Source organism: Salvelinus sp. IW2-2015, linkage group LG1, assembly GCF_002910315.2.
Source record: "Salvelinus sp. IW2-2015 linkage group LG1, ASM291031v2, whole genome shotgun sequence".
Lineage (NCBI taxonomy): Eukaryota > Metazoa > Chordata > Actinopteri > Salmoniformes > Salmonidae > Salvelinus > Salvelinus sp. IW2-2015.
Genome location: NC_036838.1, coordinates 37,578,904 through 37,713,958, shown reverse-complemented (window position 1 = coordinate 37,713,958; position 135,055 = coordinate 37,578,904). Strand labels below are relative to the sequence as shown.

Genomic DNA, 135,055 nt, shown 5'->3' with positions numbered 1-135,055 from the left:
AAGCGCTGGGTGGCTTGCCATGGAACCGCAAGCGGTCTAACATCCCGACTCAACGATGAGAATTAGGTGAAACTTGCCAGCTGAACAGAACCGAAGGAGAGGACATCCACGCAAACAGGCAAACCGTTACATTTTTTAGCATTGTGAAAACCTCAATGGTCACTCCTATTGGTTTCTATGCTCGTATGGATTTTTGTAACGAGATTAGAAAATGGCCTAAATGTTTATACACTTACATGTCCTAGATTTACACTTGCATAAGAAATCTTTCTTAACCGCAAGTTCTTTAGAAGTCCTCCTTCAGCAGTGGGAGGAGTCTGTGGTGCACGCTGAAGCACTGCAGCAGCCTCAATCCTGCCTCCTGAGGGATGCCAACACACACAGGTCAGAATTCCCAGTCTTAGAAACTAGTACAATTCATATATCAAGCCAATATATTAGTCACATTAACACTAGATCATCAAATATCTAATCAATAATTCTATCACTAAAAAAAGTGCTCATCAGCAGTGATAGTCTGGTTGAAAAAATGTTAACCTCTGCCTTCAGCTGCTGGACGTTGGTTTTTCCTCTTAAATCCTCTCCAGCAGAAAGGAACCCACGTAGCACGCCCACATGGCCTCTGGAACACAGCAGAGAGAGCCAACCCATCACTAGGGGTTGTTGCCGTGACTGGCAGTCATGAGTCACGACCAACAAAGTCAAATTTCCACGGCCGAACGCTGAGTCACGTACTCTCCTCCTATGCTCTCTACATGAAAGGCGCCGATTGCGTTGGTAGTAACCCAACTCGCTAATGAATGTCAGAATCGCTAATGCCTGGTACTACGGCAACTCCATTGTGGCTCTAATCACCTGAACATGAATCAAAATGGTAGGCTACATTGTTGGAGCCTCCCGCTATGAATCGAATACTTTGAAGATGTTCAACAACAGATTGAAACGGAGTGGAAAACATGGTCGTTGTGTATCTTGTTGCTAAGGCAAACAACGAAAGGGGACAGCACATTCTAAAGGTGATGATGAATTCAAAGCACATTAAGACGTCGTATGCATAGTACCCATATGAGCCCAAGCCCGGAAAAACCTGACACTGGACACGCTGATCTGTCAACAAAGAAAGATACAAAAACTGATCTACCATCAAGCCACACATCTCACTTAAATCAACATAATTTCCTTGCTAATTCCTAAATAAAAATCTTGAACAAAAAGTAAATTTAATGGCAATCAAAATCCTGTTATAGGTAACAATCCTTTGCACAAACTAGCAGACATTATGCATATTAATTGTTTAATTGATGAGGGAATGGAAGATACGGCAAGATATTTTGATAAATGTATAATATTTTTAATAGCTATATATAATCAAATTGAGGTGAGCGCTTTGGAAATACTTTTAGCTGTTGATCTGCCTTCTGTTCTGTGGGTGGCACTGGGTGAGCTCTTTTCGAGGGAGGGGTCCTAGAGCCTCTCGGAGGGCCTAGGGATCTGGGGGGTGGGGGTGGTCTGGCCGGTCACTGGGATGACAACGCAAATTGGACTTTAGCGGTGGAATAGGGCGGAGAACAATTGGAGGGTTACTTAGTAAGCAATGGCAATAATCGAATAGGTACAGGGTTATATGACGGACACTAAAAACTCGCAATGGTAACCTTTAATCGGGTAATTTTTTTCCAAAAATATATTATGATAATAGATTGAAACCTTGTATCTCATTATGGTAATGGGAAATAAGTAAGCCAGTTATATATCTGTAATGGCTTAGCAGATAATAAGAACAGAAGACACAATGTTTACTGGCTCAAAGAGAGAGGATATCATATCATTGTTTACAGGAAACTCATTCAACTATTTACGATGAAGCTGTGTGTAAAATGGACTGGGGAGGTGAAATATTCTCCCATGGGAAAAGAAACTCAAAAGGGGTGATGTATTAATTAACAAAATTTGATCCAAATGTGCAAATTGTCAAAACAGACAATCCCGCAATAGATGGATGATTTTAAATATGTTATTGGACCATAAACAGATATGGCTCATTAACCTTTATGGACCAAATAATGATGATCCACGCTTCTTTGAAAATATATATAATAAATTATCAACCCTGCAAGCAATACAAGACTATTATTATGGTGGGAGATTATAATACTGTTTTAAATACCTCAATGGACCGTAAAGGAAATCACACTACAAACTATCACCCTCATGCTCTTAAGGAAATCATGAATGTCATGGATATGGTCCAAACACACCAAGACAGTTGTGAAGAGGGCACGACAAAACCTATTCCCCCTCAGCAGACTGAAAAGATTTGGCAATAGTCCTCAGATCCTCAAAAAATTATAAAGCAGCACCATTGAGAGCATCCTGACGGGTTGCATCACTGCCTGGTATGGCAACTGCTCGGCCTCCGACCGCAAGGCACTACAGAGGGTAGTGTGTACGGCCCAGTACATCACTGGGGCCAAGCTTCCTGCCATCCAGGACCTCTATACCAGGCGGTGTCAGAGGAAGGCCCTAAAAATTGTCAAAGACTCCAGCCACCCTAGTCATAGTCTGTTCTCTCTGCTACCACACAGCAAGCGGTATCGCTTATAACAGCTTCTACCCCCAAGCCATAAGACTCCTGAACAGCTAATCAAATGGCTACCCAGAATATTTGCATTGCCCCTCCCCCTTTTACACTGCTCCTACCCTCTGTTWATTATCTATGCATAGTCACTTTAACTCTACCTACACGTACATATTACCTCAATTACCTCGACTAACCTGTGTCCCTGCACATTGACTCTGTACCCCCTGTATATATATCCTCGTTACTGTTATTTTACTGCTGCTCTTTAATTATTATTATTTTTATTTGTTTTATTTTTAATTATCWATTTTTTACTTAACACTTATTGTTCTTAAAACTGCGTTGTTGGTTAAGGGCTTGTAAGTAAGTATTACCCTTACTGAGGTTATTGGAAATGTAGTCAAAGCCTATTGGATGAAAGCTTGTTTTTAACTAGGCCAGAGGAATTTATAACATAATTTTTCCAACATAACATAGGTACAGCAAATCCGCTTATTGTATGGGACACTTTTAGATGTGCCTTTGGAGGCCATGCAATTCCGTGCTCATCTCTAAAACAAAGCAATTTAGGTCAAAGGAGTCCATACTAACAAAGGAAATAGAAGGTCTAACAGAACAGATAGATAGCAATACAAATTGTACCATAGAGGCTCAGAATAGGTTAGAGGAAGAACTCAAAGAAATGGAGGAACTTATTCAACAAAGATCAAGTCTAATATATTATAATAATAATGCAAACTGGATGGAATATGGGGAAAAATACACAAAATTATTTTTTAGTCTTCAACATAGAAATGCTACCAAATTTTTTGGTAGCATTTTCTCTTCGCTGCTTTTCTCTTCGCTACAGTTCCGTCCTCTCTGACTCTGGTCCCTGTCTCCAGTCCCTTGTCTCGTCAGTCCTGCTTCCCAGCCCCGGACCCGAACTCTACTGCTTCCTTGGATTCCGCTCCCGACCTGCTTACCCTGCTCCTACTCCCCTTGCCCCAGCATCAGCCTCAGTTCCTGGCTCCCGCTCCTTGCTATCCCCCCGATCTTCCCCTGGCCTGCACCCCATCTGACCCTGCTTTTCAATAAATACCTTAGTTACCTTATCCCTGTCTCCTCGTTTGAGTCTGCACTTGGGTTCACCTGCTCCGCGCCACGTAGCAACTCTCTCGTGGGAATTCCACTAATGGTCCGTATGTAGCCAAACGTAGCTGCTGCTCATGTTGGTATCTGTACTGTTGGCGCAAAAGTCATGACAGGGAGACATAGTGGTGTGGTAACGCGCGTGCAAGCAGTTGCTCCCGACGCCACTTGTGTACACTGCAGCATCCACCAAGAGGCTCTTGCTGCCAAGGGAATGCCTGACAGCTTGAAAGACATTTTGGACACTACAGTGAAAATTGTTAACTTTGTTAAAGAAAGGCCCCTGAACTCTCGTGTATTTTCTGCATTAGGCAATGATATGGGCAGCGACCATGCAACGCTTTTACAACATACAGAAGTGCACTGGTTATCAAGGGGCAAAGTATTGACACATTTTTTGAATTGAGAGACGAGCTTAAAGTTTTCTTTACTGACCATCATTTTCACTTGTCTGACCGCTTTCATGATGATGAGTTTCTCACACGACTGGCCTATCTGGGTGATGTTTCTCCGCAACTGTATTGAATGTGCGGAACAGAATTGAGGCTATGATTAAGAAGTTGGACCTCTTCTCTGTCTGCATTAACTTCTTGAGAATACAGGGGGTGCTATTTTCCCATTAGCATAATTTGCTCTACAGATTAAACTGCCTCTTATTCAATTATTGCTCTTACTATATGCATATAAATAATACCATTGGAAAGAAAACAATCTCTAGTTTCTAAAACCGTTTCAATTTTGTCTCTGAGTGATACACAAGTCATTTGACAGCACTTTCCCTGACCAAGAAGTAGAATGCAAGAAGTCTATGCTCGCTTCAACGCTCTGCCTATATATGGTCATGACCCCTATGACCAGAAACACACTTCATCTCGCCTTCCTCTGGGTGTCAAGAGGACGTCAGAGGAGAAATTCTTTGTTTACTGGTACTGACGTGAAATAAGACCTATTTCTTTGGCGTGACCGACAACTTTCCCGGTTTTCTGATTCGCACGAGTTGGAGCTGCGATTGTGTACTGTTTTGCTGGCGTTATGGATGAAAACTATCTCCGTGTCGAATTTTGTTTGATACATGTGACCATATCATCGTATGTATGTTTTTTTCAATATAGTTTAACAGATTATTTGAATTTTTTGTGGGAGTTTGTGGTGTTCCGTTGTCTGATTTTATTTACGTTTGAGAGATCCGTGCCACTCGACCAGTACTTGTGCTAAATGGAGTGGGAAAGGAACAATTCTGAACGGAACCAACGACTCATCTTGACAAAGGACACTTTGATCAACATTCTGATGAAAGATCAGCCATAGTAAGACCCAATTTACGATGTTATATCATATCTGTTGGGCATCCGAACTGGCCGTGGGCGCCTAGCCGAATCTGCCTGGTATAGCTATGCTAATTTAGCGCTACATTTTGTTTTTCGTTATAAACATTTAATAAATCTGAAAATTTGTTTGGATTCACCAGATGTTGGGCTTTCAATATCTGTACGCTGTGTATTTTTCTGAAATTTTTAAGAGAGTAATTCGTTATATGACGTTGGTCTCTGTAATTGTTCTGGCTGGGTCAGCACTATTTCAGATTGCAGCTGCAATGTAGAACTGTGATTTATACCTGAAATGCACATTTTTCCAAAAAAACTATGCTATACCTATAATATGTTATCAGACTGTTCATCTTATGAAGTTGTTTCTTGGTTAGTGGCTATATATTTTTTTATTTAGTCGAATTAGTGATAGCTACTGATGCAGGAAAAACTGTTGGGAGTAAAAAAATCGTGTCTTTGCTACGTGGTTGCTAATAGATTTACATATTGTGTCTTCCCTGTAAAACATTTTAAAAATCTGAAATGGTGCGTTTATTCACAAGACCTGTATCTTTCATCTGGTGTCTTGGACTTGTGATTTAATGATATTTAGATGCTACAAGTTACTTTGTGACGCTAGCTAGCTATGCTACTCAGGGGGGGGGGGGGGGGGGGGTGGGGGGTGCTACCCGGATCAGGGTGGTGACCTCGTGAGAAGTTAACAAGGACAACACACAGGTCTTTCCATCATTGTATGATTTTTTGTGTGCAAATGAACTCAAGCTTACGGACAATGTCAAATGTGATGTAGCGACGCAACTAAGTGAGTTGGGAGCGCAATTACGCTGGTACTTCCTGAAACGGATGACACAAGCAACTGGATTCGTTATCCCTTTCATGCCTTGCCCCCAGTCCACTTACCGATATCTGAACAAGAGAGCCTCATCGAAATTGCAACAAGCGATTCTGGGAAAATGTCATTTAATCAGAAGCCACGGCCAGATATCTGGATTGGGCTGCACTCAGATTATCCTGCCTTGGCCAATCTCGCTGTTAAGACACTGATGTCATTTGCAACCACGTACCAATGTGAGAGTGGATTCTCGGCCCTCACTAGCATAAACTATATACAGGCACAGACTGTGTGTGGAAAATGATTTAAGACTGAGCCTCTCTCCAATACAACCCAACATTGCAGAGTTATGCGCATCCTTTCAAGCACACTCTTCTCATTAACCTGTGGTGAGTTATTCACAATTTTTGATGAACAAATAAGGTTTTATATGTAAGATGGTTAAATAAATAGCAAAATTATTGATTATTATTATATTATTATTTGTGCCCTGGTCCTATAAGAGCTCTTTGTCACTTCCCATGAGCCGGGTTGTGACAAACTCATACTCATTCTTATGTTTAATAAATGTATCGTATAGTGTATGTGTGGCAGGCTTACAATGATGGCAAAAAAACAACATTTGAGAGTGCGCTGGCCCTATGGACTATAAAAAGTTTGGGAACCACTGGCGTATAGAATTAAAGAGGTATTGTCCGACGTTATTCATTTTAATCAGACATGTTTTTTTACATGGATGATACATTACATATAATATAAGGCAAGTACTGGAAACAATAGAACACTTTGAAAAATCTGGGAAACCAGGCCTGCTATTCATAGCTGACTATGAAAAGGCTTTTGATAAAGTACGACTGGAGTTAATATATAAATGCCTGTAACATTTCAATTTTGGAGAATCTCTTATAAAATGGGTTAAAATCATTTATAGTAACCCCAGGTGTAAAATAGTAAATAATGGCTACTTCTCAGAAAGTTTAAACTGTCAAGAGGAGTAAAACAAGGTTGTTCACTATCGGCATATCTATTTATTATGGCCATCGAAATGTTAGCTATTATCAATCAAATTTATTTATAAAGCCCTTCTTACATCAGTCAGTGTCACAAAGGGCTGTACAGAAACCCAGCTTAAAACCCAAGACAGCAAGCAATGCAGATGTAGAAGCACGGTGGCTAGGAAATACTCCCTAGAAAGGCAGGAACAGTTGAAACTGGAGCAGCAGCACGACCAGGTGGACTGGTGACAGCAAGGAGTCATCAGGCCAGGTAGTCCTGAGGCATGGTCCTAGGGCTCAGGTCCTCCGAGAGAAGAGAAAGAGAACGAGAAAGAAAGAGAGAGAGAAAAAGAGAAAGAGAAAGCGGGAGAGAGAGAATTAGAGGAAGCATACTTAAATTCACACAGGACACCGGATAAGACAGGGGAAATACTCCAGATATAACAGACTGACCCTAGCCCCCCGACACAAACTATTGCAGCATAATTACTGGAGGCTGAGACAGGAAGGGTCGGGAGACACTGTGGCCCCGTCCGACTATACCCCCGGACAGGGCAAACCAGGCAGGATATAACACCACCCACTTTTCCAAAGCACAGCCCACACCACTAGAGGGATATCTTCAACCAACTTACTACCCAGAGACAAAGCCGAGTATAGCCCATGAAGATCTCCCCCACGCCACGAACCCGAGGGGGGCGCCAACCAGGACAGGAAGATCACGTCAGTGACTCAACCCACTCAAGTGACGCACCCCTCCTATGGAAGGCATGGAAGAGCACCAGTAAGCCAGTGACTCAGCCCCCGTAATAGGGTTAGAGGCAGATAATCTCAGTGGAGAGAGGGGAACCGGCCAGGCAGAGACAGCAAGGGTGGTTCGTCGCTCCAGTGCCTTTCCATTCACCTTCACACCCCTGGGCCAGACTACACTCAATCATAGGACCTACTGAAGAAATAAGTATTGTAGAGAGGCTAGCAGTGTGTCATGTGTGCTCCCTCTCCAGCCTCTAGGTCACCAGGCTGCTTGTTATGGCGCACACCTGTCACCATCGTTATGCGCACCTGCGCGTCGTCAGATTCACTTGGACTCCATCACTTCCTTGATTACCTGCCCTATATATGTCACTCCCTTTGGTTCCTTCCCCAGGCATCATTGTTTCTGTTCCTGTTTCATGTCGGTGCGCTGTTTGTGTTTCTTGTTTTGTTCATTTATTTATTAAATGCCAGGCTCCCCTTCCTCCGCCGGCTCGTCAGGCTCTCATGCCTCAGCCGTATCGACAGGCTCCCCTGCCTCAGCCGGCTCGTCAGGCTCTCATGCCTCAGCCAGATCGCCTGGCTCCCCTGCTTCCACTGACTCGTTAGGCTCCACTGCCTCAGCCGGTCGGTCAGGTTCCCGTGTCCCAGCCGGCGACAGGTTCCTGCGCATCAGCGGGGGTGACCGGTCTGCTCCTGATCCCCGGGATTGTCCCTTGGMTTGGCGTCCTGTGGCTGGAACAGAACACGCCGGGGAGGGGGTACCGTCAGTTATGCTCTCTCTTGCTCCGGTGCTCTAGGTTGCCATGCTCCTGTGACTCAGCCAGATTGAGGGGTTTCCTGCGCCTCTGCAGAGGTGATCGGTCCGCTCCTGTTCCCCGGGATCGTCATTTTAGTCTGAGTCACCTGTCACCATCGTTACGCGCACTTGCGTGTCTTCAGAATCACCTGGACTCCATCACTTCCTTGATTACCTGCCCTATATATGGCACTCCCTTTGGTTCCTTCCCCAGGCATCATTGTTTCTGTTCCTGTGTCGGTGCGCTGTTTGTGTTTCTTGTTTTGTTCATTTCTTTATTAAATGTATTCACTCCCTGAACTTGCTTCCCAACTCTCAGCGTACTTCGTTATACACTGGAGTAATATGAATAACATGTTGGGTTCTAGTCAATACTCTAGCAGCCGTGTTTAGCACTAACTGAAGATTATTTTGAGCTTTATCCGGGTAGCCAGAAAGTAGAGCATTGCAGTAGTCTAATCTATTAAAATCAGATCCAACAATAATATCAAGTAATTAGAAATACAGGGCTTAAAAACGAAGGTGTCATTGTACGCTGATGATTCATGTTTTCTTTTAAATCCACAATTTGGATCCCTCCACAGACTCATAGAGGATCTAGATAATTATTCTAACCTTTCTGGATTACAACCAAACTATAATAAGTGTACTATATTATGTATCGTATTGGATCATAAAAAAGACAACTTTTACCAATAAAATGGTCTGAAGGTGATGTGGATATACTCGGTATACATATCCCGAAATAAATAAATGATCTCACTCCGATAAATTTTTATAGAAAGTTWGCAAAAATAGATAAGATCTTGCTACCATGGAAAGGCAAATACCTTTCTATTGGTGGAAAAATCACCCTGATTAACTTTAGTCATATCCCAGTTTACCTATTTGCTTCCGGTCTTGCCTACACCTAGCAAACTTTTTCAAATTATATGAGAAAATATATTCAATTTTATTTGGAATGGCAAGCCAGACAAAACTAAACAGGCCTATTTCTATAATTAATATATTTTTTATATTTAAAAAAGGTATAATCTTAGTAAATTATATCATAAATAGGACTGGTGGAGTTATGTCATACATGCAGCTAGCAAAAACATATGGAAATGCCTTCTCTACCCAAAATTACAACCAACTAATTGAAGCATTACCACAAAAATGGAAGAGGAAAGTGTAAGGGGGAAAAAGTAAGGAACTTGTCTGTTGGCCCTGCCTTAAAGACCATAATTGGTTAAAGAAAATTGTGATAAATAAAAATGTATACCAGTTTCATTTAAAGACCAAAAAATTGACAGCCGTGCCATATAGATTGCAAAATAGTTGAGAAGAGATTTTMGACATACTGATTCCATTGGACATGTTTTATGAACTGATACGCAAAACAACGCCGGATTCAAAACGTAGAATTTTTCAATTGAAATTCTTATACAAAATTCTAGCAACCAATATAATGTTATTTATGTGGGGGATACAACCTTCCCAGCTCTGCAGATTTTGCTGCGGAGAAGCAGAATCATTAGATCATTTGTTTTGGTACTGTCCATATGTAGCTTGTTTTTGGTCACAGGTCCAAGAATGGCTGAAAAATTGTAATATTTACCTGTAGCTAACCCTGCTGATAACACTACTGGGCTGAAAAGTCATAGTCAATCGATCAATAATATAATAATACTTTTTGCAAAAAATATATATTTTCAATTTACAATCTGTCGAAACAATGAGAAAAGAAAGGTTCAGAACTTTAGTGAAACATCACAGCACAGTTGAAAAATATATGGCAAATAGAAATCCAATATGGATGGTGTTAGGAGATAGCTGGGAGGGGTTGAATGGAGCTGAAAGTTGGGACTAATAACAACAAGATAACTAATGTAAAACATACTGTGCCCGTAAACGTACATCGGTTGAGAACTTTTTTGAAAGAGCACAGTTTGAAAGATATGGCAAATAGAAATCAAACCGGATGGACATCAGAAATAGATGGGAGAGGTTGAGGGTAGAGGAAAGACAGGAGTAAAAACAAACAAAATAGAACTGTGTCCATAAAATGTATATAGTATGTATAAGCTGGAAATACAGGCCTAAGAGTTGTTCACTAGTTTGCTCCAATTGTGGGAGGGGTGGTAGGGTTGGAGGGTAATAATGGAAATATATACAAACATATATGTATGTATTTATATGTATGTATGTATGTATGTGTATACAGTATGTATGTATTTATGTATGCATGTGTATGTATGTGTGTATATGTATATATATATATATATTTGCAAAAAAATATATGGGGGATTGGAAGTGATGCAGACAATTACATTGATGGAAGCTACAATATTAAATATTATAGATGATCTACCCCCTAAATGATATATATTTTTGAATACAAAATAAAAAAGACTATCTAATTAATTAAGCCATGAGGACATTCGAGACACACACACATATACTGATACTGCAGCAATATACTACACAGATGTACTGATCACACACACAACAAACATACACAAATATGTCAGCTCTGTAGATAAATGCTCCTATTTAGAGGCCGACAGAAAACAGTCTATTACTCTCCTCTCCACATTGTACTTGCTGGCTAGTTAACACACTAGGGACACAGACAGACAGCTGACACAAGCACGTGGAGGCTCACCCACACAGAACCCCCATCTCTTTTTCTCTCCATCTCTCTCTCCCACCCTCTTTCCTTCTCTCTCTCTCTGTTACCTTGGAGTCTGGCCGTCATGCTCCTGTGGCTCCAGTCGAAAGGTTACGCTGTGTACCCACCTGTCTCTTATACACATCTAGATGTGTATAAGAGACAGTCCTTTGCGTCCTCTTCTTCCTTTTTCTCCACTGAGCTTTGAAGGTTAGAAGAGAGACTGGAAAGGATGTTGGGAGAGAAAAGAGAGAAATAGAGTGAGAGAGAAGAATGGGTTTGAAGTGATAGCTGTGTGTTCTAGGTGGAAATGGATCGTGGTTAAAGGTCTGTGTTACAGAAAGTGGAGTGTCAGAGGAATACAGGTCAAGTCAGGGCCTAGGTCTGTGTTACAGAAGGTGGAGTGTCAGAGGAATACAGGTCAAGTCAGGGTCTAGGTCTGTGGATCAGGTTGTCATGCTAGAATGTGGGTGTGGGTGCGTACGTATGTGTGTGAGTGTGTCCATCACTGCAGAGGATTGGTGTCTTGCTCTTATTGGCATGGACACATGTAATAAAAAGCACTCCCCCTCTCTCTCCTCTTCCTTTCCACTTCTCTCACCTCTTCCATATTTCTCTCCATCTTCCCCTCCCCACACTATTTGCATCAATAGTTCCTAAATTAAAAAAAAATTCATATCCATTTATTTCCACTGTATCTTCAGCCAAACAAAATGATTATTGTAAGCCTATTTCTCCAATTCCTATTGCCTGTTCTCTCTACCCCCCCCCCCCCCTTTCTCTGGCTCAGTCCAATTAGGCCATATAAAGTGTGTATAAATTGAGTGGGGGCAGAGCACTTAAAGAGCAAAAATCAATGAGAGCATGGGCTCACTGTGATAATATTAACTGGGTAATGAATGAGACAAACACARGAGAGGCCCATGCCCATTTTACAGACTCTCACAACAATGTACACACACACGCCTGCATATACAATAGTGTAAATACAAACATACACGCACAGGCATGCACATACTGTATATTCACTCGTACACACACACAAACACTGGCTGCACATATTATCATTCTACCAATCACAGTCAAAACACATGCTGTAAACACACACACTGACTCCCACCCTGGGATCTCTGTACCGATCTGACCCGATGCACTCCCAAACCCAGACAGACACCAGATCAATATTGACAGATCAACACCACACATCACTCCAAACACATCTTCGCTAGGGATATCTTTCCTATTGTTTTTCATTCATTTATTTTTTATTTTTTTCAGTTATCCTTCTCTCTCATCTCTCCCTCCTTCTGTCTCTCCCTAGTTCCTCCTCTCTCCGGGCCATCTGTGGAGCGTTCAAGCGCTCTGATTCCACGCATAGTGAGCTCTCAACATCTTGTCTCGTCACGGCAATTACACACACACACACTTTTCAAATAGATGCAATTGTACTGTATAGTCACATACATGTGGTGAGAATTCTGAAGAGATTAGAGAACTAGAATGAAAATGTAAAAACTGAGTTTTTAGGTGATGTAGTATTCAGAGCAGTGTTGCATGTGTGTGTATACACTGAGTGCGCAAAATATTAGGAACACCTTCCTAATATTGAGTTCCACCCCCTTTTGCCCTCAGAAGAGCCTCAATTCGTCGGGGCGTGGACTCTACAAGGTGTCGAAAGCATTCCACAGGGATGCCGGCCAATGTTGACTACCATGCTTCCACAGTTGTCATGTTGGCTGGATGTCCTTTGAATGGTGGACCATTCTTGATTCACACAGGAAACTGTTGAGAGTGAAAAACCCAGCAGCGTTGCAATTCTTGACATACTCAAACCGATGCATKTGGCACATTGTCACGTTCCTGACCTGTTTTCTTTTGTCTTGTATTTATTTAGTTGGTCAGGGCGTGAGTTGGGTGGGTTTGTCTATGTGTGATTTTCTATGTTGGGATTTTGTGTTCGGCCTGGTATGATTCTCAATCAGAGGCAGCTGTCAATCATTGTCCCTGATTGAGAATCATACWAAGGCAGCCGGGGTTTCACGTGTGTTTTGTGGGTGTTTGTATCTCGTGTCAGTGTTCGTGCCACACGGGACTGTTTTCGGTTTTGTCACGTTCGTTGTTTTTTTGTATTTGTAAGTGTTCAGTTGTAATTTTGGATTCGGGAGTAGATGAACGTATTTCGTTCATCGATTGTATTTTGGACTGGGTTTTTGTCCTCCGTGTATGGGACATTTGTTTGTTACACCCAGTATTTCCGRGTGGACATTGTTTGCCGYTTGTGCATTAAAAGCACTGTATTGAACTCTCTGTTGTTCCTGCGCCTGACTTCACACCCCCCCCGACACCCAGAGCGTTACACACATACTACCATGCCCCCTTCAAAGGGACATAAATATTTTCTCTTGCCCATTCACCCTCTGAATGGCACACATACACAATCCATGTCTCAATTGTTTCAAGGCTTAAAAATCATTCTTTGACCTGTGTCCTCCCCTTCATCTACACTCATTGAACTGGATTTAACAGATGACATCAATACGGGATGACCTGGATTCACCTGGTCAGTCTATGTCATGGAAAGAGCAGGTGTTCCTAATGTTTTGTACACTCAGTGTACATGTTACACATAACCTGCTGTTTTCCATAGATGTTTGTCACCCAGTTTGACCACACACACACACACACACACACACACACACACACACACACACACAACCACACACACAACACACACACACACACACACACACACACACACACACACACACACACACACACACACACACACACACACACACACACACACACACACACACGGTGTATCAATGAGTTATCAAAATATAATTACAGGGACAAGAATAGAGACATGAGGGTGTGATGAGATGGGGGGCAGTCAGTGACCCTCATTACTGTGAGAGGGTGAGGGTTAATTAACGGCAAACTTTAATCAGCGTCAATTAATGATTCATAGCCTCTGAGTCTAAAGCCAGTCATAAAGCCAGCCATGAATATGGACAGCTACGCTAGGCATGCATTATTCATTCACTCTTTTTACACTATACAGTAAATGGGATATTCACAGTTGGATTTGTTCCACCAACTTTTTGATTTCACCTAATTTTAACATTCTGTCATTAAAGGAACATGTTCAACTTAATAAAAAACAAGTTTTCCTGAGGTAAAAAAAATATAGTACGTGCCTATTAAGTGCAAAATATAGTAACAGGTTTGTTCGTAACAGGGTTGATGATTTCATCTTAAATCAGCCTTAAATCTCCTTGTGACAGGGTGAATGGAAGCTTGTTGTGTTTAACAGGGAGGGGCCATTTAATGCATTCTTCACAAAAATAAATGTAATTGTTAAAACTTTCTAGCCTATCTATCTATGGGTAAAAATGTTGATGGGTTATACTTTACCGCTCAGTTTTACACCACAAAACACTAGAAAATTGCAAAAAATAGTAGAACCAGGTCACCTGCTTTTACACCATGATTTCACTATTAGATGCCCAATGTTTCTTTAGAAAAAAATATTTGAAAAGGAATAGGTTCACAATATTAAAAAGAGAGTTCAGTTCACATAACAGGGTTGACCTTAAAATGAGTGGGAAACGTAAATGAGTCACTAATCACATGAAATAAATAATACTCTTCAGAAATTACTGTCAAAGCAACAAAAAAGCCAGGGCTTTACAATGATGGAGAAATTTTGGGGTTAAGTCCGTTAAAATTTTCCTTGCGGGATGTGTCAAAATGCTGAATCTTTATTCATATTGAAAATCAGAGTTATTGAATTCTCCATATGGCCTATATTAAAGGGCACTTAATTTAAAATKTAACAGGCTTTTAAAATATTTGTGCACAATTTCTACTTAAAACCTCTTGAAGCTAGGGGGCAGAATCTTTATGTTTGGAAAAAATAACGTTCCCAATGTATGCTGCCTATTTCTCAGGCCCAGATGCTAGAATATGCATATAATTGACATATTAGGATAGAAAACACTCTAACGTTTCCAACACTGTCAAAATATTGTCTGTGAGTATAACAGAACTGATTTTGCAGGTGAAAACCTGAGGAAATCCAACCCGGAGGTGTCTCTTATTTTGGAAAATCCCTGTTCCATTGCCTGCCTTTCCTCCATTTAAAGGGATATCAACCAGATTCCTTTTTCAATGGCTTCCACAGGGTGTGAACAGTCTTTAGACATAGTTTCAAGCTTTTATTCTGAAAAATGAGCGAGATTTATCAAAACGTGTCAGTGGATAGACGGATGTCCTTCCATTAGTTCATGCGCGCGAAAGTTGTAGCTCGACATTTGTTATTGAATAGTTTACCGTCCGGTTGAAATATTATCGATAATTTATGTTAAAAACAACCTGAGGATTGATTATAAAAAATGTTTGATATGTTACTACGAACTTTACGGATACTATTTGGAATTTTCGTTTGCCCTTCATGACTGCTCGAGCCTGTTGATTTCTGAACATAACGCACCAACCAAATGGAGGTTTTTGGATATAAAAATAATATTTATCGAACAAAAGGAACATTTATTGTGTAACTGGGAGTCTCGTGAGTGCAAACATCCGAAGATCATCAAAGGTAAGCGATTAATTTGATTGCTTTTCTGGCTTTCGTGACCAATCTACATTGCTGCTAGCTGTTCGTAATGTTTTGTCTAGTGATCGATAAACTCACAAACGCTTGGATTGCTTTCGCTGTAAAGCATATTTTCAAAATCTGACACGATAGGTGGATTAWCAACAAGCTAAGCTGTGTTTTGGTATATTTCACACATTTCTTTTGAATTTGGCGCTCTGCAATTCAGCGGTTGTTTACGAAAATGATTCCGTTAAAGTGATCTGTGCGCCAAGAGGTTAAAATATCAAAGGGACTCAGAAGGAACGCATTTCGTGGAATTACCCAGTTATTGGCTGTCAAGTGTCAGTGTGCAGCGGTAAGGACGGAGTCAGGCGCAGGACACAGAACTGAGTAAAATAACGTACTTTACTCGAAAAGAAACAACCATAAATTCCACGCAGGGAAAAACTCACCATAACACAGCATTCTAACACTCAACAAGGATCACACACGCACAAAACATATTGGGAACCAGAGGGTTAAACCAGAGGGTTAAATAGGGAAAATAATATTAACGTAATGGGAACCAGGTGTGTACAATCAAAACAAAACAACATAGAAAAAGAAATGTAGATCGTGGCAGCTAGAAAGCCGGTGACGACAACCGCCGAACGCCGCCCGAACAAGGAGAGGCACCAACTTCGACGGAAGTCGTGACATTGGCACATGTAGAAAAAGTACAGTGCATTCAGAAAGTATTCAGACCCCTTGAATTTTTCCAAATTTTGTTACATTACAGCCTTATTCGAAAATTGATTCAATTATTATTTTTCCCTCATCAATCTACACACAATACCTCATAATAAGAAATCGAAAGAAGGTTTTTAGAAATTTTAGAAAATGTATTAAAAATACAACACAGAAATACCTTCTTTACATAACTATTCTCACCCTTTGCTATCAGACTCGGAATTGAGCTCAGGTGCATCCTGTTTCCATTGATCATCCTTGAGATGTTTCTACAACTTGATTGGAGTCCACCTGTAGTAAATTTAATTGACTGGACATAATTTGGAAAGGCACACACCTGCCTATATAAGGTCCCACAGTTGACAGTACATGTAAGAGCCAAAACCAAGCCATGAGGTCGAACTAATTGTCCGTAGAGCTCCGAGACAGGATGGTGTCGAGGCACAGACCTGGGGAAGGGTACCAAAACATTTCTGCAACATTGAATGTCCCCAAGAACACAGTGGCCTCCATCAATCTTAAATGGAACCACCAAGAATCTTCCTAAAGCTGGCCGCCCAGCCAAACTGAGCAATTGGGGGAGAAGGGCATTGGTCAGGGAGGTGACCAAGAACCCGATGGTCACTCTGACAGAGCTCCAGAGTTCCTCTGTGGAGATGGGAGAAACTTACAGAAAGACAACCAGCTCTGCATCACTCCACCAATTAGGCCTTTATGGTAGAGTGGCCAGACGGAAGCCAGTAAAAGGCACATGACAGCCTGCTTGGAATTTACCGAAAGGCACCTATAGGACTCTCAGACCAGGAGAAACAAGATTTTCTGGTCTGATGACACCAAAATTGAACTCTTTGGCCTGAATGCCAAGCGTCACATCTGGAGGAAACCTGGCACCATCCCTACAGTGAAGCATGGTGGTGGCAGCATCATGCTGTGGCGATGTTTTTCAGTGGCAGGGACTAGGAGACTAGTCAGGGAAAGATGAAATGAGCAAAGTACAGAGATAATCATGATGAAAACCTGCTCCAGAGCGCTCAAGACCTCAGGCTGGGGCGAAGGTTCACCTTCCAACAGGACAATGACCCCAAGCACACAGCCAAGACAACGCAGCAGTGGCTTCGGGACAAGTCTCTGAATGTCCTTGAGTGGCCCAGTCAGAGCCTGGACTTGAACCCGATTGAACATCTCTGGAGAGACCTGAAAATAGCTGTGCAGCGATGCTGCCCATCCAACCCGACAGAGCTGAAATGGATCTGCAGAGAAGAATGGGAGAAACTCCCCAAATACAAGTGTGCCAAGCTTGTAGCTTCATACCCAGGAACACACTGTAATCGCTGCCAAAGGTGCTTCAACAAAGTACTGAGTAAAGGTTCTGAATACTTATGTCAATGTGATATTTCAGTTTTTTATTTGTATTACATTTGCAAAAAATAGAAAAAACAGTTTTTGCTTTGTCATTATGGGGTATTGTGTGTAGATTTAATCAATTTTAGAATAAGGCTGTAATGTAACAAAATGTGGAAAAAGTCAAGGGGTCTGAATACTTACCCGAAAGCACTGTATCTTCAGGAAGTCCTTTAATTCAAATGGATGTCCTCTCCCTGAGACCCCGCTCACCACCACCCTGTGATTCCCATTCGGAAAGCCCTATACAACCAGTTGTTGTTTTATTAATCCATTTTAGAGTGAGGTTGTAAGGTAAAAGGTCAAGGGGTCTGAATACTGTCCGAATGCACTTTATGCTTGTGACAAATCATGGCTCAAAACTGCGACCAAAACGTTTGCGACTCTTTGACTTGGCAATGTGACACCGATTTCTTATTGGTCACTAGGGTGCCAATAAAATGTTTTGCTGTTTACGTTAGTTTTTTGTTCACAATTTGCTTTTATTTTTTATTATCAAGATTTATTCAAACAGCAATGGGTATGCAGGTCCGAAGTCTTGGTTGAGTCTTTACGATGTGCAATTCAGTCATAATGCACTGTTTGAATGAACATTTCTAAAGGCTTTCCAAAAAATAGTTCACAATGCAATGTTGACATCATGATTATTTGTAAGCTGTGATTTGAAAACTCTGCTATTACATGTAGTCTACACTTTACATAAAAACACTGCTAGTAAAACACAAAGGTAACTTGCTAGGCACACAATTGAATTAAAGGGCAACTACACTAACCAACTTTTTGTTGTTGATTGTTCCCAGACCTCAAAAGTGGTTTTCTGATGTGGTTTAAGGATTGTTGTAGACTTAGAACATTACATTTTTGTAGTTTGTCTATTTAAATAAAGTATGATTTTGAGAGTGAATGTCACGCCCTGACCATAGTTTGCTTTGTATGTTTATATGTTTTGTTTGGTCAGGGTGTGATCTGAGTGGGCATTCTATGTTGTATGTCTGGTTTGTKTATTTCTATGTGTTTGGCCTGATATGGTTCTCAATCAGAGACAGGTGTTTTGCGTTGTCTCTGATTGGGAACCATATTTAGGTAGCCTGTTTTGTATTGTGGGTTGTGGGTTATTGTCTATATGTTAGTTGCTTGTGTCTGCACTGTTTATATATAGCGTCACGTTCGTTTGTTGTTTTGTAAGTTTGTCAAGTGTTCTTCATTTCTTCTTTAATAAATAGAAGAATGTATTCATTTCACGCTGCGCCTTGGTCCTCCCCTCTTTCTCCCGAAGACGATCGTGACAGTGAAACCTTAAAAAAACTAGGAAAACTCAGAAACCAGGGGGAAATGCTGCTATATGTTGTATGTGTGTTGTTTGACATGTTGAAAGGGGAATGCAACATCAGAAAGATCTGATATGAAGACTAGATCACATGCATATGCAAATAGATAAATAAGTCAACAGTTGATGACATCGGCTGTATCCTAAAATGAAGTTACAGACACCAAACTCATTATTCTGCTAAAAGAGTTACACTGCAGACTAGGAGGAATGGAGAAATGGTGTCACTGGAAAGATAGATGAAGAGAAAGAAAGAGAGAGGGAGGAACTTGGGTCGTTTGCGATTTACTGTTATGCCTGTGAATGCAGGGAAGATAAGTCACCCGCTAAGCGCTTTCGATATATTTATTAAATCATGTGTCTCTTCTTTGCAGTTTATAGCCATCATTCAAACCCTCCTTAGATACACTAAGCTTCAACTCAATGAAGGAAATTGTGCATTTAAATATTAAAACTTGGCTTTACAGGAATGACATACCAGGGAGAGGAGAAATAGTGAGAATCTGATGAAAAGGGGGGAAATTAGAAGAGGGGGAGAAGATGAGATCTTCATGTCACAAGTTACCATTTCAAATACACACACCATGCTGAAAATACACTTAGACGCCACATGAACGCATGCACACACACAAACTAATAAGTGACAAATAGGCCTAAATGTGTCACGGTTCAGTCAATGACACTCGCAAAATGGCACAAAATGGTAATTTGCTCTCGTTAAGTAATAATTACAAATCAGTAGCAGTTGGGGACATTTAAACCATTAATGGAGTCTTTGATCCTTGCTTAATGCGACAACAAAAAAGTATCTCAAAGTGATCAACCCTCTAGATCAGGGGTCTTCAACCTTTTCTTTTCCATGGATCCCCCTGGAAAACGGGCGACCCAGGGACCCCCATCCTACATTTGCAAAAAAAATTACATTTCACGTATTGTCTTACCATCAGGTGAATMAAAAAATAATCAACATTTTAAAAGGAATAGATTTGGTAGATAGTTTTTCATTATTTTGACCTCCCCACATTATAATTGGAAGAGGAAGTGTAAACTCTGACATAGCCAATTAGCTAGAAAGGTAACTCCAAACACATTTTCGCTAAGAGCAGCTGTGTAATTGGCTCCAAGGAGTGTAATTTGCTTAACTTTATTCAAGAAATAAAGTTGACATAATTAGAAATAAGATATTCTCATATTTTCTACTGTAGGTATGGAATGCAACTGTCACAATTCGTGTGTATAGGTGGCAGGGAAGTCAGGCGCAGGAGAATTAAACTTGGTAAAATAGAGTAATTCAATTAAAAAAACATAACTCCAAAACCATAAATACAAATGAAACAAATTGGGTACGAGGACCCGTCGCGCACCAAATACAAACAACACGACACTGAACATAAAACAATATTTGACAAAGACATGATGGGAAACAGAGGGTTAAATACACAACAGGTAATGAATGGGATTGAAACCAGGTGTGTAGGAAGACCGGTGACGTGGACCGCCGAGCACCACCCGAACAAGGAGAGGCATCGACATCGGCAGAAGTCGTGACAGCAACATTTGTTTATTCTGTTGTTGCTAGCGATATTAATAAAAACATTATTTTGAACACCTTTTTTTTCTCAATATTTTCACTGTTGAATACCCCTGCACTAGATCAATAACTAGTTACGAAAGCCAACATGTAAAAACACAAAATAAAAATGTTGGACTAGTGCTAGACTGTGAAAGGAGTATCAGTGGTATGCCACGCCATTTAAAGGGGTGTATCTGAAAGTCAAAAGCAGTTACGTGACTGAAAGGAATATTAACTTGGGAAATACTGTACAATGCCTTCAGAAAGTATTCAGACCCTTTGACTTTTTCCACATTTTGTTACATTACAGCCTTGTATTAATGTATTAAATAGTTTTTTTCCCCTCATCAATCTAAAAGTCAAGCAAAAACAGGTTTTTAGAAATGTTTGCAAATGTATTAAAAACAAAACACTGAAATATCATATTTACATTAAGTATTCAGACCCTTACTCAGTACTTTGTTGAAGCACCTCTGGCATTGATTACAACCTCAAGTCTTATTGGGTATGACACAACAAGCTTGGCACACCTGTATTTGGGGAGTTTCTCCCATTCTTCTCTGCAGATCCTCTCAAGCTCTGTCAGGTTGGATGGGGAGCYTTGCTGCACAGCTATTTTCAGATCACTCCAGAGATGTTCAATCCTGTTCAAATCCGGGCTCTGACTGGGCCACTCAAGGACATTCAGAGACTTGTCCCAAAAACACTCCTGTGTTGTCTTGGCTGTGTGTTTAGGGTRYTTGTCCTGTTGGAAGGTGAATCTTCSCCCCCAGTCTGAGGTCTTGAGCGCTCTGGAGCAGGTTTTCATCAAGGATCGCTCTGTACTTTGCTCATTTCATCTTTCCCTCGATTCTGACTAGTCTCCCAGTCCCTGCCACTGAAAAACATCCCCACAGCATGATGCTGCCACCACCATGCTTCACCGTAGGGATGGTGTCAGTTTTCCTCCAGACGTGACGCTTGGCATTCAGGCCAAAGAGTTCAATCTTAGTTTCATTAGAACAAAGAATATTGTTTCTCATGGTCTGAMAGTCATTTAGGTAGCGGCAGGTAGCCTAGTGGGTAGAGCGTTGGGCCAGTAACTGAAAGGTTGCTGGATTGAATCCCAGAGCTGACAAGGTAAAAATCTGTTGTTCTTCCCCTGAACAAGGCAGTTAACCCATTGTTCCCCAGTAGGCCGTCATTGTAAATAAGAATGTGTTCTTAACTGACTTTCCTAGTTAAATAAAAAATAGGTGCCTTTTGGCAAACTCCAAGCGGACTGTTATGTGCCTTTTACTGAGGAGTGGCTTCCATGTAGCCACTCTACCATAAAGGCCTGATTGGTGGAGTGCTGCAGACATGGTTGTCCTTCTGGAAGGTTCTCCCATCTCCACAAAGGAACTCAGGAGCTCTGTCAGAGTGACCATCGGGTTCCAAGGCCCTTCTCCCCCGATGCTAATTTTGGCCAGTCGTCTGGCTCTAGGAAGAGTCTTGGTGGTTCTAAACTTCTTCCATTTAAGAATGATGCAGGCCACTGTGTTCTTGGGGACCTACAATGCTGCAGACATTTTTAGTACCCTTCTCCAGATCTGTGCCTCAACACAATCCAACACAATCTTTTCTATATAGACAGGTGTGTGCCTTTCCAAATAATTTCTAATCAATTGAATTTATCACAGGTGGACTCCAATCAAGTTGTAGAAATATCTAAAGGATGATCAATGGAAACAGGATGCGCCTGAGCTCAATTTCGAGTCGCATAGCAAATGGTCTGAATACWTATGGAAATGTGATATTTCCCCAAAAACATTATACATTGCTTTGTCATTATGGGGTATTGTGTGTAGATTGTGTGTAGATTGATGAGGGAAAAAACAATTTAATCAATTTCAGAATAAGGCTGTAACGTAAGAACAAAATGTGGAAAAAGTCAAGATGTCTGAATGCTTTCCAAAAGCACTGTACATTCTACAATTAACCATTAACGGGGACTGTGCTTCTCTCCCATTACCAGAAGCTTTAGGATGTGGGTGGAAGAATTTAAACACGGCCATGTAGTAGGGAGTGAAGGACTAGTGCAATTTTGCATTAAAATTAAACTTAAATCACTATTTCTTTTCTCTCTGCCTCTCCATCTGTCAGTCTGCCAATCTCTCTCTCTCTCTCATTGTTTTCTATAGGGCAAAGGCAATCTCGTTAGGCTTCCACAATGTATGGTGTTGTAATGATGCTATTTATTCTATTGACCCTGATCTTTCTCTGCTGGTGTACAATTGGTGATGTCTCAGTACAGCATAATACACACACACAAACACTGCTCTGAAAATTGATAGGTCTACCAAGCCATTCCTGCCCAGCAGAGGCTAAATGAGAGCTTGTTAGCCGCAAGATAAAAACAAACGAGGCCACCTCACTACTCGCTATGTGGAGAGAGAGAGAGAGAGAGAGAGAGAGAGAGAGAGAGAGAGAGAAGAGAAAAGCAAGAGAGAAAGAGAGAGAGAAACGACAAGCCAGAGGAAAGTGAAAGACAGGGTGGCGGGGGAATAGTGTGGGAGAGGAATAAAATTGTAGGAGAGAGAAAGATGTTACTGTAATTGTGCTGAGCGCTTCTTGTTTACCAAAGCTAGTAGTCTGGGACAAACCGACCGACCGACCGACCGACGACCGACCACCGACCGCCCAGACAGACCACAGACACGACAACCAACAGAACGACAGACAAACCTGACAGACAGACAGACAGACAGACAGACAGACAGCAGGGTAGAGCCAGAATGGAAGGATCACTGTGAGAAACTGACAGATACTGAGATGGATGGCTTTTCACACACTGATATTGCACATTTAAGCCTAATAAAGGAAGATGGATGGCCAGTTAGCCTCAGTACATGGAGAAGATAATATGGATATTTATCTAGAGTGGCCCACAGAGTGTGTTTGGGCACAGTGTGTGTGTGTTACAGCCTTGCTTGTGTTGACAAGACAATATAGGGCTTTCCGAATGGGAATCACAGGGTGGTGGTGAGGGGGGTCTCAGGGAGAGGACATCCATTTAAATTAAAGGACTTCCTAAAGATACAGTGCATTCGGGAAAGTATTCAGACCCCTTGACTTTTTCCACATTTTGTTACATTACAGCCTTATTCTAAAATGGATTAAATCTACACACAATACCCCAAAATGACAAAGCAAAAACAGTTTTTTAGATTTTTTTGAAAATGTATTACAAATWAAAAACTGAAATATCACATTTGCATAAGTATTAATAGACACTTTACGCAGTACTTTGTTGAAGCACCTTTGGCAGCGATTACAGCCTCAAGTCTTCTTGGGTATAACGCAACAAGCTTGGCACACCTGTATTTGGGGAGTTTCTTAAATTTTTCTCTGCAGATCCTCTCAAGCTCTGTCAGGTTGGATGGGGAGCGTCGCTGCACAGCTATTTTCAGGTCTCTCCAGAGATGTTCAATCGGGTTCAAGTCCGGGCTCTGACTGGGCRACTGAAGGACATTCAGAGACTTGTCCCAAAGCCATTCCTGTGTTGTCTTGGCTGTGTGCTTAGGGCCTTTGTCCTGTTGGAAGGTGAACCTTCGCCCCATTCTGAGATCCTGAACGCTCTGGAGCAGATTTTCATCAAGGATCTCTCTGTACTTTGCTCCGTTCATCTTTCCCTCGATCCTGACTCCCAGTCCCTGCCACTGAAAAACATCCCCACAGCATGACGCTGCCACCACCATGCTTCACCGTAGGGATGGTGCCAGGTTTCCTCCAGATGTGACGCTTGGCATTCAGGCCAAAGAGTTCAATCTTAGTTTCATCAGACCAGAGAATCTTGTTTCTCCTGGTCTGAGAGTCCTTTAATCCCTTTTGGCAAACTCCAAGCAGGCTGTCATGTGCTTTTAACTGAGCAGTGGCTTCCGTCTGGCCACTCTACCATAAAGGCCTGATTGGTGGAGTGCTGCAGAGAAGTTAGGAAGTTAGGCTAACAAGCATTTAGGCTAGGTAGTCTATGAAAACAAAAACTAAGAGCATACAGAGCCATAGACTGTTTTGCCAACATGAAAGATTCACAATTGTTTTTTAACTTGCGCACGCACGCACACACACACAGAAATCGGTACCATGGACAGCCACATAATAATTAGTAACATTGTTTGGACTAAATTGTTTTTGGTGTCTTTAAGTTTGTTTTCAGTGTATTACTGGTCATTTATGAACATTTGAACATCTTGGCCATGGTCTGTTATAATCTCCACCCGGCACAGCCAGAAGAGGACTGGCCACCCCTCATAGCCTGGTTCCTCTCTAGGTTTCTTCCTAGGTTTTGGCCTTTCTAGGGAGTTTTTCCTAGCCACCGTGCTTCTACACATGTATTGCTTGCTGTTTGGGGTTTTAGGCTGGGTTTCTGTACAGCACTTTGAGATATCAGCTGATGTACGAAGGGCTATATAAATAAATTTGATTTGATTTGATTMATTAAAATAAGCATATATAGCCTTGTTGATTTGATGATGTTTAAATGTTTATGTTGAAATGGTGCTGGAATAGCGGAGGCAGTGCTCCTGTTGTCTTTGTGCTGACTTGCGGTAACTCTGTGGTTCTAAATCAGTAGTCATTTAGTAAACTGTCCAAAACATGAACTTGTGTGACCATGATGCATGTCATATAAATGTTTGTTACGTGCAATATTTGCTTTGTTGCTCTCCGGTTTTGTGATGAAACAAACGTATGTGTGGTTGAATTTATTCRGAAACTGTGTGACTGTTGTCTTTTTGTTGTCACAGACTTATTGTAGGCCTACYGTATATCACGGTGGTGTATGAATGAATGGGTTTTAGAGCAAAAGCCGCAATTATCACAACGTAGGTTGTAATAGGGCTTTTTTACTGGCTTGGCTTCCCCAGTGGCTTCCCCAGTGATTTCACTCACGCACCACTACTGTGTCACATGCCCCTTTAGTTTATGGGAACGATCCCTCTGTGTCTGTATGTGTGGCCTGCATGTGTATGTGTGTGTGTCTGCATCTGCATGTGTGTGTGCGTGTCTGCGTGTATGTGTGTGTCTGCGTGTGTGTGCGTGTCTGCGTGTGTGTGTCTGGTGTGTGTGCGTGTCTGCGTGTGGTGTGGTGTGTGTTGGTGAGTACTGTCCAGTATTGAGACAGGCTGTCATGTCTTGTCGTCTGTAGTGGGGATAGGAGGAGGTGTTGTCTGGCAGTGATGCATTGGCATGGACAGCATGGTTTTAAGAGCTAAAAAAAAGGGACGGCATGTCTCGGCTCTACTCTCCTCTCTCCTCTCTTCTCTCTGCTGCCCTTGTCATCTGGTGGATGATCCAACACTCTTCCCCTGCTGTCTTTCTGTCCTTCGTCCACGGGTTGGTGCCTTCTCTGCTTTCTTCTCTCTGTTTGTTATGTCCAACCTTAAGATTCTTATCTTTGAACTCTTTCAAAATTGTATTTTATTCACATTCTCTCTCTTTGGCAACAACACCAATATCAACCTGTAAAGTGTATGTAAAGCTCATGCATGTGCATAAGGCTGGTATTTAGGGCGCATACATAATGTCAATTAAAAGAGGGGTTCCAGTTCAGGCTACTCCCTGAGTGGGTGGTATTAGTTCCAGTGAATAAGACGTACTTGAGAGAACTGGAGGGGGTCAGGGGATACATCTCCTGTCATCGGTTTTAGAAAGGTTGTGACCTGTGAACAGCGAGAGGAGTGGGTCTTTTCAATTATTCAGCACACAATTCTCCCTTCGGGCTGTACATTGTGTGTGTGTGTGGTGTGTGTGTGTGTGTGTGTGTGTGTGTGTGTGTGTGTGTGTGTGTGTGTGTGTGTGTGTGTGTGGGTGTGTGTGTGTGTGTATGTGTATGTGTGTGTGTGTGTGTGTGTGTGTGTGTGTGTGTGTGTGTGTGTGTGTGTGTGTGTGGTGTGTGTGTGTGTGTGTGTGTGTGTGTGTGTGTGTGTGTGTGTCCGTGCGTGCGTGTGGCGTGTGTGTGCGTGTGTGGTGCGTGTTGTGGTGCGTGTGTGTGCGTGTGTTGTGCGTGTGTGTGTGTGTGTCCGCCTCCTCCAGAATGGTAGATCTCTGATTGCTCATGACTGACATTTGCACATGAAAATCAGTACATTTTTTTTTGTTTAAACCCCCAAACACCAGTGCTGTTTCACACACATCCCTAAACCTCTGTGTGGGCTGAAGTGGTGTGTTGCTTTAGGAGTGTGAGTGGGCTGAGACCCAAGTTAAGTAGTACAGCTTGGCAATATGGACTAAAATCCATATTTGAGGCGATAACAATGAATAGAATGATACGTTTATAACAATAATGTGCGCCACAGTTTTTTGTATTATCCTTTAAACTACTACTACAGCCATCAATTGTCCCATTAACACCCATATTAGAAAACTTATTTCATTTCAAAATTTCACATTTCTCTAGTATAGGCTACTTATTGTAATGAACGATATCAGCAAAATGCCTATGATAAGTGATCGGTATGGTCGGTGTCGATAATTTTCGGTTTATCGTCCCAGTGACTCAATATACATGTCACTGACATCAGCCTTTAAAGACGACATTGTCTCTCTCTCTCTCCCATGTTCACACACACTAAAAAAGTAAATTTGATCAGCCATTAGTGCAGCCTCGTGGCTGTCACTAAAGGTCAAGAAAGGGTTACAGTCGGAGGCCAGCTCAGTACTGTATATGAGGAAATCGTACACACCTATAACAGCACTGTAAAACTGTGTCATAGACCGCATTCACAGGGAGGATCTGAATGGTGTTATACATCTTGTGCAGCTATATTCATGCTAAATCAATGTATTGATCATTAAATCAGCCGTTGGCTAGGGTTTGCATATAGATGACATGTTACTTCCCTTGGTTGGTTTATTAGTTATCTGTTACTGTAGTTTAAAGGTTGAACTTGAGGAAAGGTTGAGCTGTTCTACATACTTCAACGGAGCACTTCCGCTTCCTGACTCCTGGCCTGGAGTTAGAACAATCATGGCCGCAGCATGAATAGTCTATTGAAAATACAAACTGGCCCTTTTCCCTCTCTTCTCAATCACCCTACCGCTTTGACATTCAAATAGGCTTTATTGGCATGAAAGGCATGATCCAATGTTGCCAAAGCAGTACAATACACAAAATAATGACAGAATTTAATAAGGGGAAGAAATAGGTTKAAATCAATACCTGACCATTTCAGGTAACAAATAAATATTGTGATTAGAATAAAGGAATTGCATTAAGAGTTTCAGCTTTCTCTCCATTTCTTTATCCATTCCATTTCTTCTCACTCTTGCATTGTCTTTTTCTCTTCATATCCCTCTCTATGTGTCCCCTCTGCCTCGCCTCTCGTGTCTATCCATATAGCAGACATATATTTTGGGGGTATGAGTAGGGAGGGAGGGGGAGGGTTGGCGAGACAAGAGAGTTTTAATTAATACTTCACTACGGGGGGGTGGAAGTTGAACATGTCTGATACAAATTGTTTTGGAGGGATTCAGTAGATACCTTTGATCAATTGGTAATGAACTGTACAGGGCACTCTCTCCCACTGTTTTCCACTCTCTTTCATACACACACAGTCACACACACACTGACAAATCTTATATAGTATTTTATAAGCCCCCATGCATGTATTGAAAGCTGCATACTGTATCTTGCAAGCTTGAGGTACTGATGTAAATACTGCGGTGTATACCAGTAAAATACAAGGCTCCACCTGTCCACACTACTACCCCCCCCCCCCCACACACACACACACAACACAACACACACACCACACACACACACACACACACCACACACAACCACACACACACACCACACACACCACACACACACACACACACACACCACATACACACACACACACCACACACACACACACACACACCACACACACACAACACCACACACACACACACACACACACACACACACACCACACACACACACACACACCACACACACACATGTTTGTTTTACTATCCTTGGTGGACCAAACAATTGATTCTCATTCAAAATCCTATTTTCCCTACCTCTAACTCTAAACCTAACCCTTAACCTAACCTTAACCCTAACCTTAACTCCTAACACTAATTCTTACCCTAACCATAATTCTAACCCTAACTGTAACCCTAAACCTAACCCCTGAGCCTAAAAAAGTATTTTCCTTGTGGGGACCGGCGAAATGTCCCAGTTTTTCCTTGTTTTACTACCCGAATTTTCCCTGTTTTAATCTCCTTGTAAAACCAAACACATGCACTCTGGTTACCCAGAGCTCTGTAAATTCAAATACTCTACCTTACCCTTGCATTACACACTTTTTATTGTGATATGTCCATTCAACAATAATGACTGTATGACACAGGACACTCATCAGCAACAACATAAAAGAACGGCGCAATACACCCAATACCAGTCGCCCCTTCCATACTGTTCAATATTTTCATTTTGCCAAACAACAACTACAAATGACAAAATATGTAATTACAGAGTATCAATACAGGCATGAATTGGGCCGATAAATCATTTTGCTGGTGTGAAACAGTTTGCTTAACCTTGAGAGTGTCAGCAGAATTAACATGTGAAATTTCAGTGAGAAACCTCTTCAGTATGCTTGACCATATTCCCCAGCTGAGAAGAAGTAAGAGCAAGGGATGGGCAGACAGAAGGGAAAAAGAGATGTGTGAAAGAGGAGAGAAAAATGGAGGGAGAGAAGGAAAGAATGGACAAACTGGAAGAAGAGGAGAGATGAGATGGTATAGGATAGAATGGGATGAATGAACACAGAGGCAAAGATTGAGGCTGAGATGAATGAACACAGAGACTAAGATTGAGACTGAGATGAATGAACACAGAGACCAAGACTGAGACTGAGATGAATGAACACAGAGACAAAGACTGAGACTGAAGATGAATGAAACACAGAGACTAAGATTGAGACTGAGATGAATGAACACAGAGACTAAGACTGAGACTGAGATGAATGAACACAGAGACAAAGACTGAGACTGAGATGAATGAACACAGAGACAAAGACTGAGACTGAGATGAATGAACACAAGAAAAGAGACTGAGACTGAGGGACAGAGAATAGATGTTGAGAAGAAAAGCAGACATATTTGGTTGGAGAGAGGAGGCAAGGTGGGGACAAGATGTGGAGAGCAAGGGATGGAGAGAGTGAGAGAGAAGGCAGGACGGGAGTGGAGGAGGGAGGAGGGAGGGAGGGAGGGAGGGAGGGAGGGAGCATGAGGCAGATGACAAATTGTGATTAATAGATGGGCCGGCGCGCAGTGTGGAGCGTTGCTCATTAATAGAGAGAATTAGAGAGGCTGTGCAACTCAATCTGCACACTGTCACTCCGAATCAGGGACCATAATCAGATATACACAAAGGCAGAGGTACATATGCCTTCACGTGTGTGTGTGTGTGTGTGTGTGTGTGTGTGTGTGTGTGTGTGTGTGTGTGTGTGTGTGTGTGTGTGTGTGTGTGTGTGTTGGTGTGTGTGTGTGTGGTGTGTGTGTGTGTGTGTGTGTGGTGTGTGGTGTGTGGTGTGTGTGTGTGTGTGTGTATGTGCATGCTTGCACGCTCTCAGGCACGCACAGATGCACACACACTAACGGTAAGATTTACAAAGAATGCTTGGTAAATCTAAAAATGTGTCTAAGCCTTGTCATAGACAACATGGCACCATGCCTGCACTGTATTTCAGTATTGCCCTCCCTCTCAATCTCTTTCTGTCTTTCGGTCCTGTGAGCTTTTGGGTCAGGTCAGGCCCTTTTACAAAGCAGATCATTTGGCCTGGGTGCTGTAACACACACACACACACACACACACACACACACACACACACACACACACACACACACACACACACACACACACACACACACACACACACACAACACACACCACACACACACACACACACACACACACACACACACACACACACACACACACACACACACACTCTCTCTCTTCTTTTCCATTGCCTGGTTAATAAGGTGGTAACCTCCCGGATCACATGTTAGCTTCCTGCTCAAGACCTGATTGGTTTGTTGATTGTTTTTAAGAAGAGCTCCAAAGAACACACCTTAGTGGTCTATCACCCGCTCCCCCTCTCTATCTAAGTAGCTGAACTACCTATTCCCCTTAATGACAATTATTGAGAGTTACTCAACATACATTTTGTAGCAATAACTTGCTAAAAACTTGTTAAACTCAAGAAGCACCCGTGGTAAGGACTGTTAACCGTTGGAATCTATATTTTAAGATTGTTTTGATCACACGGACTGGGATATGTTCCGGGTTGCCTCRGGGAATAATATTGAAGTGTTCAGTGACTGGATTCATCAGGAAGAGGATAAGTGACGATTAGAACTTATCCAAACCAGAAACTGTTGATAAAGGGCAACATTCGTGCAAAACTGAAAGCCCGAACCAATGCATTCAACCACAGCAGCTCAGCCTACAGCTCAGCCTTCAACATCATAGTGCCCTCCAAGCTCATCACTAAGCTTAGTGCCCTGGGTCTGAATCCCTTACCTGTGCAACTTCATCCTGGACTTCCTGACGGGCCGACCCAAAGTTGGCAACAACACCTCCGCCACATTGATCCTCAACACGGGGGCCCCACAGGGGTGCATGCTCAGCCTCCTCCTATACCCCTTATTCACCCATGACTGCGTGGCCACTTGTGTTGCACCGTATACCGAAACGGTATACTAGAATCTTTGTTACGTTCGGTACCTCTGTCAAATGTGTCTCACGTGATAGAGAGGATCAAGTCTGTCTATCAGCGCAAGCCCTTTATGGAGCATAGAGCAAAGTGCCTGCTCTACTTACTGATTCATTGCTAGAGCTGTCTGGGCTGCATTGTTAGCTCCCCACTCATGCTGCACAGAAATTAACACACTTGAATATTGCAACACGGCATGTAGAAAGGTTGAGACTGTTCATTAATGTTCACAAAACAATGTCCATACAGGCTAGAACACTTATACAATGCAAGACAATAACGGTAGCTTCCAACTTTAATTGTAGGTTTCCTAGCTAGTTTACAGCTGAAGCACCCTCAGTTCACTACCCTAGTGCTTTGTTTGTGATAATATGCAAACCATAACACAAAATATGCTGATTTCAAAGCTGATTGTCACCAAAACCTTAATTAATTCACTCCGTCTCCCTCACCACCAAAAACTCATTCACTTCTTCGTCTCCCTTGCCTCAGGTCTGGTTTCCACTAGATTCCATAGCCACAAAATCAGATTCCACAGACACATTCACAGCCTCTGCAAATGATGTCCTTACTTTCTTAAAGAGACCGCACGCATTTTTATAAAATAAGAGATTATATTCAAATGTTGTTGATCAGTGCAATAAAACTATATGTTCTCCTAGCAGTAGCCAATGAAATAAGTCCTAAATGGAAGGGATTGTTTGTCATCTGTAGCCCCATGAAACCATCTAAAACAAYCTCAATAACTCAACGCATGCACACACTCCTATTGAATAATATGCATTCACCTGTATTATGAATAGACCTAGGCTACATATTGACTTACACAATTTATTAATAGAGATTTACCTTTCAAATAAATTATTACCATTGTTCTTTTGTAGTTAGATTGGTAAAAACAAAGTCAAATTGATTGTATCATTGTATAATTGATTCATTAATGCATACTGTACATGGCTGTCTCGAAATAATTGTCATAAAATGTTTAAAATGCCATGACACTGAATTCAAAAGATGCCCAACGATTGAACAGATCAGTAGCTGAGATTATCTGTCTGGATCAATTGCCGTTCTGTGATCGCCCCGTACCCTGCCCTGAACCTCAGATACTGTCACAAGCCGGCTACTCCCTGGTACTCTACCCTGTACCTTAGAGACCGCTGCCTTATGAACATGAGAGTCACTTTATATGTATATACTGTATTCTATTCATGGCTCATCCTATATAACTACTGCTAAACACACCGTTCACGTACATATACAGTACATTATTTATATTCCGGACTCAGGTCCGGAAGCTAATTTCCTGCAATTCTATCCATTTTGCTATGGGTTTTTGTACTCTGCATATATATACTGTATTCTCAAAATAGCTCATTCTAATATTTCTACTCCTGTACGTTGCATTCCTGTACACTGTTTACACACACCACATATTTATTTATATACTGGATTCTTGACATAGCTCACTGTAATATATCTACTGCTGTACATATAATTCATAGTAGCCTATATCTTGTGTAAATTCATCTGTTGTAGGTACATATATATTTGGATTACTGTTACAGTGCTACTTGGTTTGTTAATCGGATTCGTAACGACATTTCCTAATTTATATATTTTTACGTTTGGGATTTTGTGTGTATTGTTTTGTAATGCTAGGTACACTGAATGACCAGAAGTATGTGGACACCTGCTCATTGCACATCTCATTCCAAAATCCTGAGCATTAACATGGAGTTAGTTCCCCCTTTGCTGCTATAACAGCCTCCACTCTTCTGGGAAAGCTTTCCACTAGATGTTGGAACATTGCTTGCTTGCGGCCAAATGAGAGCATTAGTGAGGTCGGGCACTGATGTTGGGGCATTAGACCTGGCTCGCATTTGGCGTTCCATATCATCTCAAAGATGTTGGATGGGGTTGAGGTCAGGGCTCTGTGCAGGTCAGTCAAGTTCTTCCACACCGATATCAACAAACCCTTTCTGTATGGACCTCAATTTGTGCACGGGGGCATTGTCATGCTGAAACAGGAAAGGGCCTTCCTCAAACTGTTGCCACAAAGTTGGAAGCACAGTATCGTCTAGAATGTCATTGTATGCTGTAACGTTAAGATTTCCTTTCACTTGAACTAAAGGGCCTAGCCCGAACCATAAAAAACAGTCCCAGACCATTATTCCTCCTCCACCAAACTTTACAGTTGTCACTATGCATTTGGGCAGGTAGCGTTAATTTCACCAATAACCGATATTTAATAAATAGAATGAAAAAAGGGAATCTCATGCTTATCTGAACACATTTTCATAATGTAAGAAATCAACATTTAAAGCATATATCACTTGTACAATTACTCTTTTGGATAGCAATTTATGAGAATTCAACTTTTTCCTTTCCCTGCTGTAAAACAGTATATCGGCAGATATGTCGGTGACAGTAAGTTTTGTCGCCCAAAAAGCATAATCGGTATCGGACCCAAAAAAACGAAACAGTCTGGCTCTAGTTTTTTCTTCCTGCATATGCTAATGTAACCAGAGGCTTTTCTGGTGCCTAGCGGCTTAGGCAGCTGACAGTATGCATCCCGGGGAGTGATCTATTGATCCATATTCAATATGTGCTACACTTTCCCCCTCACTAAAGTTGGCCAATGAATAAATAAAGTGTAGAACTGACAGTACATCCCACACTTAGGCCACAAAAGGCTGACTTAGGCGAATCAGGGGCAGACTTAGTGATTTGGAGGCCCCAGGCAGAAGCCAGTTAGATTTTTCTGTTAAAATTAAAACTTCCTTTCTTTTTATTTTCTCTGCCCCGCTCTGAAAGTGCCTCATTATTGCAGCTGAATTTCAATGAAAGTCACGTTTGCAATCATATTGCGTGAAACAATGCATGGTAACTCTGTCAAGGTGAAATAGTCCATTACTATGAACTGGTCCGTGGGTGATTAATGACACTTGTTTCTACTATTTTGAGAAAAACTTGGATTATATTAATATTGATATGAAATATATGTATATGTATGGAAATATATTATTGAACTATTATGAATTATTAATCAGCTGTATGGATTAATTGACTTTTTGAAGGCCTTTTTTGTCAACAATGTGGCCTCATTAAGATAAAACATTTTTTTAAAGGATAACTAGTATTTAAAAAATATATATATTATGCCTGGCTCACGAGGCCCCTTGATGATATGAGGCCTAAGGCCTCTTCTGCCTAATGGTAAGTCCACCACTGAGGCCAATCTTGTTAGATCTCCCCCACAAACAAATTTACTCAGACTAAATTATTTTCAATCAATTTTATTGGCAAAAATGTTTTAATAGATTTTAGTTTAGAGAACATATACCGTTTTAAATGAATAGGCTTTTTGGTAGAGAATTTAGAAATCTCAACAAAAGGTCACATATAGTGTGAAGCAGGGTGATATGGCATAAATGACACGGAACAAAGAGGATGAGCCTGTTGACATTAACAGTGAAGGGGCTAAAGGTATAGAATGTTTAGAAACCCAGGAAGAGTGGAGGAACGAATGAAAGACAGAAAAAAAGTTGTCAGTATCAATGTCTTTCACCACTAATGAGGTCTGAAAGCTAGAGAAACAGAGGCACTGACACCAGCCATGAGAATACCACTCTCCTCTCTCTCTCTGTCTCTCTCACACACACACACATTTTGTCATTCTTCACACCGTGTCAGTCTCACATAATCAGTACATCTCCTATCCACGCTAGTCTGTTTTTTTAAAACTTCCCCCCCAAAAAACATACTTAAAAAATTACACCTATGCCTATATTATACAAATATCCTGCTAATTGTCTGCTCATATCGGTTACAAGCTTTGAAAATGTACAGGGCAGAAAAAACACTTTAACACAGACATAGATGTTGGCTGAAAATAGACCTTGCTAAATGTAGGCCTCAGTCATTACATCCTGTTGCTATCATAATCAGAATATAATACTTTTGTATTCACAGTAGGCTACACACACTATTAGTCCAACACACACATGATTTTTTTTCTGCATGTAAACTAGGTCTAGCCCAGGGTAAGACACAAACGAAACGTCTCTATTGTGTTGATGACAATAGGCTCTACATTAGTGTGACGTATGGTAGCCTAAACAGTCATGTCACTAGAATGTGAGAGTTCTGTTCAAGCCCCCCCCCCCCCCCCCCCAGACACACACATATAGAGGTAAGAAAATACGTTATCAAGGCGCTAATAAGAGCATAGTGGCACCTACATAGCCTAAAGGTCAACAAATAATGGGACCGTGTGAGAATGGGACCGTGTGCCAATGGGACCGTGCAGAATCATTGTTCGAGGGGGCGGGGGAGAGGAGCGCGAGACTGTCAGAGAAGAGAAAATCTAACAAGTGAGAGAACTGTTGCATTTCGGTAAAGATGTTTACCAGTAGATTTCAAGATTAAAATCTACAAAATGTATCGTTAGAATATTTTAGACCATAAAAAGGACGTGAAAAGTTAATTAGTTAAGTCACTGTCTATTTGCCTAGGGTGTTGATGACCGGGTGATCTGTTACGCACTGACTGAAAAAAATAACGCTCGGCGCACGACAGCTCATTGTAGTAGGCTAGCCTTTAATCAGAGTGAATAGTTTGTGGTTTACGACAACAATTTTGGTCAAATTAGAAAAAAACGGAAAGTGGACTTGCTGTTAGTTTTCGAGTTCGTCGGACTACTCTATAGCTTGGCATCTCACCAAGGCGAAGGTGAGGATGAGCTGTCCTCGCAGATTTCTCGACCACGTTGAAAGTCTGACTGCATTTGGCTGAGAAAATCACCATACCACGTCGTATCGCAGATTATCGACACTTCTATTGAGCAGCGAGGAGGAAAAGGTGAGCAACGATTTATGTATATATTTTTACAAACGTTTTACAGATTTGTTTTAAATTAGTCTCTCTATCGCTCATATATCTTTTCATTTTTAGGAACATAATAAATGTAAATGGTCACATGAAATATCGAAATGTGTTTGAATGCTTGAATAAAGTTATGTTACTACTGATAATTCATTGACTATCATATGTCCAAAGAATTTACTAATCCAGTTTATTATGCAAAGCACCTTTTTGGTTTAAAATTATTATTAGGCCTGGCTATTATTATTTATTTGATTATTACTATTATTATTATTATTCCAAAGAACAAATAGTCTCACATTTATCCACAAAGTAAATGTTCAATCTTGCACAAATGTAACCATTTAGGAATATAGTTTTAAATCATGTTACTTTACACTTCTTGCATTTTTTTACATCAAATGTAGCTCAGTCCCAATAGGATAATTTAAACACTTTACTGCTTTGCAGTAATTGTGTTAGTGAGTTGATTTGTGATAATGGTTAGATATTATCTACCCTTCATTGTATCTGATCATAGATAACTATGGCATAACCCAAGCCCATAGTGAAAAAATACTGTATTCATTTAGTCAGGTCAATCTCAAAATATATTTCCTTCCCCCAATAGAATGCTCCTGGCACAAGATGTCTGATTCGGAAGCAAACAGTGGAACCTGAGATATTCTCTGCTACGACTCAGCGCGCCACAAAAAAACAGAGGAACACGTTTTCATGAGGAACAGAACATTTTCTCAACACTGTGTTTTGATAAATACTGACTTAAAAAAATATATATCTGAGAGGGGAATGTGTTAGTCTACCCATGAGGAAAACACACCCAGGATTAAGCAAATTAAAAATACATAGAGAAAGAGAAGCACAAGGAAAGAGGAAGGAAAAAAAGACCAGAGATTTAAGCATTTTTTCCATTCCCTTCCACTGATCCTTGGACCAGACAAGTGAATTCCTTGGGTGAGATGGACTCCAGTGGGAATACTGGAGCAGCAGACCCCACCTGACAGCTCTCCAACTGAGAAATATAAGAACATTTCACCAGGAGATTCTGCTGCCATTCTGTCTGAAAAATATTTATATTTTTAAAGAACCCTCTAGAACCATCTACAATCTACTATATTCTATCCCAGGGAAAACCCTTGTATTTATCCTTCCAAAGAACTGGATGTGTGACTTAGTCAGTTTCAACCCATGTATGTAACGCGGAGAAGGTGTCCACACTCAACTGGCTGGTTTCACCTCTAGTCCTCCAAAGATAATAACATACTACTTTTGATATCAGTGAGATCTTTACTGAAAATAGGGATGAAAAAAGTGAATAAATATTGCTTTGCTGACGAAAAGTCCAATCTTCAAAAATAGATGTGAAGAAAAAGGTGTTGAGAAATCCAAAGATAAACATAGTCATTTTTGACATTTTTATTTATGGAATGGAAAAACATGTTTCTCCTCCTGACATTTGACTTCAACAACTCCTGAGCTTTGTTGTTCCTTCAGTGTCCTATAACATCTCATTCCTTTCTTTACATTGAAATCTCCTGTATTTCCAGTCTCTCCTCATAACCCTCTTACCCTTTCACTCTCCCTCATTTACCCCTTCTTTCCCTTTATTTTACCTAACTACCTCACCTCCTACTCGCGGTGTAGAACCTCTCTGCCTCCTCCCCTATCCCCCTCAGCGCCTCTCTCTCACCATCTTTCCCCTTAGTTCCGGTTATCCCAGAGTTCATTCTGGCCGGCACCACCATTCCGGCCAAGGGGGAGGAGGACTTCCTTACGCTGGCCGCCACCCGGCTCAGCCGCAGGAAACGTGTCATCGGGGCAGGAGTGGGCGTGGCCATGGTGCTGGTTCTGCTGGTTGCCATCCCCTTATTGGTTCACACCACCAAAGGGGGCGCGTCTGGGGGCGGGAGCACCCACTATGAGATGCTCGGCAGCTGCAAGATGGTGTGTGACTCTTTCACCCCCCCACAGGGAAGCCACGAGCTGACTGCTGTCTCCCCCCAACCCCCAGACTTCACAGGGAGAAGGGGAAAATCTGGGTTTCGTGGGAGCCCTGGACCCCCTGGCCCCCCAGGCCRCAGAGGTCCCCCTGGAGAACCAGGCAAGCCAGGCCCCCCCGGGCCCGCCGGCCCTGGCCCAGGGGGCTACGTCCCCTCCTTCTACAGCCCCAAGATTGCCTTTTATGCAGGCCTCCGTAAACAGCATGAAGGGAGTGAAGTGTTGAGGTTTGACGACGTGGTGACAAATGTGGGGAACTACTATGAACCCAGCACTGGCAAGTTCACCTGCCCCCTACCTGGCATCTACTTCTTCACKTACCATGTCCTGATGAGGGGCGGAGACGGGACCAGCATGTGGGCCGACCTGAAGAAGAATGGACAGGTGAGTCAGAGAGGAGTGTATTGTTGTGTGTGCGTGTGTATTTGGGGGAATTGGCTGCTCAGTTTCTCAATAAATGTCACTACAGTTTCCATTAAAAAATAAAGAATTCTAGACAGATGAGCACTCAATTGTTCTTACACTAAAACAGTTCAACAGTTCTATAATAGTATGAGAAACTCCGATCTGCCTATGCCTTCTTGTATCACTTCTTCTTCCATTATTCTCTAATGTGTGTTTCTCCTTGTCATAGGCCTCTCTGAAAAATAGAAAGGGTTATAATGGGTATATTGTTAGAGTTGTATGCATATGTGTCTTCAGTCTCTGTCGGTAAGGCATGGTGCTTGTAACGAATGCCAAGAGTCGTGGGTTCGATTCCCGCTGGGGCTACCCATATGTCAAATGTATTCGCGCATGACTGTCAGTCACTTTGGATAAAAGTGTCATTATTATTATATTATTAAAGGAAAGGTCTGATTATAGGCAAGATTTAGAAATTTATCAACTTGTTTTCCTAATTAAATATCCAAATACCTTGTAAAAAAACTATTCTGGTAGGAAGTTTAACCAGAGGACCTGAATTTGACACAGGTACACTCAGAGAGTATTATTGTTCAAACATGAAGGCACAGGTAAGAGCAGTGGAACTCTTACATATCCCAATCAACTTCAAAGTATGCTAGGCCTAAACGTTCTAAACCCTCAACACGTACTATTTAGCTATTGCTAGTCCAAATGAGGTGGGCCGAGTATTCTATTATTGGTAAGATGTTTGAAGGATGACTTAGCAAAGCAATCAAGATTAAACATAAAAATGGGAAAGAAGGAATGTTGAAGTAGAGATTATTATGAGAATAAAATAACTCATTCAGCATTTGAATAAGAACAAGTAAGCCCTCACTTAATAGAAGATAAACAAGTTTTACGCTTTGTCAGGTTCCACCTCCTGATTTGGGCAGCAGGAGAGAAAGAGAGAGAATGCAGTGACAGCTAAGCGATCAAGAGGATAACGATCCTCCACATCTCTGTGGAGTGCCGCCAAAACGCAACAGCTGGCTACTGTCCTCTGAGGATCTCCAGCTTTAACATCAATAAATAAACAAGCACAAAAAAAAGCCCCAAAAAAGGCTTGAAAGTTGCCCATCTGGAGATGCATGACAAGCTTGAGGGATTAAACCCTGACTCGATGAGGTTCGATTTTGACATGTGTGGTGTGGAACAGAAGAACGACACAGAGGGATTTACCAGAGAGGAATAGAATAAGACTCATTGTTACCAGCCAAATCAGCCTGAGTGTTTGGATGAAACACTGGTGTTTGGTTTCTTTACACATAATTTACAGGCTGTATAGTCAGGCAGCGGTGTGTTACTGAGTCGACCGCGACCCTGATAGCTACTGCTTTTTCATGAAAGATTGGTAGGCATGGACAACTTGAACTATCCGTCATAAAATCTCTGTAAAACTGTCTTCAGTGGAAACGCTAGAGTTGAAGATTTCTTACCTTTAGTCTCAAGATTTCTTACACCTTGTCAACTAGTACAAACAACCAGATCTAAGTGTAAGGGATCTAACCTGTCTTCATCAGACAGTTTTCACTGGGTTGAATATATACAAGTTCTAGAGAATTTGGCAGTACCTCCAACCTGACTCACAACCGCAGACCACATGTGACCACGCCAGCCCAGGACCTCCACATCCGGCTTCTTCACCTGCGGGATTGTCTGAGGGGGTGCTGAGGAGTATTTCTGTCTGTAATAAAGCCCTTTTGTGGAGAAATACTCATTCTTATTGGCTGGGCCTGACTCCCCAGTGGGTTGACCTGGCTACCAAGTGGGTGGGCCTATGCCCTCCCAGGTCCACCCATGGCTGCGCCCTTGCCCAGTTATGTAAAATCCATAGATTAGGGCCTAATTTATTTATTTTAATTGACTGACTTCCTCATATGAACTGTATCTCAGTAAAATCTTTGAAATTGTGCATGTTGCATTTATATTTGTGTTCAGTATAAATGTTACCTACCCAATTGGTGGTGGAATGGATGAGTTCAGGTCAGGCACATACAGTATTTAAACATTTTATTAGTTACCATTCATTTCACAAGTTTAGTAAATAAAAATGTCTATAATTTTTTCTCCTCGGATCCTGTACCACCTTGGCACTTCTCCCAGCTTCCCCAATACACCCGTAACACGAGGTATTTATTTGACCAGGTCTATTAAGAGGTAGATTCCGCACTGCCTCCCCAGTCATCAATTTGACAGTGGGTGTATAAAGTACACAGTAAAGAAGACAGGAAAATGCCAGGCATAATTGGCAGACCTGGTTTGTCGTGTGCCGTCACTGAAATTGTCATTCCTGTCCTGTCCCGCTGTTAAATCATTCATGGCCTTTAGATTAGAACCTCTCCCATCCACCTGTGCGTCCCTTCTCACACACACACACCTCACACACACACCACACACACACACACAAGTGCCCCCCCCCCTCCCTCTGGTCTCTTCTGGCTTGTCTATTGGCGTGCCCATTAATTATTTTTTCCATCAACTGAATTATTTAACCTAATTCAGTGCCCATCCCCCCTTCAGAGGCCCACTCCACTTCGTGGTCCCACTTTGCAGTGAATAGACAAGTGCTCTCGTAGGGGAGCTAACCGATTGGGTCAATTAGAAAACACAACCCTGGGAGAACATCGTATAGCCACAGCTAGAGACCAACGGATGAACATCAAAGTTACAGCAAGGAGTACCAATATCAATGTCAATGTTTGGTAGTTGCAATGTGTAGGCATACTGTTTGGATTGTGTCAGAAATGGAAAATTGTGATGTGTCCATTGTGATGTTCAATTTAAGTTGTTGTACCTGTCCTTCTGAGTTTCCTAGTCAAACTGTAGTTTTATGTAAAAATTATGTAATAATAATAATGACTTTATTTGTATAGCGCTTTTCAATACAAATAAAAGTGCTTCATATCATAAAATAATAAAATAAAAGTAGTAACAAAGCAACAGACCAGAGGAAAGAGAGTGAAAAAAGATAGCTAATTAAAATCATACATTAAAAGCATCTCTGGCAGACCATTCCAAAGTCTAGGGGCCCTAATCGGAAAAATGCCTGGTCTTTCGTTTTCAAACTAGACTTTGGAATGGTCAAAAGTGCCCTGCCAGAGGATCTCAGGCTGCGTCCTGGCTCATAGGGAGATAAAATATCTGAGATATACGATGGGGCTAAACCAAGCCAAACCTTAAACGTTCTGAATCTATTCCAACAGTGACTGGTAGCCAGTGTAGAGAAGCTAAAATAGGTGATATGGTTACATTTCCTGGTGCCTGTTAAAAGCTCAGCTGCAGAGTTTTAAACTACCTGTAGACGATGGAGTGATTTCTGACTGAGACGTATACAAAGAGTTACAGTAATTTAGGCGTGAGGAAATAAAAGCATATATCACTTTCTCCAGATCAGTGACTAAAATAAAATACTTGACTTTAGCTTTATTTCTTGGATGATAAAAGCAGGACTGGACAACATTCTTTACATGCAGGTTGAGGTTTAGTCAGGGTCAAAGAAGGTTTCTGGCCGTAGACTTTACTTTGGTGGACAAATGACCAAGGTTATTTACAATCTAGGTTCTAGCAAGGTGGGGGCCAAATAAAACAACCTCTGATTTCGTATCATTGAGCTGGAGAAAATTGTCAGACATCCAACATTTGATGCCAGCAAGACACTTGTGGAGGATAGCCACGCTAGCTTGGTCACTGGGTCTGATTGGTAAATAAAGCTGTGTGTCATCTGCAGAGCAGTGAAACTGAATGTTATGATGTCACTAAGGGGAAGCATGTACAGGGCAAAAAAGGATGTACGTGTGATTTACATTGACTATAACTCAAAGGGCAGATCTAGGTGTCAACGCCACCCCCAGCTGTGGCGTTGACACAGAGATACGGTTTATCCACGGTAAATCAAAGGGAGGTGGGATTAAGACACAACTGGGGGTAGGTAACGGGAGGCAGGCTGCAGACAAGTGGGGAGACAGAGAGATCAAGGGAGGAGAGAAAGATGGATGGATAAACAAAGGAGAGTGGACATACGGGATGAGAGACACACTGCTACAGCGAGGCCAACATGAGAGCACTGGATCAGATCAACATAAAGAAGACAGATGAGGAGGGATAGAATGAACAGAGGAGGAGAGATGGCGTGAAAGAGAAGGCCAGTGTAAAGACAGAAAGGTGGAAGAAATTCAAATGATTAAAGACCTTGACAGTTGTAAATCTCTGAATATCTGATATTGCTAGATGGATGATGAATTCTTCACGTTTGCTCCTTGACATATTTTCCAGTGTGTCCAGTGTGTCRAGTGTACCTATTAGACATCTATGGAAGGAAGTTATATTATGTCTGATCACAGCTCACAACTGACAAGCCTGCATACCCTAGTGAGCTGTCAGATCTCCTCTCTCCATGTTTCTTGAGCCACCAACAGATTTTTGTTAAAGTAAGTGACCTTTCCCATGGATCTATAATTTACAACCAATATAGATTTTGCCCTTTGCGATGATGAGCTGGGAGTGGGATTATCATTCATATTTATAGCCGGTATGGAATGCATGGATTGGTCATTTTGGGAGTGTCTAGGCCTGGCCTGTCCCATGTTGGCCCCATATTTCTTCTATATAATAGTTTATGATGAGTACAGTACAGTGTTTAAAGAGCTGCTGCTAAACCATTTAGACCCAACATGTCTGCTCAGTAGCATTGTGCCTCCTGTGACACCGTGTCCCCATTACAGGACTGTGGCATTTGGTTTGATTTGACCTATTGGAGAAAGAGACCTGGAGACAGACTGAGCACTAATTAAGCCCAACATAACATTGGAACCGCAGCCCCGCTTCCCGCTTCGCACGGCTTAGCCCTTTGCACACCTCACAGAGGACATAGGCTACTGGAGAGCTAGAGAGAGTATTTTTCCATTCAGTTGAACTTTAGGCTATACATATCAATGTAGTTATACCATTTTGATCCAAAACATAGTCATGTTCACTTCAGAAGGGATCCGGTCCAACATCAAGTTAATTAGCTCATTAATTAATGATGCTAGTAGCTAATTTGTGGACAACTGTGTGAAGCGCTAGATCTCATTTAGTGGGCCTGATGTATCCGCTGTCAGGATTAGCAGCTACTAATTACCATCGGTTTCAGTGGAGGTGTTAGTTTAGTACAGCCTTCCAGATACTATCTGCTACACAGGACTTAATGACTACATTTGTTTTGACGTTCCCTTTCTTGTCATCCGGAGTTTGTAGAACATGCACGTGGTTTGAAACTGCAACAGCAAAGCTTTGGTATAAGTGTATATTCATAACACTTCCTTGGAAGTGACATTGCTGCGTTTTATGTTAGGGCACATTTTCCAAGCAATGGTTCTTGTCATTCATTTGACTTATGAAAAAAAAGATCTGTTTTTGCACTTTTCCCCCTTGGGATTTGAACCCACGACCCTGACGTTGCAAGCACCATGCTCTACCAGCTGAGCCACACAGGAGGACATTCATGAATCAGTACACCACAAATGCAGTTTTGCTGTGTGTTTCTTTCTCCCTCACGCACTCACTCACACACACACTTGTATGCACGCACGCACGCACGCACGCACGCACGCACGCACGCACGCACGCACGCACGCACCCACACACACACACACACACACACACACACACACACACACTATATGTCCATACATTTCTCTAATCATCACTGGCCTTTATACAGTGCAGACTAATAGGCATCCCTTCTCTTCCTTTTCCGGTCTTTTGTCTTGTCTTTGTTTTCCTTCTCATTTTGCCTCACACTTCAATAGTTCATCCCAAAGGTTGGGTTTTCTCATTGAGGAGTGTTCAAATGTCAGGATGGTTTTGATAAAGACCATTTTCTGTGTACGGGAGGATATAGAGCATTTAGCCCTTAGAGATCATGAACGTGTATATGACGTTGGAAGTATAACATTTGCCAGAATAGACAGTGAAGGCTAAAAGTATGGCATTAACCCATGACTCATGGTATTATATAATGAGGGAACTAAAGATAGCCAATGAAGAATTTCTCCCCACCATGACAGCTTGATCCCTTTATGAAAATGGCAGCAGTGTGAGATGTCTTTGGATTGGCTGAACATGTGAGGTAAATGTTTAATCAGTCACGTGATGTTTGCAAGACCCAACCACACTTTTATTTATTTTATTTTATTTCACCTTTATTTAAGCAGGTAGGCCAGTTGAGAACAAGTTCTCATTTACAACTGCGACCTGGCCAAGATAAAGCAAAGCAGTGCAACACAAACAACAACACAGAGTTACACATGGAATAATCAAACATGGAGTCAATAATACAATAGAAAAAGTCTATATACAGTGTGTGTAAATGAGGCAATAAATAGGCCATAGTGGCGAAATACCTACAATAAAGCAATTACACACTGGAGTGGTAGATGTGCAGAAGATGAGTGTGCAAGTAGAGATACTGGGGTGCAAAGGAGCAAAATAAATAACAGTATGGGGGATGAGGTAGTTGGATGGGCTATTTACAGATGGGCTATGTACACACACATAGATAGAATTGTAATCAGATGATATGGAGGAGAAAACACTGGTTAGCAAGGTCCAAGAAAATGTGTGTGTGTGCATGCATGCTTGTGTCTGCCTGCCTGTGTGCATACTTGTGCATCTACCTGCCAGCATACGTGTTTGTATTGGTAAATATCGCAAGGATCCCAATATTTCCAAATTGTCAATAGGGGGTAGCAAATGACCTGTGACTGACTGTCACTTAACTTAATGTCATTGCTCAATCTATTGCTGCTTTATAGTTGATGCGCTTCAGGTAGAGTCGTCTGTAGCTGAAACTCCTTCATATCCAATTGAACAGTCTCCACCATTGGTACGTCCCAGCCCAGAGCCAATTAGGGACTTTCTAATCAACGTCTTCACCTTAGGTCCAGAGTGTCATGACAATATATTAACATTTAGCATGCCAAATAGGGGTCAGACCCACATGGTTGCTAAAGGTTTTCCACAACCACCACCCTAATGGTAACAGAGCACACCTTAACGCTGACCAGAGAGAGAGAGAGACAGACAGACAGACAGACAGAACAACAGACAGCAGGGACAGACAGACAGACACAGACAGACAGAGCAGACAGGACAGACAGACAGACAGACAGACAGACAGACAGACAGACAGACAGACAGACAGACAGACAGACAGACAGACAGACAGACAGACAGACAGACAGACAGACAGACAGACAGACAGACAGCGAGAGACAGACAGGACAGAGAGAGCGAAGAGATAGACAGAGAGAGAGAGAGAGAGAGAGAAGAGATAGACAGACAGAGCGCCATAGCATTGCATAAACTGGATATTTCCATCAGTTCTCCCCCCTCCTCGACCCCTGCCTCTCTGCCCATAGTGGTCCCACAGGTGAGTTTAAAGAGACCCTCTCAATCTTCTCGCTCCGCTCTGAGAGGTCTGTACATCACGGTGAATGAATCCTGTCAGTTTATTACCAGAGGAGCAGGGCACCACTGAAAAACACCAAAATAACAGAGACTACGCAGACCCCACCTCCCCAGTCTCATTCTTGCCCCCCTGAAATAGGCTCGCTTGATCAGTTTGTTACCAGTGGGCTCCCTCCCTCCCCATACTCCAGCCCCCCTCCAGTTTGGCTCCCCTCACCCATCTTGTGCTTGGACTGTTAAAGTGGCACGCAGCTGCTCCCTCCTGTGGTCTCATTCTAAATCTCTCTCACTTACCCTCGTTTTCACCATCCCTCTCCTCTCGTTTCTCTTTACCCCATTCCCTTTTCCCCTGTACTCTCCCGGCTCTCCTTCTCTGCCTTCTGCTCTCCACGGACTCTCTGTCTCCACCTCCCTCTCTCCTCTCGGTGTCTTTAGCTCCTTCCCTTTGTCCATCTCTCTCTATCTCTCTCCCTCTCCTATTTAATGGTGCCCCAATAATGAAAAGTGGAGGCAGTGTTATCCTCCCTGTCGTCCCACGGGCCCGCCTCTCCCCAGCAGCAGCTCAAGTCGGCACGTCATTTGGCCAACAGACAGGAATTCACTCCCTTGTCGATATCAATCTCCACTGCAGTTGACAATAATCCCGATTTGCCTTTCTCTCTTTCACACTCCCACTGCTCCCCCTCCTCCCCTCTTAGAGAAAACAAGGTTTCATTTTGATAGTTACTGGGTGAGAGCCCAAACTGAGATTCACTGCTCTGGTTCTCTAATCAGACTGCTCCGCCTGTTCCCTTTGTGTAAATTCTGGTACGGTAACAGTTATGGTGGTAGTATTTACAATATGCTCTGTAATTGGTATGCTCTATTTATTTATACAAATTACTAATTTCTCGTTGCTGTTTGACCATGCACTTACTTTAGAGTTGAGGGTAACATCATAAATAAGACCCTACATACAAAATGCACCTTTGCATGATTCACTATTTCTTCTAAAATAAGTTGAAATTGAAAAACTTTTGTGTTCACACGAGTATTTGTTTGATTTAGAACTGCACAGGACCAAGAAATAAAATCTAAACTGAAATTTAGATTTTTTTACTTCAAAGAAATGGCCAGGACTAAATTATTCAAAATTCAAAATTGGTTGGAGGGAATAATTCTAATTTAATGTGTTGTGTATCTCACCTGTGGTAAGTTGCAGGTGCCTACAGGGTAAAAGTAGCCATTTTAACCAGTTTTGAAAGGAAAAAACAGAACATTCCGCTCCATTGTAGTGAAAAGTTGAAATATATTTGACTTCATCAGTACATGTATTCTCATTTTCATACATTGGTTTCACCAACATGGTTTTTAAATGTTACACCATGACGCTTCATTGTTGGGCAGAATTGCTGTTGAGCCACTAGGTTATATTAGTACAATGCAACTATACATTAATCATAAACATTACACATTAAATGTCAGCGACTGAATATATTTTCTGCTGTCTGAGCCTTGGTGAAGTAATGTCCCCTATGGCTCTGTGCCAGAAGTCATAAATAACCAGGCCTCCTTATCGCTAGCAAATATAATTAGCTGAATGCCATGTTTAAAGGGTCATTGCAGGGAGGAGGGGTACACGCCAGCACTGTCACAGCCCTTGTTATGACCCTTTAAAGGGATACTTTGGTATGTTGGACTTGGGAGCCAGATGAACTCATGTATACCATTTTGATGTCTCTGCATGCAGTTTGAAGGAGGTTGAAGGTAGCATATTGGTAGCTTTGCGATATTCAAATAGACAGAACGCTCATGCCATTTGACCTTGAATTCAAAACTGGGCAGTGTCATACGTTAAGTAAAAGCTGGCCAATTGCTCTGAAAGCTTGGCATTGGGAAATTCAGGGCTGATACTAATAACCAATATTTTCTTGACCATGATGGCTAATAAGATGCTTTACTATTTCATATTTCTTATGAAAAAGATTCTCAGAAACCATTTTTATGTTGTTATTTTTTGTTGTTGCCATTATCGGCCAATACTGATATGGCGATATATCGTCTGATACTATTAATGATATCGCCTGATAGACTATATATCGTATGATACCAATGTGACCAACAATCATGACATGCCTACTGACTAGCTTTGGTTCGTAGTTGTATTGCTACCACATTTCTACACAAATGTCCCACCTGTGAACCAGGAATGACCAAGTGCTACCAAGAGAGAATGACAGATTAATAATTAAAAGGATGTGGCAAGGCCCATACCAAACTAGAATACTAACCTTAACCCTAAACCACAACAACCCAGTGTAGATTAACATAAGCCGCCTAGCTATACATCTATGGAAAAAGGTTCTCCTGGAAAGGTTCTCCTCCTTGCCCGCCCCTCAAAACACAACTCAGAGAATGTCAGGGGATTAATGCCACTCAACCATGTAGACAGATGTTGGAATTGACAGCAAGTCAGCCTCTCCGTTCTCAATTTTGTTTACACAAAACCACATCACAGATCCTCCTCACGGGAGTCATTCATTTCTCTCGGAGAACAGGAAGTCTATAGAAGATGGAAAAAGATCTTTAAAAGATGCAATTCCTTTATGTGTCTCCAGTCTACCTGAGATACATAAAAAAAAACAATATAGATGACTAAAGAAAATACTACTAGTCCAGCAGCTTTTATAGGACAACAGTGTGTGTAGCCAAGCATAGATTTTTATTCTGACCTCCCGCCACTGTTTCAGGAGACCATCTGACCGCAGTAGCCTATTCTGTGGCCCCATTTATTGTGATTGTATGGAGTTATTGAGGAGTGGGAGCCATTAAGGAGGGAGCTGCCATGGCTGTTCGACTACCAATTACCGAGCCCTGTAGCCTCTGGAGTTTGGGGGGGGGGGGGGTGTTTGGAGGGGGTCCCGGGAGACCTGGCACAGCAGCGCGCCGTTAATCAATCCAATTTAGACCGGACAGGGACACGCTTAGCCGCCGCTCCCGCCAACACTGCCATGGCAGGGGAAAAAACCTCAAGCGTGACCTGCATCTCATTCTGGGGAAAGGACAAAAAAAGATGGATAGATGGGTCCAGAATGAAGAGATAGTGAGGGGGTGCGGACGGAGGGAGGATGATCGAGGGGGTGTTAGGCGGAGAGGGAGAGACAGAACAATTAATGGAGTGATGTGAGTTGAATTAAAAACAACAAAGGAACGGATCGATTCATGTGAGTCTTTGGGAAGAAGAAAAAAGGCCCATGCAACAAGCTGTACATGGAAAGAGATATTCTGGCCTTTAGGAATATGGGAAACTATAGTGAGTAGCCTAATCAGTTAAATTGATGATATGTGCAAAAAAAAATCGTTATTGCCAACCAGGTTATGGAGAAATGGTTAGTTTCATTTGATATGTCTAAGCGATCATAGGGGACAGGGACTTGGTGACAGGTTGAGATGATGGAACATATCCTCAGCCAGGCCTAGGCCCTGGGAGAGAGACAAGGATGGAGTGAGGGTATCAGATTTGCATTAATTAATATAGATGCGCTAGTGTATTTAATTTTTCCACGATTAAATGGATCCCATGCTTGAGCAGTTGGCTATTTATCTGGTGATGTAACTATTCATTATAAGCAGCTTTAGTAATTAGGGCTACAAACAGACAATTAAGAAATGGCACAACTTAAGATGTAGTGCAACTCATTATAGGCCATTTGTGTACACAAAATGTGTATACCATGAGCAGTGTCTTTTCCTATGTTTTACCATGTATAATGAATATAAATGGAATATACTTTTATAATTGCTTGAGGCATACATATAAATGCATGACTGGTGAGAGTTGGTAAAATACCTAATTATTAAATAGGAAAGCAAAGCTCAGTTAAAACCATGTTCTAATCACATTAAGCTGATTTCTATATTATGACTATGAGGAACATTAAGATTGATGCTCTGTTGAAGCATGTCTTCCCTGACCCCAACTAAACCATCTAGGAGGCYCTCTCTATCATTCTTCCACTGCAACAGGTGCTGGACATCCCGATAAATCGAGTGTGAGGTTGTGTTCTCAATGAAGGCTCTGGGTCAAAGGTCAATACACAGCTCTTCTATTTAGAGCAATACATTGGACAGGAAGGCCTCTGTACCGATGACATTATACAAAGACCCCAGAGTGAAGGAGGAAATAATATTACACGGCTCGGAGAGAGAAAAGGGAATGAGATGGGAAATGGGAGGAGAGAGAGGGATMGAGAGATAAAAGATGGATAGAGGGAAGATTGGAGGAGGGAAGCTGAGAAAAAGAGAGAGGTAAAAATAAGAAATAGAGACAGTGGGGAAATACCCATATTCCTTCTTTTGGGCCATTAGTAGTGAATATTTATGATTTACAGTATGTGTGTTGGGGAGATAGTCTTGGAAGGGTAGTTGTAAATTAACACATAGGGATGAGCCATAATCGGCCCATATTCCCCCGTGTCCTTCTCATCCCAGTAATGAACATTTAGATGACCATGACGACCAAGGCTCAACCTCAGGCCATGATTACATTACAGACATGAGGCTAATGTACCACAGAGAGGAGAGTTAGAGTGGTTGCTCAGTGGAAAAGATGGGTCCGGGCCAGTGGGCAAGGTTGTCTGTGGTGGGGTGGTGTATGAGGAAGCAGAGACAGCAGGAAGGGTTACAAGGMGGCGTGGGAGTGCAAGAGTCTACATGTTTACATTTTAGTCATTTAGCAGACACMCTTATCCAGAGTGACTTACAGTTCGTGCATTCATCGCTCTAGGTGAGACAACCACATATCACAGTCGTAGTAAGTACATTTTTCCTCAATAAGGAAATTATCAGCAAAGTCAGTGCTCGTAGGAGAAGATGAGTGCAAGGAAATGGGTGTGGGATGGYATAAGACTGAGATGTCTTATTTAAGATACTCTTTGAAGATGTAGGGTTTCAGATGGTTTTGGAAGAGGGGCAGGTACTTAGCTGTCCTAGCATCACGGGGAAGCTGGTTCCACCCATAGAATAAGGATTTAGAATACTAGAATAGACATGAACCTTCTTATAATGGGATAAAGGTCAGCCCTTTTGATAGGTGAATTGGTCAAACATGGTTTGCCAGTACTGTAATAATGAATGTGAAGTATTTATCTGCACTGTGTATTTGTTAGCTAACTAACCAGACAGTTTAAGAGGATATTTCAAATTAACCACCAATATGCCAGCATTCCAATCAAACAATGCAGTGAATCCACAGCAATACACTGACTGAATTCAGTTGATGATAGGACTTAGACAAGTTGTAAATGCAACAAGTACTGACATTTTCCAAGAAAAACAATTTATACATTCTGTTTGTATATATTTTAGAGGCTATTTACACAGAAACTTGGTATGGAACCAATATAAACTGTATTTATAATTATATGACAATATTTTAAGTTGACAATAATTCCATTACACAATCTCTGATATATCGCGTGCCTTACTTTTATTTTATTGCATAAGTAAAATGCAACTTTGAAGGTTCATCCCACATAACAAATACCACAGTGCCCCTGCACACTGACTCTGTACCGGTACCCCCTGTATATAGCCTCGCTATTGTTATTTTACTGCTGCTCTTTCATTATTTCTTACTTTTATTTCTTACTTTTTTTAGCTATTTTCTAGTGGTGTAACGGACCTTAGTTGATCCGTGAGGATCACCCCCCACGGTTCGGCACGCATGTGAACCGCAGATCATTTGCAAAGTTTAACCATCATAGTGTGAAATACAGTTTTACTGTCGCTGTTACTTTTTAAAGTAATAATTCCCTAAATATCGTTGCAGAGTTGCAGTGAAAAGATAAAGACAAGACAGATGCGTGCTGTGTTTTACTCTGAAGCCTGAAGGTTGATTTGATTCTTTTTTAAGCAGTTGTGTGTACTGTTCACGTGAACCAGGCATGTTGAATCCCAATGAATCACTCGCGGATGCTCGCGTTGCAAAAAGCAAAGAAGAAAAAAGAGCAGTGACAGCCATGGCTAGCGGAGGAGCTGAAGAACTGGAAAAGCCTCTCGCTTCATTCAAGTCTCATGTATGGGAGCATGTTGGTTTCCCTGTCAAATATGATGGAAGAAGGGTGGTGGACAACACCATTACGGTGTGTAGGCATTGTGCCACAAGAAAGCCGTATGATCATGGAAATACATGGAGCATAGCCACATATTTATAGCGTCATCACCCTGGTGTGTCAGTGACGGGAGCCCAACTCAGCCAAGAGACAACAACTTCTCACCGCGGCATTTAAGCCCTTTGCTGCAGAATCAGACCGGACTAAAGCCATCACCAAATCTATTGGGATGTTTATCACTGCAGACATGAGGCCGTACTCTGTTGTGGAAAGCAAAGGGTTTAAAAATATGGTGAAAGTACTTGAGCCACGCTACGAAATCCCRTCACGCACCCACTTCAGTATGAAGATCATGCCAGATCTTAATGAACAGGAAAATATCAAAATTGTCGCCGAATTATCCAAGGCATCCTCTGTTTCCCTCACCACATACGGGTGGACRTCCAGGGCAACGGAAAGCTACGTGACTGTGACTGCTCACTACACCACAGAGGAGTGGGAGATAGGAAGTCCGGTGCTACAGACACGCCCCCTCTATGAGAGTCACACAGGCACAAATCTGGCGCAGGTACTGCTCAGAGCAGTAGCAGAGTAGAAGCTAGAGAGGCCCAATAGCAATATCCCAATCACCACAGATAATGCCAGGTAAATGCAGTGTTAGAAGCTGGACTGGGGCCACAGATAGCTTGCTTTGCACATGTGATCAATTTAGCATCCCAAAGGGGAATCTCAGTGAACCAGATGGACCGCCTCCTTGGGYGGATTAGGAAGGTGGTTTCCTTTTTCCACCGAAGCACAACAGCCGCTTAAAACCTCTCTGGGATATGTGGGACGCTAGCGTCCCACCTCGCCAACAGCCAGTGAAATTGCAGGGCGCCAAATTCAAACAACATAAATCTCATAATTAAAATTCCTCAAACATACAAGTATTATACACCATTTTACAGATAATCTTCTTGTTAATCCAGCCACAGTGTCTGATTTCAAAAAGGCTTTACGGCGAAAGCATACCATGCGATAAAATTAATCACTAACCTTTGATGATCTTCATCAGATGGCACTCATAGGACTTCATGTTACACAATACATGTATGTTTTGTTCGATAAAGTTCATATTTATATCCAAAGATCTCAGTTTACATTGGCGCGTTATGTTCAGTAATGTTTTGCCTCCAAAACATCCGGTGAATTTGCAGAGAGCCACATCAATTTACAGAAATACTCATCATAAACGTTGATGAAAGATACAAGTGTTATACATTGAATTAAAGATAAACTTCTCCTTAATGAAACCGCTGTGTCAGATTTCAAAAAAGCTTTACGGCAAAAGCACACCATGCGATAATCTGAGTACAGCGCTCAGCCACCAAAACAAGCCATACAGATACCCGCCAAGTTGTGGAGTCAACAAAAGTCAGAAATAGCGTTATAAATATTCACTTACCTTTGATGATCTTCATCGGAATGCACTCCCAGGAATCCCAGTTCCACAATAAATGTTTGTTTTCTTCGATAAAGTCCARCTTTATGTCCAAATACCTCCTTTTTGTTCTAGCGTTTAGTTCACTAATCCAAATGCACAAAGCGCATTTGACGGACGAAAAGTCGAAAAGTCAAAAAGTTCCATTAAAGTTCGTAGAAACATGTCAAACGATGTATATAATCAATCTTTAGGATTGATTATTGATTATTATTTATTTATCATAAATCTTCAATAATATTCCAACCGGACAATTCCGTTGTCAATAGAAAGGAAAGAGAACGACCATCGCGCTCAAGGCCACGCACGAGACACAACTAACGGCTTTCAGGCTGACCACTTGTTGAAACAGCTCTTATTCGCTCCCCTTTCACAATAGAAGCTTGAAACAACTTTTTAAAGACTGTTGAAATCTACTGGAAGCCTTAGGAAGTGCAATCTGACCCCATTTACACTGGATATTGGATAGACAAAGACTTGAAAAACTACAAACCTCAGATTTCRCCCTTCCTGGTTGGATTCTTCTCAGGTTTTCGCCTGCCATATGAGCTCACAGACATCATTCAAACAGTTCTAGAAACTTCAGAGTGTTTTCTATCCAAATCTACTAATAATATGCATATCCTAGCTTCTGGGCCTGAGTAGCAGGCAGTTTACTCTGGGCATGCTTTTCATCCGGATGTGAAAATACTGCCCCCTATCCCAAAGAAGTTTTAAGACCAAGCAAGAAATGCTACAGCTACCAACCCAKAAGCTCATACATGATGTCACAACAAGATGGAACTCCACTTATGACATGTTGGAGAGCTATCTTGAGCAGCAGGCAGCTGTATACTCTGCACTGACAGAGAAGACCCTGGAAAAAAATAAAGACATCGTCACCTTGTCTGATGATGACMTGAAAGTGGCAYAGGAGYTCCTCCAGGTGCTCAAACCCCTCAAAACGGTTACAACCCTATTGAGCACTAAAACGGCACCGTCTGGTCTGTGATCCTACCTCTGAAAACAAGGATTCTACAATCCATGGCCCCAAGTGAGGAAGACAGCACCATCACTAGAGATGTCAAGGCTGCCTTTAGACAGGACCTGAACCCCAGATACCCCCCTAATGTACAGGACTACCTTCATAGATCTACTGCACTGGATCCAAGGTTCAAGTCCCTGTCTCACCTAGACCCTACACCGGAGGACATACAGTGATCTCACCACAGACATTGAGGCCACTGAAGAGGTAAACAAATAAATAAAAGTGAATTACTTAAATAATAAATATACTGCAGTCTAATCTAAGTCTATGCTATTGCTATAAGAATCATCATTTTTGATTGGATAATAATGGCTTTTATTAAATGTTATTGCCACAATTATAGTTCTATGAAATATGAAAATAAATAATTTGTTTGTTTCATAGATCAAGTCATTTTTTCTGCAGGGTCAAGCCACAGAGCCGACCGGAGCAGACTCAGAGGCATCTCCTCCACAAAATAATTTGGCCATGAAGGAGCTTTTCGGGGAGACTTTTGTGASCAAGGACACAGGCAAGATGTTTGTCAACACCATCAAAGAGGAGGTGGCATCCTACAAGGCAGCAAGCGGCATTCCAGTGGATGGTGATCCAGGGCATGGTGAAACGCAATGAGTGTAAATACCCTCACATTGCCATGATGGCAAGATGCTACCTGGCTGTGCCTGGCACTTCAGTTCCTAGRGAGAGGGTGTTCTCCACAGCAGGGGACATAGTGACTGTAAAGAGGTCTTCCCTCTCCCCAGACAATGTAGACATCATCTTTTTGAAAAAGCAATGTGAAGTTATAAGCTCAGGTCTGCTTTGCTGCTTTCTTTTTTTACTTTGTATTGATGATGAAGACACAAGCTATTTTTACATTCACTATTGTTCAAAGGAAGAAGGTATCATGCCTCATATTGCACTTTAATTTAACAATTGAGTATTGAATATTTTATTTAAAAATGTTATTTAAACATTGAAAAGTTCCTTGCTTTAAGTGTTCTTTAAGTAATAAATGGAAAGCAAAGTTTCATTTGTCTCCCTTCTTTTTTTTTGCTGATCCGAAAWATMATCCAATCCGTGACTCAAAACCGTTTTGTGATCCGTTGCACCACTAGTATTTTCTTTAAACTGCATTGTTGGTTAAGGGCTTGTAAGTAAGCATTTCACTGTAAGGTCTACATCTGCTGTATTCGGCGCATGTGACAAATAAAATGTGATTTAATTTGATTTGAYTTTACTATAGAATACCACAGTACTTACTATATAATTATGTAGTAAACTGTAGTATACTGTAGAATACTATACTACACACTGTAGTAAACCTCAATCGTGTGTAGTACTTTGTATACTAGTAGTAGTAGTAGTAGTAGTATACTATACTAAACACTACAGTATTAGCAACACAAAAAAACACTGTAGTAAATACTACAGAAATGTCCACAAGAACACTACAGTCCACAAAACCCCCAAAACATTTAAACTATAGTAAATACTACAGTWTTTAATTTGCATATACACTGTGCGTTCCCCTCCTGCATATCCCAATTTGTCCCGCCCGTAAGTGAGAAACCTAAACCCAAGTATAGACAATATATTTTGTTCCCTACAGGTTATAGAAAAGAGTAGAAGCTCTGAACTCTTTGTCCTACCTACCTACAGGTTATAGAAAYTGTGATATTTTAGTATTTCTCCAGTAGGTTTCCTCAAGGAGAAAGCCCCCCACTTCATTGTCAAAGATAATAATACACAAACACTTTAGTAAATACTACAGTAGTGTCCCCCCCAAAACACTACAGTAAATACTACAGTATACTACAGTTTGCACAAACTCGACAGTAAATTCTACAGTATACCATACTACAGTCCGCAAAACACTTCAGTAAATACTAGTCTGCAAAAACACTACAGTAGTTACTATAGTATGTACTACTCTTTTTTTACTACAGTATTTATACTATAGTAAACTGTAAATACTACAGTAAAGTATGCAAAAARACTACAGTATTCCTACCATAGTATACACAATAGTATTTTTTCATGTGGGATGACATAGCCCCTCTAGTTATTTAATAGGATCTCTATGGTTCCACCATTGGGGTGCCAGGACAGAGAAGAGCTTTGACTGGACTGAGCAGGAGCTGACCTCCTGTAGGGATGGGACAGCCAAGAGACCAGKAATATCACAACGGGGTGCTTGGGTTGGGATGRAGGGTTTGAGCATAGCCTGAAGGTGGGGATGGGCAGTTCCCCTTGCTGCTCAGTAGGCAAGCACCATGGTCTGGTAGTGGATACAAGCTTCAACTGGAYGCCAGTGGAGTGTACGGAGGAGCGGGGTGACATGAGAGAACTTGGGAAGGTTGAACACCAGACGGGCTGCTACATTCTGGATAAGTTGCAGGGGTTTGATGGCACAAGTGGGGAGCCCAGACAACAGAGAGTTGCAATAGTCCAGATGGTAGATGACAAATATCTGGATTAGGACCTGCGCCGCTTCCTGTGGGAGGAATGTACTCAACGGATATTGTAGAGCATAAACCTGCAGGAGTGAGTCACTGCTTTGAAGTTTGCAGAGAATGACATGGTGTTGTCCAAGGTCATGCCAAGGTTCTTTGTACTCTGGGAGGGTGACACCGTGGAGTTGTTGACCGTGATGGAGAGGTCTTGGAGCGGGCAGGACTTCCCCGAGAGGAAGAGCAGCTCTGTCTTGTCGAGGTTGAGCTTGGAGTGGTGGGCTGACATTCAAGCTAAGATATCTGCCAGACACACAGAGATGCATGTCGCCACCGGTGTGTCAGAAGGGAGAATGAGAAAAGTAGTTGAGTGTCATCTACATAGGAATGATAGGAAAGACCATCAGAGGATATGCCGGACCTGAGTGACGGTGCATAGGGAAAAGAAGAAAGGGCCTAGAACCGAGCCCTGGGYGACACCAGCAGAGCATCCTGCCAGGTAGGATGCCATCCAGGAGTGTGCAGAGCCTGAGATGCCCAGCCCTGACAGGGTGGAGAAGAGGATCTGATTGTTCACGGTGTCAAAGGTAGTGGATAGATCTAGGAGGATGAGAAGAGAGGAGAGCGAGTCAACTTTGGCAGAGCGGAGAGCCTTCGTGACACAGAAGAGAGCAGTCTCAGTTGAGTGACCCGTCTTGAAGCCTGACTGGTTAGGGTCAAGAAGATCATTCTGAGAGAGATAACGAGAGAGTTGGTCAGAGACGCACGCTCAAGAAGGGATACCGGTATGTAGTTTTGACATCAGAGGGGTRGAATGTTGGTTTCTTGAGGAGGAGAGCGACTCTGGTCATCTTGAAGTCAGAGGGGACGGAACCAGTGGTCAGGGATGAGTTGATGAGGGAAGTGAGGAATGGGAAGTCTCCATAGATAGTCTAAAGAAGGGAAGAGAGGATGGGGTTGAGAGGGCAGGTTGTCGGGTGACGACATCAATAGTCACAGGATTTCAACTGGAGAATGAGTGGAGAAAGAGGTCAAGGCATATGGTAGTTCTGTGTGAGGAGGACCAGTGGACTCAGTAGGCTGAGTGAATGAGGAGCGAATGTCGTCAACCTTTTTTTCYAAGTGGTTGACAAAGTCGTCAGAGAGGGAGTAGGGAGGGGGAGGAGGTGGAGGATTAAGGAAGGAGGAGAAGGTGGAAAAGAGTTTCCCAGGGTTGGAAGCAGAGGCTTGAAATTTAGAGTGATAGAAAGTGGCTTTAGCAGTGGATACAGAAGAAAAGAAGGTAGAGAGGAGGAAGTGGAAGGATGATAGGTCCGCCAGTGTTTAGTTGTCCTCCATTTTTGTCCAGCAGCCGCAGCCTTGTTCTGTGGGCATGCAGTGAGTCACTCAGCCACAGAGCAGGACGGGAGGGTCGAGCCGGCCGGCAGAAAAGGGAACAGTTAGAGTCAAAGGAGGGAGAGTAGGCTCGTCGAGGCAAAGTTAGGAGAAAGGAGGGAGAAGGATTTAGCAGGAAGAGATGATAGGATAGAAAAGAAGAGAATAGTGGGAGAGAGAGAGAGAATATTGTGATGGCACATGACCATCTGGGTAGGAGCTGAGCGGGTAAGGTTGGAGGAGAGAAGGAGAGAAAAAGAAACAAAGTAGTGATCAGAGATCTGAAGGGGGGGGGGTTGCAGTGAGATCAGTAGGCAAACAGCCTCTACTAAAGATGAGGTTAAGCGTATTGCCTGCCTTGCGAGTGGGAGGGGACTGAGAAAGTGTGATGTCAAAAGAGGCAAGGAGGGGAAAGAAAGAGGTGGAAAGAAATTAGATGAAGTCAGGAGTCGGGAGTTTGAAGTTGCCCAGTACAATGAGTGGTGAGCCATCATCGGAAAATTAGCTTATCAAAGTGTCAAGCTCATTGAAGAACTCTCCAAGGGCACCTGTTGGGCGATAGATGACAACAATGTTAAGCTTGAGTGGACAAGTGACAGTGACAGCATGGAATTCAAGTGAGGAAATGGACAGGTGAGAGAGGGGGAAAAGATCAAATCTCCTTTTAGGAAAAATGAGTAGCCCTATGCCAACACCACGAGGACCAGATGCTCTAGGACTATGAGAGAACACATAGTCAGATGAGGAGAGAGCAGCTGGAGAAGCAGTGTTCTCTGGGGTAATCCATTTAGGGACTGAAGGCCGACATTTTCACGCCCTGACCTTAGAGAGCCTTTTTAATTCTCTATTTGGTTAGGTCAGGGTGTGATTTGGGTGGGCATTCTAGTTTGTCTATTTCTTTGTTGGCCGGGTATGGTTCCCAATCAYAGGCAGCTGTCTATCGTTGTCTCTGATTGGGGATCATACTTTTCCCCACCTTAGTTTGTTGGATCTTGTTTTTGCATAGTTGCTGTCTAGCCCTGCAGAACTTTACGTTAGTTTATATATATWTTTTTTTGTGGTGTTCATCTAATAAAGTACAATGCACGCTTACCACGCTGCACCTTGGTCTCATTCCAACAACGAACGTAACAGAAGATCCCACAGGTACGTCCTGTGCCTACTCCACGCACGAAGCCTCCAGTGATGATCCATGGCCCGAAGCCTCCAGTGATGATCCATGGCCCGAAGCCTCCAGTGATGATCCATGGCACGAAGCCTCCAGTGATGATCCATGGCCCGAAGCCTCCAGTGATGATCCATGGTACGAAGCCTCRAGTGATGGAACCTCCGGAGACGGTCCACGGTCCGGAACCTCCTGAGACGGTCTACAGTCCGGAACCTCCGGAGACGGTCCACGGTCCGGAACTTCCAGCGACGGTCCGCGMTCCGGAGCCTCCAGCGACGGTCTGCGGTCCAGAGCCTCCAGCGATGGTCTGTGGTCCATAGCCACCAGCGACGGTCTGCGGTACAGAGTCTACAGCGACGGTATGCAGTCTAGAGCCTCCAGCAGGGATTCCCAGTCCGGAGCCGCCTGCGAGGGTTCCCAGTCCGGAGCCTCCAGCGACGGTCCCCAGTCCGGAGCCTCCAGCGACGGTGCCCAGTCCGGAGCCTCCAGCGACGGTGCCCAGTCCGGAGCCTCCAGCGACGGTCCCCAGTCCGGAGCTTCCAGAGACGGTTCCCAGTCCGGAGTCCGCGACAACGATCTACGGTCCGGAGTCCGCGACGATCCACGGTCTGGTTCCTCCGGCGACGATCCACGGTCCGGTTCCTCCGGCAACGATCCACGGTCTGGTTCCTCCGGTGACGATCTACAGTCCGGAGTCCCCGGCGATGATCCACGGTCCGGTTCCTCCGGCAATTATTATTTTTTTTTGGTGTTCATCTAATAAAGTACGATGTACGCTTACCACGCTGCACCTTGGTCTCATTCCAACAACGAACGTAACAGACATAGGCTGAGATATTACATTATATAGTACTGTACATGTATAAACACATCACAGCCAAATGAATTAGGTCTTTTTTCTGGATTAAATACATGCAATTAGATTATGTGCTTTCCATGTCTGTATTATTTATCCACTTGTCTACTTAGTCACTTTCTCCAACCTACCACCCCACCCCACCCCCCCTTCTCTGTCTCTTTCTCTCTCTTTGTCCCTCTCTGTCTCTCCGTCTCTCTTTCTCTCTTTGTTCCTCTCTCTCTCAGGTGAGGGCCAGTGCCATAGCCCAGGATGCTGATCTGAACTATGACTATGCCTCCAACAGTGTCATCCTGCACCTGGACGTGGGGGACGAAGTGTGTGTGCAGCTCGATGGGGGTAAAGTCCACGGAGGAAACACCAACAAATACAGCACCTTCTCTGGCTTCCTCATCTACCCTGACTGATGGCATTCATGCGTTACACATACACACACACAAACATACAACCACACAAACAAACAATCTCCCAGGCAAACATATACAGCACCTTCTTCAGGATTCTCATCCAACCTGATTCTCTAAACCTCTCTCTCTCTCTCTCTCTCTCTCTCTCTCTATTGCTAAAACACACACATTATTTAAAGGAACAGATGCAGTGGGAAAAGGAAAATGTATATTTGCTCTGTGTTTTTTATGTCTTTAAAAGTTTGGATAGTGGCCAAACCATAACATTCCAAACCAAGTGCAGTTAGAAGGCATCTAATGTGCAAGTGTGTATATAGAAATGTTAATTTAATATACACACCCACATGTCCATTCGTTTGTCGTGCTGCAGCACCCTTACTCCCCATGGCTATGGGTCCGCGGAGGTACTGCAGGGGGTCCGGTCCGCCTGCAGGTCTAAAGAAAGTATATATTTTACATTTAATTTTTTTTWAATTAATATTACTGTGTTGTGTAATTCTCATGATATCCCTGAATCACAGATATTTAAATTAAACTAGCATGTAAGTATGTGGTGATAAACAAGAATTATGTCAAGACAAAAAAATATATCATCTTGATATTGTGTATATTCTTAAAGTTACATACACTCCCCTCCATATGTATGTGGACAGTGAAGGATTTTTTTTTTTTAATCCAGCATTTTAGATTTGAGATATAATGTTTCATGTAAGGCGACAGTGCAGAATGTCACCTTTAATTTTAGGGTTATTTTCATACATATCCGTTTTACAGTTTAGAAATCAAAGCACTTTATGTATCAAAGCACTTTATTTATCCATTTGAATAAGTCATAAGTATTTGTACAAATTCACTTATTGTGTATTAAAGTAGTCAAATGTTAAAAGTATTTGGTCCCATAATCCTTGCACACAATGACTACATCAAGCTTGTGACTCTAAAAACTTGTTGTATGCATTTGCGTTTTTTGTGTGTGTGTTTTGGAGAGAAAAAAATTGCCCAATAGGGACTAGATACAAAAAGTGCTTTCATTTATTAACAGTAAAAGAGATAGCCTATGCATGAAAATACCCTCAAATAAAAGATGACATTCTGTACTGTTGCCTCATATGAAACATGTGTTCTCAAATCCAAAATGCTGGAGTATAGAGACAAATTTAAAAAAATGCAGCTTCACTGTCCAAATACATACGTATGGAGTGGAGTGTGTATATTCACTTCTGATGCACACACATCTGTGTATATGATCAGGTATGTGGAAGCATACATGACTCGCATGCGTTACATGCACACACACACACACAGAAATGCACACACACACACACAGTGATTAATTGACTTCCCCTATCTAGTGTTGCATTGACAGGAGCTGACCATTTCGACCACCAGTGTGGAATTGAGTAAAATAGTCTCAGAATGCAGACTGTAAATCGAACACTTCGAGCTTGGCTGCGAGGCCTCCCGCCTCCCTTCTTCGCTCCGAGATGGATTTCCAATACGGCTGAAGACACAAAACGAGAAAAGTCATGAATATATTGATCGGAGCTGATAATACACGCAACATCACGAACATCATCCAGTATGGTGTGTGTGTGTGTGTGTGTGTGTGTGTGTAAAGATAAGGATCATGTTGTTGTTAGTTTTACCCACATGGCCCCTGGCTACAGCTATGGGGGGGTCCCTAACACACAGGATATCAATGATGAGGCTTATGGCAGACAGAAACAGTATTTTTCCAGACCTTATGGCGGATGATAGAGCATCATCATGTTCCACTAATGATCCCAGACATCCTGTGTATAAACCCTCAACTGTTGGCGGGACTACTATAGGATTACTATTCCTATATTCACTTTACATTCAATTGATAACATAGCAATTTAAAATGGGTGTCAAATGCATACACAGAGATGGAGCTTTAGATCATACTGGTTATTTGTATATAGATGAGTCTTCTTTTCTTCAAAGGTAAAGCAGACGGTTTGTTTACAGGGTGGATATGGACATTGAGGATTCATCTTGTACTCTGTACAGAACTAGTTTCACATTTTCAAATATATGCTACCGTAGAGTGTCTTCAATGGAAATGTGCATCTTTGTGTGTTTTATTGAATGTACCATACATTACTAATTGTAAATGCAATCCAAATATGCAGGTTCAGGTTGATGCTGTCGGTCAAAGATGTTATGCAAACACTTGACAAAGTGGCAACGAGAATCTATAATGTTTCACTTGTGTTATCGATCAGAATGGATTTCATGGCATTTTCAGTGTGGCGACATTATTATCTTGTCATACCATAACAAAATACAACTATCTTTACATCAATGTAAATGCCCTGCCTAGACAATACCATGAAAAACAGATCCTCGCGACACGCATCTGTAGTTATAGCATCATACATGTACCTAATGTAAGTAGTTGTATATGTTACAGGACTTCAGAGGAGGGCTCTATTGTAACAAGTAGTTGTATTAGGAAAACCACAGAATAAACCACTGCTGCAGCAGGGATGATACTGCTACTCCATGTGTGTGCATTAATGTTACAACACAGTATACCGGTGTGTGTCGAGTCTCAGGTCCAACTACAGGACAGAGCTTTGGGCTTGATCTAGAGACAGAACACTGGTTATTATCAAACTGCATCAGTCAGATGAAAACATTATTCCTGTATTATACCTTAACGGACAGTATTGCAACAACGATCTACCATCTCATTTACACCAACGTAATGTACAGATTAGTTTGTGTGTGAGTGTACATGACCTCTCTCTGTGTCAGGCTGCATTCTGCTGTGTTCCCTGGCAGTAAACAATGTTAAATAACTTACTGTTGAAAAAGAGACCTGATTTTTGTTTTTGAACAGTATCAATTGATTGTTGTCACTGTACCTTGCAAGCTGAGCTGTGTGTGTATATTTTATGTATAATACTAAAAACTAATTCCTAAGACTATATATAAGACCTACAATAAACCAATGTGAAGACGCCTCTGAGTCACTCTCTGACTTACACTAATGCTGTCATTATTTACAATCCAAAAACGTTGTCAATTTGTTACTGCAGTAATTTATTTTCCTTTGTTTATGTGGTGAGTTGAAAACCAATGAATGTTACWGACTTAAGGACGAATATTGCATTTATGGATGTACATTGCATTCACAACTTAAACTCTCAGCTGCCACTGAAATAGCTACTGTTATCTCACATTTCACTATTATTTTAGTAAATTAGCATGAGCTGATGCTCACCTAAAAATGTTTGTAGAGGTGCTGGCTAWCCAAGAGTAAACTGTATAAAAATAAGTAAAGACGGTCGCTCACTCTATATATGCTCCCAACAATTTAATGGAAAAACCTAATAACCGAAATGTTGGCTTTATTTTTTATTTTTTTAATCTCACTATTACCACAGTTAGGTGATTCCTTACTCATATAAAATGACAGCATCCTGTCACTTAACCACTGAAACCACAAGCAAAACTCTACAATTACAGAATAGACCATTGTTCTGCTCCCACCCTCAGTGAACCAGTCTGAGGTATTGAAGTATTGGCTGAATGGAGGTCTCATCTTGTCAGAGTGAAAACAAGCAGACAGATCTTTAATTAAAGGTGAGTGGTAATAGTATTCTGGATGTAAATGTTTTAGCTGAATTTGGTGGCTATGGGAGACTGGGGGGATGGATAGTGGTGTAGAAAAGAAGGGGTGGGGTGTACCTTGGAAGTCTACCCTCCTCACACTCTCTCCTGGCAGATTCCAGTGTAAAGTTAATTGGACAGGGAGAAAGGGCTGAGGAGGGAAGCGTTCGGGCCCATTAGCAATCCCCCCGTGGAAGCTTGAGCCGAGAGGATCACAGACTCACAAATAGGAGGATTAAAATAATCAATAGGCTTCACACACACACACACACACACACACACACACACACACACACACACACACACACACACACACACACACACACACACACACTAGGGAAGGCCCACACAAACACCTGTCTCTTATACACATCTAGATGTGTATAAGAGACAGCACACACACAGTCTAGGGAAGGCCCACACACAAACCAGCAACACAAACAGAAATAAATACATTCTGTCTGGTCACATGCACACACCTATACACTCAAGACAGACAGAAATGTCAACTTTCAATTACTCACGTTGCCACATATTAACACTATATTGTATGAAGCATACACACAACAGTAATGATTGCCCCCACACACAAGCACCCACACACTGAACACGCATGCAAGCACGCATACACCTATCCCAGTGCTAATGAGGGGTATGCCTTTGACTGACAGAGATGGAGAATAGGAGCAGAAAGGTCAGAGAGATGATAGTCTTTGGCAAGGCCCGGTTCACCAAACAGCTGTGTGTCTATCTTTGGCACACCGTGAAATTTATGTTTCTAGTATATTTTATTGATCTTTTATATATTTTCTGTTCATTTATGCATCCTGTCAACAGGACCTGAAAAACTGCAATATTCTATGTTTCGCGGCTGAACGAGGACATGGATAATATATGTCTTGCTGGTTTTCTATGTATCATCAAGCCTAGATGGCAGACTTCGGGTCAGACGAATGGAGGAGGGGTGTGTCTCTTTGTTAACATCAGCTGGTGCGCAATGTCTAATGTTAAGGAAGTCTAGAGGCTATGCTCGCCTGAGTTAGAATACCTCGTCATAAGCTGCAGACCACACTATTTACCAAGAGAGTTTTCATCACAAAAATATCATAGCTGTCTATTTACCACCACAAACCAATTATGGGACTAAGAACACACTCAAAGAGAAGTAAAGGGCTATAAGCAAACAAGAAATGTACATCCAGAGACGTCTTTTCTCGTGGCCTGTGATTTTAATGGAGGGAAACTGAAATCCATTTTACCTCATTTTTACCAGCATGTTACCTGTACAACTTGAGGCGACAAAACTCTACATTACTTTAATCCACACACAGAAACGCATACAAGACCCTCCCTCGCCCTCCCTTAAACTCAAACAGGAAGTACCAGTGACGTGACCAATATGGAGGTGGTCCGATGTACTGTACCAGATTCTACGCTACAYGACTGTTTTGCTAGCACAGATTGGAATATGTTCCGGGATTCATCCAATAACATTGAGAAGTTTACCACATCAGTCACCGGCTTCATTAATAAGTGCATTAACGACATCGTCCCCACAGTGACCGTACATACCCCAACCAGAAGCCATGGATTACAGGCAACATCCGCACTGAGCTGCTGCTTTCAAGAAGCGGGACACTAATCCAGATGCTTATAAGAAATCCCGCTACGATGAGCCATCAAGCAGGCAAAGCACCTATACAGGATTAAGATAGAATCCTACTATGCCGGCTCTGACGCTCGACGAATGTGGCAGGGCTTGCAAACTATCACGGATTACAAAGGAAAATCCAGCCGTGAGCTTGCCAGTGACGTGAGCCTATCAGATGAGCTAAATGCCTTTTATGCTTGATTCAAGGCAAGAAATATTAAACCATGCATGAGAGACCAGCTGTTCCGGGTGACTGTGTGATCTTGCTCGTCGTAGCCGATGTGATTAATACCTTTAAACAGGTTTAACATTTGTAAACCCGCGGAGCCAGAAGGAATATCAGGACGCGTACTCAAAGCATGCACTGACCATCTGGCAAGTGTCTCACTGACAACTTCAACCTATCCCCAAGAACGCCAAGGTAACCTGCCTAAATTACTATCGCCGCATAGCACATCCACAGCCATGAAAGGCTTGGTAAGACTGGTCGTTGCTCACATCAACACCATCATCCCAGACACACTGGACCCACTCCAATTCGCATCTCGCTCCAACAGATCCACAGATGACGCAACCTCTATTGCACTCCACACTGCCCTCACCCACCTGGACAAAAGGAATGCCTATGTAAGAATGCTGTTCATTGACTACAGCTCAACATTCAACACTATAGTCKACTCCAATCTCATCACCAAMCTCAGGACCCTGGGACTGAACACCTCTTTCTACAACTGGATCCTGGACTTCTTGATGGGCCGCCCCCAGGCAGTGAGGGTACCTAACAACACATCCGCCACATTGACCATCAACACGGGGGCCTCTCAGGGGTGTGTGCTTAGTCACCTCCTATACTCCCTGCTCACCCACGACTGCATGGCCATGCACGACTCCAACACCATCAAGTTTTCTGATCACCGATGATGAGACAGCTGACAAGGAGGAGATCAGAGACCTGGTAGTGTGGTGCCAGGACAACAACCTCTCCCTCAGGGTCAGCAAGACGAAGGAGCTGATCGTGGACTACAGGAAATGGAGGGGCGAGCACGCACTCATCCACATTGACAGGGCTATAGTGGAGCGGAACGAGTGCGTCAAGTTCCTCGGTGTCCACATCACTAAGGTCCACAGACACCCACACAGTTGTGAAGAGGGCACAACAGCACCTCTTCCCCCTCCAGAGGCGGAAAAGATTTGGCATAGGCCCTCAGATCCTCACATACAGCTGCACCATTAAGAGCAWCTTGACTGGCTGCATCACCGCTTGGTATGGCAACTGCAAGGCACCTGACCGCAAGGCGCTACAGAGGGTGGTGAGCACGGCCCAGTACATCACTGGGACCGAGCTCCCTGCCATCCTGGACCTCTATACCAGGCGGTGTTAGAAGAAGGCCCAAAAATGTTCAAAGTCTCCAGCAACCCTKGACATAGACTATTCTCTCTGCTACTAGCTACTGCTAGTTGGTTTTGCTATTAAACTGCTCCGGCTATTATCAAGTTCTGCTCTCCTGCGTCTGACTTCCCTGCCACCGGTTATGCACCCCTTACAGCCTGGTCACAGTCAGCTGATGTGTTTTGCACTYAAGTCCACAAGCGAAGGGAAAAGGTAAGAGGAGAGCGTGTAAATGCGAGAATTAWTTGTATGCCGCGTTCAAGTGCTAGTCAGAACAAGGAAACTCTGAAATGTCTGACTTGCTAACTGGTTGAATGCAGCACGTGTATAACTACAACCAGTTAGTAAGTCAGACATTTTTGAGTTTCCTAGTTCCGACTAGCACGAGATCGCGACAATACAACGAGCAAAGTGATCATTCTGTTTGTATCTGGCTGCTATGAAAGTGAACTGTGTTTGCATGTGATCAGGGGTGTATTCAATTCTGTTGAAAAACATTTCTTAATTCTCTAGAGTCTAAGACATTGACGGGTGGTGTTGGGTTATAAGCTGGCACATGGAATTGTTTTAAGATGGTCATACCAAAGGTCATTTAGCTATTTGATTTTGAATTTTAGGACCCCTTTAGCTATCATAAAATATATGTACAAAAAGTATTTGATAATATATAGAATTTGGCATTTATTACCAAATCCCATAGAAACCCATTGAATAACACATTCCTAAATGGCAAAAAAGACAGTCAAAAATGAAATCATAAGGAATACGTTTTTTAAGTGTCTGTCCTATATCTAGGAGATATAAGAAAGCTCAAGAAATATATACTGTATATTTGTACACATATTTAACCCCTTATTTTTGTTGACACAAAACTACCTCCATACTTCCATTCATTTGAATGCGTTAAGTTTAGACGACTCCCGTCTTGTTCATGAGAGTCTCATCTTTCCATAGAGTGGTCACATTAGTTTGTAGGCTAAACCGTACAGCAGTTTTCATGAGAAAACAGATTTTCGGGATGTCTCATGGTCTGACAACCACCGCTGTAGCTCGGCCACCTTCCACTACAGATGCGGAAAGCCGCCATAGGCAGATGCAATAGATTGAGACGCAGCCCATGCAAAAAACATGGGATATCGGTAGCTTAAACTGGCAGATTTTGATGGGGATTTTTAAATTATTTTACTTAGATTGACACACCCATGCGTCAATAGACTCTAGGGGGAAGCAACCGGATTTAAATGGGGATAAACATACCTGAATTTGTCCAATAGAAACTGTTGGACTGATGATTACACCCTAAATCAGCTGGATGCAGGCAAGAGTGTGCAAGGCGGTGTTGAATGTGTCACTCACTGTCTGTCACCTTGTCTGTCATCTCTCACCTTGATTACCACAATGTGTCTCTCGACCTGACCTACAGTAACAGTCAAAAGTTTGGACAAACCTACTCATTTCAGGGGTTTTCTTAATTTGTACTATTTTCTACATTGTAGAATAATAGTGAAGACATCAAAACTATTAAATAACACATATGGAATCACGTAGTAACCAAAAAAGTGTTAAACAAATCAAAATGTATTTTATATTTGAGAATCTTCACACCAGCCACCCTTCACCTTGATGACAGCTTTGCACACTCTTGGCATTTTCTCAACCAGTTTCATGAGGTAGTCGCCTGGAATGCATTTCAATGAACCTCTTGACGCTAGGGGTCAGACGCTAGGGGTCAAATAACGTTCCCAAGGTAAACGGACTATTTCTCAGGTTCAGATCGTAGAATATGCATATAATTTACAGATTAGGATAGAAAACACTCCAAAGTTTCCAAAACTGTCAAAATATTGTCTGTGAGTATAACAAAACTGATTCTGTAGGCGAAAACCTGAGTAAATCTAACCCGGACGTGATTTTTTTTTTTTTTTAAATCTGTGTTTCCTTGCCCGTATTTCTTTAATTTAAAGGGGTATCAACCAGATTCCTTTTCCAATGGCTTCCCTGGGCTGTGACCAGGCTTTAGACATAGTTTCAGGCTTTTATTTTGAAAAATGAGCGAGATTTTTCAAAAGTAGTCAGGTGTCCTTTGATTAGTTCCTGCGCGCGAGAGGGGTAGCTCTCCATTTTCTTTCTCTCTTTTATTGAATAGGTTACGGTCCGGTTGAAATATTATCGATTATGTTTGTTAAAAACAACCTGAGGATTGATTATAAAAAACATTTGACATGTTTCTACGAACATTACGGATACTTTTTGGAATTTTCGTCGAACGGAACGAGGCTTTGGTTTTCTGAACATAACGCGCAACCCAAATGGCGTTTTTTTGTTATAAAAGTCATATTTATCGAACAAAAATAACATTTATTTTGTAACTGGGAGTCTCGTGAGTGCAAACATCCAAAGATTATCAAAGGTATTCGATTAATTTGATTGCTTTTCTGACTTTCGTGACCATGCTAATTTGGGGCTAGCTGTTCTAGCATTGATTGATACACTCACAAAAGCTTGGATTGCTTTCGCTGCAAAGCATATTTTCAAAATCTGACATGATAGGTGGATTAACAACAAGCTAAGCTGTGTTTTGGTATATTTCACTTGTGATTGCATGATTATAAATATTTTTAGTAATATTTTGCGCCCTGCAATTCAGCGGTTGTTTAGGAAAATGATCCCGCTTAAGGGATCCGTAGCGCAGAGAAGTTAACAGGCGTGCCTTGTTAAAAATGTATTTGTGGAATTTCTTTCCTTCTTAATGTGTTTGAGCCAATCAGTTGTGTTGTGACAAGGTAGAGGTGGTATACAGAAGATAGCCCTATTTGGTAAAAGACCAAGTCCATATTATGGCAAGAACAGCTCAAATAAGCAAGGAGAAACGACAGTCCATCATCTTAAGGATCCAACCCTTTTTTTTTAGTTTTCGCCTAAAATGACATACCCAAATCCAACTGCCTGTAGCTCAGGACCTGAAGCAAGGATATGCATATTCTTGATACCATTTGAAAGGAAACATTTTGAAGTTTGTGGAAATGTGAAATTAATGTAGGAGAATATAATACATTAGATCTGGTAAAAGATAATACAAAGAAGATAACATGAGTTATTTATTTTATTTTTTTGCCATCTTTGAAATGRAAGAGAAAGGCAATAACGTATTATTCCAGCCCAGACGCAATTCTGATGTTGGCCACTAGATGGCAGCAGTGTATGTGCAAAGTTTTAGACTGATCCAATGAACCATTGCATGTCTGTTCAAAATGTTCTATCAAGACTGTCCAAATGTGCCTAATTGGTTTATTAATACATGTTCAAGTTCATAATTGTGCACTCTCCTCAAACCATAGCATGGCATTCTTTCACTGTAATAGCTACTGTAAATTGGACAGTGCAGTTAGATTAACAATAATTTAAGCTTTCTGCCCATATCAGACATGTCTGGGAATTGTTTTTGTTACTTACAACCTCATGCTAATCACATTAGCCTACATTAGCTCAACCGTCTCGCAGGAGGGACACCGATCCAGTAGAGAGACATGAAGATCAGTCAGTTTGGAACATGTCAAGAACTTTGAAAGTTTCTTCAAGTGCAGTCGCAAAAACCATCAAGCACTATGATGAAACTGGCTCTCATGAGGACCGCCACGGGAAAGGAAGACCCAGAGTTACCTCTGCTGCAGAGGATAAGTTCATTAGAATTACCAGCCTCAGATTGCAGCCCAAATAAATGCTTCACAGAGTTCAAGTAACAGACACATCTCAACATCAACTGTTCAGAGGAGACTGTGAATTAGGCATTCATGGTCGAATTGCTGTAAAGAAACCACTACTAAAGGACACCAATACTAAGAAGAGACTTGCTTGGGCCAAGAAACACAAGCAAAGGATATTAGACCGGTGGAAATCTGTCCTTTGGTCTGAGTCCAAATTTGACATTTTTGGTTCCAACTGCCGTGTCTTTCTGAGACGCAGAGTAGGTGAACGGATTATCTCCGCATTTGTGGTTCCCAACGTGAAGCATGGAGGAGGACGTGTGATGGTGTGGGGGTTCTTTGCTGGTGACACTGTGAGTGATTTATTTAGAATTCAAGGCACACTAACCAGCATGGCTACACAGCATTCTGCAGCTATGCACCATCCCATCTGGTTTGCGCTTAGTGGGAKTATCATTTGTTTTTCAACAGGACAATGACCCAAACACACCTCCAGGTTGTGTAAGGGCTATTTGACCAAGGAGAGAGATGGAGTGCTGCATCAGATGACCTAGCCTCCACAATCACCCGACCTCAATCCAATTGAGATGATTTGGGATGAGTTGGACTGCAGAGTGAAGGAAAAGCAGCCAACAAGTGCTCAGCAAATGTGTGAAATCTTTCAAGATTGTTGGAAAAGTATTCCGAGCTGGTTGAGAGAATGCCAAGAGTGTGCAAGGTTGTCATCAAGGTAAAGGGTGGCTATTTTGAAAAATCTCAAATCTATTTTAATTTGTTTAACACTTTTTTGGTTACTACATTTTCCCATATGTGTTATTTCATAGTTTTGATGTCTTCACAATGTAGAAACTAGTACAAATAAAGAAAAACCCTTGAATGAGTAGATGTGTCCAAACTTTTGACTGGTACTGTATATATATTTGTTGTTGTTGGTTTTTTGGGGGGGTGGGGGGCGCAGGGTACTAGGTGATGTTCCGCTGGCTGTGTGAAAGCCCTTTAAACTGTATTTTCTTTATACAACAACACCACTTGCAGTACATTTACTGCAACTACAGCGGTATTAATGGGCCCATTGGCTGCAATGTCATATTTCCACCACGAGGCGGCGGTCGACGTCGACATTCTGCAGACAAAGATGGCGGTGCGGAAGAAAGACGGCGGCCCGAACGTAAAATATTTCGAAGCGTCTGATACAGTCTCGCAGTTCGACAATGTCCGCGTTTGGTTGGGCAAGAATTATAAAAAGGTACTGCTGTTTTTTGTTAATGTAATGAATACATTCATGTGATCATAAATGAAAGAGGGCAATTTTAACAGTAGAAGGAGTGGGCAGGCGAGTGAGGGTGTGATGAGATGGGTTGCAGTATAGTCCAGTTGTTTAATCCACACATTCACGAGACGGAAACAAAAGGATGCTGAGGAAACGTCTTGGCAAGAGCCGCGTGATGGACATGGACATTTGATATGTTTTAAGTGGATGTTTCTACACCATTTAGTAGAGGGAAATGAATGGCCTGTGTTGGGGGTTGCTGTTCGGGGGAAGGGAGGGAACCTAGCTAGCTAGCTAGCTAACGGTAATTTCATGGATTGCAGATGCCTATTCCGGCCAGCGCAAGTGCACAAATCCAGATGTTAAGCWGTTTTTTTTTACCGGCGCCTTCGGTTTTCTCTTTCACCCCATTGCACTCCATGGTCTTTTAGGGCAATATATGCGCCATGAGTTTTCATGATCCGGCTCCTTTTACCCCCAGATGGTGAGAAGGATTTTCTCATTATAGTGTTGCCAAAAAAGCCATGTCTATTGTCTCAGAGCAAGCGCTCAACCCCACCAATTTCAACCTGGGCCAGACAGAAAGAATACAAAGATTCACATAGATGAACCTATKATTTCTTTGACCATCAAATGACCTCTGTTTTTGTTCATTGTACAGTTCCAACTATCAAAGATCTATCTAAGATCCACTCACTCACACCATACTTGAATATATGGGATAATACCAGAATAATGATGATATATGCATGTCAACATAGGTACAATGTATATTTATCCTGACATTTCTATGTAAATCCTCACTCTCTTGTCCCTCAGTACATCCAGGCGGAGCCCCCCACCAACAAGTCTCTGTCCAGCCTGGTGGTCCAGCTGCTGCAGTTTCAGGAGGAGGTGTTCGGACGACATGTCAGCAACCCACCTCTCACCAGGTTGCCGGTGAGAGAACTTGCACGCACACACATGTGCTCAGGCACACACACACACACACACACACACACACACACACACACACACACACACACACACACACACACACACACACACACACACACACACACACACACACACACACACACACACAATTTGCTATTGTGCTTCCCCTATTCCACTATTCTAATAGTGTATCTAACCCTCTGTCTTTCTGTTCAGATGAAGAGTTTCCTGGACTTTAAGTCTGGTGGGGCTCTCTGCCACATTCTGGCTGCAGCCTACAAGTTCAAGAGCGATCAGGGCTGGTAAGAGTTTCATTCTAGCCTGCATATTTTGTTTTGCTCACTACACTTACACTCCCCTCAAATGAGTTTAACCCACTAAGTTCTATGGTTGAGAAGTTCTGATTAAGATGAAACCAAATAGACTGATCCTTAAGACGTTTTCATTTTCACAATGATGCATTTTTATTGAAATATTTTAGGAGGCTGTGTGAGATATTTGACTCCTGTCTGTCTTCATGGCAGGCGCAGGTTTGACTTTCAGAATCCTTCTCGGATGGACCGCAATGTGGAGATGTTCATGACTATCGAGAAATCTCTAGTACAGGTCCGTCTGCCCTTGTCTTCTTTGGAAAACTATTTTCTTTGTCTGTATCGCTCTCTTTTTTTATTTACTCTCTCTTTCTCTGCATCTGTCCATCAGAACAACTGTCTGAGTCGACCAGTGATCTACCTGAGCTCTGACATTGAGGCCAAGCTGCTGGGGAAACTGAAGGACATCATCAAGAGGCACCAGGTAGGCTTGTCTTCACTGACCTAATGAAGAAACTGTATGAGTACACAATACAGTACAGCTTAATACAAAACAATACATTACAGTACAGCTTCATACAAAACAATACAATACATTATAATACAGCACAATACAATACAGTACCATACAGTACAGCTTCATACAAAACAATACAATACAGTACAGCACAATACAATACAGTACAGCTTCATACAAAACAATACAATACAGTATAGCACAATACAGTACAGCACAATACAATACAGTACAGCTTCATACAAAACAATACAGCACAATACATTACAGTACAGCACAATACAATACAGTACAGCAAAATACAGTACAATACATTACAGTACAGCAAAATACAGTACAATACATTACAGTACAGCAAAATACAGTACAATACATTACAGTACAGCGTCATACAAAACAATACAATACAGCACAATACAATGAAGTACAATACAGTACAGCTTCATGCAAAACAATACAATACAGCACAATACAATACAGCACAATATCATACAATACAGTACAACACAGTTAAGCAGAGTGTGTTTGCTGTCTCCTGCAGGGCTCAGTGACTGAAGACAAGACGTCCAGCTCCCATGTGGTGGTTCCCATCCCTGCCAGTCTGGAGGAGGGTGAGTCAGTCTAACATTTTGGATCAAACGTTATCTGGTGGCCAGAATGTTTGTTCTGAATTTATACCTGGAAATTGAATTGGTCTATTAGCTAATTAGACTAATGGATTGATCATAGAGACATTTTTCTCTCTCCCTCTCCCATCCCCCGTTGGTTCAGAGGAGTGGGTGCGTCCGGTAATGAAGAGAGACAAGCAGGTGCTGCTCCACTGGGGATACTATCCTGACAGGTAGGGACTGTCCATACTGGGGCCTCAGCCTGACAACGTCAACACAACCTTCGGATAAAGCCTTGTGCAGAACAGGGTGCTCTAACACCATGGAAACCCAGGATGATGATGATGATGATGATGATGATGATGATGATAATAATGATGGATTGGATTTATATAGCGCCTTTCTACATTGGTACTCAAAGCACTTTACATAGTAAGGGGGAAACACCTCATCCACCACATGTTCAGCACCCACCTGGGTGATGCATGGCAACCATTTTGTGCCAGAACGCTCATCATACAACAGCTAGCATGGTGAGGAYTGATATATGCCAACTAGGAATGAGGGAGATGATTAAGTGGCCATGATGGAAATGGGGCCAGGTTGGGAATTCTGCAAGGACACCAGGGTTAACACCCCTACTCATACGATAATGGGACCTTTAGGGACCATAAAGAGTCAGGACACCCATTAAACATCCCATCCAATCCGAAAGACAGCACTCTACGCAGGGCAGTGTCCCTTTCACTGCCCTTGGGCATTGGGATTCGATCTTAAGAATAGAGAGAAGAGTGCCCCCTACTGGTCCTCCAACACCACTTCTAGCAGCATCTGGTCTGCCATCCAGGACCAACCCTGCTTAGCTTCAGCCAGCAGTGGGCCAGCAGTGGGATGCAGGGTGGTGTGCTGCTGGCCGCATGGCACCATGTGTCTTAAATGTCACCATTTGGGGTGCAAACACATTGAAAGTACACTGACATTTTCTCTATCCCATACCCACATCTCCTTTACCTTGAGTTCCACACTGTTTTCTCAGCCTGTGTTATAGCACCATGTGTTGACATGTGGTGCACTAGAAACATTAGTCTAGTCTAACCTCTGACCTCTGCCCCCTGCTGCTCAGCTATGACACCTGGATCTCAGCCAGTGAGGTGGAGGCTGCTGTGGAAGAAGCGCCCAGCCCAGAGAAACCCAGGAAGGTCGGCACACACATCCTTCTCTTTCTGTGTCTTTCTGTGTGAGCTGATAGTCAGATAAGGGGTCGGGGCTGTACCAGAATGAACAAATGGCGGTAAACAACGCAATTGCGCATTAGATGACACATTGTCTGTTGATATTTGTCCCTTACTGCATACATTTTTACTAAACAGTACGTTCTAGATAGTATGTAGTACATTGAGTACACAGAATGTTGTTTTAGTAAGTAGTAGGCAAGACAGGTTTCAGACACATCCTCTCTCTCTCTTCCCCTCTTTTTAAGTCTATTTTTCTCTCGCTCTTTCTCCCTCTCCTCTCTCTCTGTTTGTGTTTTTTTTATAGCCAACATATAACATTTTACTACATTAAATGAACACCATATAAACTGTGTCTTCAGGTCCATGCCAAGTGGATCCTGGACCTTGACCAGTTTAATGAGTGGATGAATGAGGAGGACTATGAGGTGGGGGAGGCGGGCCCCAAGAGGAAGAGGATCTCAGCCAAGACCCTGACGGATGAGGTCACCACCCCAGGGGACGAGCGTCGTGACAAGAAGCCCGGCAGTGCCAAGAAGAGGAAGCGCTCGCCCTCCCCCTCGCCCACCCCACCACCCCAGGAGAGCAAGAAGAAGAACACAAAGAAAGGGTGTGGGTGTGTGTTACCCTTTGTTTACTACTGTGTAATTCATTGGGAGATCTGTAGATTGCTGAAATACACAATGACAAAGAAATATAAGTCTTTAAATGATATCCACATAATGACGAACTGTGTGTGTGTATAGGCCCACCACCCCGTACACTAAGTCTAAGCGAGGCCAGAGAGAGGAGGAGCCGGAGGATCTGACTAAAGATCTGGATGAACCATCACCTGTACCTGCAGTGGAGGAGGTCACCCTACCTAAGACAGGTACACACGCTCACACACGTGTGTATATATATATACACTTGCACATACACCTTATTATCTAAGATTTAGACTCAGCCTATTGGCTTATCCTCCTGATATTTACATTGGTTGAAACGTTAGTATTCATCATCATTGTGACAAAGTCAGGGGTTGAACTGAAGTGTTGTATCACAGGAAATGCAACTCTCTCCCCCCACACCCTTCTCTCTCTCTTTCTCTCTCTCCCCCATACCCGTCTCTCTCTCCCCCATACCCGTCTCTCTCTCGCTCTCTCTTTCTCCCCCCATACCCCTCTCTCTCTTTCTCTCTCTCTCCCCATTCCCCTCTCTCTCTCTTTCTCCCCCCATAACCCTCGCTCTCTCTCTTTCTTTCTCCCCCCATACCCCTCTCTCTCTCACTGTGTGTGTGTGCGTGTGCGTGTGTGTGTGTGTGTGTGTGTAGCCAACATTAAGAAAGACTCTGAGTCAACACCAGTAAAGGGAGGTACCATGACAGACCTGGGTGAGTTCCCTGAACAACTTAATACGTTCTCAGTGTATACACACTGTCTGCAGGATGAGGTCACTTCTTACTATATTTTAGCTTTCTCCATCCTTTATCTGTCCCCTGATCTGTATTTTCACTCTCTCCTCTTTTATCTCTTGAACAGATGAGCAAGAGGATGAATCCATGGAAACTGCAGGAAAGGAGGAGGAGGAGGGCTCTCCGAGTGTGAAGGGAGAGCCGGTGAAAGGGTCGGACCTTCATGAGGACAACGTGACCGAGCAGACCCACCACATCATTATCCCCAGCTATGCTGCCTGGTTCGACTACAACAGGTAGGCTACATATCTACGCGTCTCTCCCGACCATCAATGATGATCGTTTGATCAATGATGTATGTTTGACCTCTTTCTGTCTTTTCCAGTGTCCATGCTATCGAGCGTAGAGCCCTCCCAGAGTTTTTCAACGGCAAGAACAAATCCAAAACCCCTGAGATGTGAGTAAACACATGCTAACATAATGTTGTTATTATTATTATTACACGTGCCTAGCTTAATACACATGCACACTCTTCTGTGTTATACAGAGACCAACAACTTTGGAGTTTGGAGTAACTTAGCTGCATAACCAATGACAAGAGTCTCTCTTTCTCTTCACAGTTACCTGGCCTATAGGAACTTCATGATTGACACTTACAGGCTGAACCCGCAGGAGTACCTCACCTCTACCGCCTGTCGTAGGAACCTGGCCGGAGACGTGTGCGCCATCATGAGGTCGGGAGGACTCAGTGCACACAGGACATTTACCACAGTCGCATTGTCTTTTCATCTACTTCATGCAGTAATATTTACCGCCTCCATTTATCCCTCTCTCCTCTTCCTCAGGGTGCATGCGTTCCTGGAGCAGTGGGGTCTGATCAACTACCAGGTGGACTCAGAGAGCCGGCCCACCCCCATGGGCCCCCCGCCCACCTCCCACTTCCACGTCCTGGCTGACACCCCCTCCAGCCTGGTGCCCCTGCAGCCCAAGGCCTCCCAGGTACACAGACACACACAGACAGGTTGTTTCTATATTTTGGTTCTAGATGCCTCTATTTGACTGTAGCTTCACTCCACTTCTCTCTGTCCCCTCTAGACTCCGGCGGCCCAGCAGATTCTGTCCTTCCCAGACAAGGTGAAGGAGAAGCAGCCAGCCGACCTGCAGAACTTTGGCCTGAGGACAGACATGTACAGCAAGAAGACTGGGCCTCCTAAGGTATGGCTCACAACACTGCAGGACTGATGATGATCATAATGCACTGTATAGCTAACTATTAAAGAGTAGTGATGTGTTTCAGTGATATTACTTCTTCCTGTCTGCAGAGTAAGACTGCTGCCAATGCCATGCGAGACTGGACCGAACAGGAGACACTACTGCTGCTAGAGGTAACTAACAACTGTCTCCTCCACTTTATTACCATTCAACAGAATGGTTCAACAAAATGCCCTTTAAATCCAAATAAACTTAAAATTGAAAACGTGTTGAGAGGAACAACAACAAAAACACACAAAGCACTTATCTGAAAACAAAATCTAAGGCTTAATATAACATTATGATTATTAATATCAATCATATCATCCCTACCCTTTCAGGGTCTGGAGATGTACAAGGATGACTGGAACAAGGTGTCAGAGCACGTGGGCTCACGTACCCAGGACGAGTGTATCCTGCACTTCCTGCGTCTGCCCATTGAGGACCCATACCTGGAGGACATGTCCTCGTCCCTGGGCCCCCTGGCCTACCAGCCCGTCCCCTTCAGCCAGGCAGGCAACCCCGTCATGAGCACCGTGGCCTTCCTGGCCTCCGTGGTGGACCCCCGCGTGGCCTCCGCAGCCGCCAAGTCTGCCCTGGGTGAGAGGTCAACTCACTAAATAACCGTTGGATCACACAGAGTACAGCGTGGCCTCATTTGTGTCAGAGCTGTTTAGTTAACCTTTATTTACCAGGAAGTGTCTTGGAAGTTTTGGATCTTTTTTTTCTTAAGAGATACTTTTTAGAGGTGGCGTGTGTATTTGGTGTAGCCTTCAACGGTTCAGAACCAACTCCCTGCTTCTTTCACCACCGTTCATTATCTCTCTTTTCCTTCCTCCCTCCCCCCTCTCGCACTCTCTCAGAGGAGTTTTCGCGTATGAAGGAGGAGGTCCCAGCAGCACTGGTGGAGGCCCATGTGAGGAGGGTGGAAGAGGCGGCGCGGACCAGTGGCAGACAGGACCCCCTCTACGGCCTGGAGGGCAGCGGCATCGCAGGCACCAGCCTGGAGGAGGGAGAAAAACCTGGTACAGCTTCCATCTACTATTATCTAAAACTATAGTTGTCTTTGGTCATGTTTCCATGTATTGTATGTCAATGAAGAGAAATTAGTTTCCGGTGGGGTGCACATAGGACACTAGGCTTGCTGACAACTCATCTGTCTTTTCTCTGCCTCCAGAAGAGAGCAGTGAGGAGAGTAAAAGTGACAGCCAATCCAGTGAGGAGAAGAGGGAGACCAAGGTATGGTGTTTTTAGGACTTCTACTTTACTTGTGTTTGTGTGGTCGAGTCTTCTGAAACCAGCTACGTTCTGGGTCTGAATTGTCTAGGTTGTGATGATTTATACTCAAGTGTTGACCATTGTCATTGTCCCCGTCCCCATGGTGATAACAGGAGAACAAAGAGGGAGCCATGGAAGAGGGGGAGAAGAAAGGAGAAAATGGGAAGAAGGAGGAGGAGAGAGGGAGAGAGGGAGAAGGAGAGGGAGAGCAAGAAGCTGAGAAGACAGACTCGGAGATGGGTAATGTTTATGTCTGTGACTGATTTTGAATGTATCTGTAAACTTTGTAAAATAGTCAAGTCTGTCTCTTGTTTTTTACAGACACTTAATTATGTGTGACTTCTATGTTTCCCTCTCTGCATTAGGTGATGGAGAGAAGGAGAAGGAAGGGAAGGAGGGCTTGGAGGAGGGCCAGAGAGAAGGAGAGAGTGAGGGAGAGAGGAAGGCTAAGGTGGAGCGGGATGTGGGAGAGGGGAACCTGGCTACCGCTGCTGCCTCTGCCCTGGCTGCTGCTGCCGTCAAAGCCAAGGTCTGACCTCTGACCCGTGTTTAGCATGATCCCCCTAACCGCAGATCTAGGATGAGGGGCTGTATGTATCAAACTTGTCAGAGTAGGAGTGCTGATCTACAGGTGTAGGATCTTATAATTTGATCACTATTTTGTTGCTGAGGATTTTCTTGCACAGCAGTGTGTTTGAGGTTTAAAAAGGCTTCTAAAGTTTGTAATTTCCACTTTAAAATGTCAGACTTGATTTGCCCTAACGAAAAATGCATCAACCCCTACAAAAAAGGTCCATTAATTATAATCACATTTCTTGTTGCTGCAGGATTCATTTCCTGCTGTAGCAAACTGTCTGACATTAAGATCCTACATCTGTAGGGTCAGTTTTGCCTTTGGGATCATAATGAATAAGATTTCATTATTTTATATTATTTCACCTTTATTTAACCAGGTAGGCTAGTTGAGAACAAGTTCTCATTTACAACTGCGACCTGGCCAAGATAAAGCAAAGCAGTGCAACACAAACAACAACACAGAGTTAAACATGGAATAAACAAGTGTACAGTCAATAACACAATAGAAAAAAGAAAGTCTATATACAGTGTGTGCAAATGCGGTGAGGAGGTAAGGCAATAAATAGGCCATAGTAGCAAGTAATTACAATTTAGCAAATGAACACTGGAGTGATAGATGTGCAGATGATGATGTGCAAGTAGAAATACTGGTGTGCAAAAGAGCAGAAAAGTAAATAAAAACAATATGGGGTTGAGGTAGGTAGATTGGATGGGCTATTTACAGATGGGCTATGTACAGCTGCAGCGATCAGTTAGCTGCTCGGATAGCTGATGTTTAAAGTTAGTGAGGGAAATATAAGTCTCCAGCTTCAGCGATTTTTGGAATTCATTCCAGATTACATTGGGATGCACTTGATCCTAGATCAGCTCTCCTAGCCAACCCCCAGGGGTTAAATCATATCTGACCCTATCTGTTTCTCAACCAGGGATTTTTCAGTATGTCTGTGCCATTTCACATGAAAAGATGACTCACATCCATACTTCTCTCTCTTTCTCGATCTCCCCTATACATCTTCTCTCCCCCTCCGTCTCCATTTCTGTCTCCCCCTCCATCCTTCTCTCTCTGTCTTTCTCTCCATAGCACCTGGCTGCGGTGGAGGAGAGGAAGATCAAGTCTCTTGTGGCTCTGCTGGTGGAGACTCAGATGAAGAAGCTGGAGATCAAACTTAGACACTTTGAAGAGCTGGAGACCATCATGGACCGAGAGAGGGAGGCAGTGAGTCAAGCAGAAGTGAAGGGTTATGGGGGATGTAGTTTAAGTAGACTTGTTTGTTTTGCTTTGTTGGTTGGAGTGCGCATATACATGTTCTTACCCTTTGTGTGTGTGTGTGTGTGTGTGTGTGTGTGTGTGTGTGTGTGTGTGTGTGTGTGTGTAGTTGGAGTACCAGAGGCAGCAGCTGCTGGCAGACCGTCAGTCGTTCCACATGGAGCAGCTGAAGTATGCAGAGATGAGGGCGCGTCAGCAGCACTTCCAACAGATCCAGCACCAGCAGCATAGCCAGACTGGAGGCCCACACCCCGCCCCGGCCCCCACGGGCCCCCCACCCCAGGGCCCCTCAGCCACCCAGTCCCAGCCAACCCTCAGTACCCCTGCACCACAGCCAGCTCCCAGCCCAGCACCCCTTACCACCTCCATCCCTTCCTCTGCCCAGCCCACTGAGCCCCAGCCGCCCCCCAGTGGTCCTCACACCTCACCTCCCCGCCCGCCAGGCCAGCCCCCCACGACCCACTCCAGCACCACCCCAACACTCCACGGTAAGTCACACTTTGTGTTATCGAACTGTGAATTCAATATTTAGCTAATACTGTACAAAAGTAATCATGTGGGCCTACTGAGTGGTGCAGCGGTCTAAGGCACTGCATTGCAGTGCTAGCTGCGTCACTACAGATCCTGTTTCGATCCCAGGCTGTTTCGCAGCCGGCCTCAACCGGGAGACCCATCAAGCAGCGCACCATTGGCTCAGCGTCGTCCGGGTTAGGGGAGGYTTTGGCCGGCCGGGTTGTCCTTGTCCCATCGCGCTTTAGCAACTCCTGTGGCGGGCCGGGGGCAATGACACGGTCGCCAGGTGTACAGTGTTTCCTCCGACACATTGGTGCGGCTGGCTTCCGTGTTAGGCGAGTATTGTGTCAAGAAGCAGTGCGGCTCGGCGGGGTCGTGTTTTGGAGGACGCACGGGTCTCGACCTTCGCCTCTCCCGAGTCTGTACGGGAGTTGCAGCGATGAGACGAGACTGTAACTACCAATTGGATACCACAAAGTTGGGGAGAAAAAGGGATTAAAAATAAATAATAATAATCACATGAGCCACTGGAATCAACTTGAACTTTACTGTGAATTTTGTTGTTGTTGCTGTGTGTGTGTGTGTGTGTGTGTGTGTGTGTGTGTGTGTGTGTGTGTGTGTGTGTGTGTGTGTGTGTGTGTGTGTGTGTGTTTTACACACCTTTTTCTTTTTTCTTGAACCCAGAGCCTAGTGCCCCTCTACCTGAGGATACACACCACTCCTCAGCCCCAGTTCCCCCTCCACAGTGAAAAGAAAGAGAGCGAGAGATAGGATCCTGGCAAACTGAATGACATTGACCACTTTGTACCTATGAATCCTGCCTGTTTCATCTAAAAATGAAGAAGTCAAACTGAAGGACATATAACAAACTTTGATCATGTTTAACATTTTGAACGATTTACATGAGAAAGAAAAGCAAAACAAAAACATTTCACTGAAGTCTACCTTACCTTACCAGAGTGAATATAAAGATCCTCCTCAACTAAACAAGAAAATACCAATGAAGAACTTTATCGATTTTCAAACTAACAGTCCCCCAGTAATTTTTTCAGACATAAGTTGCCTAATGACTTTCACCTTTCACATCAGAGCCCAAGGTTAAACCAAGAGTATGGTCATGTAAATACACCACTTGACCTGAAGATATGAAGAGAACTAAAAGGCTCTTGTCTAAGCAGTCCTTTGACCAGTGGTGCTTTGGTGCTTTCGTTTCCTGCTATAGTTTACTGAAGTCAGATGTCCTACCATGTTCCCAGAGGTACCTACCTACCTATTCACCCACGGTACCCATGGTAGGAATTTATAAAAGAGAAAAAAAGATTTGCACTTTGAAAAGATGTTTCCCCGGTGGCCATATCTAGAGACATGAAGCATTATTAATGGCTCTATTCAATCAGCGTCGCAGAAGTTCAGCGTTACAGAGTGATTTAAATGTAAAGGCAATGTTAGTGAAGACTGCATTCACAGTAAACACTGCATATGTCAGCTCAATCAGAAATTACCTTTACATTGCTATCGCGCAATCTGTAACACTTCAGCAATACAGATTGAATAGAGCCCTAACTCAATTGACCTGAAGCACTTAGCTGCTCTCTTGTTTTGAACTTTTACTACGATGTCATAGTTTCCAAATATGAGATTCTCAGTTCTAGGTCACCTTATTTCATTGGATTGGCTGCTTGTTGCCCTATGTGTGTGAATGTGCTGTTATAGAGCATTGGGGTTGGTCTGTTGGTTAGATGTATCCTGAACTAAAACAAAGTATGTGTTAGGGAAATGAAAAAGGATGAACGAATGGTATTACTCTTTTGTAATGATATGTATTCCACTTGGAAACCGTCTCATCTTGCCCTACTGCCATTTGTTATTAAGACTATGTACTGTAAACTGGATTTTCTGTTACAAATGTTTCACTCCAATTGGAACAGAAAATCCCTCCATGACTGAGCATTATAAACCACTTAAAGTATTGATGAAGGGCCACACCCCCAGAGTCAGAGTGCCCTCTAGGACACAATGTCCTAAAAGGCCTTATTTGAACTGTATTTTGGGCTCGATTCAATCCATATAGCAGAAGTTCAGCGTTACAGAGTGATTGAAATGTAAAGGTAATGTTCCTGCGTTAGCGGAGACTGCATTCACAGTAAACACTGCATATGTCAGCTCAATCGGAAATGATCTTTACATTGCTATCGCTCAATCTGTAACACTTCAGCAATACAGATTGAATAGAGCCCTTTGTTTTTTAAGTTTAACATCTGAAGCACTTCTGAAACAGTTGCGCATGCTCAGAGCAGAGCATAATCATAAGCCTAGCAGTAACTGCACAAATAAGATGGTGTTTGTCAGCATGTCCAGTATGGCTAGTCAGTATCAGTGAATCATACCATTGTAGAGATTATACTCTAAAACAATTACTGGATATAGCTCCGGAAGAACCTTATTGGCAACTTCAAAGATAACAGGCATCACCATCACAAAGCAATTTTCTCCATATGAGTTTGTGGGGTGAAGCCAGAGGTGTGGACATTTGGAAATCCACTGATTTTTATAGTTTGTTTTGTGTTTTCCAATGACCTGTCCAACTCGCATGAAGCTGTTCGTATGTGATGGAAGTGGCTTTAATGTTACAAAATAACTTTCTAAGTCAAGGAATCTGAGAAGTCAGTTCAGCTTACAGAGGAGAATTGTGTCCTTTAATATCTGTAAACAATATCTTCTCTATGTATCCTATCTATTTTTATAATATTTGACTGTCAGGTTTTCCATTTTTGTTTCTCTGATATTATGGTTTGCATTTTATTGCTGTATTTTATTATCTATGTAACCTCTAATCCCCTCCCTCATTGTCATGTGCGTGATCCTGATAGGCCTCCATGACCTTTCAATCAGTGTGACTGTGAGCATGGGTGTGTTTTCCCCAGTGTTCCTTCAGTTCAGTTCCATCTAACCCCCTTGTGTCATTGTTTTGAATTGTTACAAAGGCTGAGAAATTGGGATGCTCATTGTTCTCATACAGAAGTACAAAATGATGACACAGCAACACATCACACAAACCCACTCCTCTGACAGTGTCATACATATACTCCGATAATAAAACTTGTGTCCAGATAGCCAGTGTTAGAAACTTCACTACAGTCGTGACCATGGATGGACTGCTTTGGTCTCTGTTATTGCATTGTGTGGATTTCGTGATATGAAATACGTGTGTATGTTCAGTTTCTTGTTTCTGTTTGTTTTTCATGATTGCTAACGATAGCAATGATTGCATTGATTATACAGTAGAAATGAACCTTTCCTCAGTCAAACTGTTGCCAAATGAGTGTCAACAGTTGCTCTGCAGTTTGTATTGAATTAAAAAATATATATATATGCGAAGGTTTTACTTACAATTTTTTGGGGGAAAGTCAAATAAATGAAGATGACATGATGTGACGTGTATAGTTTGGTCATTGTTGCTACTGTGGGGATCGCAATTATTGACACCCTGGATAAAGATGAGCAAAAATGACTGTATAAAATAAATAATTCAAATACTGAGCTTTATTGTATGCAATATATTTGTTTTTAATTATATTATTTTATGCTAATATAATTGCTCAAAGAAAGAGATTTTGTTTAAAGGCCCTGTGCAGTCAAAACTGAGTTTTCATAAGTTTTATATATATATTTCCACATTGAGGTTGGAAAAATACTGTAAAACTGTGGAAATGGTGATAATGCGCTTTTAGTCTAAGAGTGGTTTGAAAAGATCGCCTGAAATTTCAGCCTGTGGGATGGAGTTTTGCACTGCCTGGTGACAACCCCAGGTGGTAAATTAGTTTGTAGACCAATAAGAAAGAGAGTTCCAAATCTCTCTGCCAATAACAGCTAGCTTTCAGTTTTCCCCTCCCAGCTCAGACCACTCCCAGGCCATCCTAGTGTAACAGTGTTGGTTATGTTTCCACTTGCCACTGCAGAACTATGTTTTCGATGTTTATATATTCTTATTGGTTGGTTGAATTTACATATCAATAAAGTGTTATGCCATTGGTAACGCTTGCAGATAGGGGGAGATAGATCATGAATGTCAATTCTTCCCAGTCTGATATTAACATGCAAGCAGGAGCTCACGTTCTGAAATAGTGCATTCTATTTTCATATTTACAATGTGTACAAGTTCACTTTGTACATGTCCTGATGTATATACTGTACACTGAGTATACCAAACATTAGGAACACCTTCCTATTGAGTTAACCCCCTTTCCCTCAAAACAGCCTAAATTCGTCGGAAGCGTTCTACGGGGATGTTGGCCCATGTTGACCCCAATGCTTCTCACAGTTGTGTCAAGTTGGCTGGATGTCTTTTTGGTGGTAGGCCATCCTTGATACACATGGGAAACTGTTGTGTGAAAAACCCTGCAGCGTTGCAGTTCTTGACACATTCAAACCGGGGTACCTGGCACCTACTACCATACCCTGTTCAAAGACACTTCCATTTTTTGTCTTGCCCATTCACCCTCTGAATGGCACATATACACAATCCATATCTCAATTGTCTCTAGATTGTCTCCTCCCCTTCATCTACACTGATCGAAGTGGATTTAACAAGTGCCATCAATAAGGGATTATAGCTTTCACCTGGTCAGTCTGTCATGGAAAGAGCAGGTATTCCTAATAGTTTGTATACTCGGTGTATATGTGTACGGTACCTGTTAGATATTGGGGGCATTTGGGCATGTGCTTTTGTACGTAATTGCTAAAAAGCGCGAGTTAGCTAGCATGCTCTAATTCTAATTGTCAAATTAGCTCCCTGCTAATTAACAGTTATTTCCATGCTAACAGATGAATTACGAATCTACAACCATCAACATACTGTTGTCCTGCACATCTAATGTGCTTCCTTTTGTCTATCGTCAGACACTTACATTTATTGTATTTTGTACTATTTTTGTCCTTGTTATGTTTACAAAATACCCAGTCTGATATTGACATGCAAGCGACGAATCACAAATATACTGTCATCAACATACTGTTGTCCTGCACATCTAATGTGTTTCTACGTGTCTTATCGTCAGAATAAACACCATCAACTGGGATCGCTGGCTGGCCAGTCCTTTCTTTAAATACACAACGCAAGCGAGTTACTACATCTGTTAGACTTGCAAAATTCTTGCTTGAGAAATTGCTCTTAGCTAAGAAGCTATTTGTGTTTCCTTTTGACCATTTAATTGAAAACAATCACAGTAAGGTACTTACTTCATTGTTACCCATACATGATTTGATATCGAGTTAGAAACCGCTGCATTGGTCCTTTAACAAGTAATATATATWTTTTTTAAATCAGGGGTCAAAATTATTGACACCTGCTTTCAATACCTCACCTTACAAGGATAACAGCACTGTGCCTTTTTCTGAAATGTTTGAGATTGGAGAACACATTGGGAGGGATCTTAGACCATTTCTCTTTACAGAATCTTTCCAGATCCTTGGTCTGTGCTTATGGAATGCCCTCTTCAATTCAAACCACAGGTTTGCAATGGGGTTCAAGTCCGGCGACTGAGAAGGTCTAATATCTCTCCCAGTGTGTTCTCCAATCTCATAAAACGTTTTAGGAAAAGGCTCAGTGTCGTTATCCTCGCAAGGTGAGGTATTGAAAAAAGGGATTTCAATCATTTTGACCCCCACATTTGAGAACTATTACATGTCTATTTCTTTACATAACTTTTATATAAAGTTAGACAGATGAGGATCTTTCACTTTTTTCATGTGACATTAGGCCTATGGAAATAATCCTAAAGTCAGTGTCTGCACTGCAGGCACCACAAGAGGGCAGGCTGTGTGTGTTGTCTTAGTTCCCCCCCCCCCCCTCTCCTCTCTATGCATGAGACTGCTGCATCCTGAACATACTGTACATTTCTAATTTTCCACTGAACTATCACCTAGTACTAAACAGAAACTGCAGAGACCACAAACAATCCAGCGGGAAAATATCTCACTTTACCATACAGGGCCTACTGCCTCAGAGCAAATAGACTCATACCTGCATTACCATACAAGGGCTGGTGTAAGTACTGGAACTACATCATAGAGAACCATACAGGGCCACTGCAATAGAACATACATCTTACCATAAAGGACTACTGCAAAAAAGATACTAWGACAAAGTTGAGTAGGCCTTACATTAAGCAAAGAATTAAGGCCCTATACAGTTTTGTTGAAAAATAATCAAATCACCTTTACATTTATGAGAGAAAGCTATCAGAGAAGTTTGTTCACTTAAATTATCAAACTGTTAAACTCTGCTACTTGAATACCACTTCCTAGATTGCATTACATGGTGTCAACTCAAAACATGCATCCTCTTAGCCATCCCAGATGTATAGCTAGGTATCCAGCCCATCCTGGACACTAGACCAAAATTGTCCAGTACATGATGTATCCATTTGTATATTACTGCACTGCTGCTTTATTAGAATTACACTGACTCTTAACCTAATTTAAGAATGGTGCTTCAAAACATCTCCACCATTGTTTTATTTTAAAAAAGAAAGAAAAAATACATTACTTTCAGAAACTGGGGATTTTTATTAAATACCGTTCGTTATAACATATACATGACAGTAAATCTGTAATTTCATGATTGGTTGGTTGGCCTGGTAAAACCCACATTACAGCATGGTCTCAGCCAATGAACATGCATCTCCTCCGTATAAAAACACAGCTATTTGGTGGTGGGGCTGACAAGGGTTGAATGACAGGGTGGGTGATGGGAATGTATGGAATAATCAAGGGAATGTTATTGCCGATTCTGTCCACGAGCCAGGCATGATAGCATGCGCCTCCGTGGTTGGATGATATTTTGAAGTGAAATGAAAAGGGGCTCTTCAACTCAGACACAGAAAAGGCACTTCTGAAAGAAAATACAAAAAATATGACAAAACGAGGGCAAACAAGAGTTGGGTGGGGAATGACACAGTAGATGGGGGCGAGACAGACGTTACGTATATAATAGAAGAAGAAAAAACATTTGGGAATAAAATGATCCGGATGTGTTCTTAATCTTCAACCACTCATCACCATCCGGACAAGTTCTGAGGGAGAGAAGAAGAAAGAACATCAGCAGCATGCTTGGTCATCAGTGTCTGAGAAGAGCCTAGAGCAAACCCCACCTCCAGCATCTGCCAGCAGTGCTATAGCCTCCCATCTCTCCCAAATAGCCCCAGACTCACCATCAAGATTGAGGGCCTTATTTTCCTTATGACTTCATACTGTGACTCATTACTGAATGGTTCAATATGAAATGGCTTGGGTATCCGAGAATAATTTATGGAGGGGCTATTACATGCAAAGAAATTTGACCAAAAGCCTTCCTAAGCATTATCCCACCAAGCTGTCATTTTCAAAGCACACTCAAAGGATGTCACAGTCTACAGACACCTATATATTTAAAAATCACAATGAGAAATGAAAATGAATCAACGGAGAGGTACAGTGCATTCGTAAAGTATTCAGACGCCTTCCCTTTTTGTTACGTTACAGCCATATTCTAAAATGTATTAAATAAATGTTTTTCCCTCATCAATCTACACACAATATCCTATAAATGACAAAGCYAAAACAAGTTTAGAAATATTAACAAATTTATAAAAAGAATACAACAAAAATATTTCACATAAGAATTCAGACCCTTCGCTATGAGATTCAAAATTGAGCTCAGGTGCATCCTGTTTCCATTGATCATCCTTGAGATGTTTCTATAACTTGATTGGAGTCCACCTGTGGTAAATTCAATTGATATGACATGATTTGGAAAGGCACACACTTGTCTATAAGATCCCACAGTTGACAGTGCATGTCAGCGCAAAAACTAAGCCATGAGGTCAAAGGAATTGTCCGTAAAGCTCAAAGACAGGATTGTGTCAAGCAACAGATCTGGAGAAAGGAACCAAAACATTTATGCAGCATTGAAGGTCCCCAAGAACACAGTGGCCTCCATTCTTAAATGGAAGAAGTTTGAAACCACCAAGACTCTTCCTAGAGCTGGCCACCTGGCCAAACTGAGCAATTGGGGGAGAAGATCCTTGGTCAGGGAGGTGACCAAGAACCCAATGGTCACTCTGACAGAGGTCCGGAGTTCCTTTGTGGAAATGAGAGAACCTTCCAGAAGGACAACCAACTCTCCAGGTGTGCCAAGCTTGTAGCGTCATACCCAAGAAGACTCAAAGCTGTAATTGCTGCCAAAGGAACTTCAACAAAGTACTGACACCATATGTAAATGTGATTAGTTTTACTTTCTAAATTTGCACAATATAAAAACCTGTTTTTGCTTTGTCATTATGGGCTATTGTGTGTAGATTGAGGAGGAAACAAAATAAGGCTGTAACGTAACAAATTGTGGAAAAAGTCAAGGAGTCTGAATACTTTCCGAATGCACTGTAAGTGACATGCTCCCACATGGTTCTCTAGGTGTTTTCCTCCCCAACATGAGCACTGCTCTCAGCTGGATGCTGAAGCCTGATTCTGATCCACAGAGACTCCATGTGTCAGTCAGACAGAAGAGAGAATCAGCATTAAAGGTTGAGCATTAGAGGCAGGAGCGNGAGGGGGGGGGGGGGGGGGACTGTAGAGGGAGGGACTCAGAGAGAAACTATCTCCTAGCGAGCCAGAACAGCCAAGGGTTTGCTCAGCCAGGCCTCAGAACCTGGAATGTGTTAGGATTAGCAACCACCCCCTCTTTATTTGGGCTGTTCTAACAGAGGAGAACAAGGACAGCTGTGAGGAAGGAGCAGCGATGGATCTGGCAGAAAGGCAGGGGGAAAAATAAATCAATGTTCTTGCACGCCTACAGTACCAGCAGCAGCTTCCTTAAGGACAAGGGAACAGAAGTCACCAGCCAAGGAAATGGAGCTACTCACTGCAATAGTTGGAAATCATTATAGTAGGAGACGATAATTCAACCATTAAGAAATCCTTATTATTGCACACCACTTTATCTAAACCCCTCTCTCCCCTACATTCGGAGTTGACCTGTCACCCCTCTAGTCTAGCTAACAGACCCCCCCCCCTCCCCCAGTCAGTGTCCTGCCCTCCTCCAGTTGGAGAGTCAGTGTCCATGGGGGTAATTTAGAGGAGCCACCTAGACACATGCAGAGACGCTACATGCAGGCTACAGCCAGGGGAGGGAGAGAGAGGCGAGGGAGCTGGGCAGGAGAAGGGCCCTGCAAGATAGAAAGTTAGAGAACAGAGACCATAAATTCAAACCACAGGAACCCAGCAGCCTCTGACAACACCATCATGGCACAGAGCGATATCCTACTCTATTAGTATCATAGCTTTTACTCTGCATCTCTACAACAGCCTGCCACTTATTAAACAAGTGTGTTAGACTAGGAGCACCCGGTCCCCCCACACAACCCCAACCAAGTATCATTTTAAAAACATTAAAAAGTAAAACTGCTAGTGAACTACTGGCTATATGTGTGGTATCAGTAGCTAGGAGTAGGAGCATTCTGTGCAGTGATGGGCTGACAAGAGGGCCCCCTCCCCCCTACACACAAGTCTCCCAGAGCAGGTGAGAGCCCACTGCTGGAGTAGGAGACAACATGGGGGGGGGGGGGGGGGGCTTTAGGGGGTCTGCTCGTACTCGCCGCTCAGCCGGACATGATGTGGCGGACAAAGACTGTGGGAGAGGAACAGGGAGGTCAGTGAAGGGACAACACAAGGGACACACACACACACCTGAAATCCAATAATACAACCTCCAGCCAGTCATACGCCTAATCCTTCTTAATAATCATAGGGTTTTGTGTTTACGTGGCACAAAACACATGTACATCCCATTCAAGACAATTGTATTTCGTTATTGTATTTTGTTACAATTCATGTCTTATCATTCAAACACTATGGGAAACGGTAATTCCTCAAGCATTGTAATATATTCTACAGTACAGAACGAGGTTCAGTGTTCTCTTTACAGCCATCATATCCATCTAGTTCACCACTCTGCTTTACCTTCGTAGTTGATGCAGCCGTTGGCATCTTCGTGTCCTGCTAGCAGAGTCTCCACCTCCTCTTCTGTCATTTTCTCACCTGCAACACAAATGAAATGCTCTTTTACATTCTCATAACAGATAGACAAAAAGACAGTGTACAGCAAGGGAATCCCATCTTTCCTTTCATTCTACAAAGGTAAAAGTCACTAGACGGATTGACAAAGTCTGAAAGACAAGTCAGGAGTATTTTTGGGTCCCCCCTCTTCCGATTACTTACATTTTCAGGCAAATTAGCTATTTACATTTATTGCCTYCCTTTCATCTACACATAGGAGAGAAATCAGAATGCTCAGGACTGGAATTCTTTGTATTTTGGTTGTTATCAGTAAAAAAAAAAAMTATAATTATAACTCAGAGCAGGCTCAACTTACCCAACATCCATTTCCATAAAAAAGTGATGGTGGGAACCAGAAAGATTAGTTTTAGGCTACAGGAATTATTTGCAGTTCGGTTGTTTTCACTTTTTCACCTGCTCAATGAGGCAACCTCGGCGCAGGTTTAACTTTAATGACTGCCAAGCACCCCTCTCTCCACTGGGATTCTCTACCTCTAACCCTATTACAGGGGCTGAGTCACTGGCTTACTGGTGCTCTTTCATGCCGTCCCTAGGAGGGGTGCGTCACTTGAGTGGGTTGAGTTACTGACGTGATCTTCCTGTCTGGGTTGGCGCCCCCCCTTGGTTTGTGCTGTGGTGGAGATCTTTGTGTGCTATACTCGGCCTTGTCTCAGGATGGTAAGTTTGTGGTTGAAGATATCCCTCTAGTGGTGCGGGGGCTGTGCTTTGGCAAAGTGGGTGGGGTTATATCCTTCCTGTTTGGCCCTGTCCGGGGGTATCATCGGATGGGGTCACAGTGTCTCCTGACCCCTCCTGTCTCAGCCTCCAGTATTTATGCTGTAGTAGTTTGTGTCGGGGGGCTAGGGTCAGTTGGTTATATCTGGAGTACTTCTCCTGTCTTATCCAGTGTCCTGTGTGAATTTAAGTATGCTCTCTCTAATRCTCTCCTTCTCTCTTTCTTTCTCTCTCTCGGAGGACCTGAGCCCTAGGACCATACGTCAGGACTACCGGGCATGATGACTCCTTGCTGTCCCCAGTCCACCTGGCCTTGCTGCTGTTCCAGTTTCAACTGTTCTGCCTGCGGTTAAGGAACCCCTACCTGTCCCAGACCTGCTGTTTTCACCGTGCTTCAACTCTTAATGATCGTCTATGAAAAGCCAACTGACATTTATTCCTGATTATTATTTGACCATGCTTGTCATTTATGAACATTTTGGCCATGTTCTGTTATAATCTCCACCCGGCACAGCCAGAAGAGTGACTCCTTGCTGTCCCCAGTCCACCTGGCCTTGCTGCTGTTCCAGTTTCAACTGTTCTGCCTGCGGTTAAGGAACCCCTACCTGTCCCAGACCTGCTGTTTTCACCGTGCTTCAACTCTTAATGATCGTCTATGAAAAGCCAACTGACATTTATTCCTGATTATTATTTGACCATGCTTGTCATTTATGAACATTTTGGCCATGTTCTGTTATAATCTCCACCCGGCACAGCCAGAAGAGGACTGGCCACCCCTCATAGCCTGGTTCCTCTCTAGGTTTCTTCCTAGGTTTTGGCCTTTCTAGGGAGTTTTTCCTAGCCACGTGCTTCTACACCTGCATTGCTTACTGTTTGGGGTTTTAGGCTGGGTTTCTGTACAGCACTTCGAGATATTAGCTGATGTACGAAGGGCTATATAAAATAAACTTGATTGATTGACTTGCAACCCTTAAATGTCAATCCCTACACTACCAAGCAGACATCCCCAGAGGGATACTGACACAGTTAACCAGGGAGACTCAACAAAGCCACATCTTGTCATTTGTGTTGCCCAATCGCCTTACTGACAAGAAAGATGTCCAGGATGCAAATTAAGTGTATCAATATGGATACAGTAGGGCATTGAGTCACTAGTTTAAGAGGTGATTACTGATTAGTGACAATGAAGACCTTTGGTACAACAGTCAGGTGTGGTTGATAAGGAGAAGAGGTAAACTATCAGGACTGTGTGGATCAAACGTTTCTCTTGATCCAAATTCAATTCAGGTAAAACCGTCAAGAGCTGAATGTCAATGGTTTATGTCTCCAACATCGTCACATGGCAGGTTGCAGTACTGTTTGTCTGGAGTGTCAAACGGCGAATGCACTKCCTGATTTGGCCTCGTTTTAAAATGTGGTTCATTAAGAAATGCTATGACTGAATTCAAACAGGAGCTGGTTTCAGGGTGCGGGTTTGATGTGAGTGTCTCGTGCGTGTGTGTGTGCGTTTGCAGGTGGGAAGAGTTGGCCAAATTATTTTTCCAATTAGCTTCAGCCAGCTGGTGTGCAACTAGGGCAAAATTTGTTTGACTTTGGATAGCCTATCTCCGGGGCTTGTTAGGGACCGTCAATACATTACACAATATAAATTAGACTATTTTCATGTTACACACCTTTTAGGTTCTCATTAAATGCTTGCAATATTTGTATTTGAATTTCTACAATTTATAGTTGGTTTGAGGTTAAGTCATTGAAATTTGGCGTTATTGTAATTTTAACATATTGTCCCATGTACATTGTGTAATTTACAGATCTTAACTATCCCCATAGGGATATCCAAAGTTAACCCAAATTTACCACATGCATTATGATCGGGTCCCATGCAGCTGCACTCCAAATTGAGGATTACTTGTGTGCGGCCAGCAGGGTTGAAAAACACAACCTGTATTTACGTTGTGACGCAGTGATGACCTCACGTCTCAAACTCTGTTTTGGACAAAACTGACTTTATGACCAAAGTTATCCTATTTACAATTTGTAATCAATTTTAACAGTAGAATAAATGTTTCTGACTCATATCAATGCCACATAGGATGTTTCTAAATGGGAAATTAGTTTTTTAGGGGCAGTTGCTCTTTAAGCTGAAGTTGAGCTCTCAAGTACAAGAAATAAACTGTTGGCTTATATACTGTAATATAAACCATTCAATAATACAAGAGAAATAAACAGACGGTGCAGTTCTATATCTTTTCATAAGGAGAGATGTAAACCTAGCCAGTGACAGCACTTACAAATGCTTCATGAAAGCTTTATAAGATCGTTCTGAGGTCTTACCGAGCGTTGTGAGGACGTGGCGCAGCTCAGCGCCCATCACTGTGCCGTTGCCCTCCTTGTCAAAAACACGCAGACCCTCCACAAAGTCCTCAAAGGAGCCCTGGTCCTTGTTCTTAGCGATGGCCTGGAGCATGGGCAGGAACTGCTCAAAGTCAAGCATTTTGTGGTTCATTTCTGGGGAGTGAAACAAACTATTACTAGATACTATTAATAGAAACTACTATTACTTTGCTATAAACAGAGAGAATAACTTATATGAAAGATCTACGTCTAGGCCCACATACTGAGACTAAAAATAATGGCTTGGAATGTATTTATTAAAAAAAMGAGAGCTTTGATAAGAATTCCTACTATGTGTAGCCTAACTTTGTGGGAACGCTATAACACCTGCAAATCTGTGTACATGACCAATAAACTTTCGATGTGATTTTGAATTTTGTAAAAAATCTGAACAAATCTACAAACCTTATTAATTCCTAATTAGTGGTAAACTTGCGTTTCTCGATAAATTGATAATCAGCTTTACGTTATCAGATCCTGTTGACATGAGCTGCATCTATTATGTGTGTAATTAACACACGTAAGAACAGGACCCCACACAACGCCCCTGTTCCCTAGCTGACAAGTGACAGGCTGCGTGACTACAACACAGAACATCTGTGGTACTTGACAATTGCAGATTACACACAAGGATAAGTTCACACTCCATAGGATGGGAATTTCATACCCAGAAGAACATTCTGTTTCGTCAGTTTTATCCTTGGATGATTAAGCACATTAACTGACATCTTCCACCTAACCGGATACTAATTAGTCAAACTGGTTTGGTTAAGTGGTTGACTACAAACAGCAACAGGCCTAAAAACACACCCAGCCCTAAGCTTTGGAGGATAGGCCTAAATCTAGCTGAACACAAGACGATGCCACGCCGGAATAAAATCTTACTAATGTTAACAAATGTGTGTAATACTTCTATAAATTTGATCCAGCCAATAGATACTAATGGTCAATGTTCAGTAAGCATCTAGAAGTAGGGCTGACCTTCTGACTTGGGGTTGCCCAGGACCTTGAGGACCTCAGCGTTGACGGGGTTCTGGCCAAGGGCCCGCATGACATCACCACACTGGCTGTAGCTGATCTTCCCATCGCCCGTCCTGTCAAACAGCAGGAAGGCCTCCTTGAACTCTGACAGACGGGGAGAGGAAAAGCGTAAAAAAGCAAGAAAAAAAAGCACTGAGCTGGATTGAGTGTGTATGTGTTTTGGTTTACCACCCACCCATAAAAATGGTCAAGAAAGAGAATCCAAAGATTTTTTGTTTTGCTGTTTCTTTGATTATGTGTAATCTACAGTAAATGGGGTGGCCTCTATTGGAATGCTTTCTGACATAAGGGTCATTTCCCAGGGCCATTGTTATGGTGCTTGCCTTCCATCGCTGGTATGCTGCGCATCCTGAGATGGCCCATCTGAAACTACACAGCAGCCACTCATTTACCCATATATGGCATTGGCAGCAAGCGCTGGTGGTGTAATCTATCAACCAAACGAGCGCAAAGGAAATCTAGCAACTGCGAAACTAAACTCCTAAAAATGCCATTGATTGAGTAAAGGAAAAAGGCACAGGCAATCGATGAGTAGCCTACAGTAACACTATGTCGCTACATATATTCTTGCTAAATGGTTACATTATGCTTCGCCAACTTAATTTCAAAGAACAGCATGTCTGAGGTTTAATTCGGCCACGCCTTTGAGYCGTACAACTCTTTAATAAGTGGTTTAGTCATTTCCTTTTGTTTACACAATGTATACGAGTCAACACCAGTGAAGAACTGGGAACAAATGACAATATAGTGGCCTGATTTTCACTATAATATATCTAGACATTTGATACAGTTCTGGCATCGGGAACGAATGAATTCACGTTCCAGAATTGAGAACTTCCGGTTTCCTCTACTAAATTAACCACGTAGCTAGGTAGCCGAACTAGACATCACACAACAATAAACGGAACAGATAAATAATACCAAAATTGGTGTTGGCAAAAAAACTACTTTAAAATGGAATTACTAAACGGCAACTCATCAAAGTAGCCTGGCTTTTGAACACTCAGGTCGTATAATGACTAGCCATAATGTCTTGACGTGTCCCTTTACTTTGTTCTGCATGCATAAAAATACCAGGCACATAACTTAGTGCAAAATTAGTTGGTCAGTAACATTCAACACAAAACATTAATTTGATGAAACACCATTCAATCAAACCGCTATGTGGGGATCAAAGGAGGGGATTGACTGCGCCAATAATAGACAACCGTGAATCAATATTTTTGTAATCGTATACCACCATTCGTTGATGTGTGCATGTCAGACGACAACGCCTCTAATAATGCAAGGTCTTCCCAAAACGGTTAGAAAAAACAAAACCTGGTCCGTCCCCCCCCAAAAAAACTCACCATAAACTCCAGTTTATATCAACTTGTCAGCAGGGAAACTGCTTCTCACAACAAGGGGGACAGGAAAGAAGTAGAGCTATTCCACAATGAATGACACAGATGAAGCAAGGGGATAGACTAGCAACTAGCTAACATTTTACAGTAGCTAGTTAGCCTTCAAATAACGTTACCGTCACAAAACTGATTGAAACTCACCAATGATCTGGTCTTCTGAGAAGTCAGACTGGTTAAAAGGTACGGCAAGAATGAAAAGGGAAAACAAATGAATATGATTATCGAAGATGAAGAGAACAAGTASCTAGTTAGATAACTACATTAACCAGCTAACGTTAACATTGGCCAGCCATGGTTTGATAATCCAGCAGTGAAACGTCTTCGTTGGATTAGCTAGCTAACTGGCTTTGTCTACACGAATTTAAAACGACATTTTGTTAGGCTAACAGTCTACACAGCACGTCACATACAAAACTCTTTAAAACGTAACAAAGCAAATGCATTTACCATTTCTGGGCTTGGTTTGAATCCTGTCAACGGGCGGAGGTCAAGGGAATGTAGACGGATAGACGCGAACGTTAAGAAAACTATGCTCATGACGTCATCCTTAATTCATGCACTGTACAAACCAATCACATCTGGCAGGCGTTGGCTTTTCGGATTACTTACCGTAATTCTGGAAGAAAGGTGCAACAAAACAGTCCAAACGTGAGTTTATTGGAATTCTGACTGTTCTTTAAAAGCGAGTAAATAAATATTGGTGTATGTATGCTGTGGTGGTGGAAAAACAGAAATTATGGTAGCCAATTCCATTGAAGCTTTCATGTGGACGATCATACGAGTCAGCCATATAAACCATTTGTATGATTGAACAAGTGCGCCATCGTGTGGTACGAATATACAAACTGTAGCTAGAGTTATCATATGACAAATAAGTGAGATATAAATGTACAGAAAACATGGTAATCTACAGTTTAAAATATCTTTATTGTTGGGGTGATTCAGTTCCTTCATCCTGCAGCATATGTCATTTTGGTACACATATATTAAGCTTATCACACAAGGCATGAAAACATGAGACATTGAAATTGTTTGAATGCATTTGGATGACATCAAATAACAGTCTGCACTTTGGCCTAATTAAGAAACAAATAAAAGGCAGATAAAACATGACCTGTAAGGTCTCTGAGATGCTCTCCTCTACCCTTCAATGTGCCCCATCACTGCCCGCCTCCCCACACTGAAAGCGGACAAAGTCCAGAACTCGTGCCCCCTGCTCCGTCAGGTACTGGGCCACTGTCCTACTAGGGTCAGGGAGGAAGGATTGGGGCAGCAGGCGCGTCTCCGCATCCCCACAGGGCAGGTCATCCATGTTGCCCAGGGATACGGGGGCCTCTCCCACTACGTGCTGGCCCAGCTTCCTCCCCAGGGTGCCCTGCGCCCCATCCTTGCCCCCCTGGAACACCACGAGGGCGCCGTATCGCCCCATGGCCATATCAGACTGGCCCGCCACACCACCGTGGATGTAGGAGCCGATATGCCAGCCTGCAGGAACGCCAACCGTCACCGCCCGCCTCACTGACATGTTCTCACCCAGACGACCTGACAGGAAATTACAACTTCACTAACAGAGCAGTCTTCAATTTCCAAATGCTTCCAAGCAAGAAATAATGCTGCAGATAGAGGTTATTAAAGCTCAAATTCAATGAGAGCATCTCAATATTGATAAGAGTCTACTAAATTATTAAATGGCTATTTTTATTACTCACTCACCTATTGTAAGGGCCAGCTGATCAGCCAGAGAAGCACCTTCACCCAAGTTCAATTTCGAGAGGTCCTCTGCTGCCAGGAGACTCTGAAACCAACAAAGATAAATGCAGTTTTAAGTATTCCAAGAGGTATACTAGGGTGATGTGGCTACTGAGTGGGGGATGGTGTGGTAATGTGTCATACCTTCACATATCCAGTTTGGCCCTGGTTTTTACTGCTGTGGTGAGCCATGGTGGCGAACGCCACATCCTTCACCAGCTGCTGGAACTTCTCATTACGGGCAACAAAGTCTGTCTCACAGTTCACCTGCAACACACACAGACATGGAGTACATTGAGATACAAATACTTCTGATAATTTATACATTTTAATCAAACTAAACAAATGAAGATAACTGTCAAAGCAGGTATTATTCAACTTGAAATTGTATGCAGACTGCATCGAGAAGGATGAGTGATAGGATCTCATTGAGTGAATGAGATCTGCTTACCTCTACCATGACTGCAGCTTTGTCTCCTACAAACAGACCGATCAGCCCCTCTTTGGCCCTCCTCCCCTCCAGCTTGCTGGCCTTGCTCCAGCCTTCTTTCTGGGCCTGCTCATGTAACCAGCTCTCTGCCTTGTTTGGCGAAAAACATTACACACACTATCCTAAATATACACTACATTTATGTCAGCAGCTGCCCAATCCTGATCCAGGAGGCCTGCATTGTGCTTTTGTTCCAACCCAGCACTAACTCACCAGATTGAAAAGTACTAAAACCATATTTGTTATTGTTGGGCTGGAACAAATCCTGCACCTCTCCAGGGCCAAGTTTATACATCCATCCCTGCCCTGCTCAGCAGGCAAAGCTGTACTGAAAGAAGCAATGTTTACCTTTGTGATGTCATTATCACATTTCTCCAATGCTTTTTTGCAGTTAATGAATGTGTAGCCAGTACTTTTGCGTAGTTTCATAAGGAGAGCTTTCTCTGCAGCAAGAACTGGAAATCCTGTGTGTAAAGACTGTGCATGATGAACGGTGCAGACCTGGGGTGGACAAGAAATTAGATTATCGAACGTTACATTTCAGTGAAGCCATCTTTATTGCAAACAGAGGTACAAATCAAATGTCCATGATGACCTCTGGTCCTAGGAAGATATTTCAATTCACTGTGATGTTGCCAACAACACTCAAAGGCTAGCTGCAGAATTTGGAATACTTCAACTTTCTTGTCCCATACGTGGTTAGCTAGGCTAGGTACTGGAAGCTAGCTAGCTTCAAATCAACAGCTGACAGCAGCTTCAGAAAGCACAACCAGAAAAAAAATGCTGGATGCCAGCGCACCCTTTTCTTGCCTACCTTTGAGAACTCTGTTCTGATTGATCTGAAAACATACGTTAATGCCATTCTTTGAGCTTTTTATATATTCAAACCTCGATATTTCTCCTTATGAAAGCCGGAATGTCATTGAACCTAGCCGGGTATGGCAAAGGAGCATGGACAAACTTGAGCCAGGAAATGTAGCTATAAACGTTTGTTTAGCGCCATCTAACGTACTGGAATGCCTACCACACTGAGCCCACAATAATTCGAAGGGGCTTCACTTCGTATACAAATAAATAAAAATCAGGGGCGCAACTTTCACTGGACCACCCGCTGTCCGACTCCCACCCGCTACTGCAAGAACTTGTCCCTAAGGCTTTTGTGATACAGCTCACTTGCCAGCAATTTTGCACCATATAGAGAATGTAAAAAGCGCAAAAATAACTTAACAAATAGTTTAAATTACCAGAGATTCTCACATGGCCCTTACATTAGGCTATCTGTATTACAGGGCTATATCAGCCAATATGCTAGATTTAGTTTGAAGAAAGCAGAGATGGAGAGACTTACACTTTCTCTAGAGCCATTTTTATAGCCTACCTTTTAGGGGTGGGAATATTTTCAGACGGAGAAATATGGGTGATCAATATGTTAGGACTATTTCTATACAGTGTAGTAAACTATTTAGGAAGTACATTTCCTTTGAAAGATAACTGCCCCGTGCCTCTCTGCCCATGCATAGGCTATAGCCTACTCTATTTAATTGAAACAACACACGAACCTGATCTCGCAGGTATGGTTACTGAATTTGAAGCAGCAATAACGACGACAGCGACGCTGGCTACGTTTTGCATATGACATAGCCTGCCTTTTAGGTCTACGATTTGCAGACAGAAACAAATAAATGGGTTAATACTTATTGAAAATGAAATCACAATGCTTGCTCACAATAGTAGCCTAACCTATGTGTGCATTGTGCCTTTTCCTTTTTAATTATGATTAAATGTTTTGATTGCACTTCGACTCACGTTGATTGAGCGCCCTCCACTTCTTACCATTATCAATAGCCTATTTATTTACAGACACAATAGTAAAATACAGTCCAATCATATTTAAGTTAATTTCATATTTAAATTAACTTCCACGTGATTCTCCGCCCATGTATGCATCCTACTCTATTTCCAACAAAACAATATCACACTCAATTCGTTCAAATAAGTATAAAAAGCTGATTTTGTGAGTTTTTAAAAACATTTTTGTGCGTCTTAATTCGTGTAAAAAAAAGGCCACTTCATTTGTAGGAAAAGACAATCTTTTGAAAGTTATTGGAACAATGCATTTTGGGCAATGGTGTTCTACACTGCCTCTTTTTGTGTCCACATTTATTTATATATATATATATATATATATTTATTTATATATATATATATAAACGTCTTAACATGCTGTATTTCTCTGTTTTTTTTGTGGTATCGATGAAGGTATTTGAGTGGGGAATGGGGATACATTTTCGTGATGTGAAATTAATGAATTGATAAATGTGGGGAAACAGAAGACCTGCAAATCTGTTTGGTTTAAATTTCCCTCATGCAACTGCATGGTATTTGCAACTATAACAAGTCTGGACTGTGATTAATTAAGCCATATCAATGCAGTTAAACAAGTTAACGTAAAATGAGGAATTATGTTGGCTTACCCTTATGGCACTTCCAAGGCCTTTTCATGATGATTATTACGGGTTGTGTCAATCATGTTATACTTAGGCTATTGTAACAAAGCACATGCCAGCATTGTAGGCCTATTGCCTCTGCCCAGAGGCCTACTAGGCTTTCATGGCAATGGCCAATAGAGTTCACTTTGCCACGTATGAGCTCTGGTTAGTCCCTGTTGCAGCTTTTACTTTCTTCTGCACAATAACAATATCTTTTTATATAAATAAATGTGGGACACACAAAAAGTGTCAGTGTAGTCAGTGTAGAACACCATTGCTCCTCATGCATTGCTCTAATAACTTTCAAAAGATTGTTCTGAAGTTTGCCCCTAAAAAAAGTATTTTCCAATGAATGAAGTCGCACAAAATGTGTATATTTTCCCACGAATTAAGTCTCACAAAATTGTTGTTCTTTTCACACGAATTAAGCCACACAAAAAGCCACAAAAACACATGAAATCTGCTCAAATATTTTTTGTACATATTTGCACAAATTGAGTGTGAGATTGTGTTACTATTTCAATGAGACCACACATACAAGGCGCACTTGAACTCTGACACCAGACTAGGAGAGGTAGACTACGGAAATTGAAGCAGCAAATTCTGAGTGTGTGAATAATGCGAAAAATTTCAGATTTTTATACAATACATAGGCTAACGCATACAAAGCACAAAGAGGACCGTTTCCAAATAATCTGTGGGACAGCAAAAGTATTTTTATCCCAAAGTCGTCTGTCTGACCGTCCGCAGCATGAAAAATGCCAACTGTATCACAATTCCAGTGGGTCAGAAGTTAACATACACTAAGTTGACTGTGGCTTTAAACAGCTTGGAAAATTCCAGAAAATGACGTCATGGCTTTAGAAGCTTCTGATAGGCTAATTGACATCATTTGAGTCAATTAGAGGTGTACCTGTGGTGTATTTCAAGGCCTACCTTCAAACTCAGTGCCTCTTTGCTTGACATCATGGGGAAATCTAAAGAAATCAGCCAAGACATCAGATTTTTTTTTTTTTAAGACCTCCAKAAGTCTGGTAATCCTTGGGAGCAATTTCCAAACGCCTGAAGGTACCACGTTCATCTGTACAAACAATAGTATGCAAGTATAAACACCATGGGACCACGCAGCCGTCATACCGCTCAGGAAGGAGACGCGTTCTGTCTCCTAGAGATGAACGTACTTTGGTGTGAAAAGTGCTAATCAGTCCCAGAACAACAGCAAAGGACCTTGTGAAGATGCTGGAGGAAACAGGTACAAAAATATCTATATCCACAGTAAAACAAGTCCTATATCGACATAACCTGAAAGGCCGCTCAACAAGGAAGAAGCCACTGCTCCAAAACCGCCATAAAAAAAGCCAGACTACGGTTTGCAACTGCACATGGGGTCAAAGATTGTACTTTTTGGAGAAAGATCCTCTGGTCTGATGAAACAAATAGAACTGTTTGGCCATAATGACCATCGTTATGTTTGGAGGAAAAAGGGGGAGGCTTGCAAGCCGTAGAACACCATCCCAACCGTGAAGCTCGGGGTTGGCAGCATCAAGTTGTGGGGGTGCTTTGCTGCAGGACGGACTGGTGCACTTCACAAAATAGATGGCATCATGAGGTAGGAAAATTATGTGGCTATATTGAAGCAACATCTCAAGACATCAGTCAGGAAGTTAAAGCTTGGTCGCAAATGGGTCTTCCAAATGGACAATGACCCCAAGCATACTTCCAAAGTTGTGTCAAAATGGCTTAAGGACAACAAAGCAAAGGTATTGGAGTGGCCATCACAAAGCCCTGACCTCAAGCCTATAGAACATTTGTGGGCAGAACTGAAAAAGCGTGTGTGAGCAAGGAGGCCTYCAAACCTGACTCAGTTACACCAGCTCTGTCAGGAGGAATGGGCCAAAATTCACCCAACTTATTGGGGAAACCTTGTGGAAGGCTACCGGAAACGTTTGACCCAAGTTAAACAATTTAAAGGCAATGCTACCAAATCCTAATTGTGTGTAAATTTCTGACCCACTGGGAATGTGATGAAATAAATAAAAGGTGAAATAAATCAACTATTCTTCTGACATTTCACATTCTTAAAATAAAGTGGTGATCCTAACTGACCTAAGACAGGGAATTTTTACTCYGATTAAATGTCAGGAATTATGAAAAACTGAGTTTGAATGTATTTGGCTAAGGTGTATGTATCACTAGATTTGARTTATTACAAGATTAAGGGTATACTGGGCAACTTTCATAACGTCTGGTTGCCTTATACGGAATTCAGTATGACTAAAGGAGTCTGTATTGAAAACATGCCCACATCAGGGGAGATAACTATTAAGGAAATCCCTAGCTGCTGGGCTGCTCAGTCCTGGCCCTGGGGGTCTGCTGTCTTGTGGGTTGTCACTCTGGCCTTTGCCTAACACACCCAAAACCAATTAAATACATTTTTCATTTAGATCTTGAAGCTGAGTGGGGTGTGTTTGGGCACTACAGGGTGGTGGACCCCTAGGGACAGGACTGGGTGATCCAGCTATATTGTGTGAAGTAAAAATAGCTCTACAGTACTATTCTATGAGATTAATTATATGGAGGACGTGCTGTTTCTGTGTGTTATTGTATATTTGAGGTGTACGTGGGTTTGTTTTTTTGTTTCCAAACCTTTCCCTTCGGAATTAAAAAAAAATCAAGGTGGGAACTGGGAAGGAAATTGTGTTGGGAGAGTTGCGTTATTGACTAGACTGGTGGGGGTCGGGCTTAGGCTGGCTCGTCAGTCTGTGTGAAATTTTAAATACAGGATGTCTTAAAGACAATGAAAAGTCTGTATTTTTCAGGAAATGTTCATTGGTTAAGGCTATTGGTTAAATGTGCAACCAAATATTTATTATTTGAATGACCTTTGATCTAGTTCAGTCTAATTACTCCCTCAAACATATTTAATAATGATCTCTTACCTAGCTTAAAGACTGCAGGCATTTTTTCTTACTTTTTATTCTAAATAGAGACAGCATATTGGATTGTGTAAAAATGCAGGAAATTAGCTTTAGATGCACCCAAAAATTGCGGTGCCCCTGATAAAAATAAATAAAAAACAAAMGAATTCACAAAAGATGACACATTGGAAACACATTTGTGAACAGTATGTTCAGACAGGGTTTAACTAATACAAATGAAATCATCAATATATAGTAGCTACCAATGTCATCCCCAGAGTACTATACCTAACATGACTGGAAGACTGACTACAGGGAGGAGCTTTCATGGATGCTGGAACCTCAATAGCTTGGTAAGCTTGCTATATAAGGAAATCCATCTTTGAGACTGTGCACCTATTTATTGGATCATTGCTTGGCTATGATGAAGATCATTCTGCTTGTCACTCTGGGGGTTACCCTGTTCTGTCAGGGCTACAGCAGTAAGTATGGGACAAAGTATAATCTAGATAATTGTTATTTGTACATTTAATTAGTATCACTTAAAATGCAATGAATATACCTGTTCAAATATAATAGAACTTTGTAAGTATAATTGAAAGTACATCACATGGGTTAAGTGCAGGCCTATTATGCTGCTGATGTATCATCTATTCACAGATCTCTTCCCTTTGAGTAATGCACCTTTTTTATTTTACTTCCTCTGGTGAGTTTATCTCATGTAGATCAATATCATTCATCAGTGTGTAACAATTTGCTCTGTGTGTATATCCAGACACCCTGGACACCTGGGTCCAGGGTCGCTGTGGCTGGGCTGGGCAGACCGAACAAAAGCTGTTAATGTAACACAGCCTGTGAGCGCTATGGAGAATGTTGCTCTAACTATGAAAGCTTCTGCAAAYGTGAGTGACAGTAAGCAACTCAGTCAGTGCAGGTTGTTTTATGATGGTAAAAACTGTCTGAAAGAAATCTGCCTAATGTATTGAATTATCAATACATTAGGCAGTTAATAGGAAGTGTCCAACCCTATTCTAAGCAATTCACCTTGTTAGTCAGTTAGAATAGTTTATCGTCCATTTGTAAAGTATTCCTTTGTTTATTGGCTCTAAGCCTAGTTAAATTATATATGAACTCTACCAAAATACCCAAAAGCTTAGCACATCATAGTTATTTCWTGTCAACAGAAGCAGGGTGTAAACTGTTCTCTCTTGTTCCTTTTCTCTATCTTGCTCCACATCCTGCAAGGGCCGTTGTGACGAGAAGTACAACTCTCAGAACAAGTGCCACTGCAACTCCAAGTGCTCCCAGTATGACAACTGCTGCAATGACTATGCAGCCCTCTGTAATGGTGAGAGGGTACTGTGGCATTCTGATCTGGAGGTATGCAAACAAAACCATGTCCCTGAAACATATCCCACTGTCTACTACACCTAGGCACAGTTCATTTGAATCTGTTATCAGTTTGAATTGGCCTTTTTTACATCCCGGGCAATTCTCCACAACTGGTGAAATTCACATAGTGGTCAAGGTCGATCACAGTTGACCATACAGATACTCCTGCATCATATCTGAAAGAGTCCTTACTACACAACCTTTGTGAACAAAATCAAAATCAACATACTGGCTCAATATTAGACCAGTCAGCTATTCACCTTGCTGTGGGCCATAGAGGCAGGATGGTTCACTAGTGTTTGAATCAGGGTGCCCTCAGTCTTTTTACAGCAGGATAATGGATGTGTGTGTTTGGCCAGTAGAGGTCATTGTTGTWTAATGTAAATTGTCACTAATCATGCACATCACAACAATCTTCAATAGGCTCCTTATGTGAAACACAGGACTCGGCAGTTCATACCACTTTTAGACATTATTGTTCAAATGTACATTTAAGCTAAAACATATTAATTAGGACTTCTCCTCTAAGCACCCGCTCCAGGATTGTCCTGCCAGGGCCGCTGTGGGGAGAAATACAACTCTCAGAACAAGTGCCACTGCAAAACACCAAGTGAAGAGATCACAACAACTGCTGCAGCGACTACACCTCCCTCTGTGGAAATGGCTTAATTGTTACTCAAACTGTTACACCAAATTGATTACAACCCTGTTACTGTATTTGTCCTGTAGTACATTATAACGAGTTAATGACCCACAACAACATCGACATGACCCATGAAATGTTAAAACAATGTCATTACTTCTCTGTGCTACAACAGTACAATGATTATTAATGTAAACAGTTCCCCATGTTTCTGATACTGTATGTTCTATGGGTGGGAGGCTATTTTAGGTTCTATGGGTAGCAGTCCCTAAAATATAGTGTTCCTTTCCTGTGTCTGTTAGGCTCTGGTGGTGGAGATACCGGCAGTAACATCACTGATCCAGTCTCTGTCTAAAGCTCTGTATGCTCTGGACTCCAACAAGCCCTCTGCGTCAGAGCTGATCATTGACTCCCAGGCCAGAGTGCCCATCTCCCAGACCTGCTCCCAGAACGACCTTTGTTCTCTTATTCCTCTCTTCCTCTGTCTCTTATGTTATTTTCTTCTCTCTCACTATATCTTCATCCCTCTTTCTGTCACTGTCCAACCTCCCCCTTCTCTCTGCCCCTTGCTCTATTTCTTTCTCTCTCTCTGACCTATATCCTGACTGTGAATATATCCTGACTGTGACTATATCCTGACTGTGACTATATCCTGACTGTGACTATATCCTGACTGTGACTATATCCTGACTGTGTTGTCTTCCATCCAGGCTGTTCCAGTTCCTGGACGAGGCATCTCTGTTCTCCAAGCCGTCATATGTTAGAGGGCCTCCCGAGTGGCGCAGCGGTCTAAGGCACTGCATCGCAGTGCTAGAGACGTCACCAKAGACCCAGGTTCGCCTGTTCATACCGCTATCATCCAGAAGGTGAGGTCAGTACAAGTGCATCAAAGCTGGGACCGAGAGATTGAAAAACAGCTTKTATCTCAAGGCCATCAGACTGCTAAACAGCTATCACTAACTCAGAAGGCCTGCTACCTACATTGAGATCCAATCACAGGACACTTTAATAAATGGATCACTAGTCACTTTAAACAATGCCACTTTAATAATGTTTACATATTTTACATTACTCATATCACATGTATATACTGTATATTATACCATCTATTGCACCTTGCCTATGCCACTCGGCCATCGCTCATCCATATACTTATATGTACATACTCTCATTCACCCCTTTAGATTTTTGTGTATTAGGTAGTTGTTGGGGAATTGTTAGATTACTTGTTGATATTACTGCACTGTCGGAACTAGAAGCACAAGCATTTCGCTACACTCGCATTAACATCTGCTAACCATGTGTATGTGACCAATAAAATTAGATTTGAATTTGATTTGATTTACAAGTAGGCTGTAATTGTGAATAAAAATGTGTTCTTATCCTACTTGCTTATTTAAATAAAAAACAAAGAATATGCTGCCTTCATGGCCCTGCAGGACAACTACAAGAGGAACATAGGCACCACTGAGGACTTTACCACCCAGCAGCTGACTGAGTAGGACACCTTCCTCAGGGAGACCATGTCCAACTGAGCTGGGCAGAGAGCTCGCTCTTCACCAAGAGTATTTACAGTGCCTAATGAAAGTCTACACACCCCTTGCACAGTCTTCGCATTTTGCTACTGTTGTACACAACCTACTCTACATTTCCAAAGTCAAAGAAAAATGATAGAAAATGTTCCTAATTAATCCAATCCAATTTTATTTGTCACATGTGCCGAATACAACAGGCATTGGCACCTTACAGTGAAATGCTTACTTACTTAGTCTGGGTAGCCATTTGATTAGCTGTTCAGGAGTCTTATGGCTTGGGGGTAGAAGCTGTTTAGAAGCCTCTTGGACCTAGACTTGGCGATCCGGTACCGCTTGCCGTGCAGTAGCAGAGAGAACAGTCTATGACTAGGGTGGCTGAAATCTTTGACCATTTTTAGGGCTTTCCTCTGACACTGCCTGGTATAGAGGTCCTGGATGGCAGGAAGCTTGGCCCCAGTGATGTACTTTGTTATGAAAGGTTTGGGAATCGCTTCCTTTTAGGTGGTTGTAGAATTTAACGGCTCTTTTCTGGATTTTGATAATTAGTGGGTATCAGCCTAATTCTGCTCTGCATGCATTATTTAGTGTTTTATATTGTACACAGAGGATATTTTTTGCATAATTCTGCATGCAGAGTCTCAATTTGGTGTTTGTCCCATTTTGTGAATTCTTGGTTGGTGAGCAGACCCCAGACCTCACAACCATAAATGGCAATGGGTTCTGTAACTGATTCAAGTATATTTAGCCAGATCCTAATTTGTATGTCGAATTTTATCTTCCTTTTGTTCACTCTCTCTCTTTCTAAGTGGACTTCCTACCCTGATGTTCTTGGGYTGCAGTTTACGTGGGATGGCTACTTCAAGCAGGTTGGTTCTGCCATCATTGGCTGCAGTTCTGAGTTTGACTTGGCCAAGTACAGTCTTTGCTACATCACCCGTCCAGGGAAACAGTGAGTACTCTTTGTGTGTGTGTGTCAATTCTTTTTCATTATCTACCAAAGATGATGTACACACAATTCAAAGCCATTGCTGTTCTCCATTTCCATCCATTTTGGACCGTGTGTCACATTATGTCTCATTATGCTTGTGTACAGTCGTGGCCAAAAGTTTTGAGAATGACACAAATATTAATTTCCACAAAGTTTGCTGCCTCATTGTCTTTAGATATTTTTGTCAGATGTTACTATGGAATACTGAAYTYTAATTACAAGCATTTCATACGTGTCAAAGGCTTTTATTGACAATTACATGAAGTTGATGCAAAGAATCAATATTTGCAGTGTTGACCCTTCTTTTTCAAGACCTCTGCAATCTGCCCTGGCATGCTGTCAATTAACTTCTGGGCCACATCCTGACTGTGGCAGCCCATTCTTGCACAATCAATGCTTGGAGTTTGTCAGAATTTGTGGGTTTTTGTTTGTTCACCTGCCTCTTCAGGATTGACCACACGTTCTCAATGGGATTAAGGTCTGGGGAGTTTCTTGCCCATGGACCCAAAATATCGATGTTTTGTTCCCCAAGCCACTTAGTTATCAATTTTACCTTATGGCAAGGTGATCCATCATGCTGGAAAAGGCATTGTTCGTCACCAAACTGTTCCTGGACGGTTGGGAGTAGTTGCTCTCGGAGGATGTGTTTGTACCATTCTTTATTCATGGCTGTGTTCTTAGGCAAAATTGTGAGTGAGCCCACTCCCTTGGCTGAGAAGCAACCCCACACATGAATGGTCTCAGTATGCTTTACTGTTGGCATGACACAAGACTGATGGTAGCACTCACCTTGTCTTCTCCGGACAAGCTTTTTTCCGGATGCCCCAAACAATCGGAAAGGGGATTCATCAGAGAAAATGACTTTCCCCCTGTCCTCAGCAGTCCAATCCCTGTACCTTTTGCAGAATATCAGTCTGTCCCTGATGTTTTTCCTGGAGAGAAGTGGCTTCTTTGATGCCCTTCTTGACACCAGGCTATCCTCCAAAAGTCTTCACCTCACTGTGCGTGCAGATGCACTCACACCTGCCTGCTGCCATTCCTACTTTCTTGGGCGCCCTGAAGCCTTCTTCACAACAATTGAACAGCTCTCCTTGAAGTTCTTGATGATCCGATAAATGGTTGATTTAGGTGCAATCTTACTGGCAGCAATATCCTTGCCTGTGAAGCCCTTTTTGTGCAAAGCAATGATGACGGCACGTGTTTCCTTGCAGGTAACCATAATTGACAGAGGAAGAACAATGATTCCAAGCACCACCCTCCTTTTGAAGCTTCCAGTCTGTTATTTGAACTCAATCAGCATGACAGAGTGATCTCCAGCCTTGTCCTCGTCAGCACTCACACCTGTGTTAACGAGAGAATCACTGACATGATCTCAGCTGGTCCTTTTGTGGCAGGGCTGAAATGCAGTGGAAATGTTTTGGGGGGATTCAGTTCATTTGCATGGCAAAGAGGGACTTTGCAATTAATTGCAATTCATCTGATCACTCTTCATAACATTCTGGAGTATATGAAAATTGCCATAATACAAACTGAGGCAGCAGACATTGTGAAAATGTATATTTGTGTCACTCAAAACTTTTGGCCACGACTGTATATGTGTGTTTGTGCTTGTTGCCATTGAGTGTTATGTTTTCATCTGGTTTTCTTTGTCCAGGTGTAAACAGAGCCTGGGAGGGAAGCCACTGGTGATCCAGACCTACACCTGGGAAAACTCCTCCTATGGAAATGGGAAGAAGTACATCGGCTCCGCCTTCCCTGCCACGCCCTAGAACTGAAGCACACAGCAGCCACTCAGCATTCAACAAGCTAGCAACAGTCTGCCAATCACATCCTGCATCAAACTCAACAATGTCCAATCTTAGTCCTGATACATAAGAGCATTTCATTATTTGTATTTGTAAATGGGTTACATTTTTGTAAATGGGACAATTCATGTATGAATGTTTTGCGCTCACTATAAATGTATCGCAGACATTCAGCATTCAGATTGATATTTGAAGGCAAATTTCCTGCGTCAGCTTAGACCGCATTTTGTAAACACTGTATATATCTGCTCAATCGGAAATTACCTTGGCATTTCTATTGCGCCATCTATAGCTTCAGCAATACAGATTGAATATAGCCCTTAGTCAAGCAATGAAGAAATCTGCAGGGTATGAGAATCCCATGCACTCCTGAGGGCATGATCAAACTATGCCCAACGGGGCTGAAAATTGGCATTTACACGCTCCTATAGCGGGCACATGGGGACACCCCACCACTAAGAGCATGTGTGCATCTGACACAATCGCTTACTGTCTTACCCCCCCCAAAAAAATAAAGCAAAAAAATAAGCAGTCTCCTGCACCCCTCACCAATAAATGAATGGAAACGAATGGAAACAAAAACACATTTAGCAGATCCTATTCTGCTTGACCTACTCCAAACAGTACCCACTAGCTAAACCTGTTCCTATCAGCTGTCTGTAAAGCCCTGTGTGTCCCACCCCAGCTGGGGGTGAGGATCTGCGTGTGTGTGAGGCTGCTTCCAGCTGGGATGGGGGGTCGAGTTTACCCTTTCACTCATCCAGGGTGACTAACGGGATAAACTCTGGGTCTGCCGACAGGACAGGGGGACACACTTGCACCCCTGTTTAAAGAAAGTATTAGAGGAGATGGATCTGCCTTAGATCCCATTGTCCCCCGGTATGTGTGCGTCCGTGCCAAGTGAGAACACAAGGCCAGTCACTTCATACAAAAACCACGTCTTTCAGGAATTCATCTGATTTGGGCCTCAACAAATGGGCTGAGTCTCACATCGACCTGACAATAACGATACGCTCTGTGAGTAATTTCCCCAGTTCAGTTTTGTCAGACCATATTACATTTTCTGGGCCGGCGACTCTGAAAAGTAGAAGAGTAAATGTCCTCTCTTTTTATACCCGAAATGGAATCAAATTAAACCACAGTGGGGCGAGTGAGAGAAAAAGATTCAATTGTTCCTTTTGTCGCTCTCACAACTTCATAATCGAATTATAGCTGGCCACCCGCCAACCCCCCCACAGATAGCCCCCCAAATGGGCTCCCCCTGGCAGATATAGTAGCCACCTGACTTTTGTTTTGTAATTATATTATCCCGCTCTCTTTAGCGTGTCGTGGCTAATGGCTGAGCGGGCCAGTCCAGCTGCACATGCAGAAACAAAGCTGCTTATGGGGCCAGACAATAGGCTCGTGGAAAAGGGACGCCTGAAGGCGGTCGGCCAATGAGCACGCACCGCAGGGGGCCAACGGGGGGTTTAGGGAAGGGTTAAGAGGGTTTGGGGTGTAGCTGGGGGGGTGTCTATTTTTGTGGCCCTGTGGAGTGGCCTCATCAATGGGATGGTTGGTATAAGGACACATGGTCCAGATCACCAGAACGTTTAGGGCTTAGGTTGGAGGGAGGTTCAAGTGTGGCTCAGTGTAACTTCCAAGCTGATGAGGGACCATGAAACTCAGAGTAACTTTCATTCTCTGGAGGTCTGTTTGTCTTTCTGAACGCTCAATAATAAACAATATGATCAGCCTATTGTCCTCCCTCCTCAAAACATCAAAAGTATTTGGAGAGAATGTAGGTGATGGGATGGTTGGGCCCACAATTATTACATAAAGAGGTGAATATGATATGTTATTCTCAAATAAATTGTAAAAAAACAACAACCAAAAATCTATTGCACATTGTAATTGCATCATTTCTGATACATGATATTGTGAATAAAAGTGTTTACAACTTGATTATAGTTCCACATGCAGTCTTTCCAGACAAATCGCGACACCCAACCCCCCACCAACACACACACACATCTAAGTGCTCTCTCCTCATTCCCAACTAGGGTATCAAGATTTCTCATAGGACTCCCTGTCTGACAGATGGACACAGCCCCCTCTCCCTACTGTAACTGAAAACWGGAGCGCTGGGGATTCAGGAAGAGGTTGTGTGCCTGTGTGTGTGTGCTTCCTGCAGCCGAAGCTGCTGCCCTCTCAAGCAAACATACAAACATACCTACGCAAGGCAAGGCAAGGTGAGGAGGGAGAGTCCTTAGGGGTCAATGTTAGGTCAGGTGAGAATACAAGTGCATCTGAGCCGCTAGCAGATAGTTACTGAACGAGTAAAAAGGGGGAAGAGGAAAGAAGTATGAGCCATCTGTCAGAAAAGTTCTTAGTGCATGACCAACACCAAGGGGACTAAGGAACATGACAGCAATCATATCTACCTCTTTACCACTTGTGGAATAGGGATATTTCTCCCTCTTTAATGTTGCTCCAACTATATTTTGCTCCAGATAAATTGAAATGTGTGAAAATTAAAGACAACAAAAAAATTTATGAATTGAACGTGAGAAAAGTGGCAGCTTGTCTTCATATCTAAATGGCATATGTTTATTTTTGTCTTGTTTTGTGTCACCCATAGTTTGCTTTTGAGTCTGCCAAAGTGAGGCTATTCCCACTCTGGGGAAGAGCAAGGCCTGGCTCAGTTATTCCCATTCTGGGCTGCAGGTGTGGAGTAGGACAGGCATTGACCCAGAGGGAGAGGAGGGGGATGGTGGGGGGGGCTGGGGAGTGTGAGACACATCCGTTGGGTGCACAGACAGTCCCCCCATCCAACCCCTCACCCACCTCTCCCTCCAACATGAGCACATGTGATTCTTTCTCTCATGGGACAGTAGCACTTCCCTCCATCTCTCTCTATCTTRCCCTCACACAATCACACACACACTGTGTATRTATTGAAGGTAAAGTCTATACAGAGATGAACATACATTTTAAAAGCATAATTGTAAAATAATTCACAGAATGAGGAAATAAAATGCTCTGTATAACCCACATAATTCGAATCATTCTATTTCTATGGTATAACCTACCTACTTCTAGAGTTGGCTAAATTAGTAGGCCAACTTGCTACACAATTAACAGCCCACTTGTAGCTAGATGACCTATGTCTCTATTCGGTTAGTTTGTTCTGTCTTTCACCTCAGGACTTCACTATGCAGGCGCCGCGCCTGTCCCGTCTCGTGAGGGGTGTCTCTGGAGCACTATTTAATTAGCGTAATTGGGTGCAATGAGCTCACGCCCGACGCCAATATCGGTTCAGCAAACTCGGATGTATGAATGGACGGGGGAATGGCGCAAACACCTGCTCACGCGCAACCGCAAGCTGTCACAATCGGTTAAGCTCGCAGAGCATCTCACTCTATGCTAAAGTTGCACTGCTTATTTGTTGATACTGACTGATAATACAAATTGTTCAAATAAAAACTATTGCAACTATGAACATGTTCTAATGTAGTGCCGCAATAATGTTATGGGCCATAAGAGCTTAGACCTGCAGGCTATCAATCTAATTAAAACGATTTTGTTCACACGGCACACACACACACACACACACACACACACACACACACACACACACACACACACACACACACACACACACACACACACACACACAACACACACACACACACACACACACACACACACACACACACACACACACACACACACACACACACACACAACTAGTGAACTTTTTTTGTTCATGACATTGGCCACGGGCCGGGCCACGCGCGCGCTCGAGCGCAGATGAATTGGATGCGAGAGGATGAGAGAGCGAGAGGAGGAGCTTGTCTGTCGGTTGGACGCTAAAACCCAGGGCCCCCAGGGAGTGAACTGCAGAGAGGCGTCACTGGGATGGAACACTGACAACTGCGAAGGAGACGCAGGGGAGAAAGTTAAAGATTGAGTGCTTTAGGCTAGTTGAGATAGTAACCTGTAGGCTAAGCCCGCTCAACAGCCAATAACAACTCACAGGAGGTCCTTGGGAGCGTTATTRCAAATATCAGGTAGGCCAACCTCATCTGTTTCATTTCCAATGAATGTCAATGTTTCTTTCTCCAAAGATCATAGTCTATTTCGAATAGCATAGGCCTATTGGAATAGTAATAATTGACTATTCTAATATTTTAATAATATTTATGTGAAGTTGAATGTGAAATGTGAAATGTTGACCATTTCTAAATTGGTAGGGTAGCCTAGTAGGTTATTATTTGACATTTTTGAAATGTTGGGTTAGGCCCATAGGTTATTCGGCTAAGTAACGGGAATGAGGCATAGGCTACAGACATATTAATTAGATAGGCTACAGACAGAATAATAAATAGTTATCAATTTAGGATTCTTAAGAACTGCGACATGATCATTAGGCACTAGTCTACTGTTCTTAAAATGTGCCTGGCATAATCTTAAAGGAAAACGTTAACAGGTGTAAGCCTACTTAAAGTGGCAATCAGCAGTTGAAACAATAACAAAGCGTTTTCCCTCGCCCCTGTTTCTGTAAAAAGCTGAAGGATGGGGCTGGAGAAATGTAACCAATCTCAAATTCGTAGACAGAGCTATGAATGCAAGGACTGAGCATCTATGATATCAAAATGATAGGTTTAACCATGTTTTGAAGCTTTATAGTGTTTGTTTACATTTACTTTGTTTACAAACATTGGAGTAAAACAAACATATATTTTGGGTTCTGAAGGGGTGTGACAGTTGAACTAACCTCATGAGGCATTTATAAGTTATATTCTTCAAGAATCAATGGGTACATATCATTAATTTATAAGTCCAAAGAATGGATGTGGCAACTGCAGATTTTCCCTTTAAATCGAAACAGGGATTATTTATCCAAAGACAGCCTAAACCTGGATTTCCCCACCTGCTCAGCCTGCTTCAGAATCACTTTGGTCATCAGCTTGTTGCTAAAATGGTCATAATCATTGCTGACATAGCTGGGAAATATCTCAATAAAGAAACAACATATTTATGATTTTAGGCTAATAATTGTATGAAAGTAGCCTATGCTATAGGTTATCATTCATCAAACTAAATCGTGTGGAATAAAAATCAATGACACACACGAAATTGTGGACAAATCATTTAAAACCTAGATTCCAATAGGCCTATAGACCTGGGATCTGCATCGGACGTTTTTGTTTCTCCCCAAATGTTTTTTGCCTCAACAAAAAAAGATTTAAAGTTTTTGGTCTGTACAATCACCAGGAATTCACCCAAGTATTCCCACGAATAAAAACAGAGACGTGATCGTGTAATTATTGTTATTTTCAAATAAAATATTTATATATATATATAAATATCTTTGGGCTTAGTTGTGGTCAATTTGCAGTGTAGAAATTATTTTCCGGCCCCCCGACAATCCACTTCGACAAAAATCGACCATGGCCGAATCTAGTTGCCTACCCCTGCTATAGAGGATCTAATAGGCTAAATTAAGATCATTTTCTAGAACTCCCCAAATAGATCACTTATGGGCAAACCTACAGTGAAAACTCCTAGTGAAATCTAGCCTATCATCGCCGTAATCATAAACACAATTTGTTGCAGAGTTATAAATAGATTTTTCTGAGTTTCCTGTTACTGATCCGGGAATGTAGTCTAACCTTGAGTTAATCCCATGTTGCTGCTTCATCCATGGAGGGAGCAAATCCCGCAATGGCCCAGATTGAGAGTGCATCCCGGTGTCCGCCYCAACCTAAAAGCGAGGAATTACAGAGTTTTGAAGTCCCCCGAGATCAAGTCTCCCCTCGGATTAAAATAATCCATGTAGGCTACGCACGCTGTTTGCAGACAAACAGATTACATATGAAAGCAGCATGTTTCATGAAAATCTTAAAACATAAAATCCCTAAAATATTCAAAGAACCCCCAAAGCACTGTACCAAACCGGTAATCAAAGGCCTTAGCTTAGACAATTGATTGTGGGTCTAAGTAGATTGTAGAGTAAGCAGGCTAAGGCTAGTCCTGACCTAATTGCTCATGAACAGACAACATAAACATAAAACTAAATTACGTGAGATTTTTGTTCTGGGTCAAGCGAGATCAGTCCTGATCTAGCGCTCACCTTGAGGCTACTACAGTAGGCCACACAAGGTCATTAAAACTCATTTGGCTGTGGGATAAAACTGCTACAAATAGACTGGTGTGGTCCTCAAGACCAGCTAGGGTCAATGTCCCAGCATCAATAGGTCTATCAGTAGAAAACTTACTCTCAATTCACATCAGCTTTGGACAGGATAGACAAAACAAGTCAAAGGGTAAAGTTGTGATGAGCCTCGTTTTCTTAGTACAAAATATTTGATAAAAAGTGTATATGTTAAGGTCAGAACTGTTGCTAATGTTGGTGTGTTGTTTCCAGGAGACCATGATGGCCAATTCGTACGGAAGGCCCAGCGAGGGGGCGGAGCTAGTCAGCTCTCTGGAGTGGATGGATGATGACGTGAGCTCCCCAGACGGAGACAAGCCAATCAAAGCGCAGCGCTACAGACCAGGCGGAATGGGCCACCTGGGCAGGGAGCTGGGCAGCGAGGATATGGAGGAGGATGAGGAGGAGGAGGAAGAGGAGGGCCAGGGAGACGGGAACGCTCCCAAACGCCGAGGGCCCAAGAGGAAAAGAATGACCAAAGCCCGGCAGGAGCGCTTCAAGGCGCGACGTGTGAAGGCTAACGCACGGGAGCGCTCAAGGATGCACGGGCTGAACGACGCGCTGGAGAACCTGCGCAGCATCATGCCCTGCCACTCCAAGACTCAGAAACTGTCCAAAATCGAGACCCTGCGGCTGGCCCGCAACTACATCTGTGCCCTGTCTGAAGCCCTGGAAGGGGACCAGTCCACGGAGAGCAGGGCCTTCATGGAGACCCTGTGTGAAGGCCTCTCCCAGCCCACCAGCAACTTGGTGGCTGGCTGTCTGCAGCTCGGACCTGGGGGTTTTGTTGAGGAGAGGCCTGAGGACAGGAATGGGGGGAGAGGAGGGCCCACAGTCCTGGGAGGGGTGGGGATGGCCGTTAGACCAATCAGCTACTCCTCCCCCGGCCTGCCCAGCCCGCCCTATGGCACATTGGACTCCGCCCACCTGCTCCATCTGAGGGGGATGAAAGGAGGGGCTTACGAGAGCCACTCCCCTATTGACTGTAACACCCCTCCCTACGACGGCCCCCCAACACCCCCGCTCAGCATCGGCAGTAACCTGGTGCCCAAGCAGTCCTCTCCCCACTACCTCCCCCCTCACCACTACCCCCCCTCCTCCATGGGCCTGTACCAGAGCGCCCGCTACGAGCTGCCCCTGGAGATGCCCTATGACTCGTACCACCCTCCTCACATGGCACCCCCGCAGATGGGAACGGTCTATGGGGATTAAGGGCCAGAGCGGACAGATGGGGCAGATATTACTCTCTCCAACAACACAACAATCACCCTGCCCCAACTGGCTTCATCTAAACCTATGACTGAGGTGTTGGGAGAAATCAGACTTTGGTACTGAACACTGTGAAAGCAGCCCATCGTTGTGAACAACTGGGTAGTGCTGTTGTGGACTGTTGTTTACATTTGTGTACTGTAAAGGTTAGGGCTCAACACTGTCAATGTCTGCTCATGATTGACTTTAAACCAGTTGTTTGCTGCGGTTGTTTCTGAACGCCGATTAGGTTAAAAGGCACCCACAACTTGACCATTTCCAAGGGGTTCCTATTCCTAGTTCCTATTGGTGGAAAGGCTGTCTTGAAGAAAGATTTCAGCTTGACCGCTATGACCACATTATGACCACATTATGAGCACTTCTGACCAGCACTGGGAACATGAAACAGATCATTCACATTAATGCATTATACATTTATTTATTATCTTATTTAATATTTATATGAACTGCTGTTAGTAATGCTGTGTTTATCCTTTTTATATGTGTTTGGTCTTGGCCTTCTCTATTTGTGCTGTCCTTGTTACATTGTTGACTGACTCTGACAGTGTATCTGTTATCTCTCTGTGTCCATTTCTCCTTTGTTTTGTGTTCTTTCCTGTTTCACACTGAAAAGAGATTCTCATATAATACTGCTGGTGTAATGTTGCTGATGACCAGGGGGAAAACTGCCCATGAGGAAATGAGAAATGTCTGCTGTTGTAATGAATAGAACAAATATAAATTCCAAAATGTGATTGAAGTTGAACTCTCAGCCAGGTGGATCTTATTAATGGACATTCCTAAATCAAATATATGTATATGTTGTATAATATTCTGTCCAGACACTTTCTCCATTGCCAAATATGTTCCTTTAAATGTACAAATGTTCCTCGAGCTGAAAACGTTTGGATTGTATTTTTTAACAAACATTTTATGAATTAAAACAATGTAAACTAAGTTTTCTTGTGTGAAATTCTGAAAGTGAGTTTGCTTAGATGAAAAAACTGTCTTGTTAGGTCAAAAGACAGTCAAGGACCAACTGCAATTAGGGTGTTTGCAGGTAGTGGGAGGGAGTGCTATGTGAGAGTATGGACAGGTTGTAACACACAATGAGAGAGGTGAGAGGGAGTAGAGAAGATGACGGGGGGGTTTCTAATGAGAGTACTTCTGTGACTACTGTTATTATGCTACCACCCCCTGAGAAAATCCTTTTCCCACACACGCCCACACACGCACACACACACACACACACCCCCCTAGGCTTACAGGTGGAGACCAGAAAGGAGTGAGAGAAACGAGCATGCAACAGAGAGAGAGAAGGAGAGAGAGAGAGAGAGAGAGAGGGAGAGAGAGAGAGAGAGGAGAAGAGCGCTAAAGAAAGAAGAAGAGGAGAGCGATAATAAGAGAGAGAAAGGAGAGAGAGCGATAAAGAGAGAGAGCGAGGAGAGAGAGCGATAAAGAGAGAGAGAAGGAGAGAGAGCGATAAAGAGAGAGAGAAGGAGAGAGAGAAATAAAGAGACGAGAGGAGAGAGAGCGATAAAGAGGGAGAAAGGAGAGAGAGCTGATAAAAGAGGAAGAGAGAGAGGAGAGAAGAGAAATAACGAGAGATGAGGAGAGAGAGCAATTAAAGAGATGAGAGAAGGAAGAGGGAGCGATAAGAGAGAGAGAAGGAGAGAGAGAGATAAAGAAGAGAGAGAGAGAAGGAGAATGAGAGCGGCATAAAGAGAGAGAGAAGAGAGAGGAGAGGAGAGACGAGAGAGAGAGAGGAGAAAGAGGGGCGCTAAGAGAGAGAAGGGAGAGAGAGAGTGAAGAGGGAGGGAGAAGAGAGAGAGGAAAGGGGGAAGGACGGGGAGGAGCGGGTGGAGGAGAGAAGCGGGGGGGGGAAGACATCAAAGATGAAGAGAAGAGAGAAGATGACGAGAGAGAGCGTGAGTAAGAGGAGGAGAGGAGAAGGAAGAGAGAGAGAGAGAGAAAAGAGCGTATAGCGAAAGAAGAAAGAGAGAGAGCGATAAAGAGAGAGAGAAAGGAGAGGAGGAGGCGATAAGAGAGAGACAGATGGAAGAGAGGAAAGAGAGAGAGAAGAGAGAGAGAGAGAAGAGAGAGAGAAGAGAGAGAGGAGGGAAAGAGCGCTAAAGAGAGAGAAGGAAGAGAAGAGCGATTAAAAGAAGAGAGAAGGGAGACGAGAAGCGATAGCGATAAGAGAAGAGAGAAGGAGAGAGAGCGAGAGAGCGATAAAGAGAGAGAGAGAGAGAGAGAAAGAGAGAGACATGAAAAATGGAGATGCATAAAGGGGAGTTTTGCTGTTATATGGCCACTGTGGGTCCATTGTAAATGCAGCCTGTTCTTTCTCTTGACCCCTGACCCTGCATTGTGCTGAGGTTGCTGGCTCTGGAGGGAAAGACAACTGGGAGAAACAGAGGGGAGGGACATTTCTCTGACAGACAGCTAGGGGGGCCAAATGCACGGGAGGGTGAGCTACACCCCCTCATAAACCCGCCTCCAACCAATCCCATCCCTCTTCATTCAGCATTGGAATGACACATAACTTTGCTCACACGCACGCACGCACACACACACGCACACACGCACAGACACACGCGCACACATACATAGACAGGTGGAAGATGGTAATGCAACGAGTATTTGTGCGAGGGTGTGTGTATTGGGTGTGTGTTGCTGGGCAGACATTATTCAGAAGCTGTCTGGAATTTGAACAATTGAAACCTCTAAAAAGCTGTGTGGTTCTCAAGAAGACAATAAAGGTTATTGTGGGTGAATGTTGAAGGATGAGGAGATTGTCTTGATAGCAAGTCAGCCAACAATATATTGGGGGGGTGAGAGGAAGAGAGATGAAGAGAGGAAGACAGGAAGAGAGAGAGAGAAAAAACAAAGAGAGCMAGAGAGAGTGTGGGAGACAGAGAGCGTCCCTGCTCACTCTTCACTGAGAGACATGATGACACTGTCACTAACATTGGAGTCCATCTGCCCTCACTCTCAGTGTATAAAGATCAGAAACCTCTTGTGAACAAATATTTCATACCAAGCAGACAATAGATTTTATACCTTCACTGTATGTCTCACTGACAGACAGAGTGAAGGTTATGAAATCTTACTTTACAAAGAAATGTCAACAGACAAGCCAAGTTGCCCTCCTCCTTTTTTTCTCTTACATCATTCAAGCCGCTCCCACTCTTTCCTTCTCGACTCTTCCCACTCTCCTCCCTCAACTTCATCTCTCATCTCTCTCTCCATCTTTTGGTTTAGCTCCACTAATCCATTGGCTGGCTCTTAATGAAAGAGTGGATGTGCGGAGGCTGGATTGCAGCAGGATGAAGTTTGGTGATTAAGATGGCTGGCCTCATAGGGCAGAGAGGGAGGCTTTCGCTGTTGTAATAATCCTGTACTATTCAACTGGGCTCAGTTCTCTCGCACGCACGCACGCACGCACACACGCACACACACACACACACACACACACGCAAGCATGCACACACACACGCACGCGCGCGCACGCACGCGCGCACACACACACACACACACTAATACAAACTAACACACACCAGGCGGGTGATGTAGCAGGGGGTTGGGGGGGGGCACAACACAGGGATGAGGCAGGAGGGGGCAGGGACGGTGTGCAGGGTGTATGTGCGTGTGTGGGGTGAGAGGGGTTTAGGTGTTAAAGAGCTGTGAATGGTTGTGGGAGCGGGGCGTGTTGACTCTGACCCTGATGACCCCCCTCCACCCCACAGTTTCTTCACTGTAGAGTTGACCGAAAGAGGAACAGGAGAGAAGGGACAGATGGGCTCTTTTACTGGAGGAAAGCAATGGAGTGACATGAGAAGACCCGAGAGAGAGGGAGAGTTAACATGAACACATGAGCACTGTGGGGATGAGCAAGAGAGGGATGAGTAAAAGGGAGATAAAAGAAGAGAGACAAAGAGAAGAGAGAGAATGTGAACGCGAGAGAGAGAGAAAGAAAGAGTGGAATAGAGGGAAAGAGTATAAGATCTATAATCAGTCGCTAGTGTAATCAGTCGCTAGTGTAATCACATTTTGCTGCCTTAAAATGTAATCTAAAATGTACATAGCGATCTACACAACCTACTCCAAATTAAAAATAAATAATAATTAAGATGTATTTAGTGCATATGGTGGAAGCACCTTTGGCAGACATCACAATTGTGAATAATTTTCCCAGTGACAAGCATACCCAAAACATGATGCTGCCACCACAATACTTGAAAATACAGAGGATCAACAACATTGCATTCACTCTACATTATTGGCCCATATGACAAAGTTAAAAGAAGAAAAAAAATCACTCCAAATCATCTACTCTGTTTTCAACAAGGCCATTAAAGAAGACAACTTGGCAAATACAACGTTTTGGCCTAAATAAAAAACTACAGGTTTGGGTCAAATCCAATACAACACAACAGAGAGAAATCCTCTGTATTTTCAAGTATTGTGGTGGCAGCATCATGTTATGGGAATGCTTGTCACKGGCAAGGACTGGGGAGTTTGTCAGGATCAAAATAAATATTAAAGGAGCAAAGCCAATGTAAATATTTAGAGGAAAACCTGCTTCAGTCTTTTGAAAACCTAACGCTGGGATAGTTTTATTTTTCAATTGGACAATTACACAAATGTTAAAGACACTTCAAGAGGTGTTGAGTGTTCCTGAATGGAACTGATCTTAAATCTGCTTGAAAATCAGAGACAAGGTTCGAATATTGCTGTCCGTCAATGATTTCCGACCAAGTTACTGAGCTTGAGCAATTTTGACAAAAAAATGGATATATGTTGCCCTYAGTGTTGGTAGAATCTTAGAAAAAATTATTCACAGCTGTAATGGCTGCCAAAGGTGCTTTGCTTTCACCAAGTATTCACTCTGGGGTGTGAAGACAAATGCAATTAAGACATGTCTTACAATAGGTTTTTTATTGATTTGGAAAATGRTCTATAATAGTTTTCTCTTTCAAAATGTGGAGTAGGTTTGGTAGATCTGTAGGAAAAAAATCGAATTTAATCCCTTTTCAGATCAAATTTGATGGCAGCAAAATGTAAAGACAGAGCAAGGGGTGTGTAGACTTTCACAAGGCACTATATTTCTATCCAAGAGGAGGCCCAGTTGTCTGTCTGTCTGTCTATCCAACCTCTGTACTGGCTTGAGATGAGACCACCCACTGAGAGGTCAGTTTACTGTGGTTATTAGGTCATCTGGGTTCAGGGGTCAGGGGTGGGAGTGGTCTAAGAGCTTCTTGGTGGTCAGTTTCATCACATCATCCACTTGAGTACTAACAATCTATGCTGTTACACAATATTTACATCAAATGTGCACCCAGTCCAATATAGATGTCAGTTCAGTATTAGATCATGTTGGAGCAGAGGAGATATATTTGAAACCGTAATCCTGATATAAACGGACATCCCACGCTTGGCTTGAGCGAAATATATTGCTTTGTTTTTACAAGGATTAACATAAGCCTCTCTCTGTGTGTGTGTGTGTGTGTGTGTGTGGGGGGGGGGGGGGGTAAATGTGCTAGCTCTGATGCTTGTTCTTCTGAACTTCAAGCACAATGAAACACACATACAGAGTCAACATTGACTATTGATCACTCTGATCAGAGAGAGAGGCTGATCAGTATGTGAGAAAACAGGGGAAGAGGAGGGAGGAGTGATAGAGAGGTGAATGTGGGGGAATGGAGTTAGATTGGTGGTCTTGGAGTAACAGATTGTGCAGGACCATCATGTTTAGAGGTTCTGTATTTATAATTCTCTGAGTGAAATATTGGCTGATGACATCTGTCAGTTGTTGTGTATTTAAATGATATGATATGCAGTACCGGTTCCAGGCATAAGTGGTCTTTTAGGGCCCCCGGCTGCTAGGGGGCCCCCGACCCCCGATTATTATTTGTTTTACCTCTGTCAGGGTCTCAACGTACTATTGAGGGTGATAATAGTACAATACACAAGGTGCAATATTGAAATTTGGTTGTGCATTACCAGTTTTTCTCTTGTTATGTCAGTCACTGACAGTCACTGAATTAGCTACAGTATGTCAGCTAAAATGTATTTGATTGGTAGTTAGTCTAGCCAGCTATCTAAACTTGCAGTAATCATGGCCGAATACTGACTGGGAACGCAGGGCATGTGCCCAGGGGCCCTGACCTCCAGGGGGCCAAATTGATTTTGTTAGTCATTCTAACTCAGATATCATATTAACATGGCATGTAATGACTTTTGTAATAACTTGCAAAATGTGTAAAATTGCAGAAAACTTGCTTAAAAACTCTCTCCACCACGTGGCAAAATGGGTAGAATTGCAGGAAATTAGCTGTAAAACAAACAAAAAATGATCTCTCTGCCACATAGCAAAATTAGTAGAATTGCATGAAATGTGTTATAAAATTGCTTTAAAGGTCCAATGCAGCCATTTTTTTCAAAATCTCAATATTAAATAATTTCTGGGTAACAATTAAGTACCTTACTGTGATTGTCTCACCAGGGGTGATGGTCAGATTTGCGTTTATCGTCGAAGGAATGAGCGTTACACCGAGGCCTGTACACTAGAGTGAGATCGTTTTGGAGGTGGAGGGTCCGTCATGGTTTGGTGCGGTGTCACAGCATCATCGGACTGAGCTTGTTGTCATTGCAGGCAATCTCAACGCTGTGCGTTACAGGGAAGACATCCTCCTCCCTCATGTGGTACCCTTCCTGCAGGCTCATCCTGACATGACCCCCTGACCAGCCATACTGCTCGTTCTGTGCGTGATTTACTGAAAGAAAGGAATGTCAGTGTTCTGCCATAGCCAGCGAAGAGCCCGGATCTCAATCCCATTGAGCACGTCTGGGACCTGTTGGATTGGAGGGTGAGGGCTAGGGCCATTCCCCCCAGAAATGTCCGAGAACTAGCAGGTGCCTTGGTGGAAGAGTGGGGTAACATCTCACAGCAAGAACTGGCAACTGTGGTGCAGTCCATGAGGAGGAGATGCACTGCAGTACTTAATGTAGCTGGATACACCAGATACACCAGACTGTTACTTTTGATTTTGACCCCCCCTTTGTTCAGGGACACGTTATTCAATTTCTGTTAGTCACATGTCTATGGAACTTGTTCAGTTTATGTCTCAGTTGTTGAATCTTGTTATGTTCATACAAATATTTACACATGTTAAGTTTGCTGAAAATAAACGCAGTTGACAGTGAGAGGACGTTTCTTTTTTTGTTGAGTTTATATGTGTTACATTTACATACATTACGTGTGTGTGTGTGTTGTTGTTGTTTGGAGGGATAAAGCAGTATTAAGCAGCTGATCAGAGCTCAGTGTCCGAATCGCTGCATTACCACACTAATCCTGACAGAGGGAAGAGGGGTAGGGGAGGAAACTCCTCATCCTCTCTCATGAAGTAAACTGCAACGGAACGTACTTACTCATTGTGCAATAATACAGCTTTGCACAATCCTCATCAATAACACACACACACACACCACAAATACCCTCATCAGCACCACAAACGCACGCACACACACTCTTCACTTATTTGTTCAACACAACAACAAAAAGCTTGAAAATAAACAGTACTACAAAGCCTGCAGATGAAGCCATTATAAACATTCCAAGTTGAAAGGGGTCTACATCCAGTGTTGGGGAGTAGTTAACTACATCTAACTACATTTTGCAGTAGCTTGGTGGTAGTTAAACTAAAATWAAATATTGGTAGTGTTTTCAGTAGTTAATTACTTTTTTTCCATGTAGAGAGAACAGAAGACATATGGTGAAGTAGGCATCAGACCTGCCTAATTCTGACTTGAAAGTGTTTGTGTTTAATATGCTAAATTACACATTCTGTTAACATCTGCCTCCAGAGCGATCTGTTCTTTCAATTTGTGGTCAGATTTAGATACCAGAATTTTTCACAAAGTTGTTTGGATGTGGTGAACTACTTTTCAAAGTATATTTTGTTAAGTAAACTATATTTTTTCTGAAGAGTATCTTTAGTGTAGTTTAACTTCCTCCAGTGTGAAGTAATTGGTAGCTTCATAAACTATGTTTTCAGAGTAGAGTAAACATACCTGATGGTTACATGATTCTACACTCATGGATTCTACACACAAATTGTACTATAATCTAAAGTAACATTCACTGCCAATCTTGAGAAATTGCATTGCTAATAAATACATTGTCCAGTTCAAATATAGTCCAAGTACTGTATACCTAAAAGTTACAATAATAGAGTCGCGGTGCCACCTAGCGTGAGACTGCAGTCCTACAATCTTTTTACATTGTAGATCAGAGCTGAGGCTGTTCATCAGCTTAGCCACAAGATGGCCCTAGTAGTCTAATGTTGATGGTGTTACTGGTGAAACAAAGATTTATTAGTGGAGAATCCTTGCACGATGTTACGTTTCCTCGAACGACATCATTCAGGTTGATGATGAAATMAAGACAGCAAGGCAATTCAAATACACAGACAATACGATAGGGTTGTAAACCTTTTGATAATGCTATTTGATAAGACGCGATCTAAAGTGGTAAAGCATAACGACGTTGGTTTGCACTATGGCGTAGGAATACCGTTTTTTTTGTCCATCAACATTGATCTATTATGTTATAAACACGACAGCCCGTCTCTTCATGTCAGAACACAACACAGCAAAGAAGGACAACATGAGGAGGCACAGCCTACTGCAGAGTGATCTAGCGATTAATATTCACAACCACTTTCAAAGTTCTTCAGCTGTGACCACGAGGAGTGAAAACAGTGGGAGTGGAGCGAGGGGGATCAGAGGAGGGAGTGGGAGGGTATCTCAGAATCTCTTCAATTAGACATAGGACTACCGTACGTGCCCTACTGTAGAAGTGGAGCATCTAAATCATTTGCATGTAGACTGAGTGATGAAGTGAGCTACTTCTTTTATGGAATAATTAGACTAATGAAGCTAGCTGGGGAATAGACTCTAACAGAAATCTACATACAGTCCTGCGCTATCATCATAATCTATGATTAATTACCGTGGTCAGACATGAAAAAGGATTCATCACGAAATCACACTGATTACATCTTCAAAGGAAACTTTGAAGGAAAAACGATAGAGTGTATGGTAGATAGTTATATCTATCCTCCAGGACAAGTTTGCACACTTTACAGTTTACACAAAAATAGTTTTCTGTTTAAAATAGACTATGGATATATAATTTTCAAAAAACAGAAGCTTAGTTTTTGTGAGAAGAAAATTGCTGGGTTCTGAACATGTTGGACAAAATATTGGATTATGTGATCACCAAACTTTGGTCATTTCCTGCCATAAGAATTACACTTTCAGTTACCAGTTTCATTAGAAAGAAAAGTCAACTTCTAAATGTAAGAAATAGCATCTTGGACCTTTGGTATGTTGGTATGCTGGTACCAATAGGTGTCATGCGGGGACATATAAAAGACATATGTAAAGGGACAAATGCAGCTCAGTCAGGGAGAACTAAGACATCCTTCGTTAAGTTGCCATATTTAATAGCCACCACTATTCTTGTAAACATTTTATTAGAGAAAGGCAGCAGACAAGCGAGCTGTGTGGAGTAGAAGGAGTGCCTGTGTGGGGGATGGGAGGGAGAGATAGGGAGTGTGTGCCCCTGTAACTCTATCCTAACGTTCTCAGATGGTGAAATGTGCTTACTGTTCCAGTTTGTTGCCCTTCCTTACTGTCCCCCAACCCTACCCTGCCATGGAAGGGAGCCAGAGGCAGACGCAGAAGGGGAGGTGGTAGTGTGTGTGTGTGTGTGTGTGTGTGTGTGTGTGTGTGTGTGTGTGTGTGTGTGTGTGTGTGTGTGTGTGTGTGTGTGTGTGTGTGTGTGTGTGTGTGTGTGTGTGTGTGTGAGAGAGAGAGCATATGCATGTGCATGTGTGTGATTTATTAATGTGTGTGTCCATAGGTCAGGATAAACTTTGAAGAGGACGGCTGTCTGACCTGCCTGAACACATGGATATGAGTTTACATGGACACTCTCCTGCTCAGTATTCACACCGTGGGGCCCTGCCAAGCTTAACAGGACCGACACATTACTGCTTTTACTGCCTCCATCAAACACTCAGACATAATCCTGGAATATACATGCACATAAATACCCCATTACTTCATCCTTAGGAACTCCTACAGGTAACTAAATAACTAATAAATACAAATAATACTAATACACATAAATACATGCATGACTAATTCTTAAACTCAACTCAAAGCTCAAAAGTACTACTATTCTGATATATCTAGTGCCATTTTTGGGGGGGACAGGTTAATCCTAGTCCTGGAGTAAAAAGCTATTTCAAGTAACTTTTTCCACTGAGTAGGCATTTTAGTCCATGCCTAGGTTTAATCTGTGTGTGGGGAACTGGCCCTCATGTTAAATATGTCACTTAAACATCTTACAATAAATAATGAGATATACAATACTCTGTTATCTAATGCCAGTCAATCCACATGTCATTTCACTGGCAGGATAAAAGACACCGAAGAGGGGCAGAGGGGAAGAACTGACTTCTAAGAAGGCCATTTAGCACATCAGATTTAGACTGACATTTACTCGACATTGCACCATGCGTCAATCTCACTCCCTATCCACCCTCCTCCACCCCCTCCTCCCTTGCTTCTCTTATATGGCACCCTGCAAGCACATTTCATGACATCGGATCTACATTTCCTGTAAACTACTGTCGGTGCAATATCAGGAGTTAACTTGTTATGGATTAGGAGTTCTGTGTTCGTCTTCATATCAGTGTATCATTTCATATGACATAATCTAATAAAAAACAGCAGGCGATCCCATTATATTACAGCAACTCTACCCCAAATGAACTACAACTCAAATCAATCAATCAATCAAATTTATTTATAAAGCCCTTCTTACATCAGCTGATGTCACAAAGTGCTGTACAAAAACCCAGCTTAAAACCCCAAACAGCAAGCAATGCAGGTGTAAAAGCACGGTGGCTAGGAAAAACTCCCTAGAATGGCCGGAACCTAGGAAGAAACCTAGAGAGGAACCAGGCTATGAGGGGTAGCCAGTCCTCTTCTGGCTGTGCCGGGTGGCGATTATYACAGAACATGGCCAAGATGTTCATATGTTCATAGATGACCAGCAGGGTCAAATAATAATAGTGGCTGTAGAGGGTGCAACAGGTCAGCACCTCAGGAGTAAATGTCAGTTGGCTTTTCATAGCCGATCATTCAGAGTATCTCTACCGCTCCTGCTGTCTCTAGAGAGTTTAAAACAGCAGGTCTGGGACAGGTAGCACGTTCGGTGAACAGGTCAGGGTTCTATAGCTGCAGGCAGAACAGTTTAAACTGGAGCAGCAGCACGACCAGGTGGACTGGGGACAGCAAGAAGCCATCAAGCCAGGTAGTGCTGAGGCATGGTCCTAGGGCTCAGGTCCTCAGAGAGAAAGAAAGAAAGAAAGAAAGAAAGAAAGAAAGAAAGAAAGAAAGAAAGAAAGAAAGAAAAAGAGAGAGAAAGAGAGAATTAGAGAGAGCTTAAATTCACACAGGACACCGGATAAGACAGGAGAAATACACCAGATATAACAGACTGACCCTAGCCCCCCGACACAAACTATTGCAGCATAAATACTGGAGGCTGAGACAGGAGGGATTGGGAGACACTGTGGCCCCGTACGACAATACCCCCAGACAGGGACAAACAGGCAGGATATAACCCCACCCACTTTGCCAAAACACAGCCCCCACACCACTAGAGGGATATCTTCATCCACCAACTTACTATCCTGAGACAAGGCCGAGTATAGCCCAGGAAGATCTACCCCATGGCACGAACCCGAGAGGGGCGCCAACCCGGACAGGAAGATCACGTCAGAGACTCAACCCACTCAAGTGACACACCCCTCATAGAATGGAAGAGCACCAGTAAGCCAGTGACTCAGCCCCTGTAATAGGGTTTGAGGCAGAGAATCCCAGTGGAGAGAGGGGAACCGGCCAGGCAGAGACAGCAAGGGCGGTTCGTCGCTCCAGAGCCTTTCTATTCACCTTCACACTCCGGGGCCAGACTACACTCAATCATAGGACCTACTGAAGAGATGACTCTTCAATAAATACTTAAAGTTTGAGACCGAGTCTGCTTCTCTCACATGGATAGGCAGACCATTCCATAAAAATAACGTCCAAAGAAGGAATAGCGTAAATGATGAGCAGATCAGAGTGTGAAAGTGTGAGAGTGTTAAAAAGACTTCTGTTTTGGTCTAAGGTAGTGGGGGCAAGGAATTATCTAGGGGAGTTGGTAAGCTTAGAAGACAATCTTAGATGCCAAAGAGGAGACATTGAGATGGACTGGTACTTGTATTGCCTCTTCTCTCGCCATAGTGTGTTCAATTAATTACAGTGACGATGGATGTTGGTAAAGTCTAGTTATGATGCACAGGTCCCGATGGAGCCACAGCCATTCACAACTTCTAGTGTGGCTGACATAGGAGCTCATTGGGGAGGCAGTTAAAACTAGTGTGTGAATTCATCTCTAAGTCAAACAAAACAAACACTCCTCTCCCTGTGTTATGCTTTCATCTGTCAATCTCACTTCCCTCACTCCCTCAACACCCTCTCTCTCTCTCTCTCTCCCTCTCTCTCTCTCCCTCTCTCTCTCTCTCTCTCTCTCTCTCTTTCTATCTCCAAATCCTCTCCCTCTTCCTTTCTCTCTTCCTCTCTCGCTCTCCCTAATTTCAATGACTCTTAGTTTTAACTCCCTCCCTCCTTCCCTCTATCCACTTCTCTTCTTTGAATTTGCCATCCTTCATTCTGTCCCTGCTCCCTCCTTCCGCCCTCCCTTCCCCCCCTCACTTGCTCCCCCTCCGTCCTCACAGTTGTCCTCACATATTAAGTTCCATGTCTTAAGAAGCAGAATTAGCTGCTGGAATCTTGTGCACTTGTTCCGTTCTCTCTCCGGGGGTGGGGAAGCAAGGAAGGATTGAAGAGAGAGAGGAGGAAAAATAGTGACAGTAAAGGAAAAGAAGCTGTGAGAAAGAGAGAGCGAGAGAGAGAGAGAGAGAGAGAGAGAGAGAGAGAGAGAGAGAAAAAAAAAAAAGAGGGGAGGGAGTAAGAGAGGGGAGGAAAAAGAAAACGTGAGTGAATAGAGTTACGGCAAAACGAAGAGCGAGAGAGAAATAAGGAAGAGAGTGTGAGGGTAAGAGAGGAGAGAGAGTGTGAATAAGCCTGGTGTTTGATCTCTGCTTTACTGTGGCACGTGCTGTGTACACTCTACGTCTCTTCATCTCTCTCTCACTCACCCTTTCTCTCTCACTCACTCTGAGTGTGTTTGTTTTTATGTGGTAAGCTCTCTGTAGTATTGTGATTCATATGTTTCTCTACAGTTACGTGCAATTCTAAGGATCTGCTTGGATTCGCTCCTTCTCTCTCATCCCTCTGTGAACAAGAGGACAACATTTTCTCTCCTCATCCATACCGGTTCATTCGGGAATCTGTACAACTTTGAAGTACTAGATCCATTCAACCAAGGAGGAGAGGAGCTGCCAATGTGGGGCTCAGGTAAGAACACTTCAGTATGGAAATATTGACAATCTTATGCACTAATCTTTGTTTATGCATAATATTATCAGTGTCATAAGGCTAGAAAATATCCCAATATGTCACACACAGGTCATAACATGTCATAACATTGCCATCATTTATTATTTGTCAAGTTATGACAAGTTATGACATATGCTATGAAGCTTTACGACATGTTTACGACATCGTAATAAAATGTTATGGCGAGGAGTTCAAGCGTTACCTAAAAAACTTTTATGATGCCACATTTTCTAGGGCCTGTTACACTATTTAGTGTAAAATACTGTAATGACCCTAGCCTTGGTAAGTTAAAAAGCAATTTCAGTGTGGTACTGTGGTTAGATTGCCTTAATGAATGGCTGTCTGACTATCCCTGAAGTGACTGAAAATATTACATTCACCACAATACTGACACAGTTATTTGTCAATACTACATTCACCACAATACTGAAGACAGTTATTGTCAATACTACATTCACCACATACTGACACAGTTATTTGTCAATACTACATTCACCACAATACTGACACAGTTTATTTGTCAAATACTACATTCACCACAATACTGAGACAGTTATTTGTCAAATACTACATTCCACCCAAAGACTGAGCAGTTATTTGTCAATACTACATTCACCACAATACTGAGACAGTTATTTGTCAATACTACATTCACCACAATACTGAGACAGTTATTTGTCAATACTACATCACCACAATATACTGAGACAGTTATTTGAATACTACATTCACCACAATACTTGACACAGTTATTTGTCAATACTACATTCACCACAATACTGAGACAGTTATTTGTCAATACTACATTCACCACAATACTGAGACAGTTATTTGTCAATACTACATTCACCAACAATACTGAGACAGTTATTTGTCAATACTACATTCACCACAATACTGAGACAGTTATTTGTCAATACTACATTCACCACAATACTGACACAGTTATTTGTCAATACTACATTCACCACAATACTGAGACAGTTATTTTGTCAATACTACATTCACCCACAATACTGAGACAGTTATTTGTCAATACTACATTCACCAACAATACTGAGACAGTTATTTGTCAATACTTAATTCACCACAATACTGAGACAGTTATTGTCAATACTACATTCACCACAATACTGAGACAGTTATTTGTCAATACTACATTCACCAGAATACTGACACAGTTATTTGTCAATACTACATTCTCCAAAAAGTGACACAGTTATTTTTTAATACTACAGTACATTCACCACAATACTGACACAGTTTATTTGTCAATACTACATTCACCAATATACTGACACTTAGCAATACATGTTCTGGCAGTTTGTATTGGAGCAATATGGTCCAGGCAAACAGCCTGTCTGTGACAGTAGGGGTATGTGAATATAATATTTCAATTTTACATCACGTATGTAGGCTATGGGGTCAAATCTATAGCTATGGCTCATATAATAGTCTAATAGAATCAAGAGTGAGAGATATCTGTGAGCAGTGAGTAGTTTTTCAAAGTGTCTGGTAACTGTGACAGGCTTCTCAAGGGTGTGTGTTTTACACAGTAGGGTGTTAGAGTGTGTGTGTGTGTTGTGTGTGTGTGTGGGTGTTGTGTGTGTGTGTGTGTGTGTGGTTGTGTGTGTGTGTGTGTGTGTGTGGTGGTGTGTGTGTGTGTGTGTGTGTGTGTGTGTGTGTGGTGTGTGTGTGTGTGTGGTGTGTGTGTGTGTGACCACCAGATCGTGGGGGCTCATAGAGTTCTGGTGGT

The 135,055-nt window shown here is 42.6% G+C and overlaps 5 protein-coding genes and 2 pseudogenes across 8 annotated transcripts; 5 read left to right on the top strand and 2 right to left on the bottom strand.

Annotated features, from left to right (window-relative positions):
* Window positions 1-37,976: 37,976 nt before the first annotated feature.
* Window positions 37,977-64,049, top strand: c1ql4b (complement component 1, q subcomponent-like 4b). The gene is made up of 2 exons (XM_023991840.2): window positions 37,977-38,710; window positions 60,879-64,049. Exons 1-2 carry the CDS (start codon window positions 38,165-38,167, stop codon window positions 61,056-61,058), a joined length of 726 nt encoding a protein of 241 aa, XP_023847608.1. The 5' UTR covers window positions 37,977-38,164; the 3' UTR covers window positions 61,059-64,049.
* On the top strand, window positions 56,467-56,523 carry LOC111971041 (U7 small nuclear RNA; annotated as a pseudogene).
* Window positions 64,050-72,566: 8,517 nt separating the features above from the next.
* On the top strand, window positions 72,567-86,138 carry smarcc2 (SWI/SNF related BAF chromatin remodeling complex subunit C2). Of its 3 annotated transcripts, none has more exons than XM_070444672.1 (25): window positions 72,567-72,691; window positions 73,535-73,654; window positions 73,868-73,953; window positions 74,182-74,257; window positions 74,354-74,446; window positions 75,021-75,090; window positions 75,251-75,320; window positions 76,211-76,286; window positions 76,682-76,935; window positions 77,066-77,190; window positions 77,632-77,691; window positions 77,840-78,008; window positions 78,098-78,169; window positions 78,333-78,446; window positions 78,558-78,711; window positions 78,808-78,927; window positions 79,035-79,097; window positions 79,305-79,563; window positions 79,827-79,988; window positions 80,141-80,202; window positions 80,355-80,481; window positions 80,607-80,770; window positions 81,899-82,033; window positions 82,194-82,572; window positions 83,282-86,138. In XM_070444672.1, exons 1-25 carry the CDS (start codon window positions 72,581-72,583, stop codon window positions 83,344-83,346), a joined length of 3,186 nt encoding a protein of 1,061 aa, XP_070300773.1. In that variant the 5' UTR covers window positions 72,567-72,580; the 3' UTR covers window positions 83,347-86,138. The 3 variants fall into 3 exon arrangements, with proteins under 3 accessions (XP_070300773.1, XP_070300771.1, XP_070300769.1); XM_070444670.1 differs by having other exon boundaries at window positions 74,176-74,257; window positions 76,682-76,929; XM_070444668.1 differs by having other exon boundaries at window positions 74,176-74,257.
* Window positions 86,139-89,144: 3,006 nt separating this feature from the next.
* Window positions 89,145-98,834, bottom strand: myl6 (myosin, light chain 6, alkali, smooth muscle and non-muscle). Of its 2 annotated transcripts, XM_023991818.2 has the most exons (7): window positions 98,707-98,811; window positions 98,401-98,428; window positions 96,797-96,940; window positions 95,756-95,929; window positions 92,591-92,668; window positions 92,223-92,258; window positions 89,145-89,670 (listed from the first exon to the last, which is right to left on the bottom strand). In XM_023991818.2, the coding sequence occupies exons 1-6, from the start codon at window positions 98,794-98,796 to the stop codon at window positions 92,230-92,232; spliced, it is 543 nt and encodes a 180-aa protein (XP_023847586.1). In that variant the 5' UTR covers window positions 98,797-98,811; the 3' UTR covers window positions 89,145-89,670; window positions 92,223-92,229. The 2 variants fall into 2 exon arrangements, with proteins under 2 accessions (XP_023847586.1, XP_023847578.1); XM_023991810.2 differs by lacking the exon at window positions 92,223-92,258 and having other exon boundaries at window positions 98,707-98,834.
* Window positions 98,835-99,167: 333 nt separating this feature from the next.
* tsfm (Ts translation elongation factor, mitochondrial) lies at window positions 99,168-101,454 on the bottom strand. The gene is made up of 6 exons (XM_023991800.2): window positions 101,313-101,454; window positions 100,847-100,999; window positions 100,460-100,588; window positions 100,153-100,275; window positions 99,973-100,054; window positions 99,168-99,801 (listed from the first exon to the last, which is right to left on the bottom strand). The coding sequence occupies exons 1-6, from the start codon at window positions 101,358-101,360 to the stop codon at window positions 99,407-99,409; spliced, it is 930 nt and encodes a 309-aa protein (XP_023847568.1). The 5' UTR covers window positions 101,361-101,454; the 3' UTR covers window positions 99,168-99,406.
* Window positions 101,455-106,245: 4,791 nt separating this feature from the next.
* Window positions 106,246-113,719, top strand: LOC111975468 (uridylate-specific endoribonuclease-like; annotated as a pseudogene).
* A 2,432-nt stretch (window positions 113,720-116,151) lies between these two features.
* On the top strand, window positions 116,152-119,776 carry LOC111966831 (neurogenic differentiation factor 4-like). Its single transcript, XM_023991787.2, has 2 exons — window positions 116,152-116,320; window positions 118,681-119,776. Exon 2 carries the CDS (start codon window positions 118,687-118,689, stop codon window positions 119,677-119,679), a length of 993 nt encoding a protein of 330 aa, XP_023847555.1. The 5' UTR covers window positions 116,152-116,320; window positions 118,681-118,686; the 3' UTR covers window positions 119,680-119,776.
* Window positions 119,777-135,055: the final 15,279 nt, after the last annotated feature.

What these genes read in the sequence shown, in the direction of transcription:
- smarcc2 (XM_070444668.1), top strand. Translation starts at nt 72,581, where the DNA reads ATGGCGGTGCGGAAGAAAGACGGCGGCCCGAACGTAAAATATTTCGAA. An exon ending in GCCCAGAGAAACCCAGGAAG is followed by an intron (nt 76,287 to 76,681) that starts GTCGGCACACAC and finishes CTGTGTCTTCAG; the next exon opens with GTCCATGCCAAGTGGATCCT. An exon ending in TGGACCGAGAGAGGGAGGCA is followed by an intron (nt 82,034 to 82,193) that starts GTGAGTCAAGCA and finishes GTGTGTGTGTAG; the next exon opens with TTGGAGTACCAGAGGCAGCA.
- myl6 (XM_023991810.2), bottom strand. Translation starts at nt 98,796, where the DNA reads ATGAGCATAGTTTTCTTAACGTTCGCGTCTATCCGTCTACATTCCCTT. An exon ending in TCAAACCAAGCCCAGAAATG is followed by an intron (nt 98,429 to 98,706) that starts GTAAATGCATTT and finishes CCTTTTAACCAG; the next exon opens with TCTGACTTCTCAGAAGACCA. An exon ending in GGGCAACCCCAAGTCAGAAG is followed by an intron (nt 95,930 to 96,796) that starts GTCAGCCCTACT and finishes TTCACTCCCCAG; the next exon opens with AAATGAACCACAAAATGCTT.
- tsfm (XM_023991800.2), bottom strand. Translation starts at nt 101,360, where the DNA reads ATGGCATTAACGTATGTTTTCAGATCAATCAGAACAGAGTTCTCAAAG. An exon ending in GTGATAATGACATCACAAAG is followed by an intron (nt 100,589 to 100,846) that starts GTAAACATTGCT and finishes TCGCCAAACAAG; the next exon opens with GCAGAGAGCTGGTTACATGA. An exon ending in AAGCTGCAGTCATGGTAGAG is followed by an intron (nt 100,276 to 100,459) that starts GTAAGCAGATCT and finishes TGTGTGTTGCAG; the next exon opens with GTGAACTGTGAGACAGACTT.
- LOC111966831 (XM_023991787.2), top strand. Translation starts at nt 118,687, where the DNA reads ATGATGGCCAATTCGTACGGAAGGCCCAGCGAGGGGGCGGAGCTAGTC.